Here is a 123,830-nt window from a genome sequence, read left to right on the forward strand (position 1 = left end):
GATCTCTCCATAGCAGCATCCCAAGCAGACACATTCCAAAGGAGTGATGCATCGTTTTGACCCAGAAGCTGTGATTTCATTTCTAAAAAGAGATGCTGAAACCCACCGGCTCCATTAAACCCCGAAAGCTCTGCATGAATACAATGCGGTTCTTAGTAAAAACAAGATCTCTTTCGGCAGCGTGTGGACCACAGAGGCAGGTTTATTAGGGCAAACGGGACCCTGCCCTACCAACGACCGTCGGTCCTCATTCTTGCCTTACCTGCCTGCCTTCTTCCTGGAGAGATGCCACCTGCCCTACTCAGCTAGAAAGAACAATATTGTGCTCCTCCTGGAGTAGCTTGTCCACCTTTGGCTCCCCGTCCCAGACTCAGCTCTCACCTGTGGCTCCTAGAAGCTGCCAGCATGCGACAGCAGCCACACCGTGGGAAACGGCTTTGGCTGGCCGGCTAAACTAGGAGAGGGTAGCCAATGGGTCTCCTACCCTCAATGAGAGGTGTTATGTACTGAGGTTCTCACCCTGGGCCAGCAGGGGGATACTGCAGATAGTTCAGGTCCACATATGCAAATAAGGGATCGAAAGTGACGTTCAGTGATTGGATAGTTACAGAAAGTTGTTACAGTTACGTTGTACTGGAGCTCTATATAAGCAGGCTGACTGAACCCTTCAGTTCAGTTCTGTTCTGGCCTGTGAATAAACAAGAGCTGTTTGAAGAATTGTTGTGTCGTCTGGTATGTTCACCCACAATTTAACAAGAGGGATTTCCCCTGCATGCAAAGACAGACTCCAGCAGAAAGAGCGGACAAGAGCAATAGAGCCAGTGTGGTGTAGTGGTTAAGAGCAGTGGACTCGTAATCTGGTGAACCGGGTTCGATTCCCTGCTCCTCCACATGCAGCTGCTGGGTGACCTTGGGCCAGTCACACTTCTCTGAAGTCTCTCAGCCCCACTCACCTCACAGAGTGTTTGTTGTGGGGGAGGAAGGGAAAAGGAGATTGTGAGCTGCTTTGAGACTCCTTAAAGGGAGTGATAAAGCGGGATATCAAATCCAAACTCTTCTTCTTTTTCTTCTTCTTCTTCTTCTTCTTCTTCTTCTTCTATAGTGGGTCCAATGGCCAAGATGGAAGTGAGGAGCAAGTGGGGCCCCTCCACCTGGGAAAGGAGCCCATCTAGGAAAGGGAAAGCTCTGGTCCTCAACCTCCTCTGCCTTGTGGGCAGTGGTGTAGCGTGGGGGGTGCAGGGGGGGCCGGCTGCACCGGGCGCAACATCTGGGGGGGGGCGCTCGCACTCGCAGCTCTCTGCCCCTACCTGGCTCACTCACTCTCTCTCACTGCAGTGCTGGCTGTGCGAATCCGATCCGAGCCGCCGGGTCGCCGCCCACTGTGGAGGGGAGGGTGCCAGGCGTGCGGTGCGGTGCGGAGAGAGAGCGAGGGACTATCTGGGGGAGGGACAGTGCAGCGGGGGGGGGGCGCGCGAATTACTTGCCTTGCCCCGGGTTAGGGGGCGCAAATTACTTGCCTTGCCCCGGGTGCTGACAACCCACGCTACGCCACTGCTTGTGGGATATCTTCAGGAGGAGAAACGGCTCAGGAGTAAACACTACACAACTCCAGAGTAGAGTCCCTAAGACAGTTGGATGGCGCCTTGTACGCTTCCTTCTGACAACTCCTGCAGTCCAACTGGTCCCAAACATCTTGCTCTGCTTTCCTTTGGCCACATCAGCGAGGCAGAGAGGGAGGTCTTGTCATCTGAACAACCCAGGGCTGCCATACACACTTGCCCAGGTTTGTGCACCAGGGATGCTGCTAACACGGTGGATTGACTTTACCGCTCATTATCTCTTGAGACCAGGGGTCAGCAAACCTTTTCAGCAGGGGGCCGGTCCACTGTCCCTCAGACCTTGGTGGGGGGCCAGACTATATTTTTTTCGGGGGTGGGGGAATGAACGAATTCCTATGCCCCACAAAAAACCCAGAGATGCATTTTAAATAAAAGCACACATTCTACTCATGTAAAAACATGCTGATTCCCGGACCGTCCGTGGGCCGGATTTAGAAGGCGATTGGGCCAGATCCGGCCCCCCGGGCCTTAGTTTGCCTACCCATGCTCAAGACAGATGGGTGCCAACAACTGCAAGTTAAATTATCGACCAGTCTATGGATGTTCGCAATGCAGCATGCAGGCTTTGGCGTTACACAGAACTCTTCTTTCCGGCCAAGATCTGTGTAACCTGGTCACATTGCAGTCACTGATGGAGACCATCTGTCTAACGCAGGGGTGGGCAAACTTTTGTTAATCTCTTAGAGGTATCTGCTGGTGGTGGATGGGATTGGGTTCCCTTTTCTTGGTGCCAAGCAAAGCGTGGGGAGAGGAACAGAACACACTTGCCAGAGGTCTGACTGAGAACATGAAGAGTGCTTTAAAAATTAGTCCACCAGCCACTTGAAACTAGTCCAAGAGCCACAGGCCGCCCACCTCCTGGTCTAATGGCAGGCAGCTGCTGTAGAATCCTAGAAGTGCAGCGATGGGTCTCATCCAGACCAACCCCCTGCAATGCAGGAATTGCAGCTAATCACTTGGCCGTTTCCTGAGTCCTGCCACCTGCCACCACTTCAGATCCGGTTATCAGGCAAGTTCATATGCTTGGCTTGGATCAGGATCCTAGAATCACAGAACTCTAGAGTTGGAAGGCTCATCTAGTCCAAGCTGGAATCTCAGCTAAAGAATCCCTGACAAACGGTGATCCAACCATTGCTTAAAAATCTCCAGTGAAGGAGAGTCAATCACCTTACAAGGGCTTCGAAGAGCTCAACCTCCTTCTTAAATTGTGCTGCCCAGAATTGGACACTGTATTCCTTTTTCATATATACTAATTTTATTGCTTTTTCATTTTTATCATAATCACAGTTTCAATACACAATACAATAAATTCAAACATTGCTCTAGCAGAGCATCGACCTCCCCCCTGCCCCTCTTTCTGACTTCCATACATCATTATTGATTTCTTAGCATTTCTCTAACCACTTTTTCACCTTCTCTCTTATTTTTGTATTTCCCCTTATTAAATGTAAATCAGTTCCATATATTCTCATTACAAAACATTTCAACTCATTCCTACAAACGTTTTCAGATGTTTACAATGTTCTTTCATATATAATATAAATTTGCTCCAGTCCTTCTGAAACAGTTTGTCGCACTGATTCCGGATCTTCCCCATCAACTTTGCTAACTCTACGTATTCCACCATCTTGCTCCTCCAATCTTCTAGCATTGGAGGTTCCTGCGGTTTCCATTTCTGAGCCAAAAGTATCCTTGCAGCCGTTATGGCGTACATAAACAAATTCACACCCTTTTTTTGAATTTCATCTCCAATTATACCTAGCAAAAACGCCTCCGGATTTTTATTGAAATTGCATTTAAAAACCTTTTTTAATTCGTTATATATTATGTCCCAGTAGGCTTTCACCTTAGTACACATCCATCACATATGAAGGAAATTCCCTTCCTTCTCCTTACACTTCCAACATTCTTTTGGACACCGTATTCCAAGTGTGTTCTGCCCAGGGCAGAAGAGAACAGTACTATTACTTCCCTTGATATGGACATTCTGCTTCACTTGATGCAGCCTGGAATTAGATTAGCTTCTTTGCTGTTGCATCACACTGTTGACTCACGTTAAGCTTGTGCTCTGCTTAGATGCCTACATCCTTTTCACATGCACAACTAGCAAGCCAGGTGTCCCCCATCTTATATTTGTGCATCTGGCAATTCCTGCCTAGGTATACGACTGTGATGGTCTGGGATTCAGATGCTGAACCTGAGGAATCCCAGCCTGCACAGGATTCCCCGCCTCCAGAACCAGCTGAGCTGGGGCTGGGGCATGAGCCTGAAGGGTCCTCACCTGTGCTGGGTCCTCAGGTGCAGGCACCAGCTGAGTCTGCTCTGGCTCTTGAGGTGATGGAGGACCCATTGCCTGCAGGTGCTCCACTCTCAGCCCCATCAGGGGAAGCAGAGGTTGCCTCTGGGTCCGGTAACCCTCCAGCCTCTCCAGAGAGGCGGAGAGAATTAAGTTCCCGCAGGAGGGGTGCTTGCCTCCAGGCCAGGAGAGGTGAGTCACCTGTGGACCGGGGCCTACGCCTCGGGGCAGATAAAAGCCAGCCAGCCCCAGTCCCAGGTTGTGGGAGCAACATTGTTGGTCGCCAGCTCCTGCCTGAACCCTGCCCTGCACCGAGCTTCAGCTTTTATGGACTGCCTCCATATTGCTCCTTCGACCACGGACTGGACTTGGACCTCGCCTCTCGGTTAACCCACGGAACCAGCACAACGACCTTACATGCAGCAGCGAATGAAGCTTCTTGGGCACCTGGGGTGGCACGGCCATAGGGGAGGGGCAAACCACCCATGGGGCGGGGGGGTGCACCCATAGGGACCGGACAGCACAGGGTGCACAGCACCCATAGGGATGGGCTGCGCTGCTCCCATAGGGTTGGCATGGGGCACATGGCCCTGATAGGGACGACACCCTTGAGAGTGACGGGGTGGGGTGCACCGCAGGGCCTCAGCCGCCCTACAGCTGGGGGGGGAGGCAGCGGGTGGACAGCGCAGAACCTGCGGGGACCCAAGACATGTGGCTCGGGCACACTGCAGGCCCTGAGGTGAATGCCACTGTCACCCATTTTGTCACCCATGTCAGGGTGACACCCGGGGTAGACCATTCCCCCTCCCCCGCTTACATGTGTCTCTCATGAAATTAATTTTGTTAGTTTGGGCCCAGTTCTCCAGTCTGTCATGGTCATCTTGAATCCCAATCCTCAGTTACACAGAACCCTGCCTTGGCCTGAGGATGATAGGAAACCAGCCCTGTGGAAGTGAATTTCCATGGAGGTTCTGGAGCTAATTAGGGTTGCCGTACACCTGGAATTTCACGGACATAGTTGGAGTAAAAGGTAAAGGCAAAGGACCCTCAGACAGTTAAGTCCAGTCAAAGGTGACTATGGGATTGTGGCGCTCGTCTCACTTTCAGGCCGAGGGAGCTGGCATTTGTCCACAGACAGCTTTCCAGGTCGTGTGGCCAGCATGACTAAACCGCTTCTGGCATAATGGAACACCATGGTGAAAGCCAGAGTGCACGGAAACGCCGTTTACCTTCCCACTGCAGCGGTACCTATTTATCTACTTGCACTGGCATGCTTTCGAATTGCTAGGTTGGCAGAAGCTGGGACAATCGGCAAGAGGCTCAGTGGTTTAGACCACAGCTGTTGCAATCAGTGTCCAGGGAGAAATTGCTGAAGTGTCCTGGAAAGTCCTGACGTATGGCAACCCATGTCAGAAGTGTAGATTTTGGTGAATTTCTTTAAAAACAGCTCAAAAGCTTCAAAGGCTTAAGAACATTTGTGTCTGGATTTTCACTTCTTGAAATATGGCAAACCTACCCTGGATCCAACAGGGCTCTGCCTTGCTTTTGTTTGGGGGGTTGGGGCTAGGGGAGTCCACACCAGCAGTGGCGTAGCGTGGGGGTGCAGGGGGGGCCGGCCGCACCAGGCGCAACATCTGGGGGGCGCACTCGCACTCGCAGCTCTCTGCCCCTACCTGGCTCACTCACTCTCTCTCACTGCAGTGCTGGCTGTGCGAATCCGATCCGAACCGCCGGGTCGCCGCCCACTGTGGAGGGGAGGGTGCCAGGCGTGTGGTGCGGTGCGGTGCGGAGAGAGAGCGAGGGACTATCTGGGGGAGGGACAGTGCAGCGGGGGGGGGGGGCGCAAATTACTTGCCTTGCCCCAGGTTAGGGGGCGCAAATTACTTGCCTTGCCCCGGGTGCTGACAACCCACGCTACGCCACTGCACACCAGAGCTTGAGTTCGGTCCGTGGGGGTGGGTTAATGGAGGTCTGGGAGGTCTGGGAAGGGGGAAGTCTTCTGGACAGGGTTAAATAACTAACCAGAAGATGGGGGAGGGGGGTGGCCTCAGAGCAGGGGACACTGACAAGACTGGGAGGAGCAAAGAAGAGAGCAGGGGACATAAATTGATGCACTTGTAGCTTTTGAGCTCTGCAAGGGGAGAGAGAGAGAGAGAGAGAGAGAGAGAGAGAGAGAGAGAGAGAGAGAGAGAGAGAGAAAGAGAGAGGAGACTGTGGGAGAAGCAGCAGCTTTTCCCCTCTTTTAAAACTCCCTTGCTTTTCTGATTACTGGCAAAAGACAGTGTCGAAGGAGGGATCATCAGCCAGGAAGATGGGCACTCTCAAACTGCTCTTGGCTCTGATCTTCCTATCTTTGCAGATGTTTCGTTTCGAAGGGGAAGCAGTGGTTGTGCCAGCATCGCAAGAAGAGGAGGCCTCTTTGAGAGACCTAGCCCCCAAGGTAACTTTGGGTTACTCCTGGATTTGGGCAGGGGGGGGGTATTTCATGAGAGCACGGGCTTAACTGTGTCAACTTTTCACTTTGTTCCCTCTTTTCTTTTTTGCCTTGTATCGCTTTGTTCCTCTACGGCCGAAATTCTTTTGATAACACATTAATGCCAGCTCAGGGTCAAGTCCTATTGAAATCAGTGGGGCTCCCTTTCTCAAGCGAGTGGGGTTCGGATCGCAGCCTCGGGGTTCGTGGTTTTAAAGACTGAGAGACTGAAGGAATGAAAGTAGTGGTGGATTTTTTGATGGGTGTATTTTACTGCAAATGTGGGGAACCAGAACATCGGGACTGCTAACATTCTCCCCTCCCCCCAACCCTCCAGGATGATTTTTAAGTATTTAAATAGATTAATACATGAATCGATTTATTGGACAAATCAGCACTCTGTGCAATAAGTTCTACACCTGTTAATATGCAAAAACAAAAAAAAAGAGATACAAGGTCAAATAATTATATATTTATGCTCTACTGTCTAGCATAATAGCTGGCAAGGTGACTTACCAAATTTCAAATTATTTTCAGGCATCCGGGAGTGTGTAAATTATAAATAGGATTATTTGCACAGTCAGTTATGACAAGATAGACCTTTGTGCATGTGCTTTAAACCACTGGTGATGTTTCGTGTTGTTGTTTTTTAATTGTAAGCTGCAGTGAAAGTCCTCTGAGTGAAACTTGGGATATACAGTGGTACCTCGGGTTACAGATGCTTCAGGTTACAGACTCTGCTAAGCCAGAAATAGTACCTCGGGTTGAGAATTTTGCTTCAGGATGAGAACAGAAATCGTGCTCCGGCAGCATAGCAGCAGTGGGAGGCCCCATTCGCTAAAGTGGTGTTTCAGGTTAAGAACAGTTTCAGGTTAAGAACGGACCTCCGGAACGAATTAAGTTCTTAACCCGAGGTACCACTGTATGACTGTTTGAAAGAAATCCGTCGCTGTGCTTCACTCTGGCTGTGGTGTGCAAGGAGCTCTCCTGTTGACAGTCACGTAGGAAATAATCTTACATGCTAGGCAGCCCTGAAACACAAAAGAGGTCAACCAAGAGGTTGCCTTAAACCGTTTTCATCAATACAGAAAGTGGGACACTTTCGAGTTACAAAGAACGCCTGATCAGGTGGATCAGGTGTGCTGTGCTGTCCGGAAGGTTACATACTTTGAACCCGGAACCAGTGCCTAACCATGCCTGGCACAAAACACAAGGCACAGAGGTACTGCGTACATTCCCTCATTGATAAACATTGCATTTTGCTGCCCCAGGCTCTTTTGTACGAAATCCTCCTGCTTCAGGGCTGGAGAACCTGTCATGCGCCATTTGCACCACCCATTAGAAACACTCTTGCGCCACTTTAACAGCCATGGATCAGCATCCTGGGAACTGCAGTTTGTTCCGGGTGCAGGCCTCACAGAGCTACAACTCCCAGCACCCCTCAAGAGTTCCCAGGATTCGCCTTGCCCTCGAAAGTGGTCCAAGAGTGCAGTGTGTGTGCGCGTCCAAATGCAGCTGGACTCCCAGTTCTTACCAGTTCCAGCCAGCATAGCCAATGGCAAGGTATGATAGGAGCTGACGTCCAGCTGTATCTCACGGGAGGCACAAATTTAGCATCCGTGTCCCACGGGGTCCTGTTTCTCAGATATGTACTTGCCCCAGCTTAGAGAGCTAGAAGAGGCTGTGAGCACACAATTGTTCTGGCTTCCACTTGGCAGTGGCAGCCCTAGATATCTTGTCTGTGTCACCAGAATGGCTAGATGCCTGAGCTTCCAGCTTTGCTGTACCTTGAGCAGCAGCTCCACCTACAGAGATCAGCTTCCCTGGATCAGGTATGAGGGCACATTCGTGCCATGAGGACTAGCGACTTGCTTCTTGAAAACATGGCGAACCTGCATTTGCTGTGCAGATTCCAAGAAATAATCAGGAGGTGTGATCCTGGCCTCATTCCTTGGAGTGCTTCCCTAGAGTGGGTTCTTGCTTGCCTTTCAAGCCACTCCTCAGTCAAAAAACTCTCTGGCCTTTTCCAGGATGACCGTCTGCAGAGGAAAGCCTTCCAGGACTTTGCCGACTTGGTGAAGAGGGGAAAACTCCAGCAGTTCTATGGCTTGATGGGGAAACGGGCCAGAGGTGAGTAAGGACTCCTTGCAAGTCAGCCTTATAGCAGAAGCCCCTTGCTTTGGGGCATTGTCTGTGGCAGGGAGTGCTCTGTTAGGGTGTCTAATTTTTCATTTTAAACAATGGGTGGGGATGCTTCAAGCCCAGAGGGCAACCTTGACCCTCCAGGTCTTGCTATGTGTCCCTCTGGATTCTCTTCAACCCCACCCCGTCTTCCCAGGCCATACCCCTCATGAGACTTGCCCTGCACCCTCCTTGAGTGAAGACTCTCCAAGTTATGGTTACCAGATGTCCCCGTTTCCTGGGGACAGTCCCCGGATTTACAAATCTGTCCCCGCAATGTCCCCAGATTTCATTTAATGTCCCCGGATTTATATTTTAAGTGTTGTAGATTTATTAGTAGGGAATGAATGTTGTGTGATTGGTTCAATGGCACAAGACACATCATAGGGGGGACTTCTGTTGAGGCAAAATGGTGGGCGCCACAGCAGTGAGCAGCTTCTGAAGCCAACCAGAGCCAACTGCACTACCAGGCTAGCTCTGGGCTGCTGAGACTGCCGCTGCTGAGGGGGAACCAGGGACGCCCAGTGCGTCAACTGGGGGAACTGCGGACACACACATCCCACAACCCAAATCGAGCCGGGAGCGAGAGTGCCCGGCCACCCGGCTGACTGCCCAGTGGCACTCCAGGGCCAGGGCCTGCATCTGAGAGCGCTCAGAAAGTGCCTAATCTCTGTGCCAAACTGTGCCCCTCTCTTTGCCACCCTAGGGCACCAAGGAGAGATGTTTAGAGGGCTGATGGGATGATGGTGCTCCTCTTGAGGTGGGTTGAGACTGAGAGTCACATTTCCCTACATTTCTTATCGTTTCCACCCCACCCAACCCCTTAATGCGCATATATATATATATATATATATATATATATATATATATACCATATTTTTTGCTCTACAAGACTCACTTTTTACCCTCCGAAAAAGTAAGGGGAAATATGTGTGAGTCTTATGGAGCGAATGCAGGCTGCACAGCTATCACAGAAGCCAGAACAGCAAGAGGAATCTCTGCTTTCACTGCGCAGTGATCCCTCTTGCTGTTCTGGCTTCTGAGATTCAGAATATATTTTTTTCTTCTTTTCCTCCTCCAAAAACTAGGTGCGTCTTGTGATCTGGTGTGTCTTATAGAGCGAAAAATACAGTGTGTGTGTGTGTGTGTGTGTGTACTCTGCCCTTTCCATTGGTAATTTCCAGGGAGTTTGCAATAAGCAATGAAAAGACAATAGCAACATAAATTTCTGCTATGCGACAAAGGAATTTGATAATCACAAGTGTTGATCTGCTCAAATAAATAATTTGTTTGCTTGTACAGTGGTACCTTGGGTTACAGACGCTTCAGGTTACAGATGCTTCAGGCTACAGTTTCAGGTTAAGAACAGACCTCCAGAACGAATTCAGTACTTAACCCGAGGTACCACTGTATTTGGGTTAGTAGTGGTGTTATTATCAGAGGCCGATTTAGGGGAGCGTGACTGATTCTCCAGCACTGGGCGCCGTAACAATGACTTACAACGGAAGGAAAAAGGCGGGGGACGGGAGGTGCCAAAATTTGGTGCTGCACAGGACCCTGCTAAAATTTGAAAGCACAAAGTCTGCCACTGGTTATTATGCCCCTAGTGATTAGATTGAATTTGTCTAAATAGGTCAAGCATTGTTGTTATTATGGAGTTTTATTGAGAGCAACATCTTTGCCTCAGGCAAGACAAAAAAATATGTATTTTGTGTTTTAATTTTTTTGGTGATCCCCAATTTCTTCTCTTCACCCAGAGCCGACACAGGAACGGGCGAGCAGAGAGCTACTTCCTTGGGCATCTTAAGCGAGATCTACTGTTTGGTACCATTTCCTCCTCTGCTCTACAGCCCCCGTGGATATTACGTCGCCTGTTTCTCCAGTAGCCAAGAATGGCAAACATTTTACGTGTTTTACAGTTCCCATTTTATCTCCTTCCGTTGTTAAGCACCAGCCTGGTAGCATATATGTGTTTGCGAATCTGTGGGCTGTCTTCGCTTTCTCTGCACCACGTTCTTGTGAAATAAAGCAAAGATGGAGAGGCGGCAGGTTTAAAAAAGAAAAAAGTCCATCGTAGAGTTTGTGGCTTTAAATGGGGTTGGCAGTGGCGCCTGGCGTTCATTGGGACTGGTCAGGTGACGAGCGGGTCAAGCCATAGCCAGTGACAGGTACAGTCAACCAATTCCAAGTTTTGTCTGCTGCCTGCTCCTTGCCAAGTTTTGCAAGGACTTGACTCAAAACTAAGAAGTGGCATATAATAGCCTTCGTCCCGCAGAACTAGTTGTCAGGTGACAGATAGGTGGGGACAGATTGAGGTAGGTGCTCCATTGTCTCCATTAGACCAGCCACCACTGGGGATGAGAGTAGTAATTAATTTATTATTATTATTATTATTATTATTATTATTATTATTATTACTTGTTCCCCACCCATCTGGCTAGGCCTCCCCAGCCACTCCCAACAGCCGCTTCCAACAGAATATTAAAAACATGATAAAACATCAAACATTAAAAACTTCCTTAAACAGGGCTGCCTTCAGAGGTCTTCTAAAAGTCTGATACAGTGGTACCTCGGGTTACACATGCTTCAGGTTACATACTCTTCAGGTTACAGACTCCGCTAACCCAGAAATAGTACCTCGGGTTAAGAACTTTGCTTCAGGATGAGAACAGAAATTGTGCTCTGGAGGCGTGGCAGCAGCAGGAGGCCCCATTAGCTAAAATGGTGCTTCAGGTTAAGAACAGTTTCAGGTTAAGAACGGACCTCCGGAATGAATTAAGTACTTAACCCAAGGTACCACTGTAGTTGTTTATTTCCTTGACATCTGGTGGGAGGGCATTCCACAGGGCAGGTGCCACTTCTTGCAGTGAGGGAACCGCCAGAAGGTCCTCGGAGCTGGACCTCAGTGTCCAGGCTGAACGATGGGGGTGGAGACGCTCCTTCAGGTATACTGGGCCAAGGCCGTTTAGGGCTTTAAAGGCCAGCACCAACACTTTGAATTGTGCTCGGAAACGTACTGGGAGCCAATGTAGGCTTTCAGGACCGGTGTTGTATGGTCTCAGAGGCCATGCCCAGTCACCAGTCTAGCTGCCGCATTCTGGATTAGTTGTAGTTTCCTGGTCACCTTCAAAGGTAGCCCCACATAGAGCGCATTGCAGTAGTCCAAGCGGGAGATAACCAGAGCATGCACCACTCTGGCGAGACAGTCTGTGGACAGGTAGGGTCTCAGCCTGCGTACCATATGGAGCTGGTAGAGAGCTGCCTTGGACACAGAATTGACCTGCATCTCCATTGCCAAATGAGTCCAAAATGACTCCCAGGCTGTGCACCTGGTCCTTCAGGGGCAGTTACCCCATTCAGGACCAGGGAGTCCTCCACACCAGCCAAAAAACCTTCCAGCTCATGCTCTTAACTGCTTTGATGCCAGCTTGAAAACCAGGGGGTGTCTATTAAACTGATCAGAGAAGTTTAAGACCTGATCTCCATCACCCCTGGGAACTCTGGTGGGAAGGTTTGAAATCTCTGCAAATTGTCCCCTGGTTGATGTTTCAATGGTGCCTCCCATTTAATAAGAAATGGATTGTTTCCCCTAATGGAAGATCCAGAGTTGTGTATTGGCATGGCTCAAGTCACAGGGCGCACAGACAAGAAACATTCGCCCCAAAAGAATTACACGGGTGTCTCAATTGACGGTGGGAGTTCACAGTACAAAAACAAACCAATTTCACCTTCAAGCTTTACTAGAATGGGACTTCCAATAAAAAATGGGGGCCATGGGAAGTTGCACTGCCCAGGGCTCCTTTGTGTTAGGCCAGTGCTTAGAACAGGGATAGTGAGCTTGTAACTGGATTCCACAACCTGGATAGCTCAGTCAGTAGAAGACGAAGACTTTTCATCTTGGGGTCATGGGTTTGAGTCCCGTGTTGGGCAAGATTCCTGCATGGTCCCTTCCACCTCTACAATTCTGAGATTCCAGCATGCAACCATCATGGTCTATGGTCAGAGACAATGAAGTACCCTGAGAAAACCATAGGTATCCCAAGCTTAGCATTTAAATTGGCCTTGGCCTCAGCTCTCCATATCGCCCTACACTGCCAGACCACAGATACAAGAACTGATATTTAGCTCAGTACTCTCCTCTCCTAATGGCTTCAGCTCCAAGTTATCAGGTGGGAGACTTTTCCAGGTTTGCTTCCTGAGATCCTTTTGACGGGAGATGCCAGGGCCCCAAACCTGAACTTTCTGCATTCAAAAATGTGCTGTGCCACTGGTAAGATTTTATCTTTCCCTTTGTACAGTGGTACCTCGGGTTAAGAACTTAATTCGTTCTGGAGGTCCGTACTTAACCTGAAACTGTTCTTAACCTGAAGCACCACTTTAGCTAATGGGGCCTCCCACTGTCGCCACCACGCAATTTCTGTTCTCATCCTCAAGCAAAGTTCTTAACCTGAGGTACTATTTCTGGGTTAGCGGAGTCTGTAACCTGAAGCGTCTGTAACCTGAGGTACCATTGTATTCCCGGAACTTGGAAGAATGTGAGTCAAAAAAGGAAAGAAACATGTGCCAGAAGCCAATACAAGCAAATGGCTTCGCCTGCGTAGTTAATAGGGATCAGTTTTGTTTGTTGCAAAACGGGCGATGGCAGGGAAGTCTCCAAAAGTCCAAAGCTCAGATTGACAACATTGCACAGACATTTCCCCCCAGGAATGATCATGCTTGGAATACTAGAGCAGAGAACATGCTTTATTGAGAAGTAGATACACTGGTAGCATATTCTAACATATCCAGGAAACAGAGATTCACTTCTGTACAAGAATGGCCAACCTCCCCTCCCCACCTGAGAGGGCGCCACCTCACCATTTGCTAAAAACTAGAAGCTGAGGGTGCTGGATGACACTTGCCAGTAATGTGCACAGAAATCTAAACTTTGGCAGATTTAGGATGGCAATGAAAAGACAAAACCAAACACGAGAGCCAACCACAGGAGTGCTTGCGGAAAGATCTGTGCTAGAGGGATCGGCTTTCAACTGGAATCCATTTTGTCCCAAGATGGGAGACAAGGAGAGGCGTTTCTTTTTTTTGGGGGGGGGGGGGGGGAGAGAATTTCAGCTAGAAACAAAGAGGTTGTGTTCCACACACGCAGCAGACTAGAGGCCAAAGACATGGCGAAAGGATGGCTATTTATGCCCTCAGGGTGTTTTGCTTCGAGTCGGAAGGGTTTTGTTTTGTTTGCCAAACCTTACAATCGAAAACCAGACTTTCTGGAAATGGATTCGTGACGGCAGTCTGAAAGACAGGTGAAAACACACTGCACTCTCTGGCCAGGCATCCCCAAGGTCCAAAGGCCAAGGTAATCTCTAGGAAGGAAAGAAAATTATGTTCTAGGGATGACAAACAGTACTAAGATGCAACCCGGAGTGAGGTGGTGCAGGGGGGCAAATATGTGACTTGCACACACACACACACCCCAGTCTCCTTTGTGGCCTCTTTGGTTGTGCTGCATATGACACACACAGAGCCCAGCTTGGTCTGTGGCTGGGGACATGTGCCCTCGGACCCTGGGCTTTGTGCAGAAGCACCTCAGCGTTCAAGCGAGTGGGCTTTTGGCCCCCCAAATGCTGTGGTGTCACCAGGCGTCTCTGCCCTGCACAAAAGGTCGCCGGAAGCAGCGCAGGGCAAATGCCACCCAACGATTCGCAATTCTGAAAGCACGCCAATGGCGTGTGAGGGGCACAGACCTTCAAAGAGCGAACCTGTCAAGAGGTTTCTGACAGGAAAGAGACCTCTCTGGCTGCAGCTTTTCAATGGGTTGCCCTCTCTGTGAATAGCAAGGTTAGGCAAAGTGTGCTCGGTGGAGGCTTCCCTTTGGTCTCGGAACACTTAAGGCGGATTTGTGAGCTTAATACCTAGAGCAGGGATGGGGAACCTGCGGCTCATCCCATCATCCCCTAAGCATGGGGTTGGTGGGAGCTGCAGTCCCCATCTCTGTCTTTACAAGACATTTTAAAACGGTCAAGCACCCTCCCCCCCTTAACAGACAGCCCATCAGGTCCACCTACCGCACAAGCTTCCTGCCTTTCCCCTCCCAGTCCTTGGGAACAAGTGCCACACAGCTCAGGCAAGGGTTGCCATCCCAAGCCGGGGAGTGACGATCACTTAAAAGATGGGAGGGCTCCCCTTGAAAAGGGGCACACCCATTATTTGTGTCAAACTGGTGCTGTGTGTGCTTGCACACACACTTTCCAGGCTCTTGGAACTATTTTCACAATTTTTCTAAGGGCGAATTTGTCTTGGGATGAGGACCCACATGCAACCAGGTACGGCATCCCAGAAGTGTGGGAGAAACCCAGCCTTTCTGGGGGACCTCATGCTTCTACGAGACCATCAAACAAAACCAGTAGAGAAGGTCAGAAATGAATGGGGTAGGCCGCCTGGCCGTGGTGGCCCTTAGGGGCTCTTGCAATCTATGGGTGAAATAAGCACACGTTCTGGAAAATGGAAGCTGGTTTCGCCCTGGCAATCCTTTAAAAACAACAGCTGTTTGCCTCGGCCAGAATGGAGGTGGGAAAAGGTCCAGGGTTGTCCCCGGATGAGCACAGAGGGTTCAAGAGATGCAGGAGTGTGGACTGCAAAAGGAGCCAAAACGTATCGGCGGGAACTAAACTACCACTGCATGAAGGCAAGCCAGCCGACTGCAGCTAACTCCCGCCTAGATCTGGCAATTCAAAGTAGTGCCAAACCTGGGCTGGCAAAAGGAGCGGCGTCCGGCCGGCAGTGCTCTCTGAGCAGCCGCTGCGGTGTGGCTCCTTGGCCTGTCAGGTGCAGGTTTCTTTCGGAGTGGGCGGAAGCTCAAAGGACAAAAAAGGCCAGAAGCAGTGAGGAGGCACCAGGACAAGGGGGCTGGTAAGGGCTGCTGGTCCTGCCATTTCTCTTCCTGCAAAGGAACAGTTATAGCTGGCTCTTCAGAAGGGTTTGTGGTCAGAGCACTCAGAAGCAGCTGCGAGGAAGGGCAAGGAGCTCCATGTTAGGCGACACTGGGCAAGGGCACAACTACTGCAGGAGTGAGGGAAGCGGTGCTTTTTTTCCGTTAGGCCGCTTTCCCCCACCGGGGACTCAGCTGTGGGGCCCACAGAGATAGCAGCAGGGCCTTAACATTCAAACTTTTCGAGGGAAGGGAAGGGGAAGCAGCCAAAGGGCATTCCCACATTCAGTCAGAGCCTCCCAGAGATTTCCTGGCCTGCTGGGAAGGAAGAAATAACTGCTGTTTGCACACGCTTGGTGTGCAATAGCCAGTTAGCGCTCAGACCTGCAAACAGGTATGAGAAATTTATGGTCTCAAAGGAGCCCAAGGGGGTGTCTGATCATTTTCACCTGCAGAGTGACGGGGAGGGGTAGAATGGACTGGACCAAAATTTCATGACTGATGGGAGATAATTGATTCCGAATGCTCTCCTTTGTATTAACCCCCCCCCCCCCCCCCCCGTGAGTAGAAACCTAGGACAGGAGATGGAGAGCCTGCTAGAATCTTTATCCCTGTCACTGCTGGTTTTCCACTGAAAGGGAATTCTTTGCATGGGGAATTGCGGTGCCCCACACTTGCAATCTGAAACAGTACAGCCCTCTGTATCGTGCAGGACCTTCACAATCTCACAGCAGGTGCCAACCAGGCCCTTCAAGGCTGCATGGAAGAAGGCTGAAACAACTAGGAAATTACGAGTTACGACACCATCTTATGGACTAGGGCCTTGTGGTTCACGGAGCGGCAAGTTGAAACGGTGCGCTGGAAGATCTTACTGCCCCTTCCCGGGGCCACATTAGCACTGCATCCGTTCTGATCTTCCTGACCTTGCCGTGCGGAGGAAGGACCTGGGTCAAAACGGTCCCGGGGAGAAGAGAAACATCCTGAAGGAATGTGAGAGAGGGGCGGGGAGGGTTGGTACCAACAGCAAGTCACAAATCTGCGATCCCAAAGGCAGTTCCTAATGCTGGAAAAGGAATGGGGGTTATGGTGGTGGTGGTGGTGGTCGGCGGCGAGGAGGTGTCCACACTTCTCGGAGAGGTTGGTCAAATTAAGTGCCCTTAGGAGGGGTCCATTTCAAACAGCTGGGATCCATGCTTTTATTGCTGTTAGACCGCTTGGCCTCTTTGGCTATCCATTCGTCGATAAGATCCTGAAGGGAGAGGGGGAGAAAAAGGGAAGGTGCAGGTTTAAAGTCTAGGGGAAGCTGCTAACAAGATGATCGAGCTGTGTCTAGCATTGATAAGGATGCCCCTAAATTCAAGGAAACAAGCACAGTAGTAGTTTTGTGCTGCAAAATGACCCAGTTTAAACAGCCGGGGCTTCCGTACTGGGGAACTCTCTTTCTGTGTAACTGCCGAGGAGTAACCATCGTGCGAATGTGGACCTCCATTTTTGAGAATCTGCTGGGCCTTTCCTGCTTGTGTGTTGCGTTTTCTGCAGGTCAAATCTTGTCACTGGGGGGTTTCAGACTTAATGTTTTAGAGGGGGATTGCAGGAGCCTGAAATATCTGGGTGTTTTAATGCTATGCCAGAGAGACTAGAGATGTAAGGAGAAGAGGACAGAGAAGACTTAACGAAGGAAGAAGGCTGATTTCGTTGACCTCTCCACATTCTGGTTATCGTCTTAACCTGATGTTTGCTGAGCCCCATCACAAATGTAGCAAGGAGGCGATTTTGCTTAGCAGACAGGGTTTTCTGCGTGCTAGCTAAGTAGCAATTAAACATTTGAGGCTGCAACCCTAACCACAGTTACTGGGGAGTAAGCCTTGCACTGAACAAGTGAGACTTACGTGTGAGCACAATCCTAACTACGTCTACTCAGCAGTAGGTCCCACTGGAATTCAGTGAGCCTTACTCCTAAGTAGACAGGGTTAGGTTTGCAGCCTAAGCCCACAAAACTCGCCAGCTTGCCCCAAAAATATTAGTAGCCTCCTGGGGGGTGACAAAGGAGTGAAAGGGCCCCATGTCTTCTCTAGTATCCTGCTTGGTGCAGAAAAAGGATGTAATGTTGCACCTCCCATTCTGCAGGTTCATCACTAATCAGCATGCAATTCCTTATCACCTGTGGCTACCAGGTGAGTTAACTCTAAAGCACTTCAAATGACACTGTAGACAAGAGACTGATGGGTGAAACAACCCAAACGTCTCCTGAAAGGTAAATGAGATACGCAGTGCAGAGAGAGCATGCAACGGGAGCCACAAGAGGGTTCCCTTAATGCAATGTTTCTCAAATTTGGGTCCCCATCTGTTGTTGGACTACAACTCCCATCATCCCTGACCTCTTGTCCTGCTAGCTGGGGGATGATGGGAGTTGTAGTCCAGCGACAGCTGGAGACCCAAGCTGGAGAAACACTGGCTCACTGGAACCTCATTCCTGCGGTCTGTCTGTACGGCACACTTTGTTCTTTTCAACTGTCGTGGCTTTTCTGCTCCATAAAAGCAGCTTTGTTGTGACCAACTGGGCGCATGTCTGACGTTGTCAAGAACCACGGCAGCTGGAACTGGAGCAGTGGAAACCATCATGAGCAGAAATACAGAGGCAGGGAAGGAAAGAGAGACTCTGTGGGTGGGGAGTCAAGGAACAGGGAAGCTACACACATCCGCTTTTCCTGGTAGCCATCCCTAGCCCTAAAGCAGGCATGTCCAAAGTCCCTTTCGGGGGGCTAATCCGGCCCACTGGTCGGTTTTATCCGGCCCCTGTGGCAGTTTATTTCCTGGGGTAAAATCCTACAAAAACCTCAACAATTTCAATCCTAAAAAAAGTCAACAACTTTAGTTGGCCCTTTGGTCGGCCCTCACGGCCCTTCACTTCATCAAATCTGGCCCTCTTGGGGAAAAGTTTGGACACCACTGTAAACATAGCAATTTCTCCCCACTGACTGGTTACATGCACAAAACAATCCTGCCATAGGTTTCTGCACTAAGCTGGACTCTCTGCTTTTCGTTCACAGCAAATCTCGGGTGGAAGAGTGACGCTTTTCTTAGAAATCTCTCGAGAGAAACACAGCGACCCAAGAGAGGTAGATACCTCTCTCGCAGGTATTAGCCCCACAACTTACCTGCCTCTTTAAGACTAGGTGTTTGCCCTTCCAATACTTGAGCATCTGAAGCGCTTGCAGAGTGCTAACAATGTCAACAGGGTTGACGGCTGTCTCCTGGCTGATTTCTGAAACAGAGAAGCAAGAGTGTGTTTTACTGAGGGGCTTGGGGGAGAGGGGGATATATGGGGCAAACCACCAAGAGAGCTCTCGCTGTCTCCTGCCAACTCCAGCTTTAAATGCCTTCCACGACTCCAAACGAGATCCCCGAGAGTGATGGCTGAGAAAGGTAAGTAGGAAGCAGATGAGCAAGGCTAGCAGAATCCCAGTATACAGGGGGAAGGTAAACAGGGGTTCAGCACCCCACATTGCTCCTTTGGCGTTCGAGGAGCAAAGGTGGGAGAAATTACATTTCACAGTTTTGGGGAAGAAAGACTAGAACAGGGGTCGGCAAGGCTTACCGGCCATGGGCTAGATCACTCCCGCGGAGATCGCCTGTGGGCTGAACCAGCGCAGTGCGGTGCTGGAAATTGTGTCTCGCATGTCCGGGGTGCCAGAAATCGCTTCTGCGCATGCCTAGACGCTGAAAATCATGCCTGCGCAGAGGTGATTTTCGGCATCTGGGCATGCGCAGAAGCAACTTCTGGTATGTGCGTGTGCACTGCACGTGGGGAACTTGCTGAGCAGGTGGCTTGGTGCGGGAGCGGCTCGTGGGCCAGTAAAACGGTCTTTGAGGGCCACATCTGACCCATGGGTCACACGTTGCCGACCCCTGGACTAGAAGGGTTGTTGTTGTTTTAAAAAGATGCTGTTTGCTACTGATGCACTGGGGAGGAACATCTAGAACCCACCTTTAATGGAGATCTCTTTGCCTTGAAAGTTATGCAGATAGCGGAGAAGAACTTCCTTCCAGTAACTACGGTAGCTAATAAGGCCCAGGTCTGAGAGGGGCCTTTCTGGGGAGCCAACCTTTTCTTCCACTTTGGAGAGTAAATAGCCTGTTGAAAGAGAACAAAGCAGACTCTCTGGAACCTGAATCAAGTGGTCAACCATCCTCTAGCTGCTGTCAAAAGCTCGAAGCTTCCTGTCAGGCAGTTTCATTTTAAAGTCTTCTTTAAAAAGTCATTTTCTTTTAACATCACAAAAGCTTGTGCTACTGAAAGCTAAAACACCTCCGAAATATGTAGAAGCGACCTTATTTTGGAGGTGGCCAAATTTTACTTCCAAGCTAACAGGCCCTCGACCAAAAGGGTTTGTTATGGAAAGATGGTGATTGCTAAGAAAGCAGCTACCACGTTTATTTACCTCTTAATAGCCCCGAGATCCTGGTCATATGACCACTAGGGTTATAACTTTTTTACAACCTCATGCTCCATTAAGATTAGTTAGATGAACTTTTACCTAAAAGCAAAAGAATGAACTTTCATTTCCAAAACTCTTGAAAAAAGGTCCCCCCAAAATCAATAAATTGATTTTTGTATATGCAACTTTATAATGCATTATGTAATCTGCATAGCATATATTATAATACAGTGGTACCTCGGGTTAAGAACTTAATTCGTTCTGTAGGTCTGTTCTTAACCTGAAACTGTTCTTAACCTGAAGCACCACTTTAGCTAATGGGGCCTCTTGCTGCTGCTGCGCCGCCACTGCATGATTTCTGTTCTCATCCTGAAGCAAAGTTTTTAACCCAAGGTAATATTTCTGGGTTAGCGGAGTCTGTAACCTGAAGCATATGTAACCTGAAGCGTATGTAACCCAAGGTACCACTGTATAGGAAAAATAGAGCTTGCAAATTTTCTAACACTTGTACAGTGGAACCTCAGTTCCAAACAGCTCCATTGTTGTACATTTCAGTTTCCAAATGCCGATAAACCTGGAAGTAAATGCTTCCGTTTTCGAACGTATTTCAGAACCCGAACGTGCGACGCGGCTTCTGCTGAGTGCAAGAAGCTCTTGCAATCAAGGGGAAGCAGCACCTCGGTTTTCGAACATTTTGGAAGGAAGCCAAACAGGCTTCCAGAACAGATTTTGTCCGAGAACCGAGGTACCACTGTATAAGGTTTTGTACATTATGCATTACTTCTTATTGCTTAGAATAAACTGAGGTTGCAGTTTGCCTTTGTTTCTGCCACAAGCACCATAAAGTTCCTGCATCACTTTGATTGCGCATTGATTACTTCTTGGTATCTGGAGTTCGGATGGCTCCTGCTTCCAGTGATTCTCCAATACAGTTTCAGGAAATTCCAGACAGCTGTAAAAGTCCTAAACAGTTCCATAAAGTTTTTAAAAGTGCTAATACTTCTGAGTAGTAACATTACATATACAGCGATTCCAACTTTCATTTCGGGGTGACCATTTTTTCACAACTGAGAAGAATTAGTCCCTAAGTGCTTAGTGTTTCCAAGCAAAAGTTCATCCCTATATGATACAGGAAATCATTGTTTTGAAGAAAAACAGTCAAAAAGTTATAACCCTAACAACCATGCTGCGTTAAAAACCCCCTCATCTGCTCTGTGTCACATCTGAGGCTATGAAACCGTCTGATTTGTGGCAGTATGTAAGCATTGGATTAAGAACAAAAGCACGTGTCCGTCCACACTTACTGAAGTCGATGAGCATTTTGCCGTAACCCTGCCTCATGTACTGAGGCATCGTCAGGATACAGGAAACGTTGTAGTTGAGGAATGAGTTCTTCTCCTGGAAGTAAACAGTATAGCCGCGAAGGGTCATGTTTGACAAGAACTGATCACATCGTGGCAAAAGTTCAAATGCATGGCTTTTGCAAGCTGATCAAAACAGAATAGCTGCAATGCAAAGAATCACAAAGCTAGTCCTGGACACCCAAGGAGCCTTGAGACCAGGGGTGGGGAACCTCGGGCCCAGGAGTTAAATGTGACCTTCAAGGCCTCTCTATGTGGTCTTCAAGACTCTTCCCAGGCCACAGTCCTCACTGGTCTTGCTCTGCACCCTCTCTGAACGGTTTTGTTTGGCTGGAATGCGTCCTTGAACAGTGACAATGTCTCTTGCTTGCCTAGATGGACAGGTTTGGGTGAAGGAAGCGGTCTTTTGCATGGTCTGGATGCAGTCTACTATACAAAAGCAACATCTTTGGCTCCACCCTCTTGTCCCACCTGCTAGGCAATGTGGCCCTCAGGCTGAAACAGATTCCCTACCCCGGATTTGGGCCTGCATTTCTCAAACATCAGCTCCCCTCAGGTCTTGGGAATGCCAGCGAAAGCTCTTTTGGTATTAGCTCATACAGAGACAACTTGAATTGGCCTTGTTTGGCTGTGGTGGCCGTTTCCCCAAATGTCTGCCTGGGCGATGAGTAGATTCCAAACTATTTGTGAGGGGAAATGCCAAACTGGAAAAGGAAGTGAGTGATCGTAACATTCAACTTCATCCTTAATACCTGGAACAGGATGCACACAAGACTACTGAGCTAGGTTCGAGGTGCTTCTGCAAAGCCCTGTACAGCTTGGGACCAGGATACCTAAAAGACTGTCTTACCCCTTCTTATGCCCAATCTATCACTGCACACTTTAGGAGAGGGCATCCTGCAGATACCATCTTATTAGGAGGTCTGTTCCATAGGATATACGAATTGGGACTTTACTGTGGTGGCATCTGCTCTTTGGACCTCCCTCCCCTTGAATTTTAGACAAGCACCGTCTCTATTTCTCAGGGTGCTGTGTTCAAAACCCGCACAAATGGAGAGTTGGGCAACAGTCCATTTCTCTTACAGAATTTGTTTGTTTAATATTTTCACTGAAACTGTACCAAAACGGTGATTTTACCAACCTATCATGTAAAAATGAATGAGGCAAAAACTTGAAAGTGCTGCACTTCCAATGGCAAATTATTAAAGTTTTTTTGATGCAGCACTCCTAGTGGCCATGCTGCACGTGTCAGAGACCAAAGTTAAACAGAATCAATAGTTCTAACGGCCGTTTTGGAAAATGGCCTCTCACACTGCCAGAAAAAGTGAAATTCAAATTGTTCCTGTGCTCTATTTTGATCAGCATGACAAAGCACTGTATCTGGGAATTCAGGTCAAATGTAAAGGAACAAACAGAACCCACACCAGGCCTTCATTTATCCTCACATCACACCTGGACTTGCAATATTCCTCTGTCAACAAAACAGAGACTAAGATTGAGATGGAGAGTTTGGCTGCCTGGGCTAACAAGCCCTTGCTGAGGAGCAGGCTAGAAGTCACCTTCTCTGTTTAAAAGAGTGGTGGCCAAACTTGGCCCTCCAGCTGTTTTTGGACTACAACTCCCATCATCCCTAGCTAACAGGACCAGTGGTCAGGGATGATGGGAACTGTGGTCCCAAAACAGCTGGAGGGCCAAGTTTGGCTACCACTGGTTTAAAAGATGAGGATTCAGTCCATAAACCTGATGTTGATCCAATTCTAAGCCAGCAAACCAATGAGCAGAACCACTATCCACCCAACAGTCTTTTCAAGAAAGCTCAGCAGATTTACAGTTGGAACTGATCCCACTGTGGATCTAAGACGGGGTGTGGTGCTCCTTGTCCCACAATGCAAGAGCACATTCAAAGTCCTGATTTCTGATTTATATATCTCCGAAACCCAGCTCTTATGTTACTGGAAGCAGGTGTTTGCACATGCAACTATAAGTGGGGTGGAGGAGCCTCATGAATACCAAGAATAACTGGCTCTGTTTGGCACCAGAAGTTTGCACTTGTAACAAAGCCTGAATAAGATTCCAGGAAGCAGCCTGGCTTTCATTTGTCTTTGGACTATAAGCTTGCTTTCCGCTGTTAACTATATTTCACGAACCAACTCTTACAGATTCAGTGCCCAGAGCAGGCCCACCGTTCTGATTTAATGCCTAAGTCGTGGCCGGTGCCCTGGTTGTGGAGCAGAGCCCGAGAGGCTGTTACCGACCTTGGAGAAATAGCCTATCAGGTGACAGCCGGTGTTGTCGGCTTCCGTCATGACGTAGAAGAGGAAGGGCTCCACATCGTAATACAGGGTCTTGTGGTCCAAAAAGAGCTTTGCCAGAAGGCAGAGGTTCTGACAGTAGATCTGGAAGAATCAGAAGGCATGTCAAGGATGTGTTGGGAAGAGGTGGCCAATTCTAGGCACCACTCTCACTGCCCCCAAATCCTGAAAAATCTCTTTGGCCAAATCTGCTTCTTTGAAACTGTGACTGGCCCATCTCTGGTTTTCTGGCACTGGTCCCAGTATGCTTCCAAGCACAATTCAAAGTGTTGGTGCTGATCTTTGAAGCCCTAAGCAGCCTCTGACCTGCAGACCTGAAGAAGCATCTCCACCCCCATCGTTCAGCCCAGACACTGAGGTCCAGCTCTGAGGGCTTTCTGCCGGTTCCCTCACTGCGAGAAGTGAAGTTACAGGGAACCAGGCAGAGGGGCTTCTCGGTGGTGGTGCCTGCCCTGTGGAACGCCCTCCCACCAGATGTCAAGGAGTAACTATATGACCTTTAGAATATATCTGAAGGCTGCCCTGTAAAGGGATGTTTGTAATGTTTGATGTTTGACTGTGTTTTTAATATTCTGTTGGGAGTTGCCCAGAGTGCCTGGGGCAAACTAGTCAATCGGTGGCATATAATTATTTAAAGAAACTGTGGTAGCGGTCTGAGAGAAAGTCTGCTTCAAGCATGCACAAGCATATACATTAAATAAATAATAATAAAAATAATGCTGGAGTTTGGTGGACACTAGTAAGCCACGCAAGGCTACCCTCAAAGGCGATGGAGTTAGACCAATATAATGACCAGTACCATATCCAGGTTTTGAAAGGCCTTAGGGCAAGACATCCTCTATAGGACAGGCCCCAGGGCTCTTGTCAATGGGCCCCTGCTAGTGTATGACCTCTTGCCAGATGCCCAGCAATGCCAACCCTTGGCACTGGTCTTAATGAGAGCCGTAGCATTTTTCAGAGAGAGCTGGGACAGGTTGGGGCGACAGACTTCAAGGAGAGCCAGCTGGGCAGCCTGCCTATGGCCCACAAAAGACAACGTGTTGCACAAATTCTCTCCTCCTCCTGCTCCGAAACCAATTCCAGTTAAGTATGTTACCTTGTTCTTTTTCCCATCGACTTCAAACACCGAAATGGAGCCTTTACGGTAAATTTCGTCACCTGGAGGATGCTTCCAGACACATTTCGCCTACGGAGAGCATTGCACAAGCATTAGCACGGTTGCCTAGTGTGGCCAACGGCATCAGAAGCATAAAGGGGCGGAAGAGAGAATTGCGAGGGGAAGAACAAGATACTTACTAGGGGGCACAATAACATAGCAGCAGAAGCAGCTACGCATTTTCTGCTCAACCAATAAAAAGGCGGTTTGCCCAACACTTACCATGTGCCTGCGTAGTATCGTCTGGCTCTTCATGTATTTGAGGCAGAACTCGCACATGTAGAGGCGCCCCAGTCGCGCATACTCCTCTGGGTAGGGAGAATGGTACCATGTGTCCAGCTCATAGCGGCCAAAAGCAATCGTCTTGATCATGTTGCTCCCTTCCGTGATCTGGCCCTGAAGTCGCAGCTTTTCCTATTGAGAGAGAAGGGGAATCAAAATTATTTTAAAAAAGGAACAGTTCACCATGCTCTTTAATCATACGATCTATGCTAGACCCATGTGAAAACAGAAAAAAATCCCTCCCACCCCAAAAACTCCTCTACAATCAAAACAAACTCCAGTATCGGGAAGAACTGAGTTTTGTATAAGTGATACACAGATTAAGGAAATTTATGCGGAGTTGCTTATTTTGCAGTTTATTTCACTAATCACAGGGAGCGGCAGAGTTATAAAAAGCATCAAAGCCCCACTCCGATCTTTGGAAATGCTAATTGCCCCACCCACATTCAAGCCTCTCTTTATTTAGCCTTAAGGTCTACAAACTTGCTGCAAACAGAAAACTGAAACTGTTAGGAAACTGAACTCCGCAGCTTGTGAAACACAGAACTGGCCAACTACGGTCTGGATCCTTCCCAAGTTAACTGTGCTTTCAAATCCATGGAATTTTAAAGTCAAGACTAGCTGGATCCAATGATTTCAAAGGCATTCGAGTTCAAAGGCATTGGGGCCATGTCTACTCAGCCCCAATGAATTCAATGGGACTTAACCACAGTTTAGCACAAGTAGGACAGCAATCTAATTTAGGCTGGATCAAGCCCAATGTGTGTAAATTCGATGTGAAGGTGTCTAGTAGAGGACAGCAGCCAGAGCCTCTGTCTCCTCTTCCTCACCATGGTGCCTTGAGAACAGCTGTGGAGGGAATTGTCTTCAGCCTGAGGGTAGCATTCATAGAATGCTGGAAGGGACCCAAGGGTCATCTAGTCCAACCCCCCTGCAATGCAGGAATCTCAGCTAAAGCATCCGTGGCAGATGGCCATTCCCTTCTGAACAACCTTCTGGGATCACATGATAGTGGGGGATGAGACCAGAGGCAAATGCAGACAGAGCAAAACATGTCATTTACACCTTTGTGCAGTAGTGAAGGTTTTCTCACATTCGCCAGTCCCTTTATGCAGACTTTTTAAAGTTTGATATGTTGTGTTTTAGTTTGTTGGAAGCCTCTCCGAGTGGTAGGGTAACCCAGTCTGGTGGGCGGCATATAAATACCAAATAATACCAAATCATCATAATCATTATCATCCTCCTCCTACAGCCAGGAAAACAACAAGTATCATCAGAGTCCCAGGACACACTCCAGCCTATCCCTGCAGTAAGGATTTAAAATATTCTCACTGCTTGTATAAAATTTCCCAGTGTGTTTGTGTCTTAGAGGAGTCTTTTGGCAAGTTACAAAAATAACAATTCAAAGAGCTCTATTCAGTGTTCACTCAATGTCTTTACACATTTGTAGCTTCTGTGTCCCAGGTACAGCGGTACCTTGGTTTTAGAACAGAATAAGAGTGCTGCAAACCCGGAAGTAGGTGTTCCGGTTTGTGAATTTCATTTTTTTGACTGTGACTTATTCTTTGTTTTATGGGGTTGACTTGTGACTGTGGCTTGTGACTTCACTTTTTTGACTTGTTTCTGTGACTGTGTGGAACCCAGTTCAGTTACTGGTTGATTGTGTGACTGCAGAAATAGATAAAAGCCCCACATCCAAACAATGATTATCATCAGTGAACGTAAGAATTTTTTTTTTAATTTTTTTTTATCATCTACAATACTGTCTTATTATTTTATAGTACAGTATAGAGGCTTTCATTTTATGGATCAATGGTCTTGTTAGACAGTAAAATTCATGTGAAATTGCTGTTTTAGGGATTGTTTTTCATCGTCTGGAACGGATTAATCCATTTTCTATTACTTTCTATGGGAAAGCATGCCTTGGCTTAAGAACGGACTTCCGGAATGGATTAAGTTCGTAAATCCAGGTACCACTGTACATGCTTTCAAAGGGCATGCCCGCTTTCCCCTGAATGGCATTCATTGGAGGCAGGATTCCTTGAGGATGCAGGAGGGCACAAGTGGGTGAAGGCGTGGTTAACAAGCAGCTATTGGGGCTCTGTGATTTCCCTCTGCCCTGGACCACATTGACTTGGTGCTTTACATCCTGGGCCTGGTTTTCAAAAGGCCTGAGAAAAATCTGGAGACACTGCCTGCTTGCCTTTCATTTTCGAAGCCTGTGTGTATTTTCTTCCTCTCTTGTTGTGAACAAGATGAGGGCACAGCAGCGGAGGCGAGCTGGCATATGTGTAGCTTTTAACGCTGCATTCCTGCTGAGGCTCGAGGACTGGGGTTGTGGGGAGGAAGTTGGTGGTAAATCATGGCTCCCTGGCATCACGGTGGTTAACCTGACCCGCTGTGCAGCTCTGGTCGCAGTTAGCCGTTGGGAGACGGGAAATCTGGAAGGCCAGTTAATAAGCTCCCCTCCCCAAGACTTGAACAATGCAGAGAGCTTGGAGGTCCCTGCAGCTTGCAGTCTTCTTCAGATTAACTCCCAACACAAATCTGAAGAAAGTGCTGTTCTCAAAGCCGCCGTGGCCACGTGGAACAGGGGGCTCAGCACTTCCACGTGACTTAACAGAAGTACCAAAGCATTATTCTGGAAGTGGTGGTCCACTCTCAGCAGAACCCCAAGATTCTAGTTGTTTTGATTTGCTCTATGTGCTTTGATCTACGTTTGCCAGAAGTCTCTCCCTAATCTTTGGGGGGAGAAGCATGGGCCTGAGGGGTCATATCACAAGGAAAGCATCAAATGAGCTTCAATCAAACATGAAAAAGGATCCATTCTCTTGCCCCAGGGCTTCTGGCACTCTTCAAGCTGGGAAACCAAAGAGATGCAGACTGCACCTCGGGCAACTGCTTTCGGAAGTCTGGCACCTCCTTACGCAGCAAAAGACAGCGAGGTGGAGGCCCGCGCTCAGTGTAACTGTCACCGCGGAAAGAAAGTGGCACTTCTTCCAAATGAGAACACTTACGAAGCTGTTTCATCTTCTCACACTTTTCAGCGCCGGTCCTCGGGGGCACGTCAACACAGCCATCCACACCCCAACAGCAGGGCCAAGAAATGCTGGCTCAGAAACAGTGGGGCTGGGCATATACGTCTGCATATCTTGGCTTCCAAAGATTATGGCACATGTAGTTCTGCAATTCTTTCCTCCAGGCTTTTTTTCTTTTCTATTTAAACCTGAAGCAGCTCGGTCTGCTCTGAGCAGAAAACGGGCAGGCCAAGAGAGGCTGCTTATCCCATGGCGCTCTCGTCGTCTTGCAGCTCTAAATTGCTATGCTCAAGGTGCTTTTTCACTCTGGGGAGGTGGGAAGGAGCCACCCCATCCTCTTCAAGTGGAAAAGAAGCTTGGGGAGGGAGGTTTTGAGCTGGGAAAGGAGCAGGAGGGAAAGGGTGCATATTCCCACCTGAATGTCTTCTCAGGCACAGTCTCCCACCCCAGCCTGCTTTGAGTTTGAGAAAGGAGCAGAATGATGCAACTCCGCTTAAGATGTAGCTTAAGCCTCAAGCAACCAAAAACCTGCATCTCCAGATAGGCAGTGAGGTTTCAAAAGCATCGTCTTTTCTCTCTAGGCATTTTCTCTCTGGAGGTCCTTTGGCAGGACCAGTGCATCTACAGCGAAACCTCCATTCAGCTGACATAGCCCCGGTCCAACCGAATCCACGTTCTGCTGCCATCGGCAGCTTAAAAAAACTTGTTCTGCTGCCAGAGCTTTCCCACACAATTGATCGGTCCACTTTCCGCACGCCTCTTCGTTGTCATTTTTTAAAATGTGCCCTTTGTTAGCATTTTTTTTTTAGAAAAAAGAAAAGAGTGTGAGAGGCTGGTCTCATTGGGAAATGTGCTTTGATTATTTCATCACAAATCTAAAAAGGGGCCAATGCAAAACCATTATGTGACATTTGTTGCAGCTCTTACGGTGCATTAGGCTCCCTCCAACTGCAACTGCAGTGTCTTTAATACCTGCCCTTGCTCAGAAGTTTGATTCTGTCCAAACTGAGTCACAAGTGATTCACACTCAGCTTAGTACAAAAAAAGAGTACAAATGGTTTTACTTCAAGCCTAGAAGGTGGAAGGATGTGTATCTTACCCAGCCCAGTCCTCTTACCAGATCCTCAGAGGCTCTTGCTTGCGCTCGTCGGAATAACTCGAGGTCGTACTCACTGGTCAGATTCTCTAGAAGGGGCTCTCTAGTGTTGCCATAGGTTTGCCGGTGCTCCTAAACCAAACAGCAGAAATAATCTCTTAGAAATAGTTTCCCTGTCCTGGGGAAAGTGGATTCCCTCAGCCTCCACTCTCTGCCCTTTCTTCCTGGACAGCGAAATTACACTGGCTCCTGCTCTGTGGGAAGTAGAAGGCCGAGGGAGCCAGGAAAGCGTCATGCAGGACTGCTTGTAAGGGCAAGAAGAGTTGTGGGCTGCTGTGAGTGCAGAAGCAAGGAGTCAATACAGAGATGAAGCGTATACAGTAGTATCTTGGTTGTCGAACGGGAGTCCGTTCAACTCTCAAAACGGTTCAAAAACCAAGGCGCACCTTCTGATTGGCTGCAGGAGCTTCCTGCACTCAAGCAGAAGCCGCGTCGGACATTCAGCTTCCAAAAAACGTTCGCAAACAGGAACACTTTCTTCTGGGTTTGCGGCGTTTGGGAACCGATTTCTTTGGGAGCCAAGCCGTTTGAGAACCAAGGTACCACTGTACTGTATCCAGTTCTAGGTACCACATTTCAAGAAGCCTGTGGATAAGGGGCAGCCCTCCTCTGTGTTGTTGGGGCTACAGCTTCCATCATTCCTGACCACTGGCTCAGCTGGCAGAGGCTGATGGGAGCTGTAGTTCCACGACATCTGGAGGGCTACAGCTTTCCCACTCAGTGGAGACCGAATGAACTGGGAGGCAACAGATATAGTATGGAACACAATAGTATGGGAAATCTACAGAAGCACTCTTCAACTGCATGAAAGGCTGTCCAACAGAAGAGGGCAGAGGCTTGTTCTCTGCTGTCCAAAAGGGCAGGACTAAGTCCAGTGGATTTAGAGGATAGATTTTGATTGAACATTCAGAGAAATATCCTATTGGTAAGAGCAGTTTAGGAAGGGAACCAATTACCTAGAGAGGCAGTGGGCTCTCTCTTGTTGGAGGCCGTCAATGCAGAGGCTGGGCAGGAATCGGATGGGGTTGCTCCAGCACTTAATTTCCTACATCGCACAGGGGGCTGGTCTGGGTGGCCTACAAGCCCCCCGCCCCAACTATGGCCTTGTGCAGGGCCAATGCACACGAAGGTCTGTGTGCAAGAAGGGATGGGAAGCAGCAAGGCTGGAATTCACAAACCGAATTGAAATCACTGGAGGAGTGTTTAGCTCATGGCTGCCTATTCTTGTTTTGGTTCGACTGTATAGCACTATGACCTAGAATCTTGGGATCAGATGCAGTTAGAAATTAACTATTCCCTCTATGCAGGGTGTGAAATGCGCCATGACATTAAGGGTGGCCTGATTCTGCCAAACACACACTCCTCAGAGAGAGAGAGAGAGAGAGAGAGAGAGAGCTTCTGTACCATGTACTTTTCCTTCTGCTCCTTTGTCAGCCCAGCATTCCTCTTCTTCCTCATCTCCGCTACTTTCTCTTTGTACCTTAGCTGTCTTTCAGTTGGTGCCTACACAGGGGATGACAAACGCAGGACATGCATAGGAGGCGGCAACCTGCCCGGGATCCTGAGCCATCTGACTCCAAAGCAGGCCAACTATTGCTTCATCTGCTACAACAGAGATGGGAAGCCGCAGTGCCCCCTCCAGGTGTTGCTGGACTACAACCCCCATCATTCCGGACCATCAAGCTGTGCTTGTTGGGGCTGGCGGGAGCTGGAGTCCAGCAACAACCTGGAGGGCCACACCTTTCTGGCACCGAATGGTACGTATGCAATATGGCACAAGCATATACTTTGCTCCCACTAGCTAAAGTGGTACCTCAGGTTAAGAACAGTTTCAGGTTAAGAACGGACCTCCAGAACGAATTAAGTTCTTAACCCGAGGTACCACTGGATGCTTTTGCAGGAGTTAGATGCTCGTCTATTGCACTTCCATGTCAAACAGTCCAGACCATCCCTTGCAAACCAACATGAGCCTGAACATTGGCCACTATTACTGGATGGGAGAACAGGACTCTTGCCACACTGCATTGTATTATGTGTGTTTTATCCCGGTATAGCAAGATGGTATTAAACCAGGAGCCTTGTATACTTGGGACTGTGCTTGAAAAATATCAGGGATTATTTACATGTCCCTCACTTGGCAACATACAAGATGACTGTGATACCTGCCTTCAGAGAAGTGTATGGCATTTGAAAGGATACAAAACATATTACAGTGGTATCTCGGGTTACGAACTTAAGTCGTTCTGGAGGTCTGTTCTTAACCTGAAACCATTCTTAACCTGAAGCACCACTTAGCTAACGGGGCCTCTTGCTGCCACCATGCCACCAGAGCACAATTTCTGTTCTCATCCTGAGGTAAAGTTCTTAACCCCAGGTACTACTTCCGGGTTAGCGGAGTCTGTAACCTGAAGTGTTTGCGACCCGAGGTGTTTGTAACCCGAGGTACCACTATATTATTATTTATTAAATTCGTATACTGCCCTATGCCCATAGATCTTGGTGGGGTTTCACACATATCTATTGCTACTGCTGAAGGATGAACATACACAGAGTAAACTCAATCTAAAGAACCACATCCCACAAACAAGGCACAAAGAATGAATTCTTCTCAAGTTATCACGGGGCAAGTTATATTCAATTATTTTAGAAACAAACACATTTATTCTTTTCTTGGCAAAACTGAAGAATGAATCATCCCTGTCCCCCACCCCCCGAGTTTTAGATTACTCAGAAAATGTGGTCAGCAAGATAAGTAGACACAGGTTCAGACAGAATTTCCACACCAAATTGCTTTTGATTCTGTGTTTTTTTGTTTTTGTTTTTTAACTGTTTTCTGAAACTGAGATGTCAATGATCACTAGAAAAAAGATGGTCCTGTTGGGGTGTCAAAGCCAGTGCATACTTGATAAAGGTGCAACAGTAAAAATGTAAGATGGAAGTACCTGATGTCTGGTAGCATGCCTGTTGTTATCATCTTGTCGGTGAGACAGCATTCTGTCCTCAACTTGTTTATCGCGGCTCTGCGCTCTCACCTTGAAATCCAGAGAGAGATTGTATCAATCCTTCCCTTCTCACGCCATGCAAATTCTTGCTCAGATAATGTAAGAACAGTCCAACCAAAACCACAATATTAAGGTACTGTTGGCCCTGAGCTCAGGCATCTCTGAGGTTTGCAAGCAGGAAAGGAACATCCAAGGAGCCATAAGCCCTCAATTCGCAATTGACCAAACAAGGTTTGATATTTCAAAAGAGAAGTGGCAGGGCTCAAGCCCAACTTCAAGCTACGCAGCTCCATCAGGAATTTCTGCCCCAAATTACTGGTGGATTTTTAGATTTCATTGTTGTATTTTTGCATTGTCTTCTGCCCCGGGAACCATGGTGGCTGAAGTTGTAGGGTATAATTTTACAAAATAAAGAATAATTTAACTAATTCCTACACACGCATTCAATATGAGAAAATCTGATCACCTCTCCCTGCCCCATTTTACCACCTCAAGTTCATTTCAGCAGTTACTACCAGAGTCCCTAGTAAATAATCTTAAGTCACGTGCAAAAAAGACTCTGAATATCATGCACAGAGAGACATTTGCTGCAAACAGCTGGTGTTCAACAGCATACAATTTTTTAAAAAAATGTTAACATACTTGGAAAAACAAAACAAAAAGGAAATTTGTAAATTGAAATTTTGAATACCAACATACAGACTCACCCAAAGCCTACAAACGAAGGGTTTGATTCAAGTTTCAAATAACCATTTTAAAACTCAAATTATAGGCTTGCTGGATTTTTGGACAAGCCTGAGAACAGAAATTCCTACGTATGCTTCAAATAGTGTGCTTCCCGTGAGAATTTTGCCCCCGTGTTTGTTTCTGTGTCACAAATCACAACGCTCAGAGAAGAGGAACTGCACCAGTCTTTGACAACCTGGTGCTCTCCAGATGGTTTTGACTACAGCTCTCATCGGATCCAGCCAGCACCGCTGATAGAAATGGTAATCCAAAACATCTGAAGGTCAGCAAGTTGGCAAAGGCTGTGCTGCACATTACATGGCCATGCTGCACATTACATGGCCATGCTGTGTGTCCAAACACTGAGCACCGCTTCTCTCCAGCAAAGCAGCACTGGAAAGAGGAGAGACGGTGGGTGGGATGAACTGCGCTGTAATTCTCTCCGCTCCCCGTGCCATTCCTCCTGACTTATCTCTTTCCACTGCCACAAGCTCATTTTCCAAGAGCATAAATTACCTTGCATTCGTCCGCTGAAAGGTTATGATACAGTGGGCATCCAGATATGGAGAAATGCCGCTCGTGTTTTCCCGTCAGGTGTCCTGTGGAGAGCCAAAGGAACACGCCTTAGGGCTGGGAACAAGAAAGGGCACGTGGGGGATTTGGGCAAGAGGAGAGTCCGCTAATGAAATCTCAGATCATGGAAGGTTCCACCGTACCTAATGAATTACAGCCGGGCGTCGGGCATTTCATGTTGAAGTTGTAGCTCTCGTGGAATCGGCGGCGTTTGGGACGATGGGACAGGTCACTCCCCGAATCCTTCATGGACATATCCTTGGCGATACTCTCATCGTGAGACATGTTGGGGCTGGAGATGTCGATGTCGGACTCAGAAGACGGGGCGTTGCCAGTCGGCGTGCGGGGTGGCGACTCATCGTGGTCAGCGGCGTTTTTAGTGTCTGTGTAGAGTCACAACGTTACAAAAGTGAGCAGAGCCCAATAAACTGGGGGGGGGGGGGGAGAGTCCTCCCCAGAATCCCTTGTAGGTCAAAATGCCAGGCCTAAAAAAGCAATACAGTGGTACCTCGGGTTACATACGCTTCAGGTTACCTATGCTTCAGGTTACAGACTCCGCTAACCCAGAAATATTACCTCAGGTTAAGAACTTTGCTTCAGGACGAGAACAGAAATCGTGCTCTGGCGGCGCGACGGCAGCAGGAGGCCCCATTAGCTAAAGTGGTGCTTCAGGTTAAGAACAGTTTCAGGTTAAGAATGGACCTCCGGAACGAATTAAGTACTTAACCCGAGGTACCACTGTACAGTGGACGCTCGGGTTGCGAATGTGGTCCGTGCAGGATGCACGTTTGCAACCCGCAGCGGTGCTTCTGCGCATGCGCAACTGCCGAAACCCGGAAGTAACCCGTTCTGGTACTTTCGGGTTTCGGCGGGTGCGTAACCCGAAAAAATGCAACCTGAAGCGGCTGTAACCCAAAGTATGACTGTACTGTACTAGGAAATGTATCGTTGCTCTCCTAACCAAAACTGCCAGGGTGATCTTGAGATGGAGCAAGAAATCAGAGGGGCAGATAAAAGACGATTACAACTGGGCATCATCTCAGCTGTGCTTTCCCTCTCTTTGGGATCAACACAGCAACTAGTATTTCGAAAGCAGCCTTGGCGAAGCTAGTGCCCCTCAACCTAACCTAGAAGTCATAAAAGTTCTAAAGAAATCCGATGAAGAACATGATAGAAAGAAATTCAGCATGATCCCAGACTGTGCCAGTTTTAGTCACTCTACATCCTGCCCAGCCATTTACAAACCTCTATCTGAAAAGTCAACCACTTGCTCCGTTTCAGATCCTGACGAGCGGGTCTGTCGAAGGGGATATTTCTTGGGAGTCACGGGTGTGGGTTGCTGCTGGCTACGGGTTACCCTCCGGGTGGAATAAACAGGCTCCTCTGCTCCAAACGATGGTGGGTTGCGAACCGGGCTGGAATCTAGTTTTAAGAGGATGGGGAGGTAAGGAAGTGGGGAAACACACACACAAGTGTTTCATTGAGAGAAACCATTTGCAACACTCACACTGCAAAAATATCTGCCCCTGCACGGAAGGACACAGTGCAGACTGCCTTCCCAACATCATCAACATAAGTTCTGAAGATTTAAGAATTTTAATATAGCCAGGATTTTCAAAAGTTAGGGAGCAAAGAACAGTAAGGTAATAAATGAGCTTCTTTCTGATACTACTCCATGCCCAAGTTCAGATTTTGACCATATGAGAGCCAGTGTAAGTTACGGATGTGAGCGAGCAGATCCTGGGTTCAAATCCCAACTCAGCTCTGGTCTCAGAGCCACTCTCTCTGCCTTTCTCTGGAATATGGGAATAATACTGGAATACCCAACATTTGCAATGCCACTCCTTGCTGCTTCTTTGCATACACCAAACAGAAGTCTGGAAATCCTCCAGGGAGACAGAATCCTAATTATTGACCCATCAATATCCTCAACTTGATGCTCAAGCTCGTTTTAAAGGTGTTATTATTTAGAGGTCATTCTCTTACAGACTGACCTGTTGCATGTCCACAAGGTGGTTAATGCAGAACATGCAATGGCTTACAGGGCTTCAGGGGTGGGTAGGACTAAAGTTAGCATGTCTCCAATTACGATTTTGGCTGTGCCTGTGTACGGAGTGGGGTGGGGAGGGCAGACACCAGCTTATTATACAGCTCATGCCATTTAGAATAAGGCTTAAGACCAAACATTCAAATGCTCTACCTTGGGAGCTCTGGCTGAGCCTGGCGGAAGAGCGAGTCACACGCGCAGACTGGCGTGGCGTCCCGTCACTTTCTGAACTGTCTGTATGCTCTGGGTCCGTGGAGAAATCGGAGTCTTCGGTTCCGTCAGAACTGCTGCCTGCGTTCCTCTGAAAGGCCAAAGACTCAGCCACATAAGCAACATGTACCATTTATCTGGGGTCTACTCCTTGAGGAGCAGCACTAACTAAAATGTTTCAGAAAAACGGATATCGTAAACTAGTAAGTACTGCGCACTGTGCTTGCAGAAATACCAAGCCAAAACAGAAACCTCTTACAACGGATTGGAACAAAACGCTTAGGTTAAAGCACTGATGAGTCTCCACACATCCACAAGAATATTTCTCTCTGTGCTCTTGCTGTCCAGACCGTGCATACAGCTATATGTGAGTGCTCATTTAGTATATGGGATTGCAATGGGACACGGTGATGGTACTGATCTCTGATTTCAGTCAAGAGGGATTGCATAGGTCAAACCAAACTCTCCAGAACTTTATCTAGAAGGCAACAGGACCAATCCCATCAGAAGAAATGAGCTCTGTTGTATGCTGACCACAACTTCAAAACAGCCTTCAGCCTGAGGAGAAGCATACTGTGCCTGTAACCCAAGTCTCAGGCTCATTCAGTCAACACAATAGGGGAGGATATGGTACAGTGCCTTAGCAAGCCTCAAGTGTGCAGGCAATTCTTCTTCCTAGCATAAAGATAAGTAGTGGTAAAGGTTCACCTCCTTGATTTCTGTTGTTAAAAAGACACAGGGCTGGACAAAAAGTGGCAACTCCACCTAGTCTGTGTATACCACAATCTTCACATCACAGGACTCAACACACTCTGAGCAAAAGTCTGTTTTTGCAATTGCCACCAAACAGGGATGAGATCTCAAAACCCAGGGAACAAAAGCTATAGCTGAACAATTCATCCAGGGGCACACAGCAATCCACTTAAGACTGAAAGTTATGCAGCAAGGATGGGACTTACTGTTGCTCTTCAGATGGACTCCAATGCCCATCAGCCCTGGTCAGCACAGCCAACAGTTAGGCAGGATGGAATTTATACTCCAACAACATCTGGAGGGCCAAACCTACTACACAGACTAGCTTTCCTCAAGTCTGAAACAAACATTGTATTTGTAGAAGCAGCTGCTGCTCCTTTTAAATAGCCAGCCTAAAGATGATAACTTTTTTCCTTTTTTGCCAGCACAATGCATCTTTTGCTACAAGCATGGAAGCCTATTCTCTACTCTGCAGGAAAGAGTAGCCGAGTTTGGCTCTTGAACTCACAGTCTGCTACTACTGGCATCAATTTTGAACCTGTCACAAAACAATTCTCTTTTTGTAGGATCACGACATTGCAACAGATGAAAGACCGTTCACCCATCAGCCACTTCCCACACATTCAAGAGTTGCAGCCTGGTTCGGGCAGGCAGAAATATAACAGGTGACAGAAATGCAGTGACAGGGAAATCTGTTCTATTGCTACCCGCAGGGGGTAGGTGGGAAAGGAAGGAAGCATGTACACAAGCAGAAAGCACCCCACCTCACATTCAGCTGGTGCAATATATTCAGTAGTCAGAGCAGGAGAAGACACCAGGTGTGTTGCATAGAGGGGGGCTGCAGACCAGATGGCTCTAAAAGAGACTCAAGCATGTAAGACAAGCCAGCACACTGCAGGGAAAGGCAAACATCTCAATTTGGCTTCCACTGCAGGACTGAACAAGCATAAAGAATAGCCCTCCTCTGACTCACGATTCTTTCAGGACCTTAAGTTTGACCATGAGAGCAAATTCCTCCATCATGCTTTCCAATTTCTACTGTAATTCCTCCCACATTTTTCCCCCTCCGACTCTATTTCCCCACTTGTAAGGATGTGTGTGACACAAGAGGGATATCAGGGAAGGGGGAGAAAATAATCTAGAGTTGCAGGGAATGAGGATTTCATTTATATAGCACTCCAAACAGACATGAAGCTGGGTCTTCAAATGCTGCAGGTGCCATCCCAATTCATTTCTGATTATGACTGGGGCAGTCAACCTTTTTTCTGTTGAGGGCCACATTTACCTGGGGGTAATATATTGTGGAGCTGCATGGTGGGTGCAGCTGGAGACAAATGTGGTCAGGACCAGAGCCTAAAATGGGTTATCCTACCCCTTCTCTCTCTCTCTCTCTCCCCATGACTTCCTTTCCCCCAATATTTGTTCCTCCTTTCCACTTGCATGAAATGAGGTTATTACTCGTTGCTTTAAGACAATCTGCACAAGTAAAAAACTGGTCTGCTAAATGTTATATTTTGTTGCTGTGAACCTTTAGCGAAACATAATTATTTTAATATACAGACTAATGAGATCACTGAACAACCTGGAAGGACCAGATGCTACAGCAATGCTGATTCAAAGCAAAGGAATCGGGTGAACCCCCATGGTGTATATGCATGTGTGTGTCTCATAAAAGAAATACATTTTAAAAAGCCATATGAAGATTGAAACTTTGGGCCTTCCAGACTCCTTGTGAGCAACAACTGCATGTTTAACATGTTGTGGGCTAGAAATCTGCTCTTTTAAGCTAGATCTGTACAGGGTAGCAAAACTTGGTTCTTGCCCAAGTTTAAAGACTCGATGGTTCAAAACCAAGACTGCAGCCCAATTCAAGATACAGCTACTACGAAACATGTCCTATTATTAAACCTCTTGGTGAATTGTCATTCACGTTGCAACCTCCCTTCTTTTGTTGCAAGAGACTATGGAAAGTCCTCTAAAAAACGTGTAGAATTCCTACTCTCCTGAAATAAAACTCATTCTATCTGTACCTAAAACTAGATAGTTGCAAAAACCGCCTTGGATCTGCATCCAGAATGATCAATCCTTTTATACATGCAGACTGATTGTAAGAAGATTTACTTATAAGAAACCCCTACTGAATTCCATGGGACTTACACCCAAGTAGGCACAAAACTATAGACATGGCTGCTACCCATCCCCATGGCCCAGTCCATCTTGCTTGCTGTGTTTTGAACCCTCTGTGCCATTTTCCCTCTCCTCCAATCATAACAGCGAGGAGGAGGACCTTTACGGGACCCTGTCCCCCAATGGGAAACGGAGAAAGAAGAGAGGGGCGGGACCCCGTGGACGCCAATTCAGGCCAGAATGCCCGGCCAATCAGCAGCTACTTCAACACCCGCTCCCAAGGCACCTAGCCAAGTATGAAGTCGTTGGGAACAGGAGCGACGGGGGAGGAGGGGAAAAGAAAACCGCGCCAGTAGGAAGTGATAGGGAAAGCAGCCAATGGCATTTCAGCGCCGGAGCCAATGAGCAACGAAAGGAGGCGGGACACAACAATCACCGAAAGGGTGGAGGGAAACAAATAACCGTTGAGGGTGGGGGCTGCGCTTGACTGATGGCGAAGATGGCCATAGAAGTTGCGGCGGGAGGCAGCGGCGACCAATCAAGACGCGAGATGAAGCAGGGGCTTGAAGGCCTACGTTTTTAACTGGTTTTCGAGCCTGACGGTCTATGCAGCTAAAGGAGAGGAGACGGGAAGGGGGTTTGGCTCGGTTTGCGCTCTCTCACCTTCCTACGCGACATCCTCGGCGGAGGAGGCGGCGGAGGCAGCGAGGGTGGCTGCGCCCCGGCCGCCGCGTTGGCTCCGGCTGTATCCGTGGTGACTGGCGTGTCTCCGGTTCTCCAGCGCTAGGCCGCGCCGCTTTGTTTTCCCTTTCCCTCCAGCTGCGACCTTTCAGCCGACTCCCTTCACTCTTCCGCCGGGACACACGACGGGGATACACACACCCCCGTCCTGCCTGTCACGTGACGCAGACAAACCTCACCTCACGCCGACGGCGCTCCGCCATCTTGGAGTCGGGATTGGCGCCTCCGAGAACCAGTCACCGATGAAGTGCCGCGGCCATCTTGGTTGTGGGCATCTCCTCCACTCGCTATAGCGGGGGCGGCCATGTTTGAGGTGGGCACCGTTGGTGGTTTCCTGCACTCGAGGTCGAGCGACCTCAAGTGCAGTGCGGTTCGCATTCGCCCCGATGCTGGATCCGCCATCTTTGGTTAGGGGCCCAGCCTGCGTTCTTCGTGGTGGAAGAACCATCTTTACTTCGGGCAACGGAGGCTGTGCTTCCCCTATGTGTAAGGAAAAGGTGCACGATTATCTATTTCAGTAGGATGTTGGAGAAGTTACAACGGGCTGAATTACTGAATCTAAGGCTCCATCTCGTTGACTGATTAGGTCGATTAATCAGTTTAAAACTTCTACTAAAAAACTGACTAATTGGGCAATGCATTTTTTTAAAAAAGAAGTTAATACAGTACATTGGGGGTTGGGGGGTGTCAGGTCGTAGTTTTCTGAAAAACCTTGCTTTTTACCTTACAGTAAGAGAGAAGTCCTCTAAAGGTATAGCAGCATGCATAATATAAACTAAACGATACTGCTTTCTTAATATGTCAATTAACTAAAACACAAATCATTATTAAATATAGCCTTGTATCATTTATAAAGAACAGACTTGGCAGGCCCCTACCTGTATGCATGCTTATGCAGAAGGAAGTACCATTGTGTTCTGTGGGCCTTACATCTAAGAAGCCTGAATGCAAATCTTTTACTGTACAGTAATATGAATTGTAAGCCTTACTTGAGATTTGTAGCCTGTTCCTAAGCATGTTTGGTTGGAAGTATCCCCATTAAAGTGGGTTCTCCCACCAGCAGGTAGCTATGCATAGGTCAGTGCTTAATTCTGAGTCTTCATAAAATTGTAGGGTTAGATGGAACCCTGGGGATCATCTAGTTCTAATCCAACCCCCTGCAACGCAGGAATAAGAAGCTGTCCTATACAGGGATCGAACCTGCAACCTCAATATTATCAGCACCACACTCTTAACTAGCTGTTTAGGATCAGACTACAGTTGCAAGCACACTTATCTTTAAGCACATTCTTTCTCTCAGAGAATTCTAGGCACAGTAGTCCGAACTCTCAGCAAATCTTAACAAACTACAGTGCCCAGAATTCCTTGTGCTGGGGGTCAGGAGATGCTTCAAATATAGTGTGTATGCTGTACGGCTTTATAATCTTTCTGTTCTGTGTCCTCACAACTACCCTGCAGTTGAGGGTTCTTTACTTTCAGTTCCTAGTGCCTTATTCATTTCAGAGGTTCAGATGAAGTTCACAGAACCCTTATGCCCACAGAACATATGCTCTTGAGCCATCCCTACTGTTCCCTGAGATACTGTGCCTTTATTTGCCAATAGAATGTATGCCCCACAGCTTTGTTTCAGCTCAAGCAGAGACTCCCTGGGAATCTCTCTTGCAATTTCTCAGTAAAGAATTAAAGAACTCCTGTGTGTATAAAACAAGCTTGGGGCCACCCCAGTCACCACCATTCATGTCACCCATATACCCTGTGAGATACCCTTTTGGCGCATTTGGCTCAAAACTTCAAATAAGGGGGGGGGGAACCAACCAAACACACAACATTTCTACCCCCATCTTTTTAGCCCCAAATGGGTCCCTGAGGTGATGTCCAGATTTTAAAATCTCATTTTTATTGCAGTTTAAAAAACACAATACATAAACGGAAAAAAACAGTGCATGGGAGGGGCATAAACAACTGGGTCAGTTTAAAAAGAATTGCCACAGCAGGAGGTTTACAGATTAAAATCAAAGCAGAATAAAAAAAGTCTTTATGACACTCCTCAGACAGTGGCATAGTAAGTCTGTTTGAGATGCTTTGTCAGTTTGGTCCGTGTATCCCATATCCAGGTTTCTGAATACGGCTAGATTACAGATAATAAGGTTGGAATTTAGTAATAGTGTTGTAATTATGAGTAGAGTTTTGATATTGAAATCCAAGCTATCCGTAGCCTATCTTGTCTTAGTGCTACGGATAAATAGCTTACTCATACCCACGGGTGAGCTCCCCACTGTCCTATCAGCAAGTTCAATTTATGCCTCTTAAAACCTGGCAACTTGTTAAAGCCAGATGCAGACATAAGCAGTAAAAAATGCAAATGCTAAATTTATGGTGGTTCAACCCCCAAAGGGAGCTAAATGCTCCGAGCCTGTTTGGTGTGAAAGTGTCAGCCAGCTGAGGGGTGGGATGCTAATGTCAGTGTTCTTGCACTTGGACCATCATTGATGCAATGAGGTTGAATGGCTCAGCTGCACTATAAACCTGAACTGTGCGAGTGGGTGGAGACAGGATATGGTACAGAAAGGACGTGGGAGGGAGGAGGTCAGCAGTCTAACCATAAAACCAGGATAAGGAATGCATCTTCATCATTATAATATACTCCGGGGTGCCACAAAAAGCAAAGTAGCGGTTTTGGTCCTTAAGAAGTAATCCAAAACACTGCTAGGGTAATACCTTTCTTAGGCCAACCAAAATGTCACAAGATAGTGTGGTAAGCTTTCGAGTTCTCCAGAACCTTTCATCAGGCCGACAAAACTGGAGGAAGCTAGTGATAAAGGTTGCAACTGGTAAGAATCTTAAGATGGAATGTGAGAGGTGGTAGCAGACTTCAGGTTGTACCAAGGCCTACTAGGAGAGAGAAAAATAAAATGGCTAATTCCTCATTTCTGAAAATACAAAAGCCGAGTGCTGCCCTGGTCTATCTTCTTACCTAGGCAAAACTACAACGGTGTTCTGATAGGCAAATGTTATCAATCTTCCTTTTATTTGAATTACAATGGGGGTTGTTCCAAAGGCATTAAGAACCTAACATAAGAATCATTTGCAAGTGGGTAGCTCTGATGCAAGGAAATGCAAGGTGTCCAGATCTAGGACCTACAGTTTAAGATGTGTAGCTCCTCTCAAGCACATGCACACTACAGACATACTAGAACAAAGACTTGGGAGCCTGGTGCCCACAATATGTTGGTGGACTACAACTCCAGTCATCCCTGACATTGGCCATCTTGGCTCGGTCTCCTGGGAGTTGGAGTCCAACAATACCTGGAAGGTCAAAGGTTCCATATTCCAGTATTAGAACCTTGAATTGAGCTATAAGATGAAGAAGTCTGTAGCACTGAATTTTTGCCCCTACACAAAAGTACAATTCCCAGGATTTGAGGGTGGAGTAGTTTCCTCCATGGTAATTCAAACTGTGGAATTAATGTAAACTTCTGGTGTAGGCATACACTGTCCCCTTTCTCTATCCCATTTTTCTTTCTTTTTTAAACAGTTGTTGCAGGACCCACTTTATGTGAAGGCATTTCTGGGGCTTTAATAAATTGTGCACACTGGTCTTTTGAATATTTACTTGGAAATAAATTGCACTAAGTTAAGTGGGACTTACTTCCACATAAAAACAAAGACTTGGGGTTCCTTCAATGTTAAGACATTTGTTTTAAGGTGCTACAAAATGAAAGTTAGTCTTGTAACAGATCTATTATGGCTTCCCCTCTGTTTTTATTTGGTCAGGACCAGAGACTGAAGTAGGTTTTTATTTTGTTTACTGACAAGCATTAATAAGAGTCCAGGGTGGTGGCTTGTAACAGAATAAAACTATAAAAATAAAATGAATGTAAATCCTGTAAGACATTGAAACAATTTAAAACCGGCTGGTTAGTCACATCTAAGTACATGTGCATAGCAGTCTCAAAGCTTTAGTGTTCAGCACACTTGTATGGAAACAAGGCTCATCCATTTCAAAGGAATTTATGTGCAAGTAAATCTGCTAGGTGTTGACTTCCCTGGCCCTGTAAGAATGGTTTAAATCCAGTGCTGACCTGTGAATCACTTGGCAAGTCTTTCTTGTATACGGTCTGGCTCTTTACAAACTGGGGGGGGGGGGGGGGCTAGGATGTGGAGATCTATCCTGAGGTTCTGTGCAAGAAAGTTGTCTTGCAGAAACAGGAGCACCTGCTGCTACTTTATCCCTGCCTCTTATCTCCTTCAGGCTTTAGGGAGTCTGCTCTAGCTTCTTTAAGAGATAGGCACACCACATCAGCTACTTTGCAGACACTCCAGAGAAGACTAGTAAAGGTAAAAATGCCTTTCAAAATAATAAAGCATAAATAAATAAGGAAGGAAGGCTCTTTACATGACTTATTGCACACCCAGATTTTAGCACAGCTCCTTTAATTTGTTCTATTGTTTGCTTGGGGATGCAGTTGGAAAACTTCCCCTTGTTTAGGAATTTAGACTTCCTCCTCCTTGTTTACCTGTAATAGCAAAATGGTCAGAAAGGAGGCTTTGCCTCATTATGTTTAAGAATGCAGGGAGAGTTCAGACTTCCAAGTAAACTGAGGAGGAAAAAAACGTTCCCCACCTTGACATCGAATTGCTAAACTTCAGAAGCGCTGAACCTCTGCTCCTTAACAGTCCAATTTTGCACTCCATCTCATCTAGGTTGACTGCCAAGTGCACTGTCCCTTGCACCAGTGCAAGCCAGGTCTTCTCCTAGCCTCCCATCTATTTGCTATTCCACCATTCACTTCGTATATTTGGCACTAATTTTGGCGTAGTTTCTATCGGTGTTCCTGCAACGTCTGTGCTTCCTCTGCGAGCTGTGTTTGCCATCTTGTCACATGCCTCGTAGGCCCAGAGAGAGAGAGATCATTGGTTACAGGTAGGGCTGTGTTGTCAGGGCCTCTGCATTTGGAGGCTGTTGGTGGGGACAAAGCATGCCAGCGATAGCATATGGGTTAGCGATGTGTGGCAAATATCCACGTTCCTTCTTTGTACACGGAAATGAATGTTAAGGCTGCTTCTCATGGGGCTGCTAGTTCTGTGTTACAAGTCAACGCTCAAGTTCAGTGTTAAGTTCAAGACCTGACAGTGGGGATGGAGAACCAGATAACTTTACAACTCCCAAATTCAGCTGGATTCCAACTGTTGCTTGGGTGCCCTGGCTATTGAATTGAGTTTTATTCCTTAAGAGCTTTCTCCTCCCCAAATCCTGGAGCGAGTTTTATGGAGGGGGTGCGGCACTCTGAGCACAGAACATTTCTGCTGATTAAGACATGCCCCCACTGCTAATAACCACCGTGTTGCCAAACCACGGCTGTAGCCAGGATTTATGCTTGGGGGGGGGCAGGACACCCACCTGTCACCATCCTTTGCCTGGCTCTGAGCAGATTTGGAATGAAATGTCTCAACAACGGTTGTTTTAAATGTCTTTCTTTCGACCCCTTGTGCACTGAAAAATCTGTCAATGTATACTTTTAGTTAAGTGTTTTGATTTACTTGCTTGATTTAGGGGGGCAGTCCCCCCCCGACTACGCCCGTGTGTCAAAACCCCATTTTCCACAGGAAATAAAAGGTGAAATTAGAAGGAACGCCAGCTGTTTCCTTTCGGGGGTTGGTTGTTGTTTTTTTTGGGGGGGGGAGATAGCGTCTTGCTTTGCTCGGTGCATTTAAAAAAACAAAAAACCCTGCATTTCTCTCACTCCCGCCGCTACCTTTGGGGCACACGCACACAAAACCCCACCACAACTCGAGAAACCCCCAAGCCGAGCAGCCTTGCATAGGAGCCTTACCAGCACAAGTCTATGGTGACCGTCTTAAGCAAACCTGCAGGAAGAGTTGGAAGAGGTCGCGCGCTGCGTGCAAGAAGCCCCAAGCCTCCCCATTGGCCCTCCGTTCTGTGCACGGCGAGTGGGCGGTTCCGTGGGCGTGGTCTTATACCAGGGACCCCGCCCAACCCAACTCCCCTGACCAATGACCGGCATCCTCCGTGCGGGGTCCCGCCCCTAGCTCGTTGAAAAGTGGACCCAGTGCCAGGGGCGTCCCGCGGGCGGCTCAGTCGCGGCGGCGGAGGCGGCGAGAGAGGGGCTGCAGCCGGGCGCTCGGGAAGCTGCTGGCGCGGCCACCTCGCCCGCGGAGCTTGGAAGGTGGCGGGGTTGGTCCATGGCGGCAGGCACCTCCTCGTGTTGCCGGGGCGGGCTGCAGCCGCTCAGGGCCACCGTCCCCTTCCAGCTGCAGCACCGTCGAGGCGGAGATGGGGGCCGGGCAGGTAACTGGGGGGCGGGGACGTCCGTTAAACGAGACCTGGCTAGGCCTAACTACGTGGGGGGGGCAGGGTAGGTAGCCGCTTCAGGGGGCAGCAGGTTAGGGGCCGTAGGTGGGCAAGCAAGCAAGCAAACAGTGAGGAAGGGGAATAAAACCGGTAAGTTCGAGGTGTGGGGGGGTAGAAAGTGTTTCTGAGGGCTGTTGGGGGGCTGAGCAGCTGGGTGGGGTGCAGTAGAGAGGGGGAAGTAAGGTGGGGGAGCCGTGTTGGAGAAAGGGGTGCATGAGGGCAAATGATGGGTTCGGGGATGGGGGGGTGGGCTGAGAAAGCAATGGGTGCAAGTTGTTATTAAAATAATAAGGTGCAAAGAAGGCGAGGGGGGGTTGAGGTAGTTTCTGAGGTAGTCGAGCAATTATTAAATTTGTATGCTGCCCTTCATCTGAGGGCGATTGGTCTGTGGAGTTGAAGGGGCAAAGGTTAAGTCGAGGGGGCATAGGGTGTGAACAATGAGGGGACCCCCCTCCCCCCAGTTTACAGCTGACAATAAGCTTATTAAGCATGATTGAGTTCAGGCAATCTGCGGGGACCCAAGTTGCTGGGTTGAACAGGCAGTAAAAACTCCAGGAGAGATTCTCCTATCAAGAAACTAATGTACATAATGCATACTGGGATGAACCAACACATACACCCCTCATAAAATCCTGCCTACATATTATACTGTTGGTGCGTGGGTTGGCTGTGTCCACACCAAAAAGGGATCTTTGGGAGCCTGGTGGAAAGCTCCCCTGAAAAAGGCCTACGCTTCAAGTGTTGGAGAAGGCTAAAACAACACAACGTTGGAGATTAATAGGCTGCAAGTATCATTGTTGCCATATGATGTGGCCACACTTTGGAATGCAGCCAGAGTTGTATTATTTTGAAGGGTAAAAGGGAACGTTGCACAGCTGAAAGAAGGCTCAGAAAAGAGCAGTTTAAAATGAAGTGGGTGTGGAGGAAGAGTAGGGGCGGTGCTGTTTTTTTTGGGGGGGGGGGGTGTTCCCTGGAGCTGCTTGCACTGCAGGCTGGAGCTGTGCTTGTGGCCCAAGTTAGGATGCATCTGTGGGAGAAGGTATGAAAATACGTATATACGGTGAAGAAACGGGATAGGCCAAATGTTGGGTGGGAGCGTAGAAGAAAAAAAAGGGTCAGCTTCCAGAGGGGGAGTCATAATAGCCTGTTGCAACAAAAACAAGAGCTGTAGCATTATTATTTTTAAAGGACTAATAATTGATGGAGGTGCTGCAGGTGGAACCAAGCAGGTTCAGGTCTCAGAGGGAATATTTAGTGGCTTTCCTGGGCTGTGAAAATGGAGGCTGCTTGAACAGGTGGGGATTTGTGAAAACATTTGCAAATGGTCTTGGAACAGAGGAAGCTATAGGGCAGGTCAAACAGTGGGTGTGGAAAAGTTAGGCCGAGATCAGTGAAGAGCAGTGGCAGCTGAGGGCTTCTGTGTTGTGAAATGGTGGGAGCAGCAAGCACCTGGCGAGGGATGTGGAAGTAATGGGGGCAGCAGTAGCAGGGTGTTCTGCTATGTATTCGGTGTACTTGGCTATGATAAATGGCTAAGGAACATGCTAGGAGCTTAATGTAGGTCGGAAAGGAGAAGGATTTATTCTGGGGAAATGGGGGGGGGGCAGGAAGAACATTGACAGAGATGGGGAGTAGTGGTGCCCCATTATAACACACTTTCCCCTCTCTGCTGCACTTTGATTTCATTGCTATGATATTCTACCACCTCCTTTCTCTGCAGGGTTTTCTTTTTTTGGGGGGGGGGGGAGGGAACTGTATCTGGATCATCTTGGTTTAGCACCAGCCAGTTCGTGGCCAATGTTCCTTTGCAGACAAAATGGTTAGCCTATTCAGGTGATTCTGTACATAACAGCAAAAAGCAGGAGCTAAAGCTGTCGGCGCATTTGCATGATGGATCGATCAGAAGTTGGAAACAGAGATAAGGATGTGCCTGTGCCTGTGGCAGCCTCAGTCTCTTGCTGTTCCCCTCCTCTAAATTCTTCTCTAGGGCGTATAGACGCTGTGTGTTTGTGCTTTGGGAAGCTGGGCTTCTCTTATTCTGTGGGGAGCTTGGCTTGGTTTACTGATCTTCTTCCTTTACTGCTCTTGTGGTTTGCTTGACTTACTGTTTTAAAGAATAGAAAGCCATGCCTGTTTAATCTTGGGGTGAGTACCTAGTGCCAGATCACATGTACCTGTTGCAAGCTCCCATAAAGGAGACTGAACTGTGAAAATAAAGCATTAACAGTTGTTCGTTCAGATTGTATTCTTGCAGGAATATATGGGCTTTTCCAGGCCTATCCCAAAGAGTACGCCAGAACACTTCATAGTGCTGTGCTTTTTATAAGTTGAGGAAAAAGTGCATTTTGAGTGAAGTCTTTTCACCTCTGCACATTTTAGTCTTAGAATCTGTTGCTCAGCTTGCTGGCAAAGGAGTGAAGTTCTTTCAGGGAGCTCTGGTTTGATCTAGTAGCTGAGGCTCTGCAAGGCTGTATTAGCTGTCACATCAAACCATTGATGATCCAGCTTTTGGATGCTTTTTTTTTATCTCTAGCAGTAAGAAATGTCAGTGAAGGTGGATCTGATCACAACAGAGTTGCCTTTTGACCAGTTTGGTGGATGTGCATCTTATTGGAGAAACTGCTAAACTCTTTATTTATCACTTAATTGGTGGGGTTTTGTTTATGATGTTGGGGGGAATTAATAACACTGGGCTGCTAGCTTATAGAAGCCTGTCTATTCTTGCTCCATGTGCAGCTTATGACAACTTACTAAACTCCCCCAGACAGCACACAGCAAGTCAGGATGCTCTGAGGTCGGCAGCTGTCCTATCATTAGTTGACAAATGCATTATTTTCAGTTGCCAAAGACAATGAAATCAGTAGAGTGCAATCTTATGGCCAGACTCCATAAGAAATTGCTCCGATTTCTGGCCTAGCTGCTCTCTATTAAATTCATAATAGGTGTACCTTTATATCTATTTTATTAGTGTATTGATGCCAATGTTTTCCTTTGAAAATATTGAAACCCATCCTAATAAGATGTTTGATTAGTAAAAAAAGGATTGCATTCTTCCATTTCCCCTTTTGAAATGAGCGTGTCTTTTTTACTTTGTGAATCACCTAAAGGAGCGAATGGTGAGATCTGAACTGAAGGAATTGAATTCCAGTGTTAAAAAGTAAGGCTGTGTGTGCTGTGGAACAAGACTGAATTACTCCTTAGTGCCTTATTTTGAGCAGCTGACACACATCACAGCCATGATCTCTCTGTCCTACCAAGGGGGTGTTCTGTTCCCTAGTAATTCCTTTCAGACCCTGCATTACACACACAGAGAAACTCTTCCTAGAGAGAAAGTATTTCCCCCTCTGGTGGACAAAGGCATCCTGGGGACCCTCATGTAAACAACATTCCTATCAGCAAAATGGCTGGAGTTCAGGGCATGTGTTTGTCAGCTCAAAGGGGAATACAGAAGTGTAGATTTCACTTGTGTTTTGTGTACATAGTACAAGCTGAGTGTGTTTAAATAAGGAACCGAGAGCTCAGGGTCAGATGATGCTTGATGCCAGGAGATTTGAGTGTTTGCACCCAGATCTGCAGAAACCCACAAAAGCGAAGGGGGGGGGAGGGGGGAAGGTTACTACTTGAGAAGCAAAAAGGATATGCAGTGGAGATATTGCATTCCTGCTTTGCTCTTTAAATTGCCCCCCTCCCACGCACATGCACGTTTCTGCAAGATCGTGGCAGATCCAAGTTTAAACACACGCCTGCTTCTGTTTTCTATTACCAGCGCAACAAATGGAAAACGGAGAATTGCTCCAGAGATCCACACACAGATCCCACAAGGCATTAGCAGCGTTGTAAGATTTAGATCCCCTCAAGGCTGCTTATCAAAATTAGGAGGCTGGGAAATGCCATCTGTTTTCAGTGAGACCTGATCCCTTAGATCCCATTTTCTCTTTCATTATCCAGTTCCGACTCTGGTACTAGTTAGGACCGAGGTGTGTTTTTTGTGTTCCGTTTTTTAAAAAAAATACTACCTCTGTTACCAGAGGGCCTTGACAAATGACTCCCATTTGCAGAAAGTAGTTATTGCCGTGCCAGGGAAAGTACACGCAGTGCCTTAGAGGCATGCGAATTTATATTTCAGGCTGAGTGGGTAGAATAAAAGGAATACGAGATGGCAAGGCAGGTAATAGGCTCGCATGAAGAGGTGGTTGGGTTCTCTCCCCCCCCCCCAAAAAAAGGAGCTCTCAGCCTGCTTTGCATAGGATGTGTGTGCTCATGGCACCTGGGCAGAGGTGGTGGATAGAGCAGAATTAATATCAAAAATCTTCCCTGTGGTGGTGAATACAGTGGGCACAGCCTGTGCTTTTTCTTTCTGTGTGGGGAGAAGGAAATTGGGCGTGAGAAAAATCCCCTTGACATCCGCCACCAAGCTGCTCTGCCGCCACCCTGCCTTCCTTAGCTTTAGGGAGCCTGCGGTGGGTGGTTACAGAAAAAGCACATTCACCCTGCAGCCCTGCGGAAATGATGAGCTAGCTCTGAGCTCAGCATTCTGCCTCCTTGGTTACACACGTGTTGGGTGACACAGTTGAGCCTTGCACACTATGTGAAAACGATGCTTCCGGCTTCTGTTCAAACTCTGGCAGCTAGCCCCCAATCCTGGTGCTCGCACAACCCTGGCAAAGGGCCCGGAAGCACTAAAATCTTGTAAGGTTGTGGTGGTAGTGGTTATTCCCCCGGTTAGGTGGTTAGCAATCCTAAAGTTGTTGAGGGGCACAAGAATGGAAAGGAGGAAGAGGAAACCTCAGTCCTGTTTTCATTTGGAGACAGTTGGCAGTGGAATCATGGGAGGATTGTTACCAGTGTTGCAACCAGTGTTTGCTTAAGGTGCCAAATGGCTCCTTAAACCAGGGTTACAGTCGCCAGAATGGAAGTTGCAATTTTTGGGGTCAGGCGGCTCGAAAGTCGTATTTTTCAATATGGCTCTTTGGCTCCTGGAATTAATTCCGATTGTGCAGACAAAATATAGCAGAATTCTTCTACAGGATGTGCTGCTAGTGTGTGAAAACGGTCACGATCCAAGGATCCCCCAGCATGCGCCTCCAGATGGTGGAGACGTCGGGCAACATCCTGGCACCTGGGCATCTTCACTTGGCCTCAAGTGGCTCATTGGCAGGGGCAAAATGCACCTGGAAAATTTTGAACGCTGGATGCACATGAACAGAAAAGCGGCTACCAAGAGAAGGCAGGTAGCAGTGGGAGGACTGTTGGTGGCTGGAGGTGGATAGCAACCTTAGATTCTCCAGCCTTGCTCTGCTGCACCTGGAAAACAACACCACCAGCCCTGCCCATCAAGAGCAAGAACCCGGCCACTCCCATAGCTTGAGCCTACTCATTTGGAAGCACAGCAGGCTGCTGTCAGTGGGGCAACCCCACAGGGTAAGAAACTGTCCCTTTGGGTCTCTCCTTCGTGGTGTGATTTGTTGTAGATGGACTTAACTGAGACATTGGACCAGCTGGGATGGGGATATGAGTTACGAGAGGTGGGATGCTCTGTACCTGTGTGGCTGGTAGGTGCTTTGTGGTTTTGTTGTTTAATATTGTTGCAATTAACCTGTATTCATAGGTTGAACCCTTGAACCAAAAAAGCAGCACGTAAATAAACCGTAGAATAACAAGTTGCCCCCAAAGAAGACAAGATCCACTATGGCTTGATAACAGTTCTTGCCACAGAACTGCATCACCCGGCTCGTGTTTTTTTCATATCACATGTTTCAACAGGCGCTAAAAGGTTTATCACGGAGGCAAGAGCGAAGTAAGGAAATTACAAATGTACGTTTGTACCTGGCAATCAAATCCATACACAATAGGTAAGCATTGTCAGTTATGTCCTATTATCGCTGGGCAAACAACTCAACATTATGTAAGCCCTGTTGAGTCACCTTTTCATTTCGTTTTCTGTTCTTAAAACGATCACCCCATCTTCATATCCTGCAAACACAACTGCAACAGAGGGTAGTTACCATCTGCTAACCCATAAAGACACCGACTGGAATATATTGGAGCAAAAGTAGAAGGAGGCAAGTTATTCTCTCCTTTAAAAAAAAGAAAAAGGCTTTCAGCCAAAGTTTTCATATTTTGTGTGTGTTTTACCACCTAGGAAATTCAGCTGTTCGCGCCTCTTTCCACCAACGGCTCATGCCACCTCGTTTTATTTGAGACATATGCACCACTTTCTGCTATAAATAGTACAAAAGGCTGCTTGCAAATACCAAGGATAAAAACGGTGCCTGATGCCTATGAGAAAGATTCCCTCCTTGCTACCTTCTCTTCAGCCGCTCTGGGCCAGGCGGTTCCCCTGTCCCTGTGCTTTGAGGGAGGTTGCTGCAGAGAACTTGAGAGCAGAATGCTCTGCAGTTACCAGATGCCCATCGCCAGATGACAAACGCATCTCTTCAGCTGCCAAAAGCCCTGAACCATAATAAAATCAGTGGAGTGCTACATTAGGGCCAGATTATAGAGGAGCAACTCCGGGGTTTGGCACAATTATGGCCTGGCTGCAGCATCAAACGGTTAATATGCCCATCTCCCCTAATATGCAGAGACACTTTCTCCTCCCCCCCCCACCCCCTTCAGTTGATCTTCCAATTCACTTTCAGCAAGAGTGTTGATTTCAGCATTGCATGGTGGTCTCTTTCTCTTACTCCACAATTAGGATGTTTATGAACAGTTTTTTAGCATTGCAGCAAGCTCAGTCGGTGGCTGAGGGCCAGGCAACAAGTTTCGGATGGTTATATATGAGGTCTGGTGGCTGCCATTGCAGTCTCTCGATCCATACAGTTGCAGGGACTTGTCCCTTCAAAAGAAGCAGCATAGGTCCAGAGTGTGACCCACTGGCACCTCCACCGTGTGTCTGGCATCGCGGCTGCAGGATAGGGGCCTGTTGTAGGGCGTGGCCGCCTTTGGCTGATTATAAAATGCATTCTGGGGTGGGGGGGGGGGCAGAAGAATCCCTTATTGCTGCTTGCCTATGGCCTCCTTGGGTACAAAGTAGGCAGCAGTGGTACAAAGTGCTGTAGGTGAGCAGGCCGAGAATGCTAGCACTCATGCAACAGAGCTGCACCCACAGTGCTGCCCTGCATGCAGTGTGTCTGCGCTCCCGGGTGGGAAGGTTTCATTGTCTCCATAAGCAGCCTTAACACACTGTGGTACTGGGATTGGGGGGCCCAACTGCACGTTTCTTGCAAACACAACAAAAGGCAGACGGAGGTGCTCTCTCCATCTCACAGAAGCGTGAGGAGCAGGAAGAGTTGGAATGATGTATTGGAGGACAGATGCCCTTAACCTTTCTGTGCATACACCACTTTACTGCTAAGTCCCCCTCAGCTCCTTTGGGTGTCTGTTTGAAATTAGCCAGGAGCCAGGGGCATTTTGCACCTGACTGCCACTTGTGAAGATCTCTGAGCACCAGGATGACGCCTGATATCTCCACCATCTGGAGGTGCATGTCTGGAGATAACTGGATCCTGGACTGTTTTCACACACTAATAGCCCATCCTGTAGAATTCTTTCAGTTATATTTTATTTGCACAATCGGAATGAATTTCAGGAACCAGAATGCTTTTTCTGTGCCGCCTGAGCAGGAGCAGTGCACAACCTTACAGTTCATTGTTGCAGCTTGTCTTCACTTACCCCACCCTACTGCCCTGCTCAGCTGTGAAGAATATTCTTACATTATGACTGGTCTGTGTCACCATTAAGGGGAAAAAAACCCCAGAAGGAATAGGATGATATATATGTGAACTGTCCCCAGATAAAGTTCTCAAGGTTCTTAACCCAGCTCAAGGTTGTTATCTGAACTAGCAAGATGTTTAACTGAGAATCAATCACAGCCAGTCCATCATTTGAAAAATAAGACTTGAGTTGTTGTGCCCCCAAAATGGCAACTAGACATTCTGTTTTGGCAACTGCAAGCTCTGTTTAAGGAGCGATTTGGCCCCTAGCTTTTATATTGTATCTGGGTTTTTAATACGATGGAAGAAAAACTACGTTTCAGGGCAGGGTAATTTAAATTGAAGTAGTAGTGGGTGGTTATTTCCCCCTAGGGATCTCCACTGGCATGCTCTCATAAGATGCACATGTGTCTAGCATCAGTGGGGGGAATCCAGATGTTGAACTGCATCTCTCAGCACCCCAGGCCTTGCTGGTGGGAGTTGGAGCAGCATCTGGAGGACCAAGGACTCCCCACTCCTGGTGTAGCATGTTCTGTTCCTGGCCTCTTCTTAAAGAGCAAAGTTACTCTCTTTCTTTACCCATTCAATATCTAAACATGAAACAGACGGGCAGGGTGTGGCAGTGGCAGCTGCCTGTTGCTGGTGCATTTGATTCCGAGAAGGCACTTAATTGTGGAGTGGATGCTAACGAAGGCCATGATTTCAGTCCTGGTCTCGTTCTCTTACCAAGCTGGAAAATGTGATGCTTGCTTCGGTCTAAGTTGAGTAAAACTGCCGTGTGAGCCACCAGCTAATTCCTCAGTGTTCTGTAAACTGGAAAAAAAAAAAAAATCTGTCAACTTTTCCTGCGTTTGAGGTCCAAGTTGCTCGTTTCTATGCCTTTAGTACCCTCTCGTGTATCGTGGTGGGGTGGGGGGAGCCAAGCAGTCTTGCCTGGCATCATCGCTGCACAGATGGCTTAAATCTGGCATTCTGACAGCCTTTAAATGCAGAGCTGAGATCCTGATGGGGCATTTGTGCCGGAACAGTAGAGATTAGTCACCGCTTAATGGAAACAGTTCTGTGGAAGCTGACATACAAACTGCTAACATAGGTTGTGCTTCTGAGCAGGCAGGATCTTGCTAGTCTTGGTAGAGGAGGATGCACCCTGCAGGTAGTGTGCCACCCCAAGAACCTCACCTCAGGGGGATGCTGTTGGCATAGTTTATTCTCCCCATTAAAGTTGCTTATGTCTCGAGCTTCTCCGTCCAGTAGTAACTTCCCCCTGCTGCCTGGATATATGGGGTGTGGCTCCTCAAGAAGACCTCTGCACATGTTCAGAAAGTAGGCATTCCAAAGTGCATTGCCAGCCTTAGTCCTCTTGACCTCCACTCTTAAGTGTAAGCCCTGGCTGGTGAATTTTACCAATTGCTTCCTTTAATGTACTGTTCTCTCTCTCTTTCTCTGCTGAAGCACTCAAGGCTTTGAAATAATGGACAGCAAGCTCAGAGGCATGTCACAAGAGGGGCATAAGGAAATCCAGGCACCAGCTTTTCCATAACATTACCATGTTTCCTGCTAGAGACTGGCTTCCAAACTCGTGCCTGTTAGCCGTGATGGGTATGGGTATTCCCCCCCCCCCCCGGTGCCTTCAGTTGGAGGCAGCTGTGCTTCTGAATACCTGTTGCTGGAAACCTCAGGAAGGGAGAGTGCTCTTTTGCTAGAATCCTGCTTGCTGGTTGGCCACTATGAGAACGGGACGCCGGACTAAATGACTCATTCGCCAGATGCAGCAGGCTCTTCCTGTGTTCTTAACCGCCCAGAGTGAATGGCAGCTGGTCCCCACATTGATCTGACATTGTGGGTCCTGGCTATCTCATCCCTTTTGCTGATTTAGCCAGGTGCAACTGCAGTTTGATGGAGTCAGTTCCAAGAGGGAGAGAATCCAAATGACTGTTGGACCCAGGCAAACCAATGGAGGGTGGTGGAAGAAGCACCACCGTTTTCTCCATGCTGCTTTTGGCTCCAGGAGAACAGCTGGGGATGGTGTGGTCACCTAGGGTTTCCCCCTGTGTGCCCAGTGGTCATTCTTGCTTGCCGCAGTTTGGGCCACTCAGTGCCGCTGTCTCGAGAAGGCTGCTGCTGCCTTCTCCCCACCCGTCCAGTGCCGGAATTCTGGATTTCTAGGAGCAAAATGGAATAGTTTGGGCCAGAAGACTCGAGGCGTCTGCCCAGAGATTGTCTAGGCAGTTAAAACGGAGCAGCAGAATCTACCGGTCCCTGCTTGCTAATCAGCTGATAAGAAACTAGGTTATGGAAACTAACAAAGCAGAGGCTTTGGAACAGACATGAGCGGTAGTTGGCAGTCATCCCCTTCTCAACCAGGGCAAAGGGAGCATTTCTCTCTGGCTTGCAGCACACTGTGGTGATATTTCACTTTTCAGGAACTTGCTGTTACAAAAAACCGAGGTGACTCATCCATCTGACGCTGGGGGTTTTCATTGGAACCTCTCCGCCAAATAGTTTCCTTGCAGCCTAGGTGCTGTGCACCAGTCCAAGAGCAGAGAGGGAAACCACTGTGAAACTTTTGCCTTTTTTTTTTTTTTTTTTTTTTTGAAGCACCAGCCATGTTGGCTAGTTAGGGTGTGTGTGTGTGTGTGTGTGTGTAGGGCTGGGGGTTGCTGGTTAGTTGGTTGGTCAGTCGGGATGCTGCTTGCCAAATAGAGCAAACTGGGCGTATTCTTGGCCGGGTGGAAATGTTTGGATGCCGAAGGACAAAAATTCCACTTTGCGTCGTCGGTGTGGGTGGATGGAGCTGATGGAAGGGAGCTTTTATATTGCGAACAACTGCTGGCTCTTCTCCTGCCTAGCAAAGAATGGAAAATAAGAGTGTCTCTACTATGAGCTGGATGTTTTAGTTACTGGGACTAGTGGAACTGTAAGCAGTAGGATACGTGTCTGGGTGGAGGGGAGAACCCAGAGCAGGCTTACCCAAACTCGGGTCTCCAGCTGTTTTCCAACTACAATCATCCCTGACCACTGGTCTTGCCAGAGTTGTAGTCCAAAAACAGCTGGAGAGACAAGTTTGGGAAACACTGATCTAGAGTATCTTCCTACCCCCCCCCCAAAAAAAAACTGGTGCTCTCCTATTAGCCTTGACTATTGCCCACACTGTTGGGAGCCCAAAATGCCTGGAGGGCACCAAGGCTGGCATAGAATTGGCAGTATCAATTTTCCTGACTTTCAACAGTGTCCAGAGTCTGGGGCTGTTTACTACCGCTTCCTTGTTTCAGCCAGGCTGCTCACAATAATAATAGGCTCCATCTGTGCTATATACATTGAAAGCAGTAGCACGCCGCTTTAAACAGCCATGGTTTGCCCCAAAGAATCCTGGGAATGGTAGTTTAAGGCTGCTGACTGTTGTTAGGATCCCCCCCCCTTTCCTCTCTGAGCTACAATTCTCAAGAGCGGTAGTTAACAATCAGTCCCTCTTCCTAGGGAACTCTGGGAATTTTGGTTCTGCGAGGGGGAACAGGGGTCGCCTAACAACTCCCAACAACATCCTTAGAAGGCTACAGCTCCCATGATTCTTTGGGGGAGTCCATGTCTTTTAAAGGGGTGCGGTGCTGCTTATATAAATGTGTAGTGCAGATGGGGATCTAAATGTTTCCTTTGCTGCGGGTGTTGAAGATTTGTGGTGCTCGTTTTGTGGTGGTTCTGAAAGAACTTCTCTACATGGGAAGTTTCCGTGGAATCTTAATACTTTGGGTCATTGCTAGGTTGCTGTTTTTCCTTGTGCTACTCTTGTCAAAAGGTTTTGCTTCTCAGAAGGTTTTGCACTGCGACTTGGGACTATTGCTGCCTGTGCCTCCCTGCAGAATGCAGTGCAAAATAATAATAATAATAATAATAATAATAATAATAATAATAATAATAACAATAGCCAAAGTTCTTGGGTGCTATCAACAAAAGCTGCATAATTCTTCTGTTGTTTTTATCCTAATAACTCCCGGCCAGAAGAAACTCAAAAGTGGCTAACAGTTAAAACATGCAGTGCTTTCGAACTACTGTAGAAAGATGACGTGGTCATACTTGGCAACTTGTGCTATACTTGGCAGCTCCCCTAAGGCTACTAATAATTGTGGTTGTACCTTGTATCTGTACTCCTATTTTAGTGTAGCTAGTGTTTACAACCTATTTTATGACTTATGGTTGTTGTAGCAATTTGCAGCTTTTATTTTGCGATCATGCTTTTGGTTTAAACAGTCGCGCTGTAAGAAGAGGGCAACCCACAGTTGCGTATTGCAGTAAATGGAAACCAAAGTGGCAGCGCTTGTCAGATCATCCGAAGGTTGTAAGGCCTGCCTAGGCAGAAGCGTTGAGCAGTTTCTCAGCCATTCCAGCTGCTTGAGGCTGATGGGTCTTGCAAGGAGAAAAGTCTTCCAGGCTACAAAAATGTTGCTTCTGTTTAAGGTTTCTTTTCATATGCAACGTGCATTCATACCGGTATATGCTTAGCTGCACGTATAAGTATGATGTAAGAATGCCTGAGCACATGGTAAACGTATGGAACCAGACCGCACATGAGACATTTGGTTTTTGCAGCAGCATGAAACACTTCCAGCACTCAGACCACTGTCTGGAGAAGAGTGGTGCATGCACACCCACACTCGGAGAACTCAGCTACCCATGCATTAATTCAAAGAGAATATTTTATTGCAGTGTTGTTGGTTGGACTACAACTCCCATCATCCCTAGCTAGCAGGACCCCAGCGGTCAGGGATGATTGGAGTTGTAGTCCAACAGCAGCTGGAGACCCAAGTTTGAGAAACACAGTTTTATTATTAAATTTCTACCTCGCCCTTCCAGGAAAAATGGGGAGTTCTTTCCAGCATTGGGGTCAAGCTGAGATGAGTAGCAGCAGCAGTTCAGATACCTGCAGTACCGCTAGTGAAAAACAGTGCAGAAGTCGAGCGGAGAAGGGAATGTGGGACTCCCATTAGCTCCTGTGGCTCTGATTGTATTATACGCAACAGTACAGTGGTGCCTCGCAAGATGAAAAGAATCCGTTCCGCGAGTCTCTTCGTCTAGCGGTTTTTTCGTCTTGCGAAGCAACCCTATTAGCGGATTAGCGCTATTAGCGGTTTAGCGGCTATTAGCGGCTATTAAAGGCTTAAGGGATTAGCGGATTAGCTGCTAAAAGGCTATTAGCAGCTTAGTGCCTTAGAAAAAGGTGGTGGGGAGCGGAAAAAACCCCCCAGGAATCTCAAGACATTTTCGTCTTGCGAAGCAAGCCCATAGAGAAATTCGTCCTGCAAAGCGCATTGAAAAACGGAAAACCCTTTCATCTAGCGGGTTTTCCGTCTTGTGAGGCATTTGTCTTGTGGGGCGCCACTGTTTTATATTCCATTGTGTGCATTGATTGTATGTATTCAGCCCACTGAATTCTATCCAGATGTTTTCTTTCTGGCCATCTGCATCTTGCAGTCGTATGAGATAGGAAGGGAATGTTGCATGCCTTCCTGAGAGCCAATGTATCTGAGTATTGGGGGGGCGGGGTATGTGGAAAGATGTTGGGAAAGATGGAGGGCACAAGGAGAAGGGGACGGCAGAGGACGAGATGGTTGGATAGTGCTCTCGAAGCTACCAGCATGAGTTTGACCAAACTGCGGGAGGCAGTGGAAGACAGGAGTGCCTGGCATGCTCTGGTCCATGGGGTCACGAAGAGTCGGACATGACTAAACCACTAGACGACAACAACAACAACATGAGGAAGGAGCAGAACCCCCCCCCCCTCTTTTTGCCTCCTCCAAAATGCTGATTCCCTGCCTCCACCTTCGTTCAGTGTCTAAAACAAGACTAGGGAATTAAAAAGGAGCTGTCCCAGACGGAGGAACCAAAGTTGTGAGGCAGCTGCCAGACTGGTGGTCCGAGATAGTGCCGGTTCCATTTATCTCCGAGCTGTTCTGTTCTGGACGTCCCCCCCACTCCCCAGATCGGAGATGCTCAGCTAGCGATGGGAGTCTAGAATATGCAGCCAGGTGTGGCTGGGCTGAACCCGGCCTAATGGACTAGGCTGATAATAGAGCTGTGCTGTAAACAGGACACCCCACCCTGCCTCTGCTTCTCTCGCATGCCATCTTTGTCTTGCAGCGAGCATTGTTTTGCTGCCTCTGGTGTATTTTTAGGCCGTGCTGCTTTGACGGGAGCTGAGAAGTGCTCCCAGGCCAGCTGTTGGGACTGCAATCTTTCTTGGCTCTGCTCTGCTCTGTCTGTCTGTCTGTCTATGCAGCCACTGATTTCACAGGTGCCTTCAGCGTGGCAGGGCCTATCAGGTGCGAGTTATATGGGGGGGGCGCTTACCAGCTGACCACCCCAACCCTCAGATCGTGAGTTTGTGCAGACAGCCTTTTCACCACTGAGGGGCCACACCTCTAGGGTTAAAGGGCAGAGCTTTGGGGCTGCTGAACCAGCCTCCCGAGCTGGCTTGCAACTGCTCTGAAACGGAGTGCGCATTGCATGCGCCTCAAATAGAGCCTGCCTGATGCTCAGTCAACAACCGGTGTAGGGGGTGCCTTAAATAGCTGCTAAACTGCTGTGAGTCAGGAGCTCTGAATCTGAGCTGCGAGAGATCTCTCCTTGGCAGCGTACCAGGAGGTCCCGGCTTTGGTTATTACGAGTGCATATTAATTTACGTGTAAATGAAAAAGCGAACAATCTCCAGCCTTGGGGCTTGGGTTGGCATTTCTCTTTTGCTTTAAACGCGGTAGCTGGGAGCGTGATGGCTGAGAGCGAGCTGGGAGCCAGGAAATTGTCACTTCAGAGCTCTCCGGCTCAAACCACAAATTTGCGGGTGGCTCTGTGCCACTTGGTCTGTGTCAGCGCTTCCACCCCCCCCCCAAAGTACATCGATAACGCAGGCGTGTGCTGTGGGAGGGGCTGTAGAGTTTGCTACGAGAACGTGTTGTGAAGTGGTTAGATATTCCATAAATCTGAAGTATTACAATGCGGTTCTTGGGGCCTTTGCAGCTTGTGATAACAGCGTTTTCATTTCTTCTCCCTAATCAGGCTACTACCAGTTACTTGCCAATAGCCCAGTATTCTTCTTCTTCTTCTTCTACTACTACTACTACTACTACTACTACTACTACTAAAGTGGGGAGGGTGAAAACTTTGATGCAAGGGGGTGGCTGCTGCCCCCCTTTTTGCTTTACGAAAGAAACTGGTTGGGTGAGAGAAGGAAGCATGTACTTTGTGCCGGCAAGCAGGGGGTGTCTAGCCTTCAAAAAGCTAAATATGAAAAAGCAACCCCAAGAAATGAGGAAGCTGCACAGTGCAGGGCAATAACATATCCTGGATGCAGTGTTTGAAACTCCCATTGTTCTAGGCCAGGGGTCAGCAAACTTTTTCAGCAAGGGGCTGGTACACTGTCCCTCGGACCTTGTTGGGGGCAGGACTATATTTTTTTAAAAAAAGAATGAATTCCTATGCCCCACAAATACCCCAGAGATGCATTTTAAATAAAAGGACACATTCTACTCATGTAAAAACACGCTGATTCCCGGACCATCCGCGGACAGTAGGGGATTGAGCCGGATTCAGCCCCCGGGCCTTGGTTTGCCTACCCATGGTTCAGGCCAGGCATAGGCAAACTCCGGCCCTCCAGATGTTTGGGGCTACAATTCCCATCATCCCTAGCTAACAAGACCAGTGGTAAGGGATGATGGGAATTGTAATTCTAAACATCTGGAGGGCCAGAGTTTGCCTATGCCTGGTTTAGGCATTTTGTGACAGGGAATTTGGTTAGCATTTGGTTTCTGAGCTCTGAGCACAGTACTGTGCCTACGAATTCAGATTAAAACTGCAGAGTATGGAAGGAAAGGAGGGCCCTATTCTGCCTCCCCACTTCCAGCTACTCTGAAGACTGGAGAGGAGACCCTCCTCAGAATATTAGGGGTGTGTGCAGGGGAAGCACTAGGCCATGTGAAAAATGAGCATAATATTTTAGCTGCAGTTCATTCATTTTCAGCTTTGTATTCTTGTTATAAAAATGTGTGCCTAGACATTCCATTGCTGCGCCCATAACTTAGGTTTAAGGTGTCATTTAGCTCCTAGCTTTCATATCTCAGTTTCTAACGCTGCTTGGATGATGGGCAACTTCTGGGGTCTAAATGCAGCCCTCCATGCCTTTCCGTGTGGCCCCCAGGGCTCTTCCCCAGGCCACACACCGCTCTCACAAGCCACATTTCCCTTAAGTGTGTTTGTTTTGCATGGCTGGAATGTGTCCTTGAACTGCAACCATGAACCTTGCTTGCCTAGAAATAGGATGCAGAGATAGGCCTCCGTGTGTGGAAATAATCTGTCTTCTGCCTGGACTGTTGTGACTCACTAATACCCCAGCCTGTAGGGTTCTATCAGTTACATTTATCTGCACAATCAGAATGAACGTCTGGAACCAAAATGCTTTTTCTGTGCAGCCTGAGCAGGAGCAGTCGCCGTTAACAAAAAGAGGTCGGAACAGGCTAATATATATATGCGGACTGTTTCTAGATCAAGTGACTTTTCTTCTTTGAATTATCAAAGCTCTTGATCTAGCTCAAGTTGTCATCCGAACTAGCCAGATGTTTAACTGCGGATCAATCACAGTCATTTGAAAAATAAAGACTTTAGAGCCATCTTGCAACTAGACGTTCCATTTTCGCGACTGCAACTTTGGTTTATGGAGCCATTTGGCCCCTAGCTTATATATCTGAGTTTCTAACACTGGTGGAGAGAGCGCAGTTGCACCCGGGTCCTCCTTGCAGCTTTTCCATAGGCATCTACTTGGCCCCTGTGATGCTGGACTAGATTGGCCTATGGCCTGATCCAGCAGGTCTCTTACCTCTTATGTTTTTAAGGGGCCTGACTCTGCATAAGGCAGCTTCCTACGTGTCTTGAGTCTCCAATACGATTAAACTGCATGCAATGCTGTTCAGGGCACAGCTTGCCTTATATCCATTCATCAAGGTTCTTGAGGTGGCTTTGCAAGGCAGATGATGGAGACATTGACAGTGGCGAATGTCACATATGTGCCGCTCAGGACCCATGCGGTTAACAGCACTTGTGAGCGCTGTACAGTGTGCTTCCTTTGCCAATGAGTGAGCTGGCCCTCGCGCATCTGAAATCAAAAGTGCAGAGGCTCTTGAGATTTCAGTAATAAAACCTGCTATAATTAACACTTAAGATCAGGCACTATGGCCTGCCTAAGCCTACCTAGTGGCTTTAGATAAAGTTGGATCATTGCTCAGGGGTGTCCGCTTCCGATGACAGTCTAAGTTTCCTGGAGGGGGTATCTCCTATTCCTACCAGGAGATGCCAGGGATTAAGACCTTTTGCCTTCAAAGTGTGTGCTTTTACAACTGAGCTGTGGTCTCGTTCCTCCCCTGCCAACAAGCTATGGCTTGGCAAAGCTGAGATCTTGGGTCCCCGAACTGAGGCTTAGCCTATCAGCTTCCAGAAATGCTGGGGACCAGGGACTGGGAATGCTGGGAAGCAGGAATGTTCACAGCGCACAGCTGTTCCTAAATATGGCTGCAGCCGTTGGCATCAGAAATAAGTGCATAAAATAGACTTGCCCCGGCACAGTCAAGGAAATAGTAATCATCATTTTACTAAGAAAATAGTTGCAGGTCCTTGTAATAATTTGGGGGGCTGGGATGGGGAGGCCTACACCAGGCCCAGCCTACATGCGTACAGTCTAAAAATAAAAGGGGTGCATTCCTGTATAGAAGCAATTGGGAAGCGAATGTATTAAGATGCAATTAGATGTCTGTCCCAAGGCCTAGGCGTTGCACCATCTCATCTCGTATTTCATCTCTAAGCCTGTGAGGAAGGTTCAGCTGAGAGAATTGCCCAAGGCCACTGAGCAAGCCAGTGGATTTGGGGGGGGGGCGTGTTTCTCACGCTAAATTGGATACAGGTGCAGTTTGTTCAGAAGGCGCTTAGATTGCCTCTGTTGCAAAGGAGGTGTGAGCCCCCCTTTCCCTTTGGAAGAACCCAGGGGAGGTGCAGCCAGTCCTTTTCACGCATAGGATCAGAGTTGGAAGGGACCCACGAGGGTCATCTAGTCCAACCCCCTGCAGCACAGGAATATTTTTGCCCAACGTGACACTCGAACCCATAACCCTGAGACTAAGAGTTTCACGTTCTACCGACTGAGCTATCTAATAATAATAATAATAATAATAATAATAATAATAATTTATTTACACTCTGCCCACTCTAGGTGGCTTCCAGCAAAATATTAAAATACAATAATTCATCAAATATTAAAAGCTTCCCTAAACAGGGCTGCCTTCAGATGTCTTCTAAAAGTCAGATAGTTGTTTATTTCTTTGACATCTGATGGGAGGGCGTTCCACAGGGTGGGCGCCACTACCGAGAAGGCCCTCTGCTTGGTTCCCTGTAACTTCGCTTCTCGCAGTGAGGGAACCACCAGAAGGCCCTCGGAGCTGGACCTCAGCGTCCGGGCTGAACGATGGGGGTGAAGACGCTCCTTCAGGTATACTGGGCCCAGGCCGTTTAGGGCTTTAAAGGTCAGCACCAACACTTTGAATTGTGCTCGGAAACAGTTGTTGCTGCCTGTCTGTCTTAAAGGGGAAGGGCAGTAGTAGTGCTTTGTTTACAGGTGCACACTATCCAACTGACTTGTACAGGACTTAAAGAAACGCTTGGAAACTTGTTGCTAGCTCCTGCGTCTAGAAAGCTGACCTGTTGCGTTGGCGCTTCAAGGTAGAAAATTGAGCTTTTCCTGACTGTCCCGGTTTGCCTGTCACAGTAAACCGTAGCTAGGAATATGCTGTGAACACAGAAAGGGGTCCTGTTTTGTTTCTCCCCTAACATGCGCACCGGAGTTGCAAGCCGCACTTCTAGGCTTAGCTTTCTGTCTGATCGTGGTGTTTTGCTCCAAACAAACCACAGTGCAGAGCCAAGGTTTATTCTCATGGCTTGTTTGAGCTAAACAAATGGTCCATCGTAAAGCTAAAGCCAGATATCCCGGCTTGTCGCTGCTGTACATGGTAAGGAGAGTTGCGTTCACAGTAAACCATTAACTATGCATGGCAGCCTTTGCGTCCTGGAATTCCCAATGCCAGCAATAATGAAATACAGTTGAACAAATTTTAAATTGGTTACAGTAAATAAGCAATGAAAGCAATAAAGCGGCACAACAAGTAACAGGAGGTCGATAGCAATAAAAGGAAAAAAGAATTGAGTTGCTGATGACCAAAGCAGAGTTTTGACTGAGCATCTTATAAGCAAATCAAGAGAGGATCAGAGGAGTAAAAAGAGTGACTCAGATTTGCATGAAATTTGTGCATGCTGGTGTGTGCGCGCTGTGTATAGAAATACAGTACAGTGGTGCCTCGCAAGACGAAAAGAATCCGTTCCGCGAGTCTCTTCGTCTTGCGGTTTTTTTCGTCTTGCAAAGCAAGCCCATTAGCGGATTAGCGCTATTAGCGGTTTAGTGGCTGTTAGCGGCTATTAAGGGATTAGCGGCTATTAAAGGATTAGCGGCTATTAAGGGATTAGCGGATTAGCTGCTAAAAGGCTATTAGCGGCTTAGTGGATCAGCTGATAAGCGGCTTAGATCAGCTGTCAAGCGGCTTAGCATCAGCTGTCAAGCGGCTTAGAGAACAGCTGTTAAGCGGCTTAGGGGCTGGGGAAAAAGGGGGGGAGGCAAGACATTTTCGTCTTGCGAAGCAAGCCCATAGCAAATTCGTTTTGCGAAGCACCTCCAAAATGGAAAACCCTTTCGTCTAGCGGCTTTTCCGTCTTGCGAGGCATTCGTCTTGCGGGGCACTACTGTACATTTCACTCTAATACAACTCACTGTAGTGGGGAAGCTTGGCCAGCTGACCAGGGTCCCTATTCGGTCTGCTGTCGGGGTGCTGAAGGTTGTTTGGCAACATCAGGACCCATCCTGCTCTTCCTTCTTAGGGGTCTTAAAACTGGGCTTGGACCAGATAGCCTTTTGAGCCTGTAAACCTGTCCTCCATGAAAAGTAGGGTGCATTGACCATCATCCAAATGAGCTTTCCTTGGGGAAGAGTTCCCAAACCCGGGAACCGCTGCAGAGAAGGCCTTAATTCCACGTGCCCACCCGCCACATCTTGGATGGCGAGGGTTCACAGAGAAGGGCGTCAAATGCCATCCAAGTGGGAGGAGGCAGCCTTAAGGAGAGCCTGGCCCCAAAGTGTGGGCTTTAAAGGTCAAAATTAGCACTTTGGATTGTGCTTGGGAACCGGGAGTCAACGGAGATGGCACAACACCAGAGAGCTCCGTAGTCCAAAAAACAAAATCCAAGCTTTGGTAAATAGCCCCCCGTCTGTGGAATGCTTTCCCCAGGGAAGTTCGCCTGGAGCCTTCATTATGCACCTTTAGGTGCCAGGCAAAAATGTTCCTCTTTAACTAGACATTTGGTTGATCCGATTTACATCCTATGCCCTTTTAAAATGGGGGGGGGGTGTAATTGGTGGGTTGTTGTTTTTGTTTTTATTAGGTGTTTTGTGTTTTTATATTTTGATTTTATTAAATCAGCCTGAGACCCCCAGGTATAGGGCGGTATATAAATTCTAATAATAATTAATTAATTAATTAATTAATTAATAGTACTCTAGGTGCTGAATTTTAAACAAGCTGGAGTATCCAAATGGGGAATCTATTTTTTTTTTAAAAAAAAAAATACTATTTATTAAATTTTCCACTTTAACAATCCAATCAAACCATATTAAATATTCCAAATTATACATATTATTCAATAATAATATTGATCATCTCATACTTCTACTGCTTTCATAATTTCCATGATAGTTCCCATAAATCATTCCGATGTTAATCGTCGTTACTTTTCACAGCCTCTGAGTTTATCAAACAAGCGAGATCAAACAAAACAATATATTCTGTGTGGAATTTACGTCCAGAGTTCCCTCCAAATGGGGAACCTAAGGCACTTCTGGCAATGAACAGATAAAGTGTCGAAATTATATGAATGGCATATGCCAAAACAAGACGCAGCCCCGTCCATTTGCAAAATTTTTGGGAGATTCGGCAGGGTGCGGAGGGAATCTGCTAATAATTGTTCCTTCCCTTTTGGGGGTTTTTGATTTAGTTCTTGTTGCTTATTCAGGAGCACACGCATCAGAAAGGTTAGGAAAATCATATGGCCGGCCTACGCACCATACATTTAAAGGCTTTGGCTTCCTGGGAACTGTAGTTTGCTCCCTCACAGAGCTACACTTCCCTACACTACAGATAAGCTCCTGCTGCAGGTAGAAGAGATTTAGGAGTAATGCTTCAAATTCTTAACTTGTTTCTCTTCCTTCCTCTCCAGCCAGTGTCCCATGTGCTGCGGCCGGTCCGGTCGAGAAGGCTTGCCGGAACAGGCTCCCCCGGGTGAGGCGCACCTCCTCCCTAGACACCGTCCTTGGATCGTACCTCTTGGGCCAGTGGCCTCGGGATGCAGAAGGAGCTGCCGTAGCGCATATGAGTGACAAATCCACCCAGGTACTAGAGCTACCTTTTTGCAGGGACATTGGGGGATGATGGGACAGATCATGAAGGTGGCAGGAGATGTTACCTGGTTGGGCTTGTGTTCCCTGAGGTCAGGCTGGGATCTGCAGCGATGTGTTTACACGAGCGCTCTCAACTTAAATGCTTCGTAAGAAAAGCTTTGCCAGATCAGGCCAGAGGTTCACCTTGTCCTGCATAGAGCTGAGTGATGCATTGAGAAATTATCTGAAACGATTATGGCATTCAGATCAGGATACTGGTTTCAGACAATTTGAGCTGGCGATAAAACGTGCCAGTTCAAATGGCCTGCAGACAGCAAAGGCGCAGGGAGGCAGGCAAAAGGAGCCTAAGGTGGGAAGGAGGAAGCAGCCAAGATACACTCCAGAGTCGGACATCGTGGTATTCAGCTGCTGGTATATCACAACGTTGAAAACCAGATATCTCTCGGTCCTACTCACCCCACCACTGTCCCCTTCCTTATTGCAAACTTCCAATTTGTTGCCAAGTCCCGTACAGTTCTGTCTGCAGTATGGCGATCTTGGTGCCCAGCCCCAGTAAACACCATGCAAAGTCTTGGGGGAACTTTCCCCCTCCATCTCCCAGGAGTGGTCCTTGGCTATAGGCAAGAGATGCCTGGGGTAGGGCTGGGCGATATCAGCTTTTCAGCATCGCAGTAAATCACCAGCCAAACATCGTGGTTGGGCAATGTTGAAAAACAAGTTGCATTGGCCTCCACCTGCGAGGCACCGGTTGAAATTGCTGCAGCTCCCACCATGGGAACTAAGGCAGCTTTCACCCCTTGCCTAGCGGACTGGGACGAGGCAGCTTGTTTGTGCGGCTCAGCTGGGGCGTGGGAGGGTTCCCGAGCCCCCACTGAGCCATCACTGGGGCTCTCCCCGTTTGTGCGAGAGTCAGCACTGGGCTGGCGGATCCTTTAACTGCTCGGCTGAGGTTAGCTCACTCCTCAGCTGTGTGCACTTAAAAGATGCAGCGGGAGGAACAAGCTGTATTGGCGCCTCACCAATGCAGATTTTTTCCCTCCCTCTGCACATCGCTTCACCTCATCGCTGGTGAAACCGCCACCAAGCCCCTCTGCTAGTAGCGCTCGCTGGAGGAAGTCACTAGTAGAGGGACTCTGGAACGGTGGCAGTTTCACCAGCGATATACTGCTGAATGAAGTCGACATTGCGGTCTGCTCCTCATCCCGGTCCTGGGCCATATATTGATATATCGCCCAGGCCTAGCCTGGAGGGGCTGTTTTGCAGTTGTGTTGCACAACCACGGGATTTGGCTTCTGTGGCAAGGCAGGTGCTCTGAAGAACCTCTGCTTTCGTCTTACTTGCAGCCCACACGGTTGTCAAGCAGACGGTGCTTGATGGGAAGCGAGAGGCGGTTGCTAAGGAGGCATCAGTTGCTGGATGACGGGCAACGAGCGTCGCAGTCCAGCTGCATCTGGAGTGCCGCAGGTTCCCCATCCTTGCTGCTCTCCACAAAAGCATTTAATATGTCTGTTAGTCCTTAAAGGGTGCTACCGGACTGTTTGGTTGGAGAAGCAGGCAAAAGACAGATGTGCCCTTCCCAGGCATTCAACCCAGTAGCTGAACGTAACCTCTTTGTACTAATTATCAAGTTGCGTATGGGACAGCTGACTTTTCCTGTATTGGCAGGGGGTTGGACTAGATCAGGCTTCCTCACCCTCCGCCCTCCAGATGTTTTGAGACTACAATTCCCATCATCCCTGAGCACTGGTCCTGCTAGCTAGGGATCATGGGAGTTGTAGGCCAAAAAACATCTGGAGGGCCAAGACTGAGGAAGACTGGACTAGATCCTCAGGGTCCCTTCCAACGCTACAACCCATATTCTGTCTCCACATTTGGTGGCTGTACATGGTAAGGAAGAGTAGGAAGCACTAAGGAACTTTAAAGTGGGGCCTGAAGTTTGAAACAAAAGTACTTAAAAATAAAACTGTGTGTGTGGTTTGTGTCTTTTGGCTAAACAGCAATACCCCCAACCTGGAGAAAGCAACCCATGAGCAGAAATGGATTTGCTGGGCTTGGAGTGAGGGCTGTCTCCAACAGCCTGCGACTGTACAGTGGTACCTCGGATTAAGAACTTAATTCGTTCTGGAAGTCCGTTTTTAACCTGAAGCTGTTCTTAACCTGAAGCACCACTGTAGCTAATGGGGCCTCCTGCTGCTGCCGCGCCACCGGAGCACGATTTCTGTTCTCATCCTGAAGCAAAGTTCTTAACCTGAGATACTATTTCTGGGTTAGCAGAGTCTGTAGCCTGAAGCGTCTGTAACCTGAAGCATATGTAACTCGAGGTACCACTGTACTGAGAACCCTCAGTGCCACCCCACAGGGGACCATCTTTTGTTCAGCAACAGCATTGCCCAGCCGCCTTTCCCTTTGACTGAAGCTAAACCAAGGCTATGCACCCGGGGAGGGGAATATCCCAGTCACTGTTTTGCAACCCTCTTGTAAAACCAGATGTGCAAGGGTTTAAGCTGGACTTTTAAAATTTAACTGAGATTGTGCAAAAAAAAAAAAAAATAATAATTCTGCTGGAAAACATTGAGCCGGGTAAACTAGAAGTCTAAATGCCTTTCCCTGCAAAATGCATGCATGCCCAGGCTGGGTGAGAGTGCTCTCCTAAGTCCCAAGCCCTGCTCTTTGTGTCTGGCTTTCTAGGGAAGGCCTTCCCTGTTGTGCTTCAGCTGGTTAGAGGCAAGGCTTGACTTTTCCTTGGCTTTTGTTGCAGAGGCAGCTGTCCTCCTGGAAAGGGGCTCAGTGCTCCGAGGCTCTTTCAGCTCGGCTCGCCGCCCTGGGCCAAAACCCTTATATAACATTTGTCAGGGCTGTGTGCCATGCTCTGCTTTTGAGAACGAGGGCTCTTGCGATGGAAGAGAGGCTTGCTCAGCGCGAGGCGTGTGTGCTCCCGGATGGAGCGGGGGAGCCTCCAGCCATCGAGGAAGCCTTGGCAACCCATAAATATTTCTGCAGAGCAACAAATGGTCCTTCTGAGACAAAAGGACAGCCTCGGCCCCTTTCAGCTGGAGATGAATCTAGCCTTTTTAATTGGAGTGCCTAGATAGAGAGCGTGTTACAAAACCAGCCTCACAAGCAGTGACCAAATAGGTACATTAGCTTGAGTGGCTCCCTGCAGGGTTCAACGTTTCATCCATTAAGAGAGGTACTCGGAGGAGCAACAGCTTGGAAAGGAGGCAGATCCATATAAAACAACAACCCACCATCAGGCAAAGTTAACAGCATGGCGGGAGCTGGAAAAGCAGCCCAGCGAAGCTATAAAAATACAACATAACTGGGCCCCGAGGTATTGAATCCTGGAAAAACAAACCTGTTAATTGGGAGCCTGAAGCTGCAAAGCAGTGGCTGGGCAGGTTTCCCTGGGGATAGGATTCCAAAATGGCGGTACCATTCCCTGGGGATAGGATTCCAAAATGGCGGTACCATCACACGCTGTCCCTCCTGGCCAGACTTTGGGCTGGTTTTCGGTGCAGCGGTAAATGTGTGTCTGCGCCATACCTCTTCAAACCATGTGTGGAGTCTCACGTTGCTGAATAGGCTTTTATAAAAATGAAACTCCTTCGCATGGAGAACTTGAAAAACCCTTTCTTCCTGACATGCTAGACTTCCAAGTGCAGGGAGTTGGGTGTGCCTGCAGGAGTACTGATGTGTACGTGAAGCGGTGGAGTCTTCCCGCAATTGGGCCGCTTCTGCAAGAACCAGGCCTTGGGTCTCCTGCGATGTTGGAACCTACAGCCCTATGGCATCTGCTGATCCAGGTGACCAAAGAAGTACAGTGGTACCTCAGGTTACAGACTCCGCTAACCCAGAAATAGTGCTTCGGGTTAAGAACTTTGCTTCAGGATGAGAACAGAAATCGCGCAGCAGCGGCGCGGCAGCAGCAGGAGGCCCCATTAGCTAAAGTGGTCTTCAGGTTAAGAACAGTTTCAGGTGAAGAACGGACCTCCGGAACGAATTGAGTACTTAACCCGAGGTGCCACTGTACATTGGAAGCTTCCTTAGATTGAGTCGGACTTGTAGTCCATTTAGTGTTACCAACACTGACTTGCAGCAGCCTGCAAAGCTTTTCTGATGTGGGTCTTCCCAAGCTTAGGTAGAGAAGATGAGGATGGAACCAGGGACCTTCTGCATGAAAAGTAGCTGCTCTAGTCCTGACCTATGACCCTTACAGAAGAGGTTGGATCAGAGCTATGCAAGTCCACCTGTGCAAGGCAGGTCTAGGGTAGCCCCTGCACAGTGACTGTTGCCAAGACGCGCAGCCGGTCTTGACAACCACAAAGGAACTTGGGGGTTGCCCCATTTTCATCCTTGCAACTACCCTTTTAGATAAGCTCGGTTGAGAGCCTTTCTTAAAAGTTGACTGGGCCAGCTGAGGACTTGAACCCGAGTCTCCCTAGCCCAAGGCCGGCACGTTCTTTGTGCAGCCTGCCGTTCTGGAGCTGCGCCCACTTCGCCGCCTCTCTGCCGTCATAGGGGGAGCGTGGGGATCTTGGGGCAGGCTGCGCAAGCTCAGGTCGCAGGTGAAGCGAGTGCCTGAAATACTTTTTTTCTCTTATGTGCAAGAGCTGGTTTAACGTTTCAGCAGAGCCTCCCAAACCTCCTGCCTTTCTGTGGGTGCTGTGGCTCGCTCTCTGCTGTGAAGACAAAGGATTTATTTATATTTATAGCCTTGGGGATGTGACTCGAGAGGCACGCCCTTCCCTGCAGATTATCTGACCTTGTGGTTTCAGACCTTGTGGTTGTCTTCTCAAAGCACTTTCCTCCCCTTCTCTCCTGCTCGGCGGAAGCTGTTTGGCCACCACTAGAATAACGTGTTTGGAAACTTCCTGCCTCATGGCTGAAAGTTTCCTCAGGGGCAGGGTGCTCAAAGCCAGGCCTCCCCCATGGCAGCAGCACCAAGAGCTTGCAGCTTGTGTGTGTGGGGGGGGTGTTCTCTCCTGCCCCACATTCCCTCTCCACCCCCTAGCCAGTGCACACTTTATTATTTTTATTTATTTTTTAATTTATTTCTTAATAAATATTACAGAAAATTAAAATCAAGTAAACTAATACAGTGGCCCCTCGGGTTACATATGCTTCAGGTTACATACGCTTCAGGTTACAGACTCCGTTAACCCAGAAATATTACCTCAGGTTAAGAACTTTGCTTCAGGATGAGAACAGAAATCGTGCTCCGGCGGCGCAGCAGCAGCAGGAGGCCCCATTAGCTAAAGTGGTGCGTCAGTTTAAGAACAGTTTCAGGTTAAGAACGGACCTGCGGAACAAATTAAGTACTTAACCCAAGGTACCACTGTACTAATACAAAATTAAACTAAAGAAAATACATGTACCCCCTACCCTGCAAATAATAATAATAATAATAATAATAATAATAATAATAATAATAATAATACAATAACAATATTTTATTATTTATACCCCACTGGGTGGCTTCCAACAAAATATTAAAATACAGTGATGCATCAAACAGTAAAAGCTTCCCTAAGCGGGGCTGCCTTCAGATGTCTTCTAAAAGTCTGCTAGTTGTTGTTCTCTTTGACATCTGGTGAGAGGGCGTTCCACAGAGCGGGTGCCACTACTGAGAAGGCCCTCTGCCTGGTTCTCTGTAACAAAAACCCTACATACCCCCATGACTTCCCTCCAACACGACTCGACTTCCTTTAGCTCAAATTTAAATACCGTCATTGCATTCTTTGGACAATACATCTCTTATAGCCACTTCTAATTATTGTTCTCGCTTATACTTTACATAATCCAAGCATGTCAACATATTCTTTTAAGAGCAATGTTTTTTCCATATATTCCTCAAAGCTCTTGTATACACTTCAGGAATGGAGGCCGCCTACAGCTTTCCTTGAGCCCAGGACAGGCATGAAATCTGCCGGCCGATGTGCATTTCAGCAAGGAAGCAAAATAAAACAAAGCTTTCTGGGCTCTCCGCCGCAACATGATGTGGGGTTTCCAGGCAGGGCAGCTCAGCCGTTCTGACAGCCGGGGCAGGAAGCTTGCACCAGGGTGTAGCAGTTTCACCTGCAAATAGTTTTTTGAGACGTCGCTGCCACGTGGGGGGGGGGTTAGCCTCCCCCACACCGGCGGCATGGGTGGAATTTCCCCCTCGTGACCGGCGCTTCGTAACTTGAAAGATAAGGGTTTATCTCTGGGTTTTAAAAATACCTCGAGTGGCGGTTGCTATTTGCTCCTGCTCCTGAAAAGCTTTGCTGAAGGGTTGGGCGGCAACTCTTGGCTCCGCATCAACACTTGTGGGCACATTTTTTTCTGGCATGATTTTGGGGGGGGGGGGATTTATTGGCATTCTACAATTCCACAAAATGTCTGGGTCCTGCCCCTTGCAACTCCTCTCCCGCCACTTGCAAGGCCTGTACCAGTTGGGATTTGCAGCGGTTGGAACTAACTTTCCAGCCTAGGGCATCCTTTGCTGCTTGCAGGGTTGTTCAACAGGTCTGTTTAAACAAAAAAACATAAAACATGGCTGCCAGTTAAAATCCAACTCCATCTTTTGCATTAGGTAAAGGTACCCGTGACCATTTGGTCCAGTCGTGACAGACTCTGGGGTTGCGGTGATCATCTCGCTTTACTGGCCGAGGGAGCCGATGTACAGCTTCCGGGTCATGTGGCCAGCATGACTAAGCCGCTTCTGGTGAACCAGAGCAGTGCACGGAAACGCCGTTTACATTCCCGCCGGAATTTACCTACTTGCACTTTGAGGTGCTTTCGAACTGCTAGGTTGGCAGGAGCAGGGACCGAGCAACGGGAGCTCACCCCGTCGCGGGGATTCGAACTGCCGACCTTCTGATCGGCAAGTCCAAGGCTCTGTGGTTTAAGCCACAGCGCCACCCGTGTCCCATATCACCCAGCCCTAGTGGGAGCCATATTCTCCCTCAAAAAGAAGTGGTATGGAGCTCCACTTGGACTTCACTGGCTGAAATGTGGAGGAACACTCTTCTTGAGTTAAGGTTTTCCTCCTCTGGGAACACTTCTGGGCATAATTTTCCTGAAAGCAACTTGTGTGGAATACAAGCTCTAAGTGAATTTTGGCTATCGTACTCTGCAAGGAAGATGTGAAGGCATAGAAAGTCGTTCCAAATCTTTCTTGAACGTTTTAGTTGGGCTTTTTCCATCCAGGCCTGTGTAATCCATGACATTTTGTACCAACGTCGTTGTGTAGGAAAACGCCGGCCAAGCATTCTGCCCTGGATTCCAAAAGCACTGAGAGCAGCAGCCAGAGTTTCCTAGGTAGCATGGCAATGTGGTTGTACTCTTAGTTCTTGTAGGAAAGTGATTTTTTCCCCATTTTCCAAAGTCCCACAAATTAGCCCTTTGGCATGACGCTTCCTCCCTCCAATGGCGTGTTTTCAGAATGACTCTTGCAAAGTAGTGTTGGAACTCGCTTGGACTGGCTGTGCTCTGCTAAACGCCTTGCTCCCTTCTTTGCAGACTCCTGTGTCCTGGCACGAAGCAGAGGTGGGGAAAGCCGCTGCCCATAAGCGCTCGGCCTCGTGGAGTAGCGTGGATCACCGCAGAGAGGTGAGAGATCTACTTAGCAAGCCAAACGAAAAGCATGCTTCCCCCACTGCACAGTGCGCAAAGGAAACTCAGCTACTGGTCTGCGTTGAGCATCCCAGAAACCCAGAATTAGCGTCCTTCACAGATAATACAAATCGGCAGGTAGTTTTGTCAAATAAGGAACCTTCCCCACTAGGCTTTCCCAAGCTTTGGTCTCCAGCTGCTGTTGGACTACAACTCCCATCATCCCTAGCTAGCAGGTCCAGCAGTCATGGATGATGGGAATTGTAGTCCAAAAGCAGCTGGAGGCCCAAGTTTGGGAAACCATGGTTTACAGTAATAAACCAGTTGTTGCTGCTGTTGCCGAGTGCTGCTTGCGATCCCCATAAGCAGTGGCAGGGAGGAGGCACCACGCTCACCAAAAGCTGCGCATTGGTAGGGCATGAAGGCAGGGGACCCAACAGTAGGGGGAGTCAGAGCCAGCTGATTCTGCCTTTATCACCATCCTCCTTGTTGAGTTCTATACAGAGATGTAAGCTGACACCCTCTGTAATGATGGTAAGTAAGGAGGCAGGGAGTAGGGGCTGGCTGAGGACAGAATGAGATGGGTGGGGCAGCACCCTTTTTGCCGTAAGAGACACTGCAGACAGCGTCAGGCTAGTGGTCCATTAACTCAGCATTGCTTGCAGTGCCTAGCAGAAGCCTTGGAACTAGCTCAAAATAAAAATAAAAATGGAGCTTATTATTTATTTTTAAAACAAGGTTTCATGCACCCAATGGATTTCACATAAGTATCTTTGATGGCAAAATAAACCTGGCAGTGAGAGAAATTAGAGGCCACCTAGAGAATAAGCTGTGTTCCCAAATCTTTCTGCAGGTTCTCTCAAGACAGTTCAAAGTGCTTGTTTCTTCCCTTACAAAAGCTATATGGTAAAACACATTGGATGCATCAAGTTTCTTATATATACATATGCGCATGCATATATATATATATATATATATATATACACACACACACACACACACATATATATATATATACACACACACATATATATATCTACATCTGTTTCATGAATAGTGGTTATTAGGTGTTGCCTCTTCCTTTCGAAAGGATGCTCTTTGTGTGGGTGTTTAAAAAAAACTCACAGCAGAAACGGCCCCACAGATTTCAGAGGGAGCCCCCTGCAGAGTGAACAAGAGGCCTTCATTGCCCACAGGAAGCAGAGCAGCTGCTGCTGCTGCTTCCCTGGCTTGCATTTGCAAAAAAAACCAGGCCTAGCTGTGTGACTTCCAGTTGCTTGAAAGGCAACACCTTAAAAAAGTGACACCTCCTTGAGGAAAGGCTGGTCCTATCAGAACGATCTGATAATTGGGCAGCAAGTTACCCCAGATGGTTGAGTTCCTTAGAGCATGGTGCTGATAATGCCAAGGTCACAGGTTCGATCCCTGCATGGTGGGACGACATTGCAGGGGTTTGGACGAAAGGACCCTTGGGGTCGCTTCCAACTCTATGAATCCATGGCTGTAAGCCGGCACCGGAAGGGCGCCTTGCAGAAGTTGCCCCCATGCGTTTTGCATGGGCAGAAGAAATTGCAAGGAGCCGCTGTGAGGTCCTTTCCCCCTTCTAAATGCAGGTTGCCTTCTCATTCCCCAGATTGCCAAACTGAAGCAGCAGCTCCAGAGAACGAAACTCGGTGCCTGGAATAGCAAAGAGAAAGACCAGACCTCCCCCATCCAGGGGGATCATAGTGTCCTCTCGCCAGCCAAGGTATGCTCCGCATCCCTCTCCTTTGTTTGCCACCATCCGGCCAGAGGAAAACAGGGTCCAGCTGTCGATGGACTGTTGGCAAGAGACGAGCGCGAGGCTATTTTTGGGAAAGAGTTTGAAGTATTCATTTCTGCTGCTGCATTGGCAGGGTGGGGGAGGGCAAAACCGTTCTCTTCAGCCCCACCCAAAACCATGTGAGGAATTTGGGGCGCACACACACTTCCTACTGGCCTGTGCTGGCTGCTGTGTATGTGGAGGTCAAGAGCCTTGCTCCAAGCTTAAGTGATCGCGCTTGAGCTGCCCTTTGAACTAGGCATTCAAGGTTCATTTCTCAGCATCCAGGTCTCTCAGCATCCCTTGGACCAAAAAAAGGAGAGGGTTCAGTGTTTGAGAGACATGTGATTAGGACGCGGGTGGCGCTGTGGGTAAAAGCCTCAGCGCCTAGGGCTTGCCGATCGAAAGGTCGGCGGTTCGAATCCCCGCAGCGGGGTGCGCTCCCGTTGTTCGGTCCCAGCGCCTGCCAACCTAGCAGTTCGAAAGCACTCCTGGGTGCAAGTAGATAAATAGGGACCGCTTACTAGCGGGAAGGTAAACGGCGTCTCCGTGTGCGGCTCTGGCTCGCCAGAGCAGCGATGTCACGCTGGCCACGTGACCCGGAAATGTCTCCGGACAGCGCTGGCCCCCGCCTCTTGAGTGAGATGGGCGCACAACCCTAGAGTCTGTCAAGACTGGCCCGTACGGGCAGGGGTACCTTTACCTTTAGGAAGCAGGACTTAAGAGAGACCTTTGAGAGCGTATTGCCAGATGGGTCAGGGATGGGTTGCAGGGACCAGTGCTCTGAGTCTGCATCATACCAGACCAGAGTGGTGGAACTGGCCCATTAAGTATGCACTGGTGCCCTTCCAGATGTTGTTGCCCCTGCCCACATGGCCCAGTCAATGTCTAGGCAACACGATGACCATGTACATACGCAATATACAATCTTTATAGAATTCCTTCAAACCGTAACAAGTACAAAATGAAATCTTTAGTCTCAAAGTCTCTGAAAATCTGAAGCGAGGTACCAGACTTTGTACGATGAAAGACAAGCTGTGAAGCTTTGTGTATTCAGCAAATATGATGTCCAACACTGAACAGTGATTCCGGATATTGACTACTGTTTCGTAGAATTCTTCGTCAGCGTGGTCTCCAACCCCTGACCTCTCAATATCCCTTGGGCAAACAAAGAGGAGAGCATTCGAAGCTCAGTATTAGGGAAGGACATGATTGGCTATAGAGCAGTGGGTCTCAAACTTTCAGAATAAAAATTTGCTCGTGCCACGCCCAGTTTCTTTAGTGATAAGAAATACATTGGAAAATTAGCTAGCTGTGCTTGATTTTGGAAAGAAACCTATCCATATTCTGCAAATTAAGAATTTTTTTTTATACTGTACTATACTGAAATGTTTAAATGTTTCTTTGATTTTCCTTGAATCTTCCCATCATGCTCGCCACACCCTTAAAGAGCCACTGCTGTAGAGAATACTTTCCTTGCACAAAGGTGTCGGTGGCTTGTTTTACCACATTGCTGGATGTCCTTGTTGCAGGTTTACCCGCCTGCACCCTTTCCAGCCCAGACTGTTGCACCGATCAGCCCCTGTTTGCACAACAGCCTTGACGGTCTCAATCAAGAACTGGAAGAAGTGTTTGTGAAAGAGCAAGGAGATGAGGAGCTCCTCAGGGTGAGTTACAGTTGGTTCCCAAAACAGCTGGGCAGAGCACACCTTTGTGGCCCCTTTTGCCATCTTTTGCAGCACTAGCTGAATACAAAGCCCCCACTCCTGACATACCCTGAGCTGTACACTGAAATTCTCTGCACTGAATTTTCCAAACACTCATCTAGAAACAGTTATGGCTGTTTTAAAGTACAGATAGGGTGAACCTACAGCATCAGCAGCTAGCCACAGCCAGCCCCTTCTTCTCAATGAGGGCCGCTGACTTTCTATGGTGATTTAATTTTTATTTTTAAAAGAAATCTCCAAATGCTTGAGGAATCCTACGGTACTAACCTCGTCTCCTGCGACTTAGAAACAGACCACACCTAAAGGTTCATAACACGCTTTAAGTACATGTTTGATTTGGTTCTCTTGAACTCTGGGGCTGCATTGCATCCTTCCCTTGCTCCATAGCTGGCCTTTGAGTCACAGCAGATGTGCAACGTCTCCTGGAGGGCAAACTACAGCTGTTTATAGCGAAATGCCTGCACTGCTACAGGAGAGCGTCTTGGGGTTTTTTCCCTCCCAATAAATGCGTTGATCTTGCAGTAAAGGTAAAGTAAAGGGACCCCTGACCATTAGGTCCAGTCGTGACCAACTCTGGGGTTTCGGCGCTCATCTCGCTTTACTGGCCAAGGGAGCTGGCGTACAGCTTCCAGGTCATGTGGCCAGCAGGACTAAGCCGTTTCTGGTGAACCAGAGCAGTGCACGGAAACGCCGTTTACCTTCCCGCCAGAGCGGTACCTATTTATCTACTTGCACTTTGACGTGCTTTCGAACTGCTAGGTTGGCAGGAGCTCACCCCGTCGCGGGGATTCGAACCGCCCACCTTCTGATCAGCAAGCCCAAGGCTCTCTGGTTTAACCCACAGCGCTAACCGGGTCCCTCTTGCAGTAGCTGCCCTGAAATAAGAGCTGGGGTAAAAAGGCCCTAAGTGAACCAGTATTAATTTAAGAAATGTCTTCCTTCTAGATCCTGGATGTCCCCGATGGCCACAGAGCCCCAGCCCCGCTGCCGAGAAGCACCAGAGAAGCCTTACTGCTGCGGGTGGAGCACAGCAGTAGCAGCTGCAGCAGCCTCTCTCTCTCTCCGTCCCCTTCAGCTGCCTTTGGGCGGTCCCCACACACGCCTGCCCAAGCAGCAACAGAGGAACTTTCCCCCAGTGTGCTGGATAAGCCGCCAGTGGAAGCGAAGGGAAAAGGTAAGCCAGAAGGGGGCTAGCAAAAGGCATGTTGGGAGCCCTAGAAAGTTGCACATTTTTTAAAGAGGTTTTTCCAGGCCTTGTTTGCCCCCCCCACCCTCTTGCCCCCCACCCTCCACAGTACGAGAACACAGCCTGGAAGCTGGAGGGGACAGCATAGGGTCTCCCCAGGCATCACTATTTATCGAACAGTCATCCTGATTTGTTTGCAGGGAGGTCAGACGGCGTTGGTTATTGAATGAGCCTTCGCTCTGATTGGTTTGTGTAGATGACGTTGCATCAAAGCAAGTTTCCCCACAATTTTCCAGACGCTTAACTGCAAAAAGTCCGATCTTTCGGGGCAGCGGGTTTTTCTTGTTGCTGTTTTTGGCGCAAGACCCTCCCAATCCTGAAGGAGCGTCTCCACCTCCATCATTCAGCCCAGACACTGAGGTCCAGCTCCGAGGGCCCTTCTGGTGGTTCCCTCACTGAGAGAAGTGAGGTTACAGGGAACCAGGCAGAGGTAGTGGCACCCGCCCTGCGGAACGCCCTCCCGTCAGATGTCAAGGAAATAAATAACTCTCTGACTTTTAGAAGACATCTGAAGGCAGCCCTGATTAGGGAAGTTTTTAATGTTTTGCCGTGTTTTACCGTGTTTTTAATATTCTGTTGGGAGCTGCCCAGAGTGGCTGGGGAAACCCAGCCAGTTGAGTGGGGTATAAATTATTATTATTGTTGTTATTATTATTATTAAATGGCTTCAGTTGCACAACCTAAATTTACTGGAATGTGATTGAATCCTGCCAGAAAACAGTGACAGCACATCAACGCCCATAGACTCGCCTTGGAATTGTGGGGGAGGGTAACCAAAAGCAAGCACTGGAGCATGAACCTCATTTTACTGACTTGCACTAAATCGCTAACTCAAAGCAATTAAACCCTAAAATAAAGAGATTCAGCCTGCTCTTCCCTTTCCATGGATCATCAGTGTCCACAAACCAGTTGAAGGGAAGAGTACAGATATTAGGGATCGCAAAGAGTGTGATGTGCCTATACAAGGTCACAGTCTAATTACCGTATTTTTCGCTCCATTGGACGCACCGGACCATAGGAGGGGGAGAACAGGGGAAAAAATTTTTTTCTTGTTTTCCCCCTCTAAAACAAGGTGCGTTCAAGGTACATTCACCAGAGCTTGTGAGGCTGGCGGTGGGGGGAATCGCTGCTTTCCCCCACCGCCAGCCTCAAAGATCCCTGAAGCCTTTGGAGCGCAGCGCCCCGCTGCCCTGGAGAGGCTGTGTGCGCAGCGGTCCCCAAGCTAGAGCAGCGAGACGGAGCCCTCCGTCTCGCTGTTCTGGCTTGGGAACAGCCTTGCTAGCCTCTGCAGGACAGCGGGGTGAAGGCACCCCGCTGCCCTGGAGAGGCTTTGCGCGCAGCCATCCCCAAGCTAGAACAGCGAGACGGAGCGCTCCGCAGTGCTCCGTCTTCCTGTTTTGGGTTTGGGCTTAGCAGCGCAGCCTGCATTCGCTCTATAGGACGCACACACATTTCCCCTTAATTTTTGGAGGGGAAAATGTGCGTCCTATAGAACGAAAAATACGGTAATTGGCTTGAACTTCATTCTAAATCTGACCCTGCTCATTCAGGATTTCACATCTTTTATCCCTAAATAATTGCCGTTCTAATTATTTGGGCATTTAGAATCCTCCCGACTGTAACGTGTATTAAACCAAATTTCTCAAGTCTTATATGAAGATAAATGGTGAAAATCCCACCATACGTCCACCGTATGATCTCTCCTCCTTTACATATGGACCTGGCTGCTAGTTTTGTAAGCTTTTCTTTTTTTATGGCAACAAGGGCAGGGAAAAGCCCATTGTATTCTGTGATGCTTTGTGGAGCCCAGTGAAGGGGGAAAGGATAGAAGGAGGACTTGTAAATATTGGAGACGTTTCTGGGAGTGTCCCCTGAATGTGTAAGAAGGAAAACCAGGAATGTGTGGTGAAGGGGGAAGTTGGAAACAGGAAGCAGATACCCAAGAGCAGGAGGTAGCAGGCCAGACTTCCAAAACTGACCAAACCCAAAACTTTCCTTCTGTTTCCAGGATACACAGACAGCCCCGAATCTGCATGTGAATCTTTATTGATAAGCGCCTTTACCAACCACCAATTTGTTTAAAACTATGTGTCACTGCAGTTTGCAACAAAAGTATAAAAGCGATGCCATCTAAGCAGTGACTCCATAGGGATTTTGCCTATACAGATAAAAAAACCCTGGATTTTTAATAAGGCTGAGTGTACAGAAGACACAGCAAGAATAGCTTTAGAATCAATGACCTGGGTGGGACATTATGCAAACGATTCTTCCAGATATAGATGCATTACAGCATTACTGGTTCTGCATTTGTCTGTGTCACATTTAAGCCTTTCTCTTTTTCTCCCCCGCTTCCTCCAGAAAACGGCAGCACTTCTCCGGTCCTTGCCTTTGCCCTGTCTCCTCGTCCCAACCACACCTATGTGTTCAAGCGGGAACCTCCGGAGGGCTGTGAGAAAATCCGGGCTTTTGAGGAAGCTGCGTAAGTAAGAAGGGTATTTGCCTCTAGGGACACAGCAGGCCGAGATACTGCAGCCTTACATAATGCAGTCCACTTCCTACAGGATCAGCCCTGGGAAACCTCTGGTCTGTGGTCCAAATTAAAAAGGTAAAGGGACCCCTGACCATTAGGTCCAGTTGTGGCCGACTCTGGGGTTGCGGCGCTCATCTCGCTTTATTGGCCGAGGGAGCTGGCATACAGCTTCCGGGTCATGCGGGCAGCAGGACTAAGCCGCTTCTGGTGAACCAGAGCAGCGCACGGAAACGCCGTTTACCTTCCCACCAGAGTGGTACCTATTTATCTACTTGCACTTTGACGTGCTTTCGAACTGCTAGGTTGGCAGGAGCAGGGACCGAGCAACGGGAGCTTACCCCGTCACGGGGATTCGAACCGCCAACCTTCTGATCGGCAAGTCCTAGGCTCTGTGGTTTAACCCACAGCGCCACCTGCATCCCGTGGTCCCAGTTAGGGGGTCCTAATTTAGCCCCTGAGGCTGCTTCCCCCCAAATACACACCCATGCACCTGATGTCATATGTGAGGGACAAATGAAGAACTGGGAGCCTTAAAGTGTACCCCTGATTGGCACTGACAGCAAGCCCTACTTGCCAAGAACAATCAGCTGACTGGCCGTGACAGCAAACTCTGCCCAAAGTTGGGCTTTCTATAAGAGCCTGTTGGCTGAAAGATTAAACAGCAAATGGTGCAGGGAGGAATGCTTTTCCTAATGTCAAGTGATTGACATGTGAGTGGCCCAAAGGGGTTGGGGGAACATCACGATCCAACCTACCAATCAGCCTTCAGCATTCCTAACCATCAGTCACGATGGCTGGGGCTGATAGGAGTTGGACCCTGCAGGTGTTGTTGGACCACAGATTCCCCGCCCATGTCCTAAAGTGCAAGACCAAGAAACGTCAAAGATTCTCTTCCTTCACGCTCCTCCTTGCTGTTCCCACTGTAAAGGATCTTTACAACCACCAGTCGAAACTCTCAGCCAGTTGATGGCATCAATCCTTGCATTCCTCATCTCTTTCTCCTTGTGGTTTCTTCCTCTCCAGGCCTCCAAGCCCCGACCAGACTTTCCTGCCCTCCTGTCCCGATAAGAACAAAGTTCACTTCAACCCAACTGGCTCTGCCTTTTGCCGATTCAGCCTGGTGAAGCCTTTTATTCCCACTGTGGACTTCCTGTTCAGAGACTTCTCTTCCTCTCCCAGCCCCATGCCACCGGGCACGTTCTCCTCCTGCCAGCCCACTCACACGGTCCCAATTCTCAGTTTGCGGAAAGACTCGAGGGGAGACGACTTCGGCGAGAACCCAAAATCTCCTCCGCTGGGCTTGGAGACTTGGAAGCGGCACCAGGCTGAAGACACCGTCCTCTTCCACAGCTCCCTGGTTGTCTGAAGCTCAGAGGGGCAGACCCAAAATGAATCTGTGGTCCCTCCATGGCCTGTGGAGAAGAGTGCCTTGGAATGCAGAGAACAGAGCACTTCTAGGACACAAGTCCTCCAGCAACTGCCTTAAAAAAATGCAGACTGCCACTGGACTTTTCTGCAGCCGCAGTAGTTTTTCCCCTTTTGACTCCTGGTACTTAAAAGCACTTCAATTCCCTACAAGTTCATGTCACTGTCCTGCTATTGCGATGTCCAAAGAGCCCCTCATCCTCTCTGATGGAATATACACACGATAAGCTACCGGGTTTTTCCTCCTCTTGTTTGCTTGCTGGGTGAGGCAAGAGCTCATGTATGTTTTGTTTTGTTTTGAATTATCCTAAGGATGTGTCTCAGGCTTTCCACAGACTAGGGAGGATGAAAGGTTTACATGTATCCAGAGGAACTGGTGTACGCTGCTCTAGCAGATGGCTGCCGGGCAAGAGTTGTGCTGGGCAATCTGTTTCCAGGGAATGAGACATCTAGAGATTATTTTGCATCCTGCCCTGCACTCTATGAGACTAGCATTACTGGAACACAGCTAAATGCTTGAAAGAAGCATTTTCTCTTCCGATCATGCTGTAACAGTTAGAAGTTGAATTGACAGAAATTCAACTTGTGTGCCTTTTTTGAGGTCTTACTCCCTTCCCTTATGGAGTAAGAATAAGGGAATGTTCTCTTTTCCCCCTCCCTCCCTCCCTCATACACTCCCCAGACATCTTTTCCAGTGGACCTCTTGAGGAGATTTCTTGCAACAGTTCTGGCAAAGGAAACTGATGCTGAAGCCAGAACAATGTCTAAAGTTCCCTGGTGGAATGCAGCTCTTAGCATATCAAATCCACTTCCTTCCTTTTTTTAATTGTAATGATTTGGCCAGTCCAGTTAGGTCTGACACTACTACAATTCTGGCTGATGAGTCAGGGGGATCTGCTCAGCTTTAACCTTACTTTTTAATGCACAGAACACTCCAAAGATCCCATGGTTCACTTAAACTTACATTTTAGGCAACCCGCATCCCCACCCCCCCACAGCACAACTGTGAAAGGCCTTAAACCTGGTGATGCCTTGATTGCAAAGTATTAGAAATGAAAGCAACTCGTCTTTTTGCTAAGCCTCTGGATTGCATTGAAAAGGTTTTCTTGAACCTGAGATGGAAACTATATTTTCTATTTGAAAACAGTATTTTTGCAGCTACTTTTGAAGTTTTGTAAATTTTAATGTATGTATCACAAAAGCTTAAGGAAGAATGTTAGCCTTGGAGGATCACTGCCTTGTCTTGGAGAGGCTTTTGCAGATTTTGGTGTTTAAACCAATTAAAAAAATAAAATTGTTCGGTATCTGAACTGTGCCTTGTCTGAGTAGAGATTGGTCAGTGGGAGATTGGATGAAGTGTGGGACACACTTGCAGCTCTGTAAAAAGAATAAGAAATCTACAGATGAGTGGCATATTCTTGGGTTGGTATTTGCTTGTTATCCCATCAGTTGAACCTATAAACTAATTTCTAGTGAAAGAGTTTGGCTTAAACTGGGAATAATATACTTTAGGAGGCTGTGGATTTCAATTAATACAGGCTTTAAGTATACATCTCCTTTCCTGATGAGGTCAAGACCATCCTAATGAGCTCAGAGACGGGTAACAATGCATGTTAAACTTACGAGGAGCAGAAGAGCCAGAACATTTTTTCAGGAGGCTGTGGACTTTGGCTGATGGGAGGTTTGTGACTGCCACATCATCCTTCCCATGTCACATCAAGGCCATCCTAATGAGTTCAGAGACGAGTAACAGTAGTAGATGGCAACAATGGCTGCATAGCATGCTGAACTTGGAGCAGCAGAGGAGAGACATTTGGGAGCCAGGTAACATCTATAAAGACCAGGTGTTCAACTGAGACAGCATATAAGCTTCAAAGGGAGTCACCATGACTACTGAAGTTTTTGTTTGGCTTTTTTAATGATCAAGGGACATATCAGTTTTCTTAATTAAGCAAACAGGCCACTCTGGGTTGTAAATGGCAGGATTTAATCGGGGCAACCTTCCCTAAAAGGGATTTAATTTGCTAGGTTTCTTGAAGCATTTACCATTAGAAAATCAAAGCAGAGGTTAGGAAGGCGCATGTCAGCTCCCAGCTCAACCAAAAGGCCACGAGGACGGGGGTAATTTTAGGTTAAGATGAAGGCTAGCAAGTAAGAAAAACCAGCGTGTGTCTTTTGTGCATAAAATTGAAGGCACGTTCATACCAGAGGGGACTGGAAGTGGCATCCCGCCAGGACTCTGCACTTGATACCTGTGGAGGCGCTGCTTCGTTTATTCCTCCTTAATTATAATTATTTTGGGTGGGTGGGAGAAGGAAGGCGGTAAATAAGCGCAGTAAGTAATTTACTGCAGCAGCAAACGCGTGTCCTTTAGGAAGCCCTGACACGTGTATCCCAAATCCTCACGTTACCGAACCGCTGCCCCCCGCGGCTCCGCCTCTCCCGGAACCAGCAATGAGGCTCCGACACGAGGCAAAAGCCCTTCCCTGCGGGCCCCGCCTCCCGACGAGCCACATTTTCCGACGTCTAAACCTGCCGCCCGCTTCCTTCTAGGCCCCGCCGAGGTGCTGCCTTCCGCGGAGCCTGAAGAGGCGCGAAAGAAGCGCGAACAAAACAACGCGGGGGCTCCGGAGAAGCGAGAGAGAAGACCCCCTCAAGCGGACCCGCGCGCGGCTCGGCCGACCACCGTTCAAACGGCGTCGTCCTCCTCCTCCTCGTCAGGCGCCGCGGTGGGCAGCCCCCGGCCGGGAGTCGGCGGGGGTCCTTCCGGGCCGCCGTCGCAGCCGCCTCTATGAGGCCCTCTTTCCCCCCGCCGGCGGCACCGCTGAGGGATGTTTGCGTGGAGCTGCCGGCGCTGAGGCTGCCAGCGCCGGGAACGGTTCCAGGGCCTGTCATGGGGGTGAGCGGCGGGCCCGGAGGCGGCGGCGGCGGCGCCCTGTTCCCTGAGCGGTTTCGTCTGCCGGTCTGCTGCCTGGGCGTCTTCGTCTGCTACTTCTGGTACGGCGTCCTGCAGGAGACAATGTAAGTTGCCCCGAAGCCGCGCACGACACGCGCCTCTGGCTTTGAGGGGTTGCTTGGTGGCGACCTCAAAGCCGCCGCCTCCTCCTCCCATATGCACACGTCTTCTTCCTACCTTCGCAACGTACCCCCAGTCTCTCTCCACTGACTTGGGGGGCGGGGAGCAGTGCCGGATTTACGTATAAGCTAAACAAGCTATGGGACGTGGGTGCCGCTGTGGTCTAAACCACAGAGCCTAGGACTTGCCGATCAGAAGGTCGGCGGTTCGAATCCCCGCGACGGGGTGAGCTCCCCTTGCCCGGTCCCAGCTCCTGCCAACCTAGCAGTTCGAAAGCACGTCAAAGTGCAAGTAGATAAATAGGTACCGCTCCGGCGGGAAGGTAAACAGCGTTTCCGTGCGCCGCTCTGGTTTGCCAGAAGCGACATAGTCATGCTGGCCACATGACCTGGAAGTTATACGCCGGCTCCCTTGGACAATAAAGTGAGATGAGCGCTGCAACCCCAGAGTCAGCCACGACTGGACCTAATGGTCAGGGGTCCTTTACCTATCTTCAGGTAGGGCTGGGAACATTCCCTGTCTGAAACCCTGGAGAGCCACTGTCACTCTATGCAGATGGTACTGAGCAAGATTAAGCCAATGGTCTGACTTGGTATAAGGCAACTTTCCCTTCTGTTTGGTGGATTTACTTCTTACGTCTCTTCCATTTCTTACACTCGCTGTTTGAGGAGGAGGTTTTGCATGGGTTGGATTTTTATACAGGCACCTCCCCACTTGTGCACGATCAGCACAAGCGTTCCTGCAGGCACACGTGTCATTTTCAGTGCTGCAAGGGGGCAGAACAGGGGAATCCCCACTTAGAACAGATTCCCCTGTAGAGTGGTACCTCGGGTTACAGATGCTTCAGGTTACAAACGCCGCTAACCCAGAAATAGTACCTTCGGGTTAAGAACTTTGCTTCAGGATGAGAACAGAAATCACGCGACGGCGGTAGTGGGAGGCCCCATTAGCTAAAGTGGTACCTCAGGTTAAGAACAGTTTCAGGTTAAGAATGGACCTCCAGAACGAATTTAAGTTCTTAACCCGAGGTACCACTGAATTTTACTTGTTATGAGCTGTTTGAGAGTATGTGTTTCCTCTCCCTATGCCTCCCTGCCTCATTATCTGGCTTCGATCTTGTGTCTCCCCTGCCTCCTCCACAGTTAAAGCACTTTCAAGAGTCGGGCTGCCCTCCCTATTCCTTGTAGTCTGTTTCCAAAGCAGCCGTTGTCTCGTGGCCCTGCAAGAAACCACACAAATCTGAAAAGAGCTACAGTTTGTGTGTTCTCTTGACGGGGACACAAGTGCAATCCAGCAGTTGCATTCCTGTGCTTTGTTCCCCTCAGTTACCCATGACTGCACGGGGGGAAAGATCCTGATGCCGTTAGGCCAAGGTACATTTACTTCTTTTCAGTGAGCCAATCTCAGATGTTCAATCCACCGTAAAACTAGCGCATGCCTGCCCTTTGCTACTGACACATGCAAATCAGTTGAGTCGTTTGATATCTTTTCCTTTGCAACTGACACTACCCTCTCAATTTGGTTTTCCTGCAGTACAAGAGGCAAATATGGGGAAGGAGCAAAGCAGGAAAAGTTCAGATATGCTCTGTCTTTGGTCTTCATCCAATGTGTGATCAATGCTATTTTCGCCAAACTGTGTAAGTACTTTTTTATTTATTGCAACCTTTTTATTCCACCTTTCCTCCAAGAAGCTCAAGATTGTATGTGTGGTTCTCCCCCTATCCATTTTATCTTCACAAGAACTCTGAGGTATGCTAGGTTCAAAGACTGTGTCTGGACTGATTTCTCCCATTGTGGTTCTATGACTGAGTGGGGATTTGAACCCTAGCTTCTTGGGTCCTAACCCAATATGCTAACCACCACTGTATTTCCAAAGAAATTAGTGATGTGGCTGCTCTGAGCCCTTTGCCTATCCCTTACTTGTGAAAGTTTTTTGTAAAACCCACCAGGTTTGAAGCACACCCTTTGCAGGAAGGAGTTGCTTTGGCCTGATCTGATTAACACCTGCAGCCAGAGATTTGGCTGGCTGTTTTCAATCCAGATAGGAAATTCGGTTCCCTTTTGATACCTCTGCATCACCCTCATCAGCTTTCTCTGAGGAAGGGAGGAGCGGGTGAATGAGAATTCCTGTTGCTTGTGTGCTTTCCTTTCTCTCCCGCCACATGCCTTTTGGTTTTGAAAACTCAAAATAGGGTAGGGGCAAAAAGTCATGCAGAAGACACCTCTGTTCCTTTATTCCCTTTTTTTTCCCATTCAAAAATGGCTTCAGAAAGGTAGCAGAAGGTTGTGCACTCTTTCAAGTGCATCCATTTCCTCAGCACCACTACCATTGCAGGTGGAAGGGAGAGTTAGTCTTACCATCAAGCAACTTAACTTAGCCCCCTTTATCTTCCTCCCTCCCCTCCTTTAAAAATATTGGCCTGCTGGATACTCCACAGAGATTTCCTGGATTGGGGGGGGGGGGACAGCTTAGGGGAGGGTGATTTGGTCAGGGGGAAAATGGCTGAGGGGGAAAGGATTATGTGCCCTCTATTGCCTACCATCCCAGCTGCTGGTGTAGTCAGTTATACAGGGTTCTGATGCTGCTGTCTCTTTTTTAAGAGTATTGTGAGAAAATTGCATGTGTAATGTCTTGTTTGGCTGTAAGAAACAATACGAAAGACTTTTAGGGTTCTGGTTCCCTCCCCCCCTTGAAACAAGTGTTAGAATGCTGCTGATTTGCACCAGTGTATACCTGTGTGGTCCTCCTAGACATGGCTTTGCCTCTATTCCATGTTCAGGTTTTAGAGTTAAGAGGCCTGAGCATCTTAACCATTTCACCTTCTGCATATGAAAGCCAGGGCCATGCAGCTCTGCCGTTGGTTGGTCTGCTGTTGCTTTGTTGCCAACATGCCTGTTTCTTTCACCTTTTTCTCCCCCAATCAGTGATCCAGTTTTTTGACAGCGTCAAGGTGGATCGGACACAGAACTGGCTATACGCAGCTTGCTCTCTCTCCTACCTGGGTGCCATGGTCTCCAGCAACTCTGCCCTGCAGTTTGTCAACTACCCAACTCAGGTGAGGAAGGGGAGGTTGCTAGTGGGAGCAAGGGGGTTAGCAGGAGATGAAGAGGGTCTGGGAAATGGCATGTCTCCTGCTTTCTGGTGCACAGCTTGGCAACCTTTTCACTGCTGCATGCATGATACCTTAAGCCCAGGGAATAACAAAGAGAATATATTGAAAGCAGGATACTAGCTGCATAAATGTGGCAGACGTGATGTTCTTCCATGATGGTTCTGAAATAATGGTCCTTAAATGAGACAGGAGTGATAAGAGGCTCTCAACAGTGTGTGACCCTCCAAGGGGGGATATCAACAGTAGAACAAACCGTTTTGCCTGCCTTTTTGGTAACTACCTTAGAAGAGTTTGGTGCTTAGAATCTGCCAAACAAGGCTTGCTCCAGGATTTGGGGACAAACGTATTAAAAAGAAAGCAGCCAGACCAGCATACACCCCACTTCAACATTCACCCAGATTCCCCTCGTCTCTCTGCTACATACACAGGCCCCTGCGCACTTTTTCTTGCAGAGGTTTCTGGGGTCTTTCATTGTCTGCTCCTCTTCCAGTAAAGTTGGAAGTAGCATAAGCTGCTTATGCTGCTTAAAGCTTTTCTGCAACCCAGAGCAAAGTGACAGTATCCTCTGTTCCCTGAGTCTCCTGCAATGTGCTGACAGAGACAGAAGCCTGTGAGAGAGGTGCCTGGACACATGGCACAAAGGCGAGAGTGATGGCCCAGTTGTTTCAGCAAGCCCTCCCTGGGCTTGCGAATCTAGGCATTTTGCTTAACCCAGACAGCCTTTTGCACCGGCCATGGTTCCAAAGCAAGGGCCATGGCCTTTCTGGGATTGCTGAAAGGGATGAGCAAGATTGAAGATGTGTGCAGGAGACAAAACACTGCAGGTGGGGGAGGAGCAGGGATTCCGAGAAAGCCGTGGCTTCAGGAATGTAGAAGCCAAGCAGGAATGGCCAGTAACACCACCAGGAAGATTTCGCAGGCAATGTAAAAAAGGGAGGGGTGTGATTTTGTAATAGTGGAGAGGGAAGAATGAGTTAGCAAAGAAGGAAAGGAGGGAGAGAATATAGAGTAGAGATAGAGCACAGAATGTAAGAGCTTTTAAAATTAAGGAATAGAAGCTTAAAGAGGGTGCCGGATGTGATGAGTTTGCAAAAGGAAAGAACAGAGATTCTTCGTGTCTGTTCAATAAGTATCTTCTGCACCTCAAGCATCAGTTTTTCTCCGGGGCGGAGTTGACTCAGGCACTGACTGATGCTGCTAAAGGTGAGGCTATGGAATGTTAGGTCTAAATAAATCTCTCCCTTTTCTCCCATGTAGGTGCTGGGGAAGTCCTGTAAACCTATTCCAGGTACGTAGCCCCTGTGCTGGTAACCAGAACCATGTTTTGTGCTTTGCAAAGTAACTACACAGATGAGTTGAGCATATTGACAAAATCTGCATGCCTGCTGCTTGGTTTTGCTACGTTTGCTTCCCAGATTCAGACTTCACCCCAAAAAAGTCAGGGTTAAGGACTGGAATGGCAAGGAGGGGAGGGAAGGCTCTTGAGACTTTGCTGCCTGCCGTCTCTTTAATGAGCCCAGAATGGCATGTTTATACTCAAACAGTCCTGAGTGGTAGGCTAGGCAGAGAGGTAATAATGGCTTGCCCAAGCACAGCCAGTGACTATCCGACCTGAGTGGAAATCTGAACCTAGATTTCTCCCATGTCGAAAGCAACCCCTCCAGTGCTTCACTTTCAGGTATTGATGCATTCTGTCCCATCCATCAGAAGGAATGGGTAGGTAGCAACACTTTTCAAACGATGCAGCTGAATGAAAATGGAAAGTGTGCACAAGTCAAATTAAAAGTGACCCTTAATGCCACTCGCCAAAAGCTCAAACCTGAGCAGCAAAGGGGGTTAGAGTGTGGTTTAAAGGCTCCAGATACACCTCTGAAAGTAAAGAGTGGGCTGGAAGCCTCCTATAACACAGACTGTTCTAAGCTGCTTGGAGGGAAAGGTGGCTCAAGATGATAACTAATGAAACGCAGCACCTAATACAGTGCAGGTTCTTTTCTTTTTTAAAAAATATTTTTTATTAAAGATTTTCATGAACTACAAAGAACATGCAACATCTCTCACTTTTTTTTCTTTACAAAAACATTGCATACAGTCAAACCTCAGTTGTCGAACGTAATCCGTTCCAGAAGCCCGTTCGGCTTCTGAAACGTTCGACAAATGAATCGCAGCTTCTGACTGGTTGCAGGAGCTTCCTGCACTCAAGCGGAAACCGCGTCGGACGTTTGGCTTCCGGAAAACATTTGAAAACTGGAGCATTTACATCCGGGTTTTCGGGAGTCGAGGTTTGACTGTACTAATAGAGGTTCTGCTACTACAGACACCCATGGAGCCCTTAAGTAGGAACTGGCTTATCTGCATATCTTTTAGAAATGCTGTGATTCTCACATGGAATGGTGCACCGCAATGGTGCAGCAGGAGAGGATGGCAAGTATTGTTGGAAAATTCAAGGACAATCAAAGAAACGTTTAATGAGACCGAATATAAATGAGATTACCAGGCATAGGCAGGCTCACGCCAGAGGGTCATTTATAATTATATTTTGGGGGTGATTCATGTTCTTATGCAGCTGCATTGTTTTATCCTTTCTGGATGCTCCAGGATCATATTATAAACTAGTTGTGTTCTATGTTATGAATCAGGCACTGCTAGGAGTTCCTTTTTGTTTTCCAACGTATTTCTTACCAATAAATAGCTTGGTGTTGCGTGAGCAAAATTTATTCTGGAAGTGTGGCCCGGGGGGAAAGTGTGAGAACCATTGTGCTAACAGGGTTGGAGAATTCATTTTGGGTCCTCCCCACAGATTGATTCCTGGGAGGGAATGGAGCCTGTAAAAGCCAAGCTGGGCAATGCTAACCCACATTTTGTAGCCCCGTGGGATCCCTCCTGATGCAGATCTGCAAGCATCTTTTGTTCATTTGACTGGGGCCGTTTCCAAGGCCATATTCTCGCAGGACCAGGCAGAGACTCAGCAGGTTTGGAGCGTCACTTGGACTCAGTGTGACAGTTCCTGTTCTTGAGACTGGCCTGTGTCTCCTGCTCTTTGGGAAGCAATATTGCCACAGCACGGAAGCTGATGTCGCAGAGTCTGCAAAGGTCAACAGTTGGTTATATTTCCTAACAGAGCGACCCAGGGATTCACCTTGCCCATGGTTCCTTTCTTTCTAGTCATGCTCCTGGGGGTGACGGTGCTAAGGAAGAAGTACCCCTTGTCCAAATACCTGTGTGTCTTGCTGATCGTCACAGGCGTGGCCCTGTTCATGTACAAACCAAAAAAGGGAGGAGACATCGGGGACGACCACCTCTTTGGGTATGGAGAACTCCTGCTGGTAAGCCCCTGAGCATTAATAAGTCTGTGGCAGCAGTGGCAGGGTGCTGAATTGGTGCTGGACGCAGCAGGAGGGGTACCCATGCCTGGAGCATTAAGCCACCCTTGAAGAATAAGTCCACACAAGTTACCAGCCTGCCACTTCCTTCCTTTATTAGCCTACTGGGGGCTAGCAAAGGAGAGATAGTGAACTCCATACGTTTTGCAGCAGCCTGCTGTGTTTCTGTGCTGGATGCCCAAGAAGGGGGGCTTCTGTCCTCTGGCGACCCCCTCAGTTTCTCTGCTGGGCACAGAGGAGGTAAGGAGTTCTCAGTCCCTCTGTGGCCAGTCCACTCACTCACTTGCATGCAGTGCCTTGCTCCCTGGAGCTCCCAGCACATAAGCGGCACACAAAACACTAACAAACCATTCTACATTCTAAATCTTATATTAATAATCCAAAAATTGAGAGAGCTATGTACAAGATCTACTACAGAAGCCACAAACAGAAAACTCATTCAAATTGTGTCCAAAAAGAAGATTCAGTCTTTAAAGGTTCCTTTAGCCAGGCTCCTGTAGATGTCAACAAAGGTAAGTTGGATCGAACGGAGTGTCGGCTTAGTAAATGAATAAATGCTTAAGTCAAGAGAGAACTTAGCATATGAAGTTGAATGTATGTAAATACACCAAAATCTTGAGGGAGAATTTCCTGAAGAAAGAAATTAAATATTATAGTTTAATCTAAGAAGAAATGTAACATGTGGACTCAAATGTTTATAAATATTTCAAAACCGTGAGAGAGAATTTACTGAAGAAGCTTGAGACTTCATGGGCAAAACAGGTGACAGATGCCAGCACCCTGTCTAACTCTTGTGCGTAACATCACCGACACTTCGTTTGATCAAACTTATCCTCGCTGATATCTAACCCTTGAGCGTAACATCACCAACACTCAGTTTGATCCAACTTACCTTTGTTGATAAGGGACGCAGGTGGCGCTGTGGGTTAAACCACAGAGCCTAGGACTTGCTGATCAGAAGGTTGGTGGTTCGAATCCCCCCGACGGGATAAGCTCCTGTTGCTCAGTCCCTGCTCAGTCCCTGCAGTTCAAAAGCACGTTAAAGTGCAAGTAGATAAATATGTACCGCTCTGGGGGGAAGGTAAACGGCGTTTCCGTGTGCTGCTCTGGTTCGCCAGAAGCAGCTTAGTCATGCTGGCCACATGACCCAGAAGCTGTACACCGGCTCCCTTGGCCAATAAAGCGAGATGAGCACCGCTACCCCAGAGTCGGTCACGACTGGACCTAATGGTCAGGGGTTCCCTTTACCTTTACCTACCTTTGTTGATATCTACAGGAGCTGGTCTTCTATGAGAATTGGCAACATAGGTTCATTTCTTCAGCCCTGGAGCTCTCAGGCACGTGCTTAAATACAAGGCTGGCGTAGTCAGCCATGCTGAACTGGGTGATGGTTAATTTATTAGCACACTTCGGGGGCTGACTGCAACAGGGAGTTTTCTCTGCCACGGGGCAGGGAACCTGTGGCCCTCCAGCTGTTGGACTGAAGCTTTTGGTTCTGCTCCTCCTCGCTGTCCAGGAGCCTGGATAGCTCCGCTGGTTAGTGTGGTGCTGATAAACCCAAGGTTGCGGGTTCGATCCCTGCATTAGACAGCTGCATATCCTGCATTGCAGGGGGTTGGACTAGATGATCCTTCCATCTAGACAATTCTATGACTCTTGAGAGGCTTCTTCGTGTTAAGGCCTTCGATACCTCAACGCTGAATGGGACGCTCTAGTCGATCACTTCTTGTGTGAGTCATTTTCTGTGGGTTCTAATCGTGCTCAAATTTCACCTATAAAACAGCCCTTTCTCCTCTATTGGAGGAAGGGGGAAATCCTGTTTGGGTTGGCTTCACCTACCTCTCCACTGGCAGGAAGTAAAAAACTTTGAGAGCCTACAACTGGGGCTGGGACAACCCCTCTCACCGGTTCAGCTTCCTGCCAGCTCATCTGCAGGTTGTTCTAGCCAGCTGCTCTAGGCTTGGCAAAATAGAAAAGGTGGGAACACCATCTTGGAAGGGATTTTTCCTTTGTTCTTCCTTTGTCTGTTCTTGGTTCCTTTTTCTGCTCCCTTCTGCTGCTACTCCTGGATGGAGTGGCCAGTGCCCTTTGGGGCCTCCTCTTCTGTCCCAGCCTTTCCAGTCTGCGCCTGTCACCATCTACAATCATTGGGAAATTGCATGGGGAGCATGCCTAGGCGGTGGTGCAGAAGAGCCCCCCCCCCCTTTGGGCCTACAGCAACGTGGGTGGTGGCAGGGGCTGGGGTTGGCAGGGGGCAAGGCAAACAAGGCACATTCCCACTATCCCGGTGCATAGCATCGTGATGAAGCTGCAACAACCGAAGGAAGCTGCTGTGGTGCAAGGGGTTTGCCTTGGAGAAGGGGCGCATTCTTAAAGTGCGTTCAGATTTTAAAGCAGGGTGGCTAACCTTTCTCAGCTGGAGGACCAGGCTGCTCTTTGCCACCCCTCCAGGAGCTGCATGGCACAGGGTGGGTGTGGCCAACCATATAGGCCACACTCATGCGCACATGTGTATACTCAATAAATCATGGGTGCAAAAAGATGACTCCTCCATCTTTTGTTCATTGACTTTGGCAGCTGGTAGCTCCATAGTGTGAAAATTGGGATGGGGGGAGATTTAAATTAATAACCTGACTTGGTGGTGGGCTTCCGTACTTGTACCTTAAATTAATCCATACACTTACAGTGGTACCTCGGGTTACATACGCTTCAGGTTACATACACTTCAGGTTACAGACTCTGCTAACCCAGAAATAATACCTTAAGAACTTTGCTTCAGGATGAAAACAAACATAATGCGGCAGCAGTGGGAGGCCCCATTAGCTAAAGTGGTGCTTCAGGTTAAGAACTGACCTCTGGAACAAATTAAGTACATAACCAGAGGTACCACTGTATGTGGAAATGGAGACCACCTTACCACTTTGTAGAGTAGCTGTTGTCATCATTGAACACAAGCGTACTTTTTGTTTGAGGCTTTTAGGGAGGTCAGAGGGAGATGCGGATAAGGCAGGTATGGAAAACAAGGAGGCAGGAATAAGTGTCTGGGAAGCTGTGCGTGTGACTTGGAGATTCTTAAATCTTCATTAGTAACTGCCTAGATGTGTTAGCTTTCCCACTCTAAAGGCTGGATATCGGCCTCTCCTTAAAGCTGCAGTTCACTTTTTTTGGAAAACACCACCCATTTCTGCGCTGCAGAACCAGATTTGGCACATCCTTGTTTGAGTGTTGTGTTTGTGGGGGAATGTGTGCGTTGCTAATCCCCTTGCTAAGCAGGTTTTGTTCAGCCCAGCGTGCCGAAATCAGCAGGCGTACATGTGTGTGTGATTTCTCCTTCTCTCACCCACCCTAGTTGCTATCCTTGACCTTGGATGGACTGACCGGAGTGTCTCAGGACCACATGAGAGCTCATTACCAGACTGGTTCCAATCACATGATGCTGAATGTCAATCTGTGGTCAACTTTGTTCCTCGGAGCCGGTAAGCACTTTCTTGTGGCACAGGGAGCGGGGGGAGAAGCAGGACGGCCTAGTTTGACCTCAGTAGCCCTGATCTGCACCGTCATGGAAGCAGCCGAAGGCTAAGTGCATGTGGCTGTACCTGCAAAAGGGGGTGAAGGTCCAAGCCTGGTTAGTACACGAGCCTTGGATACGGCAGAATCCTTGTGGCATGTAAGGCATGGGGGTGTGCATTTTCTTATCCCATTGATGGATATAGTCTGTCCTGCTTCCTGCTCATACACAATATGCCTGGGTCCAGTAAATTCACCTGCAGGAACCTGTTTCCACGCCTAAATTGCTGTTTGCTGAATTAGGGCGAACCTTTCCTTGGTTGGCAGCTAGACTGCCCAGCAAGCCAGTTTAAATAAACTGGATAGCTTAGTCGGTAGAGCATGAGGCTGTTCATCTCAGGGTTGTGGGTTCGAGCCCTGCGTTGAGTGAAATATTCCTGCATTGCAGGGGGTTGGACAAGATGACCATCGTGGTCCCTTCCAATTCTGAAAATGTTGACGGCTGCCTCCCTTGGGTTGCGACTGCTGTGCATTTCTCCACATGGCCATGGAGTGGTGCTAATGTCACCTGTAGGACTCCCCTTCCCAAAAAAACATTCCTGTGCGCAACTCACTTTTGCCTGGGGTCCCACTGCAGCTTGGCAGCAACAGCCTGTTTCCGCCGTTTGGCGTCTCCCTCGTTCCAGCAACCTGGGTGGTTTCCACATTCTGCTAGGCTTCCAAGAGTTAAACCTTTGCAGTTTGGCTCCCCCCCCCCCTGCAATTGTTAGACCTCTCCGCTGAGGCTGCCTTAGGAGAAACAGCTGATAATTAATGAAAAGGAGCAGTCCCTTGCAGCCAAAGTAATTTGGAGAATGATTGTTCCCCTGTATATTATTTTAAAACGAGGCAGTGTGTTAAAATGAATTCTGTAGAAGCTGCAAAGGAAGCCGGTTGGCCTGTCGTCTTCAAACGAATTATTAAGTATTAAACTGCAGTTTCCTTCTCCAGGTGAGTCAAGCCGTGGTCCACAGTGACAGGCAAAAAACCCCAAAATACAGAAAACACCAGCCTTGCAGGGTTTGTTAGCCAGTCTAACCTGTGAGGAAGGGTCTTCCTGACTGGAAGAGGAAGGGTGATCAGCCTGAATGTGAGGTTCAGCCAGCAATTTATTTTTGCTTTATTTCTTTTTTCTCAAATGCCAATCTTTGACAGCACACCAGACCATTCCTCCTGGCGGCACATCCTTAACTGTGTCATCTCTTGGTGGCCTTGGGGAAGCTTTCACCCTCATGGTGCTCCTGGACTACAGCCCCCATCATCCCTGACCATTGGCCATGCTGGCTAAGGCTGATGGGAGTTGTAGTTCAATATAATAGTTGTTGTTTAGTTATTTAGTTGTGTCCGACTCTTTGTGACCCCATGGACCAGAGCACGCCAGGCACTTCTGTCTTCCACTGCCTCCCGCAGTTTGGCCAAACTCATGCTGGTAGCATCGAGAACACTATTCCAACCATCTTGTCCTCTGTCGTCCCCTTCTCCTTGTGCCCTCCATCTTTCCCAACATCAGGGTCTTTTCCAGGGAGTCTTCTCTCCTCATGAGGTGGACAAAGTACTGGAGCCTCAGCTTCAGGATCTGTCCTTCCAGTGAGCACTCAGGGCTGATTTCCTTCAGAATGGATACGTTTGATCTTCTTGCAGTCCATGGGACTCTCAAGAGTCTCCTCCAGCACCATAATTCAAAAGCATCAATTCTTCAGCAATCAGCCTTCTTTATGGTCCAGCTTTCACTTCTTTCCAAAATAATAGGGAGGGCCACAAAGTTTCCCACTCCTGGCCTAGAAGCTGGTCCCGGGAGGATGGTGACGCTACCCTGTGATTGGGACGTTTCCTGTCCCTTGACTCTGAGATTTTAGGAGGGGGAGTCTCCAGCTGATGGGCAGTGTTTGCAAAAACTGCCTTTTGACTCTGCTTTACCTGCCCCACGCTTGATGTCATGCATCTGACTACCGGTGTAGGTGTGCTTGGCTGTCAGGGACTGGCAGGATGCTGGTGAATGTGCCACGGGGGAAGCGGGGCCACAGTCTGACTTGGGAGAGGGGACAGTGGCTTGTAGGAATCTGTACCAGCCAGGAGGCAAGAAGCAGGGAAAGCTTCAGAGCTGGAGGGTGAAGCCACAGGATGAGTCAGAAGAGGAGGCAGGTTGGGAAAGTGAAGGGGCAAGGGCTTCCCTACCCTCTTCAACACTGTCTCCCAGAACCAAGAGGGGGTTGAAAAGGGAGGAGCAGAGGAAGTTTTCACGCAGGCATGGTCTCTGGCTGTGTGCACACAGTCCACTGGGAGAAGGTACATAAACCGGCGGAGGGGAATTGGTCCCGTGTTGCTGCAACTGCTCCATAGAGCGTGGACCTGGGAATAGCTGCCTAGACGCTAGATTGGTGTTCGTGGGTACCCAGAGTGACGGTGTTATCTTTGACAATAATGACTTAACTATCTGCTATGTAGAACCATTGAATTGTAGAGTTGGAAGGGACCCCACGGATCATCTAGTCCAACCCCCTGCAATGCAGCTGTCCCTTATGAGGATTGAACCAGCAACCTTGGCATTATTGGCATCATGCCCTAACCAACTGTGCTGTCCAGCTTTCCTTTGGCTGGGAAGCGCCTGTGACATTGGCCAAGACAGCCTTGCGAACCAAGTGGGGAGGCCCGGTGGGCCTAATTTGAATGCTTTACATGCTGCCTTTGGCCTCCCTAGAAAAATGAAGGCTTCTGCTCCATTCATTTTCTCTCTGCTGAAGGTGGCTGGAGGCTTTTGCATCTGATGGCCGATGAGAAAACGTGGAGCAGCTAGGCAGGCACGTCAAATTCAAACATAGCTCATTGAGCAAGGAGCAGGAGGGACTGGCTTTTTCCTCTTCCAGACGCTGCTTGCAGCGTTGCAGACTTACCTGTGGGCTAGGCAGGACCTGTTTCCTTGTGGAACAGGAGAAGGTCAAGGATGCAGAATGCTGGTCGAAAGTGGATGGAAATACTTGGAGCCTGAATTGCCTGCAGACAAGGCTGCCATAGTTAAAAGTAGTTGTGAGGGAGTCTCCAGCCATTTGGGCACAGGAAGAAGGACCGGGTGGGACTGAAGTGGAAAGGAATCACTTTGCAGTGTGTCTTTCAGGGGATGGGAGAGAATTCAGTGCTTTGATTTCATCCCAATCCTTGCAGCTTATTTATATATTTAACATAGCTTACATGCTGTTTACGTGTATGCGTAATCTCTTAAGCAGTGCACACACAGACACAAACCCGTGTATATTGGAGGGTGTTCCTTTTGGAAGACATGACAGCAGCCACTGGGGGGGAAATCATGGCTCCAGTTTCCATATATTCAAGGAAGCCGGCATGCTCCCCTCCTAAATGACAAAAAGCTCCTTTATTTTGTAGTTTGGTTGCCATACCAAATAAAAAAAGAGGAAAGCATTTTTTTCAGGGCGAGTTAGGAGGAGATTCCACCACAATGTGCTTCCAGGTGTTATGAACAGGAGCAGCACCTCTGCTGCACACAGGATCATTGTTAGGTAACTGGTGATACTGAGTCATCTTCCTTTGTTTTCGGAAGTGGAGAAGGGGGCTTGTCCTCTGCTAATGTCCATATCACCAAAAGCTTGGGAACAACGGGATATGTTTGTTCAAGAAGAGCCTGCTCCCCTGTTCTTCCACAGCACACTTCTCTCATTTTCATTGAGGAGCTGTAGGGTGTTAGGCTTTGTGAAGTGTAAGTAGCTGTTCTGGTTAGACGTAGCTTTATCCTGCAAGCTCTTTCAGGACCCACCTGCCTGGTTTTACCCCCTGCCTGAGTGAAGGGAAGATTGAGCTGTAAGCATAAATAAGTGTTTTGCCTCGGAAAGTTTAAATGCACTTAGTGGCTGAAGTTGGGGGAAAAAGGAGAGAGGTGAATTCTAAAGAAACATGTGAGAGAACACCCAAACCACCAGTAGAATCAGAATGCTTTTATATGGTTTCTGTTTCATCTTTTATGATCACACAAACACACACAAATTACTTTGATTCATTCTGATAAACTGCTGCTATTGGCGACTTAGATTTTTCTCTATATCGCTTGTCTGTTTCTGGTCTGTGCCAGGATGGAAGACTTATCTGCGAACCCTACATACGCTGCCTCAAGTTTAATTAGAAAGATGGGAAGAAATCTTTAGAAAAACAATACGTACAGATGCGTGTGAACACAGCTGCAGTTACCTTTCTGGCATATTCCTAATGCACACCTAAAACACACAAAGACAGCAGTTTCTTCCAGGTCCAGAGTTCTCCCCAGCCAGTATTTTATGGTTTTGAACCACCCAAATCCGATGGTTGAATATTGTCAGCTGGCCAGTCCCGGTCAAGTGAGACCGTTGAGCCCAGTAGATTGCCGGCCTGATCCATCACAGCAGTTGGAGCCAGATAACTTTGAACACCTGCTGATTAAAGCAGACAGAGGAAAGCATGTTCTATTTTTCTAAACACCCCCCTCCTCCCTTTGCAGGTATCTTGTTTACAGGAGAGCTTTGGGAATTCTTGAGTTTCACCGAGCGTTACCCCAGCATCATCTACAACATCCTCCTCTTTGGCCTGACAAGCGCCCTGGGCCAGGTGAGCGGCATGCGTTTGCTATTCTGTGCCATGCATTTCTTCATTTTAACCAGCCCAGGATGTGTGTCTTAACCCTTGCTCTGTTCTCAAGGCATTTGGCGAAAGGTAGGATAAAGTATGCTGCTTGAAGTACATGGATTTCCGGGTTGGTTGTTCATGGGATTATTTCCAGAGTGAGAGGCCCTTCCCAGGATGCGCTTCACCACCATAGAGCCAACTCTAGGTTATCCTGATAGGATTTCCCACTGCTCATGAAAAAGATCTTCCTGTACATGGGTAGGCAAGGGTCTTTGCCTTCATCGTGTGAATCAGGAGGGGACGATCTGTGTATCTTCTCCCATTGGTCCTGTGCACTACAGATGCCTTTTAACTCCTGCAGATGATTCCCAGAGACTGCAGCTCAGGCCATTTTGTGGGGTGTTCTTAAGGCTCTGCCTCTTCATCCTATCCCTGCAGTCTGGCTTTGACACTTTGCTGGCAAGGAAAAGACATTCTGTGTGTGCTCGGAGGGGCCGTTCTCTTGCATGTTCTGCAGCTGGGCTTTCTGTCATCTTCGCCCCTTTCACCTAGATCCCTTTTGCTCTGACGTGCAAATCAACAAGAGAGTGCCTTTTGCCTTTCTGCTCCCATGCCGGGCTCAGAAGCCACCCATCTGGCTCCTTGCAACGTGTGGGAATCGCGGCCCTGCTTTTCCTCTTTGCTTGGACCTCTGTGCTTCAGCAGCAAGGCTGCTGCCACGTTCCCTAAGAGGGAGCGGAGGGCACGGCCTCTGAAAAAGGAAACTGCCCAAATCTTTTTTGGCCCAGGTGGGTGAAAAGCAGCACTACCTCTTCCCAGTACTCCAAGGTGAAAGGGCCACTGTTGTGTTTGGTCACGTGCAAACTCGAGAACTCAGGGGTACGTCCCGCAGCAAAACCGCCTGGGAGGATGCAAAATCTGTGTTGCTGTTGTTTGTTCCCTCGTTGATGGCATTTTACCATAGTACTGTGGAGAGTGTATTAACTTATGGTCTGGGAGCTGCACGGCCAGGGAAAAAACAATTCTGTCCAGGGTTGTAAAGACTGCAGAGAGAACAATTGGGTGCACTCTTCCCACCTTAGATCAAATCTATTCTGTCAGGTGCCATAAGAAAGATAAGAGATAGCGCAGGATAGTGCTCACCCCGGAAATGATCTCTTTCAGCTTCTGCCTTCTGAAAGAAGGTACAGGGTTATAAAGACTAGGACTAGCTGCCTGAGAAACAGTTTGTACCCAAATGCAATTCTGGTTTTAAATGCAGTATAAGGAGTCTCTATAGGAGTATATTGTATTTTAAAATGGGGTTTCAGAGTTTTTAGGGGTTTTTGAATGTCTTATGTAGATTTTTCAGTTTCATTGTTTTGTATGGGACAATGACAATAAAGATATCGTATCGTCCGGGAAAGGTGCAGCAAAGGGCAATGACAATAAAGATATCATATCGTATCGTATCCAGCCTGACTGCACATCTGCCCCTGTCTCATTGCAGAGTTTCATCTTCATGACTGTGGTATACTTTGGGCCCCTGACCTGCTCCATTGTCACCACCACCCGCAAATTCTTCACCATCTTGGCATCAGTCATCCTGTTTGCCAATCCAATCACCGGCCTGCAGTGGGTGGGCACCATCCTAGTATTCCTTGGTAAGTTTCGGCTCCGTTTGTTTCTGGGCGAGTTTTGACTCCGTTTCCAGTGGCTCAGTCGGGAGAGCACAGGACTCTTAATCTCAGGGTTGTGGGTTCGAGACCCACCTTGGAGAAGCGATTCCTTGCAGGGGGTTGGAACAGATGACCCTTGCGGTCCCTTCCAACTCTACAATTCCTAGCAAAACTGCCAAAGTGGTCCTGCAAAGTCTGGTGCTTTAAGTGGCATTTCCTGTTGGGAGGGGCAGCCTGGCTAGTCCCTCCCCGTGAGGGTCTGTAGGCGGGACAGTGCTACCCTTCTCTCCTGCCCATCCATTGGGGAGGTGGGGGGGGGGGCAGGGAATGGTTTTATTATTAATTTTTTAAAAATCTATTTACAGATTCCCAGGGTGGCATCCAATTTAGAATAACAAAAGGCAATAAAAAATTTCCATATAAAGCATTAAATACACGGGAGCAGCAGCCATAAAATCAATAAAATCCATGCAGAGCTGTAAAGACAATAGTAAAACCCATTATAAAATACGCTGGAAGGCCTGGGCAAATTAAGAGGCGGGTGGGAATATTTGCCTGGCACTGTGTAATGTCAAGCTTCTCCAGGAATTGCATTCTTCTGACTACAAAGCGCCACAACCAGCACCCAACCTGCAGCTTCCGTGGGCACCAGAGATAGGGGAGGTCATCTGATGAGCAAATGATCAGGGGGGAATTTTTTTGGGTTTTAGTTTTTGGTTATGTCGCCCAGAAAGCAGAAAAGCTTTTAGGTGAGTTTTTCAGGGGGGACAGGGGATTATTTATTTACTTTGTTCAGAAAGCATTTTTAAGACAGGACCATCTAACTGGGTCTTGTCCGCAGCTGTTTTATTTAATTGCCACGAAGCTCTGTAAAATCAAGGATTGCTGGGGAGAGTCTGCTACTGGGCGGAGGAACCGCCACAATGTAAGCCCTGCTGCACTCTCACCAGCCAGGGCAAAAAGTCGGGAGGGAGCAAGTTTGTGTATTCCCCACCTCCCCTTACTAGCAATGGGAGGGAAAGTGGCCAGAGGGCGTTGGATCCAAATGCAACCATGATGCCCCCAGAGCACCCTGTTACCCTTCCTACATAGAGGACAGGTCTGCAACAGCAACAGTGATGCTTCATAGCCCCTCTGCAGAGGCTGCTTTCCACGCACGTCACACTCCAACCACAGGGAATGAGGTTTGCAGCATCCTGCAGGCCCTCGGCCGCTCCCCAAGGGAGCACTAGATTGTTCCCTTTCCCAGATTTTGGTTCCTAATAACAAGCCACGTGAATACATATTGGTATAGAAAAGGAGGCTATCATAGAATGAATAATGAAAATACAGTGGTACCTCGGGTTAAGTGCTTAATTCATTCCGGAGGTCCGTTCTTAACCTGAAACTGTTCTTAACCTGAAGAACCACTTTAGCTAATGGGGCCTCCCACTGCTGCCGTGCCGCCGGAGCATGATTTCTGTTCTCATGCTGAAGCAAAGTTCTTAACCCGAGGTACTATTTCTGGGTTAACGGAGTCTGGAACCTGAAGCGTCTGTAACCTGAAGCGTATGTAACTCGAGTTACCACTGTAGGACCTTCTGTCCTATAGACTACTGTGGTCAGAGAGAAGGTCTCAGCTGCTGGCTGTGCTAGTCGTGTGAACCACGTCTGTATATATTCATAATGTATAAGCATAAATGTGCATTTTTGTGCTTGGAGAAAGAGAGAGTGTGTCATTCCTTAAAATACAGTGGTGCCTCGCAAGACGAAAAGAATCCGTTCTGTGAGTCTCTTCGTCTAGCGGTTTTTTCGTCTTGCGAAGCAAGCCCATTAGCGGATTAGCGCTATTAGCGGTTTAGCGGCTATTAGCGGCTATTAAAGGCTTAAGGGATTAGCGGATTAGCTGCTAAAAGGCTATTAGCAGCTTAGTACCTTAGAAAAAGGGGGTAGGGAGCGGGGAAAAAAACCCAGGAATCGCAAGACATTTTCGTCTTGCGAAGCAAGCCCATAGCAAATTCATCCTGCGAAGCACCTCCAAAACGGAAAACCCTTTCGTCTAGCGGGTTTTCCGTCTTGCAAGGCATTCGTCTTGCGGGGCACCACTGTAGTTGGAGGCTGCATGCTATTTATTTCTTTATTTGATTAATTGATTGATATACCACCCTTCATCATAAGATCTCAGGGCAGTTCACAGAATAAAATACAGGATAAAAGCACGAAAATGAATAAAACAAAACAGCAAAACAGTACCCCCCCCACCCCTTTGCACAGACACATTCAAAAGACTGTAGAATACTAATCAGCCAAAGGCCTGGTTGAAGAGGAGCATTTTCTCCTGGTGCCATATATATATATATATATGAAAGCAAATATATATATATATATATATGCCTAATATATATATATATATATGCCTAATATATATATATAATATTTAAATTTATACTATGGATTGCAAATGGCCCCACCCACAAAGAAGGGGAAGGTGTATGCATGCTTGGACAGGGCTGGGGACCCAGAGATATACGGACTTGCATTCAATTTCTTAAAAACTGCAGAGGAGACGATAAAAAAAAACCAAATGGAAATGAAATGACTGCATGTGTGAACTTGTGCAGGGAGAAATGAGAGGAGGAAGGAGCTTAACGGTTACGGGGTTGGTCAGCTCAAGCAGCCTGCACACAACGCGAGTCACGTTTTCACCATCCCTACAAAAGCAGGGAGCTTTCCTGTTTGAGGCTGCCTCAAACAGGAAGCGTCAAAGGTGCCAGTTTTGCCTTCTGAGAGCCAGCATGGCTCTTGGGGAGTAATTGGCCGGCAGGGGCGAAGGCAGAAGCACTTCTCTCTCCCATTCATTGCAAATAAAATCTCGCACACCCACAGGAACGACCTATCTGCTGTGAGAATAGCCTCTTAAAGCCGTATTCCCCTCTTGTTTCTCTGCAGGACTTGGACTGGATGCCAGATACGGGAAAGCGTCCAAGAAAACCTCACATTAAGACAGCAGCGGGTCCTTCTCTTGGAAACCTCAACCTGAACAAACTGTTAACTTATTGTCTTACTCCCCGGCACTTATCGGATATGGACTCGTGCTTTGGGGGAGAGGGGGTTTTATGGGAGTGTGGGCAGGGCATTAGTTTGGTGCGGCTCCAAGAAACTTGGAATATTTTTTTAAAAGAGAAATCAAAGGTTTTGTTTTAATTGAAATCAACAACGTGAAGGTTTCCACGTGTGCTGCCTCCTCCCCTCTGTGCCAGGAATCGAAGCTGAGGTTGGCGGGCGGCAAAAAAGAGAAGCAATTGACGAAAGGAGAGGAGCCCTTCATAATAAATAAAAGGAGGAGAGATGGAGAGAGATTGGTGTTCTCGCTTTTTTTGTCACCTTGTGGTCCTTCACTCTTGGAGGCTTTGGGCGGGAGTCACTCCAGTTCATACGTGGGGAACCTTTGGCCCTCTAGATGTTGCTGATTGTCATGGGCTGGTTGGATACAGAGGAATGGTGGGAGGAGCTAGCTTGGGAAACCTCCAGGGGAAGAAGGCTCATAGCCTGGGGAGCGGTGGTGCAGTGGCGTAGCATGGGTTGTCAGCACCCGGGGCAAGGCAAGTAATTTGCGCCCCCTAACCCGTGGATTTGTGCCCCCTAACACGTGGATTTGCGCCCCCTAACCCTAACCCTCAGATGTTGCGCCCGGTGCGGCCGGGCCCCCCTGCACCCCCCACGCTACGCCACTGCAGTGGTGAGATGACCATGAGGGAGAAGGCAGGGGAGAGGAGCTGTCGGAAGCTTGAAGAGGTAACAGGGTTTTGTGAGCAGGGAGCATCTGTGACGGAGCGAAGTCAGGAATCAGAGCTGAAGCAGCCGAGGAGGGAAGCCAAGAGGGAGAGATGAATCAGGCCGGTGAAGAGTCACAGGTGTCTCTCTCTCCTGCTGCAACAATCTCCCCTTCCCCCCATGGTTTCCCAGAACCAGAAGAGGCATGAAAAGGGCAGAGAAGAGGTTGGCTTCATGCAGGCGCAGTCTCCAGTTGCTTGGACAAAGCCCTGGAGAAGAGGGGACTGTGGGCAGGTGGGGACTTTCTGTCTCAGCAACTGATTTCCATGGAGGAAGAGCAACAGGAATGAATTGCTCTGCTCATTCACACACAGCTGGGTCTGTAGCGATCGTGGTTTGTTTTTTTCTAATAAAGCGTTAACTCCAATTTTGAACTGTGTGATTACTGACCGGCATGCTCTGTGACACTGAACTACAACTCCCATCAGCCCCAGAAAACATGGCCAGTAGCCGGGGATGCTGGGAGTTGTAGTCTAGCAGCAGCCGGAGGGCCAAAGGTTCCTTAGAGGTTCTGTAGCAGCTAACTGAAAATACACTGTGTTCACATTGTAGCGTAGGTGTTTGTGGGTTAACATTACAGTGGTACCTCGGGTTAAGAACTTAATTCATTCTGGAATGTCCGTTCTTAACCTGAAACTGTTCTTAACCTGAAGCACCACTTTAGCTAATGGGGCGTCCTGCTGCCACCGCACCGCCGGAGCACAATTTCTGTTCTCATCCTGAAGCAAAGTTCTTAACCCAAGGTACTATTTCTGAGTTAGCGGAGTCTGTAACCTGAAGCGTCTGTAACCTGAAGCATCTGTAACCCGAGGTACCACTGTACTTCACTGAAAAGCCCTTTTCTTCAGGGAGCCAATTGACAAGAGCCATCTTATATATGTTGACTAAGAAATAAGTCCCAATGCGTTTACTGGTGCTTACTCCCTAGCTAAGCATGCGTGGGGCTGCAACCATAGCTTGAAGACTTGGATTTGAATGCTGGGGCTGGGGCTGCAAGCCACCCTTTGCTATGTGCTCACTAAACTCTGAGCAAGTTGCTGCCTTCCTAATCTCTAAAAATGGGAGTTAGCAGTCTCTGATCAAGAAATCCGAACTAGGTATTAAGGTATGCAATTAAGGCATCATTTGTTATCCTGTCTCTTCCTTCCCCTTCCCAATTTTTGTAGATATGCTGAATTTAATCTGTTTTCTCAAGCTTGTTGCTAACATCGTAAACCTGTGTTCTGGAGGTACTACTTCAGAATGCAAGTATATATGACCTGAATTTTCCTTCTATGCAAAATTATAAAATAAATCCACATAGGGGACTAGGTTAACACAGGAACCCTTCTCACTCCCATCTATGTAGATTTCTGTGTGGAGAGAACTGGTTAAATGTGTCTACACTCAGAAGCTGTAAGGCCCAAAGTCTTTCACCTCTGCGAGAAATGGTCATATTTGTGTTTTATAGAAGCTGGCATCTTGGTGCTTAGCAGAAGAAGGCTGGAGAAAGGGAAGTTGACAGAGAAGGCTGGAATGCCAGCAGAGGAGGACTTTATAGAGAACAGGAGCCAAAGAGATGTTTCATTCTGCACCTGTATGTTTTTTTCATTCATAACGACTGTCGAGCAAAATATGTGATGGGTTTTCTGAATGAAAGATGAGACCACCAAAACTGCACCATTTACTGAATTCTGGTTCTGGTCTGTCATCACACACACACACACACACACACACACACAGAGAGAGAGAGAGAGAGAGCAGCAGCTGCTTTTGGGGAAGTTGAAGTTGTACGGGGTTGTGATTTTTTTGCAGTCTAATCGCAGAATGGTCATATTTCCAGGCCTCATGAGTACAGAGGGGAAACTGGAGAGAACAGCGCCAAGATGAGTCATAGACTCTCAAATAATGAAGTAAGTCGAAAGAAGGCCTTTCACTTTGATCCTTCGTGATTATGAGCGCTTAACTCGCGCCAGTTTGGACCTTTCCGAAGCTGCAGCTTCATTTTCTTTGTGTATCTCTCCCTGGCTGCAAGATCATACAGGGACTTGGCGGCACACAGCTACAGCCTGCCAGGGCTGGCAGCCATTTCTGCCTCGCGCAATGCTCATCCAGCGCTCGAGCCTATTCTGCATGAAAATAATACAATAACTGCGTTCGTAAGAGAAAGCAATTGGGAAGGAAGGTGACTTAGGATCGACTGTTTCTGCACACAGCGTCACAACTCCCAGAAGGTTGATCTCTGCTGCTGAAGATCTCCCAAACGCCGCTGAGCCCTGGCCAATGGAGACGTGCATTGCAATGTTTTTAAAAGGGCCCCCCTGTTGTCATTAAGCACCAGCCCTGAGAGCTGCACCAGGCCAGGCCGTTTCCTGAGCGCACAGTAACAGGGAGGGACTGTTAGCAGAAGGATGCCTTCAAAACCAGAGTGCCAGAGTCTCTGTGGAGCAAACTTTACACATGAAAGCGTGTCTCCACCAGCTGTCGCCACCAGCTTCCATCTGCTCTGTGCCTTTGGCCTCTCGCCCTTCCAGATGGGACCTTGATCTCCCCTCCTCAGTGGCTGCTGCAAACTTGCTCTTCCCCCTCCGCTCGTCTTTTCTGATTTCGCGCCAGTCTTCGGCTGACTTCTATGTTAATCTCTTCTGATGTCCTCAGTCGCTGCTCCAGGAACACTTTTTGCTCCCCTTGCTCCAAAGGGTGGGAAGTTGTTTTTGTTGTTGTTGTTGTTGTGTTTTTAAGGACAAGGAAAAGGGAAAGTTAAGGAGCTGCTGTAGTCAACCTGTTCCTGTTTTCTTAAAGGTCAGCCAACTTGGGGCAAAGGGAAGATCTTTTTCACAGTCAAGGAAAGATGGTGTCTTCATCTTCCTTCCTTTAATGAGCTCTGCAAAATTTTGGAATGGTTTCCGGTTAGAGCAGGCATTGAAGCGAGGGACCCAATCTGTAGATGTGTGCTTTCAACAAGCCAGGCATGGAAGAGAGAAAGAGAAGCTATTGACGCAGGCTTTTTTAACCGGTGCCCTGTTCCCACTGGGCAATTCCAGTCGTCCTACTCCTTAATTAAGAGTGAGAGGCTTGTTTGGAAGGTGCTTGCTTTCAGCTCGAGAGCCTTTTAGTCCGCAGCCCCCGAGAGACATTGATTTGTTAAATGGGACCGCCTGCTCAGCCTTTCTGAAAGTCTGTTCCAGCCTAAGAACAACCCTGTGAAGTAGATTCAGCCGAGAAGGCCAGATCCCAGCTGATCAGAGAGCGGCTTTGGAGTTGTCTTGATGGCTAAGTCAGAGAGATGGGCGTGGAGTCTGGCTGTTCTTATCCCTGGTGAGAAGCGAGCCCTTTGTCCGTGCTGACTCCTTGTTGTTAATCCAGGGCTGAGCTGTTGCATTCGGAACAGGGGCTGGGCTTGGCTCAGGGGCTTTTTAAAATATTGTTAACAAAAGTTGGGTGCCTCCCCATCTCTCTGCCAAGCGATAGCAAGATCCCAGGGGGTTCCAGGCACTCACCTATTATCTGTGGTCCTTTGGAGAACTGAGACACAGTGGAGACTGTTGTAGCTTTAAGAAATATAGATTATTCACCTGTTTACATGTTCAGTCTGCATGGGGGGAGTCTGTATCTTAGAGCAGGATCATTTCAAGAAGAGGAGCTGTGCAGCCCCAAAGTGCAAGGCATCGCTTCCAGCCAACCTTCAGCCAGCCTGCCCAAGATGGATCCCAGTATTTCTTCTTCCTTCTTCCTCCCAGAACACCTTGCTAAAAACCTCTCTTTTCCTGTCACCTCACATCCAGTTTCTCTGGCAACCTTCCAAACCTCCAGTCTCTGTTCACACAAGGAGGAAGTACAGTTCTCTTGCATTGCCAATGCCTCTTTATTGTTTCTTAATGGTTCTAGTTTGGCCAGGTTGGTTTTTTTGCATAGGCTAGCCCAGGAATTCCTCTGCAGCTGGTATTTCTTCCTTTGTATCCCAAATAATCAAAATCCTACCATTTATTAATTTCTAGGGTTTGGGGGGGTCCCCCTCCCAAATCTATAACAATATACACATTTTCTTATTGGAAGATGAAACGGTACATCAAATTCAACACCTATGGGATTAAACAGACCCTTGCTCTCAGCAAATCAAAGGCAAAAATTACCCCCCCCACACACACACATCTTGCAGGACCACTTGTCACATCTCCCAAAAGCCCTCTTATTAGAATTTCCAGGCTCTCCCTTCCTCAAAGTGGCGATCCACAGCTCTCAAAGTTTAGGAATTTTCTATTAGCACTGACCTCAAGCTCAGCTCAGTCAAACTGCCAAGTTTCCAGCACAACTAAACTGAAATGAAACGCTGCACAAATTTGCCTGGACAAATCAATCAGTCTGGAATTGGAATTCTGAAAGTGCAAACTGCTGCTGTGAAAGAGAACTTCTAAAATACTTTTTTCAGAGTAATTATATGTACTTTGATGACAATAGTTTTAAATGTTGTCGTGACAGGCAGACTTAAACCCCCCCCCCCCCGTATGTAGTATAAAATTAAAGCAGTATCACACCACTTTAAAGAGTCATGGCTCCCCCCCCCCCTGAATAATCCTGGGAAATGTAGTTGATTAAGGGTACTGAGCATGTTTAGAGGATTTCTATTCCACACAACTGGGACGCGAGTGGCGCTTAGGACTTGCCGATCAGATGGTTGGCAGTTCGAATCCCCGTGACGGGGTGAGCTCCCGTTGCTCGGTCCCTGCTCCTTCCTGCCAACCTAGCAGTTTGAAAGCATATCAAAGTGCAAGTAGATAAATAGGTACCGCTCTGGCAGGAAGGTAAACGGCATTTCCGTGCGCTGCTCTGGTTCTCCAGAAGCGGCTTAGTCATGCTGGCCACATGACCCGGAAGCTGTATGCCGGCTCCCTCGGCCAATAAAGCAAGATGAGCGCCGCAACCCCAGAGTCGGCCATGACTGAACCTAATGGTCAGGGGTCCCTTTACCTTTACCTTTATTCCACACACGGAGCTGCAATTACCAGAGTTCCCTGGAAAGAACAGCGATTGATTGTTAAACCATGCTGGAAATCGTGGCTCTTTGAGGGGAATAATAATAATAATAATAATAATAATAATAATATAATGTAACTTTTATTGTCACTACACCACCTGTGTGCAGTGAAATTAAATGAGCCCCCCTCCCCCACACACATACTCTCAGTCTCGTTGGCGCTCTGTGTGCTTGTCAGAAATCAGTTACACCACTATTTTTTTCCATTCAGCAGCAGCCCAACAGCCCACCGATAAAAACTGATATAGTGATTTCCTAAAACTCTCAGCACAATTAACAAACTACAGCTCCCAGGATTTTTAGGGGGAAAGCCATGACTCTTTAAAGTGGTATAATGCTGCTTTGAACATATACAGTGGTACCTTGGTTCTCAGACTTAATCCGTTCCGGAAGTCTCTTCCGAAACCAAAGCGTTCCAAAACCAACATGCGCTTTCCCATAGAAAGTAACCCCTAAAACAGCCATTTCACATGAATTTTACTATTTTACTATGGATCGTTGATCCATCAAATGAAAGCAATAATCAATGTACTGTACTATAAAATAAATAAGACAGCATTGTAGATGATAAAAATTAAAATTAATTTTTTTTCTTACCTGCACTGATGATAGTTATTGTTTGGATGGGGGGGCTTTTATCCATTTCCACAGTCACACAATCAATCAATCAATCAATCAATCAGTAGCTGAACTGGGTTCCACAAAGACACACACAAAAATTAATCAAAAAAGCCTCAAAAACAAAAGCGCCAAACTTAATCCATTCAGGAAGTCCATTTGACTTCCAAGATGTTCAAAAACCAAGGCACAGCCTCTGATTGGTGCAGGTGCTCTGGAAACAATCACTGACAGCCACATCAGATGTTCAGCTTCCAAAAAAAGTTTGAAAACCGGAACGCTTACTTCTGGGTTTTTGGAGTTTGAAAACCAAAACGTTTGAGAACCAAAGTACCATTGTAGTACAGACGGAGCCTTAGTTTCATTGATCTTCCCCACGACCACCAGCAATTTCCTTACATTTAATTCAGTCACAACATTGCAGCAGATTGCTTGTTCTCTAACAACAGAGGAACGAACAAGCCGGTAAAAACATCAACCGCCACTTATGGAATGAAGGCATCATTACAACCGAGCTGATGTCAAAATAGCCTTGAGCTGTGACCCACAAAATTTTCATCGCTACACTCATGCGGCTGCTGCAAATAGTTAGAGCGATTGTAACAGCTCCCGGCCAGGAAATGGGTGCCACAAACTTGACACGCTTCCAAGGTAAATGGTATCCGGAACAACCTGTTCTTGGTCGTCGCAGCAAGGAAGCTTGCTGTTGCCCTGAAACAGGGAGGAATGGTCACTTTCATAATGCCTTGATACCAACTGATGGGAGCAACTGTTCCTGGAATATTGTGCTTGTCTCTGGTCTCTGCACCTCAGAAAGGAATGTGTCCATGGGGCTTTTTTTCAGCCAGAACTCAGTTCCGGCACCTCTCAGATGGGCGCCATTGCCATTCTAAGAGAACAAGGTTCAGGGTGAGTGCCGGCACCTCTTTCTCTTGAAAAATAGCACTGAACTCTGAGAATCCTCCGGAAAAACAATCTCTCAAAGGACCTGTTGATGGCATTTTACCATTGCACTGTGGAGAGTGTATTAACTTATGGTCTGTGTGTGTGGTTTGGGAGCTGCACGGCCAGGGAGAAAACAATGCTGTCCATGGTTGTAAAGACTGCAGAGAGAATAATTGGGTGCACTCTTCCCACCTTGGATCAAATCTATGCTGCCAGGTGCCGTAAGAAAGTTGCAGAGATAGCGCAGGATAGTGCTCACCCCGGAAATTATCTCTTTCAGCTTCTGCCTTCTGGAAGAAGGTACAGGGTTATAAAGACTAGGACTAGCTACCTGAGAAACTGTTTCTACCCAAATTCAATTCTGGTTTTAAATGCAGCATAAGGAGTCTCTATAGGAGTATATTGTATTTTAAAATGGGGTTTCAGAGTTTTTAGGGGGTATTGAATGTCTTATGTAGATTTTTCAATTTCATTGTTCTGTATGGGACAATGACAATAAAGATATCGTATCGTATTGTATTGTCAGGGAAAGGTGCAGCAAAGGGCAGCCAAAATGATCACGGGGCTGGCTGAAAGAATGTCCCTGTTGAGTCTTTTTGGTGCAGAATAAAGAAAGTGGAAAGAGGTTGTGTCCCCCCCCCCCTTCCTCTCATCATAGTGGAAACCCAGCTCACCTGAATCATCGATGATTCAGGACAGGCAAAAGGAAGTACACAGAAGCCAATGCAATTCTGGGCTGCATCAATAGGAGTATAGCATCTAGATCAAGGGAAGTAATAGTGCCACTGTATTCTGCTCTGGTCAGACCACACCTGGAGTACTGTGTCCAGTTCTGGGCACCACAGTTCAAGGACACTGACAAACTGGACTGACAAACTGACAAGCTGGAACATGTCCAGAGGAGGGCAACCAACATGGTCAAAGGCCTGGAAACGATGCCTTATGAGGAACGGCTAAGGGAGCTGGGCATGTTTAGCCTGGAGAAGAGGAGGTTAAGGGGTGATATGATATCCATGTTCAAATATATAAAAGGATGTCACATAGAGGAGGGAGAAAGGTTGTTTTCTGCTGCTCCAGAGAAGCGGACACGGAGCAATGGATCCAAACTACAAGAAAGAAGATTCCACCTAAACATTAGGAAGAACTTCCTGACAGTAAGAGCTGTTCGACAGTGGAATTTGCTGACAAGGAGTGTGGTGAAGTCTCCTTCTTTGGAGGTCTTTAAGCAGAGGCTTGACAACCATATGTCAGGAGTGCTCTGATGTGTTTCCTGCTTGGCAGGGGGTTGGACTCGATGGCCCTTGTGGTCTCTTCCAACTCTATGATTCTATGATTCTATGAATCATAGCAATGGAAGGGACCCAATGGGTCATCTAGCCCATCTTGCAATTCTTCAATATTTTGAACTGCAAAAATAGTTAAAACTATGGGATTAACTGCCACACTGTTGTGGTTGGGGTTCTTTTGAAAGGGGTTCGTGCTGGATAAATCTTCTGATGGGTACTAGCTCATGACATCTCTAGGACCAAGGGTAATGGGTGACATAAGTGAGGAGGGGGCTATGGCCCTGTGTTGCTTTGGGGCTTCCCAGAGACATCTGACCGGCCACTGTGATAACAGCATCCTGGCAGAGACAGGCCTTTGGTCTGATCCAGCCGGGCTCTGCCTGTGTTGTTGGTTAGGAACACAGGAAGGTGCTTTATACAGAATTAAGCCATCGGTCCATCTACCTCAGTACTGTATACCCCAGGGTTGGGGAGATCCATTTTGCCCATCAGGCCTCCCTATTTGGCCTGCGAGATTCTTTCCCCCAAACTACGCCCAGCTGCCTAGACATAGAATCATAGAGGGGCTCTGAGGATCATCTCGTCCAACCCCCTGCAATGCAGGAATACGCAGCTGTCTCTTATGGGGATCGAACCTGCAGCCCTGGCGTTGTCAGCACCATGCTCTAACCAACTGAGCTATCCAACATGTGACTCATGCAGCCGATCCTTGCAGAAAGCACTGGCGGCAGCTCCTGGGTTTCAGGCAGAGGCGTTCTCTCCCAGGCATACCTGGAGGTGACAGGGATCGAATGTGGGACCTTCTTCGTGGAAAGTAGATGCTCCCCCAGTGAAGCCCATTGCCTAGTGACCTGAGACCATTTCTCAATGGCCAAGTTGCCGCTCAGACAGAATATCGCCCCTCTTCTGTATTTACCCTGCCAGTTTAGCCTTGGTCTTAACTAAAACAGTTGCTTTTGCTCCGAAGCTGCCCTTGCCTGCTGTGTGTTTGCTTTTTTTATTTTGTTTCTAAAAATGTACTTCTAGCAGGAAACCCTCTGAGGAGCCTTGTCAGTTCTCGGTCGTTGCAGAGATATGAGTGGGCTATTCACACGGATACCGAACCAAACAGCAGATTATGATGCTTCTGCCTCCGCAGGTCCTCTAGGAAGGAGTTGCTTGATAGATCAGCCAGGAAAGGTGAAGCTTTATCTCTTAGCCAGCCAAGATGTGGCATCCGTAGGGGGAAGAACTTGGCAGACCATCTCTTCTCTCTTTCATCTCTTCCTGTCTCGGCTGGTCCCCAATGCAACTCCATTTTCAGCATTTTCTTAATAAATAAAATTGGACTGTGGAAGAATGAGCACTAAACCGGAGGGGGCTGGCATGACCTCACATGTAATATTAAAAGCTTGAGTAGGAGGGAATCTACTTTCCTAGCCAGTGCAGGATGAAGGCATAGCTATCAACTGTCCCCATTCTGAGCGGGACATCCCAGAATTACAGAAGTCATCCCGGCTTCTGATTGGATGCTGGAATGTCCCGTTTTTGAGTCCGGTGCTCTTTTGTCTTGCGCCAGAGAACTGAACCAAAATAAGCTCGTTTTGGGGGGTCTTGCACAAATCAGCTGTCTCATGCCAGAGCACCGGACCAACAAGCACTCGTTTTGGGGGGTCTCCTGATCTTGCACGAGTCAGATGGCTCCCATGAGAGCTCAGGGCCAAAAATCGAGCTTCAGGCATCTGGTGTTTTTTTGGAACCCCCCGCAAGGAGCTGGAGAGAACCCTGTCACATAAACCTGTTGCATTACCAATCTCTACGCAGCCTGAATTTGGTAGTTACAATTTGAGAGTAACATGCCTGACAGAGCTTACAGCGCAGTAGATTGGGAATGTGAAAAGAAAAGTATTTGTTTCATCTGCTGGCAGAAGAAATTCCATAACCCTCGCCAGAAAAACGACAACACGAAACTAAAACTGCTTGGGAAAGAAGTTAATCCCTCCCACCAACATTGTGGTCTATCTCTTCTGTCACAGAGGTGGTGTCCATATGATGAGTTTTCCATCTCCTTGAGTGGGGAGAGCTCTAGCTTGGTGGTAGAACATCAGCTTCACATGCAGGAGGTCACGGGTTCAATGCCCCCGGGCATCTCCAGGTATGGTTGGGAATGTTCCTCATCTGAAGTCCTGACGAGCTGCTGTTCATCAGTGCAAACCAGAGGTTTCCAACATGGCGCATTCCAGATGTTTTGGACCACAAATCCCATGAGCCCCAGTCAGCAGAGGGCAATGGTGGAGGATGATGTCCATAATATTGGCTTCTCCTAATGTAGACTATACTGTACTGTGCTAGATGGCCCAAATACATGCCAGTTTTTTGGGGGAACCATTGACAAAAGTGACTAGAGTTTTGTGCCAAGTATGGCCAGCACTAGTTACGGCCCATTTTTTTATTCATTACTATATTACTACACATTTATCTCACTTTTCCTCCAAGTGCTCAGAGGTGACATACACTGCACACTGCAGCCTTCATCGCCACAGACCTCCTCTAACCCGAGTCCTGGGGGAAATGAACAGAGTGCACTTGTAAGTCATATTTAGATTTATTTATTTTTTAATCTTCTTTTCCCTGTCGCTGTAGTTTCATGCACTGCCCTCCCTGCATTGCCATAGCTTTTAGGGCTTACTTCGCTTGTTTGTTCTTTTCGTCTTGCCCATGGCAGCTCAAGCAGCAATTCAGTAAGGCAGCCTTTCTGGTGACACGAGACTCTCTTGCAGGGGCATCCTTTACTTCCTTTATAATTGCATGCGCAAGAGAGAAAGTACCACTGAGCCACCCAGGATGCAGGACCAGCTTGGACTGCATCCCTCGCCACTAATGCAGGTGAAGTTCTGCCCTGCCAAATGTTGTGTGGTCCTTCCTGGGCATCTTCTGCGCACAAGGCCTTTTCATAAACACGCTGGTCCCACAACACTGCTTGTGTTTTCCTCCCTTCCTGGCGCCAGAAAACCGACAGCTGTCTCCGAGAGCACGATGCCCACTTTGCTTCCTTCCTCTGTCCTCCCATTAAGGCCTACTTTTCGCTTCGCCTTTCCTTTGCTACCGTTGTTTGTTTGCCATCGCTTCTTGCCACTTGTCATACGAGATAGATCACCCTCTTCTTCTGCCGTGCCCTTTGGCCAATTATCCTTCTCTGCCTACCTGCAGATTGGTGGCGGGGGGCGGGGGCTTGGAGAAAAGGCAGCAATAAAAAGCCCTTCGCTTCCCTTCATCAAGACAGTTCTCACTTCTCCTTTTGCAAAAGCAGATTGCGGAGATAAAGCCGAAGATTAATTTCTCTTCTGCTGGGGGCTGGGGGCGTCGGGGGTGGATGGGTGGGCGGCATGGCGGGGGGGGGGAGAGGTTTGGGCGGTAGAAGCAGATCTAAATAACCCAGAGAAGCTTTTGACAATTCCCACCCCCAGCCTTCTCCCCCCTCCACCCCCCTCCAGTGCTCGCCAGCTAGGTGGATGCTAGCTGAATTAGTGGAGTCTTTGAGAAAGGGGGAAATAATTTCACACACCATTAGGGCTGTTGGGAAGCAGCAGGATCAGTTTTTAATGAATACAGGATCAAAAGCATCTTCAAGGCAGGCAGCCGCTGAAAACAAGAGACAGGCCTCGCTGGCGAGGAGGAGGAGAGGACGGAGATGCTCCTAATCAGAAACAAAGAACGGACTCAAAGGCACTAGGGAGCCGGTGCCTCACAACTGATCATTTTAAAGTATAATTACCTCCTCTCTAAGAAATTAACTTTGATATTCCTCCCCCCCACCTCCCCCCAAACAGGTGTATATATAAGAGCATCACACAGACGGCATGCAATTAAAATCCCCAGATCGTATTTAAAGGTGATAAGAAACCAACAAACCAAAGAGCTTGGCGGTTGACTTAACAAGACCAAGTTCCCCTCCTCGCGAGCGATGTGAAAGCTTGAAACTTTTGAATCTCTGCATCTGCGGCGCTGGGGATGGTGAAGATGTTGCCTACCAGACTAGCCGCAGATGGAAACGCACAACACACTTGCTTAGCAATCTCACTGCCCCTTTCCCGTCAGTGTGTGTGAAACATCCATGCCTTGGCAACGTTAAGCCACCGGCTTGCTGCAAGCCAATCCTTGGCCTTTCTCTGGTGGGCTCAGAATAGTACCTGAGACCCAGATGTGGCTCAGGACCAAGCAGAAGGAAAAGGGGAAAAGGGCACAACTAGAGAGTCATTTTGAGTTCACTGCATTTAACATATTTTACGTGTGTGTGTTTTTAAATGCCCTGTGCCACTCCCAGCTAGCATTCACTAGCCAAAAGGACCAAGAGAAAACACAGATTGTTAGGTATCGGTTCCTCAAGGATCTCACCCAGTTATTCAAGCCCTACAGACAAAAACTGATGGTACAAACATGGATAAGCAGAACCCACTGTCCATTTTAATTGTTTCCTGTCTACTTCTATGGCATTGCTATATTTTAGATCCCTATAAGTAGCTCTGAGACTTTTATAAAAACAAAATAATAATAAATGCAATGAATAATAATAATTGGTTCTATCTCAGCAGTGATAAGAGCAGCATAGCAAATCTTGGAATTTCAAAAGGCAAAAAATTGTCTAGCTAAGGTAAAAGGACCCCTAACCATTAGGTCCAGTCGTGACAGACTCTGGGGTTGCGGCACTCATCTCGCTTTATTGGCCAAGGGAGCCGGCGTACAGCTTCTGGGTCAAGTGGCCAGCATGACTAAGCCGCTTCTGGCGAACCAGAGCAGCACACGGAAACGCCGTTTACCTTCCCGCTGGAGCAGTACCTATTTATCTACTTGCACTGCCATGCTTTCGAACTGCTAGGTGTGCAGGAGCTGGGACCGAACAACGGGTTGCTGTTTAAAAGATCAGCGTAGGAAGCAGGATTAGGGGGAAAGGGGACAACGACCTGGAGCTGGCTTAGATCATAGAATTACAGAGTTGGAAGAGACCTCAAGGAACATCTAGTATTTTAGTCCAACCAATAAGCAACTGTTCCATATGGGGATCAAACCTGCAACCTTGGTTTTACCAGCACCATGCTCTAACCAACTGAGCTATCCAGGCTTAATTGTCACTGGTGTGGTAAACCTGAAGTGGTACAGTCCAGATATAGGCTTACTGCCTGAGCGAGGGCCAAATTAGACATGATATTGGGAAATCTCGTATTGGATCTCCCACAGCCTGTTTCAAACAGGGACGAGGGACTTGTTGCCTCTCAGATGTTTGGTGAACTCCAACTCCCATCAGCCCCAGCCAGCCAAGCCAATGGTCAGGGGTGATGGGAGGTGCAGTCCAGCAAAATCTGGAAGGCCACATGCTTCCCAGTGATAGTTTAGAAAATGAAAGCAGCTGTGCGAGGGGAAGGATCAGGGCTGCAACATTGGTTAACCTCCCTGCTGCATGCATGACATGTACCTTTTGTCAACCATCGCTTGGTGCTGCCATTTTCCACATGGATGAAAGCTTTCCATGGCAGCTTTTACTTTAAAAAATAATAATAATCCAGGCAATCTATTCACATTTTCCCTGACATCAAGCTCAGTTTGGCCGCAGCAGACCTAACTAGAAGTTGCATGATGAATGTGCGTAATAAAATGGAAACCTACACATGTCTACTCAGACGTAATTCACTGGAACTCATACCCAATGTACCGTATTTTTCGCTCTATAAGACGCACCAGACCACAAGACGCACCTAGTTTTTGGAGGAGGAAAACAATAAAAAAAAAAAATCTGAATCTCAGAAGCCAGAACAGCAAGAGGGAACACTGCACAGTGAAAGCAGCAACCCCTCTTGCTGTTCTGGCTTCTGTGATAGCTGCGTAGCCTGCATTCGCTCCATAAGACGCGCACACATTCCCCCTTACTTTTTAGGAGGGAAAAGGTGAGTCTTATAGAGCAAAAAATACGGTAAATGAGTATAAGATTGCATATGCTCCAACATTTCTCTGATGAAAATAGGGACATCAATAATAATAATAATAATAATAATAATAATAATAATAATAATGGTGTTATTATTTATACCCCACCCATCTGATTGGGTTGCCCCAGTCACTTTGGGTGGCTTCCAACATATATAAAAACATAAAGCATTAAAAAACTGTGTACAGGGCTGCCTTCAGATGTCTTCTAAAGGTTTTTTAGTTACTTATCTTCTTGACTTGGGGGGTTGCATAACTCCATACCCACCAACTTTTCTCCAATTAAAATAGGGACATCCTAAGGGAAAGCGGGACATTCCAGGATCAAATCAGAAACTGGGATGGCTTCTGTAAATCCGGGACTGTCCCTGGAAAACAGGGACACTTGGAGGGTCTGGGATTGCAGCCAGTGTCTCAGAAGATTACTGTTTTAACCGAAAAGCAGCTGAGGGACAGTAGGATCAGGGTCGAAGCAACAGCAGGTTATGGTCTGAAATCAGCCAGAGAGGTTCCCTCATCTGTTCTTCTGTTTGTGATTCCAACTTCCTGCAGCTGCTTTTTATTAAAATAAAACAAAATTATATGCACCTCCCATGTAACATCATGTTTGGCTCCGACATAACTAGGCACATATGGAAACAGGAAAAAGCAAGAGCTACTCATGGATGGGGTTCACCAGATGATCATCTGCGCAGCGTGGGAAGCAATAAGCGTGGTGAGAGCCTCTGGGCACATGCAGAGTGGCTTACAATGCACCTCTCTTTTTAGAAATTAAGCACTTAGGGTTGGGGAAAGTGGGGGGAAAGTAATACATTTTTTAAAATGAAAGTCCTCTGAATGTAGCTCAGCACTTCCTTTGAACACACATAAAAACATTCCTTTTTTAGATTACCTTCAGAAAAAATCAGTTGCAAAGATTTCCCAGTGGCATAAGGAGAGGTGAATCAAATTGAGCTCCCATTGTCTGCTTTGACTGTTGCATAGATAAAAGTCCTATTAAGTCCCTCCAGTGAACGGTGGCAGGGTTTTGTTTGGAATAGTTTTTTGTTTGTTTTGCTAAGACAAAGATTAGCAAATAAGAAGAAATAATTAAATAACCGGTTTTTGTGCTGTCTCGATCGTCAGGAGCTTATATGAGTTTTTAATTAGTGCTGCATTTTCAATAAGTCTATCTGTACGTGTTACCGATTCTTTCCTGGATAACGGGGAGATAATTACGCGAATCCTGTTTGGGCTTTCTTTTTATATGTTTTTTCTTCTTCTCTCACTAAAGGAACGGCTGATATATTTAATCATGATGTAGAAATGCTGGCAGCTTTCTCGCAGCCCAACCTCCCTCTAATTACATTTCTAGGTTTTTAGTAAATTGAAAGGCAAAAACGGAGGAACAAAATAATTAAAAACCGAAGAGGAAGTGAATTTTATTTTTATTTTTTTTAAAAAAGCAGATGCTGTTAAAAATCCGCACACGCAACTGCTTTCAAGGACATTGGTTTAGAAACTTGGGGATACAAAAGGCTGTCGAAATGCCACCACCAAAGCCATGTCAACACTCATAAGGTCTGCTGCGGCTTCTCAAAGAGTGGGCGAAATATCCCTAGTCTGTCTCAAAGTGTTCAGATGATCATTAAGAATGTCACGGTAGTGCACTGGACGATTTCTGTGGCTCCCCCATGGACCCCGGCGTCAAAACTCATATGGCAGTGATGGGTCGTGAGGTTAAGTTGCAAATAGAGTGGTACCTTGGTTCTCAAACTTAATCCGTTCCGGAAGTCCGTTCCAAAACCAAAGCGTTCCAAAACCAAGGTCCGCTTTCCCATAGAAAGTAATGCAAAATGGATTAATCCATTCCAGACTTTTGAAAGTCTAAAACAGCAATTGAACATGAATTTTACTGTGTAACGAGACCACTGATCCATAAAATGAAAGAAGTAACCAATGTACCAAGGCTGAGAAAGAGTGTCTTAACTGGAATTTGAACTCCCATGCCCAGTATCTCCATCCATCGTTCAGCCCGGAAACTGAGGACTGAGGTCCAGCTCCGAAACTACAGGGAACCAGCAGAAGGCCCTTTCAGTAGTCCCACCCACTTTATGGAATGCCCTCCAGTCCCGCCAGATGTCAAAGTGTTAAGCATCTATATAATTTTTTGTAGATCTCTAAAGTTTCAGGAAGCTTTTTAATGTTGCTGTTGCTGCTGCTACTGTTGTTGTTTTTCCTGTATTTTTGTTGGAAGCCATCCAGAGTGGCTGGGGCAACCCAGTCAGATGGGTGGAGAAAAATGTTGTTGTCATTTAAATCGTTCTCTTCCTGTTATTTAAACCTATCACCTTCTGGTTTTGTTTTGTTTTTGCAGATTTGCACCAAAACAGGTGATGAAGTCAGCATGCATAAAGTTTCTATGGCTTCTGTTTGTGAAGACAGACTGACAACTGTCCAGGAAGGAGGATTCCTGCTCCAGAGATTCAAAGGAACAGTAGAAAAGTGGCTGTATTCATGGATCAACAGTGTCTAGCACAATACTGGACAAACTCTTGGGGGATATGAATGGGGGAGACGGAAAGGGTTCCATGTATATTCCAAAGCTGCTAGATGAACTGCCTGCCTCTCCAGTTGCAACACTGGAGCATCTTGTATAGCAGATCTGCATGAAGAAATCTGCTTCTGCACACAGATTATATTCACTTGATCAGGGTGACTGAAAATGTCTCTATCACCGACATGTGTAGTATACCCCTCTGCAGCACCACAAATCCAACCCAATGGTGTAACGTTGGAAAGTGTCGATCACTTCTCCTACCTGGGCAGTTATCCTTCCACAAGGGCTGACACTGATGCTGAAATCCAGCATCGCCTGACCTCTACAAGTGCAGCTTTTCTCCCGATTGAGTGTTTGAGGACCGGGACATTCGCAGTGAAACCAAAATGCTTGTTTACAAAGCTATTGCACTCACCAACCTTACTGTATGCTTGTGAAACATGGACTACTTATAAATGCCAACTCCTCGAAAGATTCCATCAACAGTGTCTCCGAAAAATTTTACACATCACTTGGGAAGACAGGCGAACTAATGCCAGTGTTCTGGAAGAAGCAAAGATCACCAGTGTCGAAGCGATGATTCTTCAACATCAACTTCGTTGGACTGGTCATGTTGTTCAGATGCCTGAGTATCTTCTTCCAAAGCAACTACTTTATTCTGAACTTAAAAATGGAAAGCGTATGCTGAGTGTGCTGAGATGGATAAGCTGCCAGGGCAGATAAGAGATCAAACGAAACAAAAATTTAAAAATGATTGGAATATATTTAAACAGTATTTTGAAAAGAGTATTATGGAGAAGTATAAATTTTAACTGGTTTAGAATAACTCTTGTAAGGAGAAATATTAAAATACTGTATAGTTGAAAAGTAGGTTACTAAGTATACAGATATGTTATGACAGGCACTCAATTAAGCAAAATAGAGGAA

The 123,830-nt window shown here is 47.8% G+C and overlaps 3 protein-coding genes and 3 long non-coding RNA genes across 8 annotated transcripts; 3 read left to right on the plus strand and 3 right to left on the minus strand.

The window, feature by feature from the left end:
• Positions 1-13,291: 13,291 nt before the first annotated feature.
• On the minus strand, positions 13,292-45,372 carry KAT7 (lysine acetyltransferase 7). 2 transcript variants are annotated; one of them, XM_083408395.1, is made up of 16 exons: positions 45,249-45,372; positions 39,337-39,894; positions 35,737-35,884; positions 34,782-34,958; positions 33,680-33,919; positions 33,480-33,562; positions 32,178-32,267; positions 30,640-30,738; positions 29,197-29,307; positions 24,982-25,173; positions 24,700-24,789; positions 23,547-23,687; positions 21,235-21,328; positions 19,480-19,626; positions 18,650-18,756; positions 13,292-16,740 (listed from the first exon to the last, which is right to left on the minus strand). In XM_083408395.1, exons 2-16 carry the CDS (start codon positions 39,349-39,351, stop codon positions 16,639-16,641), a joined length of 1,836 nt encoding a protein of 611 aa, XP_083264521.1. In that variant the 5' UTR covers positions 39,352-39,894; positions 45,249-45,372; the 3' UTR covers positions 13,292-16,638. The 2 variants fall into 2 exon arrangements, with proteins under 2 accessions (XP_083264521.1, XP_083264520.1); XM_083408394.1 differs by lacking the exon at positions 45,249-45,372 and having other exon boundaries at positions 29,179-29,307; positions 39,337-40,190.
• LOC310661904 lies at positions 25,196-28,884 on the plus strand. Its single transcript, XR_014504163.1, has 2 exons — positions 25,196-27,744; positions 27,795-28,884. It is a non-coding gene; the product is annotated as an uncharacterized lncRNA (long non-coding RNA).
• A 97-nt stretch (positions 45,373-45,469) lies between the features above and the next one.
• Positions 45,470-84,662, plus strand: FAM117A (family with sequence similarity 117 member A). Of its 2 annotated transcripts, none has more exons than XM_083408409.1 (8): positions 45,470-45,724; positions 66,850-67,022; positions 74,531-74,620; positions 76,257-76,370; positions 77,957-78,091; positions 79,097-79,325; positions 81,756-81,876; positions 82,951-84,662. In XM_083408409.1, exons 1-8 carry the CDS (start codon positions 45,619-45,621, stop codon positions 83,291-83,293), a joined length of 1,311 nt encoding a protein of 436 aa, XP_083264535.1. In that variant the 5' UTR covers positions 45,470-45,618; the 3' UTR covers positions 83,294-84,662. The 2 variants fall into 2 exon arrangements, with proteins under 2 accessions (XP_083264535.1, XP_083264536.1); XM_083408410.1 differs by lacking the exon at positions 45,470-45,724 and adding an exon at positions 51,556-51,639.
• LOC310662288 lies at positions 71,641-71,907 on the minus strand. Its single transcript, XR_014504249.1, has 2 exons — positions 71,808-71,907; positions 71,641-71,709 (listed from the first exon to the last, which is right to left on the minus strand). It is a non-coding gene; the product is annotated as an uncharacterized lncRNA (long non-coding RNA).
• On the minus strand, positions 83,636-85,171 carry LOC310661899. Its single transcript, XR_014504158.1, has 2 exons — positions 84,976-85,171; positions 83,636-84,729 (listed from the first exon to the last, which is right to left on the minus strand). It is a non-coding gene; the product is annotated as an uncharacterized lncRNA (long non-coding RNA).
• A 739-nt stretch (positions 85,172-85,910) lies between these two features.
• SLC35B1 (solute carrier family 35 member B1) lies at positions 85,911-106,064 on the plus strand. The gene is made up of 9 exons (XM_083408432.1): positions 85,911-86,373; positions 87,962-88,065; positions 89,354-89,484; positions 90,799-90,829; positions 92,704-92,864; positions 96,271-96,397; positions 100,948-101,054; positions 102,562-102,715; positions 105,659-106,064. Exons 1-9 carry the CDS (start codon positions 86,144-86,146, stop codon positions 105,709-105,711), a joined length of 1,098 nt encoding a protein of 365 aa, XP_083264558.1. The 5' UTR covers positions 85,911-86,143; the 3' UTR covers positions 105,712-106,064.
• Positions 106,065-123,830: the final 17,766 nt, after the last annotated feature.

This window comes from Podarcis tiliguerta, assembly GCF_965153285.1.
Source record: "Podarcis tiliguerta genome assembly, chromosome: 13".
Lineage (NCBI taxonomy): Eukaryota > Metazoa > Chordata > Lepidosauria > Squamata > Lacertidae > Podarcis > Podarcis tiliguerta.

Bases quoted from the DNA above. Each gene is read 5' to 3' on its own strand.
- KAT7 (XM_083408394.1), bottom strand. The intron at 34,959-35,736 runs GTAGAGCATTTG...TCTTAAAACTAG, and splicing joins GCTCAGCCAGAGCTCCCAAG to ATTCCAGCCCGGTTCGCAAC. The intron at 19,627-21,234 runs GTAAGTGTGGAC...CTCTTTCAACAG, and splicing joins CAAAATGCTCATCGACTTCA to GCTATTTACTCTCCAAAGTG.
- FAM117A (XM_083408409.1), top strand. From the start codon at position 45,619: ATGGCGGCAGGCACCTCCTCGTGTTGCCGGGGCGGGCTGCAGCCGCTC. The intron at 67,023-74,530 runs GTACTAGAGCTA...CCTTCTTTGCAG, and splicing joins TGAGTGACAAATCCACCCAG to ACTCCTGTGTCCTGGCACGA. The intron at 81,877-82,950 runs GTAAGTAAGAAG...CTTCCTCTCCAG, and splicing joins CGGGCTTTTGAGGAAGCTGC to GCCTCCAAGCCCCGACCAGA.
- SLC35B1 (XM_083408432.1), top strand. From the start codon at position 86,144: ATGAGGCCCTCTTTCCCCCCGCCGGCGGCACCGCTGAGGGATGTTTGC. The intron at 88,066-89,353 runs GTAAGTACTTTT...TCCCCCAATCAG, and splicing joins TGCTATTTTCGCCAAACTGT to TGATCCAGTTTTTTGACAGC. The intron at 90,830-92,703 runs GTACGTAGCCCC...CTTTCTTTCTAG, and splicing joins GTCCTGTAAACCTATTCCAG to TCATGCTCCTGGGGGTGACG.